A 113,070-nucleotide genomic window follows, 5' to 3' on the forward strand; every position below is an offset into this window, starting at 1 on the left:
AAACTCTTAATACAGAGACTACTCGTTCAGAACGAACGAAAGAAGCTATACGATGGAGATGACCAAATTACCACTACAAAAACTTTCCAACTCAAACTACCAGACATGGAAGTTCAAAATGGAAATGTTTCTACAGCGGGAAGAAATTTGGCACGTAATCAACGATCCCGTGCCAGCAGATCTAAAACCAGCATGGACAAAGGCGGATTCGAAAGCGCGTGCCACCATCGGCCTATACGTCGAAGACGACCAAATTGGTCTCATACGTGATTGCAAAAGTGCAAAAGAATCATGGGATTCACTGCAGAAATATCACGATAAAGCGTCCGACATTTACCTGCTAAAACGATTGACACGCCTCGAGCTAGCTGAAGGAGGAAGCATGGAACAACACCTTAACACATACACAGATCTTATTCAGAGGATCAACGGTACTGGTGAACCAATACCAAAAAGGTGGCAGACAGCGATGCTATTATGTTCCTTGCCGGATTCGTATGAAACCCTAGCTACAATTATAGAACAAGGTCCGATCGACGAACTAACACTAGAATCGGTTAAATCAAAACTCCTTGCCGAATCAGAAAAAAGGAAAGAAAAATGTGAAGTTAATGTGTATGACAACGGAAAAGCCATGAAAACAGAATATCATATGCAACACAAGTATCGTCCTAGCACTTTTACTAACAAACATCGTGAGCAAAATGATGAGTACACACACACAACCAAGAAAACGATTTGCACATTCTGCAAAAAGCCAGGGCACCTCAAGCGCAACTGCAGGCAACTAAATGACAAAACAAAGTTCCCAAAGGCTAAAATGGCGGAAAATGATGATGAACCATTCGCTTGGACAATAGGCAAAGAAGATACTGCTAGATGGTATGTTGATAGTGGAGCATCGAAACACATGACATCCAACAAGAAATTTTTCCGAACACTTTCAGCACCGAACATTGCGACCGTAATACTAGCAAACGGGAAAAGAACGGAAGTGGCTGGCATTGGTAGTGGCGAAATCAAATGCTTGAACAGTGATGGTAACCCAAATAGCCTGAAACGTTTGAAATCGAACCATAACGCTGCTAGAGGGCTGCTTAGTGAAAAAGCGAACCGTGTGTGAACCTTGGGGGTGCTTAAACCGCACGCAGCGCACGATGGAACTATTGAGTTCCAAAGTAGTCGGTTAAAGGTTCCCGACGGAACTATGCGGTTCTTTTGGAAGCACACGGTACTCGATGGAACTTTGTTTACAATTTGATAGCTCTACTGTCAAATGACGGCTCCGCAAACGACGCCATCCGTTTCGGGAAGTTGTAAGTGAAAATAAAATGGTTTTAATCCGCGTTAAGTTGCATTAAATCAACGTGCTGGATTCCAATTCGCATCTGATTCATGCGTACGATTAAGGATGAGGGTCCTCCTTATGTACTCCAGTCATCATATCCTTGCGATCGCGAGGTTATCTGCTCCTGCAACATAGTTCGTAGCGCATACTCTTCTGTGATTAAGGCTCACAAACTACGGCAAAGTTCGTAGCATCCGCCGATTGAAAGTGGTAATAAGTGGCATTCGTTTGTTTTGTGTTATTGTGTAATAAAAAGTCAACGATACATAAAAATATATATACAATTATTTTGCAATAATTTAATAAAAATCCGAAATAACAATTGATACCTAAATAGACAAAACATAAAAAGCAATGTACACGAAAATGTTAATTTTTTTCATTCAGATTGGTATCATTCATATATGCATTTTGTAGGGTGTGACGTAATAAAACTAAATGGCCGAATTAGTAAAGTAGTTGTTCTGCTGTTTCTGAAAACCCCTAGGTTCGAATCTCAGAAAATGATGATTAATAAATAAGAAAAAAGAAACATAAAGCCATAAATATGATCAGCTCCACCGTGTAGTCAGGCATTCACATTTTTTGACGTTTTGGCCGAGGGCTGCTTAAAGGTTGCTTAAAAGTTCGCGGAACTTCAAGGCTGATTATCTACTGCAAACGACTTATTTAAAGATCGATCTTTAGCGTTGCCAAATTGGCTGCTTAAGCAAATCTGGCTACTTGGGAAACCATGTACAGTAAACCTAACAAACGTGCTTTATGTACCGGAACTAACAAGTGGCCTAATTTCAGTAAACACCCTCACCAAAAAGGGATTCAACATCATATTCACGGGTAAACGTTGCATCATAACAACAAATAAAGGTGAAACAGTAACCGAGGCGGAAAGTATCGGCAGCCTTTATAGATTAAAAACGAACGAACAGGCACTTTTAAGTACAACACCAAATCACACACTAGATTGCAAGCATACATGGCATAGAAGATTAGGCCACCGCGATTTTGCTATCATTGAAAAATTGCATAAAGAAAATGAGATAAAACTAACTAACTGCGGGATAGAAGATACATGTACGCATTGCTTAGAAGGTAAAATGAGAAGAACTCCATTTCCCAAATCATCACATTCATCATCAAAAGAAATATTAGACTTGGTGCACACTGACATAAGTGGTCCTTTCGTAAGTACGCCAAGCGGAAATAAATATTACTTATGTCTGATTGATGATTTCAGCAGAATGACATTTACATATCTACTACAATACAAGTCAGAAGCTGCGGAAAAGATTAGGGATTTTGTCGAATTTTGCAAAACACAAATCTCACGAAAACCACGTACTATACGATCTGATGGTGGAGGCGAATATGTGAATAAAAATCTTCAAAAGTACTTATTAAACGAAGGCATTGTAAGTCAATTCACAGCACCATACTCTCCCCAACAAAATGGAGTAGCAGAGAGAAAAAATAGATACTTAAAAGAAAGTGCGCTTTGCATGTTACAGGATGCAGAAATGGATCAGCGCTATTGGGATCATGACCGCAACTTACATCCAGAACCGATTACCATCCAAATCGATAGGAATGTCACCTTACGAGAAGTGGCATAAACAAAAACCATCGCTTGGACATTTTCGTATATTTGGCTGCAAAGCATATGTACAGATACCCGCAGAAACGCGGAAGAAAATGCAACCCAAGGCCATAAAACTAATATTCGTGGGATACTCTAAAAGCCACAAGGCATACAGATTTATAAACACAAATACCGATCGTATCGTGATCAGCAGGGATGTTACATTTTTGGAAAATCCGAACATCGTTAACGAAGTAATTATTGAAACTTTAGCTTCGGGGAGATGATTTACTCGTTTTATTGCTAATTTATAAGTACTTTTTCGGTGGGCACACGCGGTGCGTAGTGGTTTCGATCGTAACGACGTGCTGGACGTTGGCAGGAGCAGAGAGCGAGACTAAGCTCGCCAACGCTTTTATATCCTGGTGCGAACGTGCACCACTAGCTGTCCTATTCTTATATTATCCCTCGCCCTGTCTCCTAAAACCCAAGGATCTTTTCGCTTGTTACGCCTTGTTTGCGCCAGGTGGCGTCCTGGTCGCTACAGTATTCCCCCCTTAGAGCGGTGTTATCGGTAACGCAGCGGAATATGTATTCTTCGGTTGGATCTGGTAACACCGGTCGATATATCGTGTCCTCTTCGTCGCAGGATAGATGGTGGTGGAACTGGTGTAACAGGCGGTGCCGGTGACTGGGGTAACGGTGCACCCGTCGGATGCGCGGCGCGAGACTGCTTTGTTGGCGATGCGCTAGGCGTGTTTGTCAGTTGTTTATGGCTCGTTTGCGGTTGCTCAGGTAGTAGCCGTTGGGTTGTCGGGAACGCCTGCACCGGATCCGTCGGTGGTGTTTCCCGTGGCGGTAGAGGCAGGGCCGCCGTATCCTCAACAGTGTAGGCCGGTTTCAGACGGTCGACGGATATTAGCGAAGGTCGTCCATTTATTTGTATCTGAAAAAACTTAGGATTTCGTGTAAGTATTTTGTATGGACCACGATACGGGGTTGTTAGGGCAGGACGGACGATGTCGTTGCGAACAAATACATGGGTGCATTTGTTAAGATCGCGATGAACAAAAGCTGTTCGGTTGGTGTGCCAAGCGGTGTCAGGTGGTCGAATTTTGCTCATTGCTTCCTGTAATGTCCTGGCAAAATCGGATTGCTCAGCCAATACTGGTTGTGGTTGCCTGGAGAAAAATTCGGCGGGAATGGTGAGAGTCGTACCATACACGAGTTCGGCCGGTGATGCTTGGATGTCGCTTTTAAAAGTTGTGCGCAAGCCAAGCAGTATCAAGGGAAGGTGTTCACTCCACCTAGTCGAGTCCTTGCAACTAATCGCTGCTTTGAGAGTGCGGTGCCATCTCTCAATTAGCCCATTAGCTTGCGGGTGGTAGGCAGTCGTCCGTATGTGCTTCGTTCCGAGGGCTCGATTCAACTCGCTGAACAATGACGACTCAAACTGTCTTCCTTGGTCCGTTGTTACTATAGATGGAACTCCAAATCGGGCGATCCAATGATACAGCAACGCTGCGGTTACAGTTGATGCGGTGATGTCCGGTATCGGCACTGCTTCGGGCCAGCGGGTGAATCGGTCGATGATTGTGAGGCAGTATCGGTTTCCGTCACTTACTGGGAAAGGTCCGATAATGTCGATATTGATGTGGCTGAACCTGTCCTGCGTGGTTGGATACGGCGTGAGCGGGCTTTTGGTGTGGCGACTGACCTTAGCACGTTGGCAAGCCAAACAGTTTCTCACGAATTCACGCGTCTCTCTTTTGATGTCCAGCCAGATAAATCGTTCTGTCATCAGTCGAACTGTGGCTCGTGCTCCGGGATGACTTATGTCGTGAACGGCGTGGAGCAGCTGTTTGCGGAAGGATTTGGTAATATACGGTCGAACTATTCCGCCAGGGCAGTCCGCGTATAGCGCTTTGGTGCTACCGGGGATCGGTGTCTTCTGGAGGAAAAGATCGGATTTCATTTTCTGGTTCAGTATCGCGATAAGCTCGGGATCGCGGGTCTGCTCGTCGGCTAAGAGTTCGAAGTCGAAGGTCGGCGTCGCACGCACCACTTCGATACGTGAAAGCAAATCGGCTGTAATATTTTGCTCCCCAGAGACGTGGCGTATATCGGTCGAAAATTGAGCTATAAAGTCAAGCTGTCTAGCTCTTCGCGGTGAGGCATTATCGTGCGTTTGTCGAAAAGCGTATGTTAAAGGCTTATGGTCCGTATAGATACGGAATTCCCTACCCTCTAACTGGTACCGGAAATGGCGTACGGCGAGATAAATAGCCGCTAACTCACGGTCGTAGGTCGAGTAATTCCTCTGTGCCTTTTCGAATTTCCTTGAAAAGAAACCTAGTGGTTGGAGTTGGTCGTTTACTCTTTGGTGCAGAACGGCTCCGGCGGCCAAATCGGAAGCGTCTGTCCAAAGCGAGAGTTCTGCGTTCGGGATAGGATGAACCAGCAATGCTGCTTGTCGAAGCTGCTCCTTGCAGCGAGTGAATGCTTCGGTCGACTGGGGTGTCCAGATGAGCGGTGTTTTATCCTTTTTTCGATTTCCAGGCGTCATTTCCAGTAAGCTGCCTTGCGTATCTAGGGCGTGTGGTAAGAAGCGACGATAATAATTAACCATTGCGAGGAACTTTTTTAGCTCCATCACCGTTGTGGGTCTAGTTAACTCGGTGATAGCTGCTACGCGTTCCGGGAGAGGACGAATACCTTCCGCGTTCACTAGGTGTCCTAAAAAGGCGATTTCGGTCCGATTGAATTCACATTTGGCTGGATTGATGGCCAAATGGTGGTGCTCAAGGCGCTGGAATAACTGACGCAGGTGCTCGTGGTGTTCTTCTAGTGTCGATGAAGCGATAATCATGTCGTCGATGTACGGGAACACGAAGTCGAGTCCTCGAAGAACATCGTGGATAAGCCGTTGAAATGTTTGCGCCGCGTTTCTCAGGCCGAAGGGCATTGTGAGGTACTCGAACAGCCCGAACGGAGTCGTGATGGCAGTTTTCGGAATGTCGTCCGGGTGAATCGGGATCTGGTGGTAAGCCTTGTGTAGATCGACCTTTGAAAAGATTGTTTTGCCCTGCAAATTCATCGTAAAATCTTGGAGAAATGGTAAAGGATAACGATCTGGTACAGTCTTCGCGTTGAGAGCTCTGTAGTCGCCGCAAGGTCGCCACGTTCCATCTGCCTTCCTAGTCATGTGTAACGGACTGGCCCAGCTGCTGTTGGAAGGCCGGCAAACTCCCATCTGTACTAACGACTCGAACTCGGCACGGGCGGCTGCGTATTTTTCGGGGGACAATCTGCGCGGACGAGTGAAGGTCGGGTGTCCTGTTGTCTCTATGCGGTGTGTGATCTCGGATTGCAGTTGTGTGCCTGGGGTGATAGGCGAGGTTAACCCAGGGAATTCCCTTAATAAGGAAGCTATCGGTGACGTTGAATCGCAAACCTTGACGGTTGGTTCCTCTGGATTACAGTTCGTAACCCCGGGCGTGCGGAGGTTAGTGTAGGCGTCTACAAGGCATCTGCTGCGAAGGTCGACTAGCAGGTGAAAATGTTCGAGAAAATCGGCACCGATAATGGCTGTGCCCACGTCGGCAATCACAAAATTCCACAGGAATTTTCGTCGCAAACCCAGATCTAAAGTCCGAAGCGACTCACCGTATACCGCGATTGGCGTGCTGTTAGCGGCGAAAAGTTTCATGGACGATGGTTTATGGAGAGCACCACTGTGCTCTCGTGGGATGACGGAGACGTCGGCACCAGTATCTATTAAAAATGGTTGGTTAGTTTTGCGGTCTACTATGACGAGGCGATGGGTTGTCGATGAAATAGAATGGACTGGTTGTTGCCGAATATCTCCCGTAGATTGTCAGGCAGACGTCGAAGGTTCATTGTTACGTTGCTGACGGTTAACAAATGAGCACGGAGCTCGGCAGTTGCGAGCTTGTTGACCGTAGCGCTGGTGATAGTAACACAAGTCGTTTGCGGCGATACTGGTGGGTTGGTTTGGCTGTGTGCGTGGGCGTGATCGCGATCGGATGCGTCCTTTATTCAATTGACTCAGGACAGCGTCTAAACGCTGCGTTAATTCCGCTACTTGTTTCGTGACGCGGTCCACTTCCCCACTTCGACCTCTGACACCTGCTGGTATGTACCCGTGCCAGGGGCTGCTCCCCCGGTACTAGCGGTTGTCAACGCGGCGGGGTTTCCTCCTGAAACCCCTGGGTTCGGTGGACTATGCATCATCCTCGTTTGTTAGTGTAAGAAAAGGGTGGATCTTACCTTAATTTTTTTTGATGACGGCGTCCTTGTAGCCAAGGCGGTAACCCAAGGGTAAGCGGCGTCCTTCTGGCGATGGCGGTAGCACGAGGGTAAGCGACGTTCTTGTAGCGATGGCGGTAGCACGAGGGTAAGATGGCGTTCTTGTAGCGATGGCGGTAGCACGAGGGTAAGATGGCGTTCTTGTAGCGATGGCGGTAGCACGAGGTTCCGGGATCGTCGGCACCGGTCCGGCTGGGATTTCGATGGCGGTGCCACGTGGCGAAAGCGATGGCGGTTCCCTGCTCGGTTTTACGAAGGCGATGATGCACACACTGTGAAACACTGAAACACTAACACACACTATGGAGAGTGCACTAGGTGCTGATCGCAGCAGCGAAAACGTTGTCCTGCTTTTTTCGGGGTTTGACGACCCTGTCCGTACGCACTCAATTCCGCTCAGTGTGCGTGTGTGTCTTTCGCTCGTAGCGACGCGGCGCGTGTAGCGTGCGCTATCGATCGCTGTGCTGTTTATTTGTGTCGTATTAGGTACGCGCGGCACTTTACCCTACTACGCCCTACTGCACTACACACTACTGCACGTGGTAGCCCTACTCGAAAACGCACACGTTCGAACGCGGGACTGTATGCGGACGCGTAACTTTTTATTTTTTACCGTATACAATAGAACTCACGCGTATGTTCTATCACGTCGGGGTCACCAGTTTTAGCTTCGGGGAGATGATTTACTCGTTTTATTGCTAATTTATAAGTACTTTTTCGGTGGGCACACGCGGTGCGTAGTGGTTTCGATCGTAACGACGTGCTGGACGTTGGCAGGAGCAGAGAGCGAGACTAAGCTCGCCAACGCTTTTATATCCTGGTGCGAACGTGCACCACTAGCTGTCCTATTCTTATATTATCCCTCGCCCTGTCTCCTAAAACCCAAGGATCTTTTCGCTTGTTACGCCTTGTTTGCGCCAGGTGGCGTCCTGGTCGCTACAAAACTAATCCTAGCAACTCTACACTTGATAGTGAAATTCCAGAAAAGTACAATGAACCAGAAACAAAAGAGATTCCGTTCACGCAACCTGATGAACGACCGGTAAGATCAACAAGAGGTAAACTACCAACTATATACGAGGATTTTGAAGTCGGATTATCCGTAACAGCTCACGAGCCAATCACATATAAAGATGCAATTACTGGAAATGAAAGAGATAAATGGATTAAGGCTATTGACGATGAATACAATTCCTTGATGCAAAACGAAACATGGGAACTAGTAAAACCACCGAAAGGATGTAACATAATTGGCTCTAAATGGACTTTCAAAAAAAAGCTCAACTTAGATGGTAATATAGATCGATTTAAAGCAAGACTAGTAGCTAAAGGTTTTGGTCAAAGATATGGTTGGGACTACGAAGAAATATCAGCACCCGTAGCGATGCTACCAACACTACGCATATTATTGGCCATAGCTGGACATAAAAACTTATTAGTAAAGCATTTCGACATAAAGACTGCGTTCCTACACGGAAAATTAGAAGAGGTAGTCTACATGCGACAACCAGAAGGTTTCGTATCATCTGGACAGGAGGAGCTTGTATGTAAATTACGAAAGAGCATGTATGGTCTCAAACAGGCTGCAAACGTATGGCACAAAACTATGAAGAATATCCTGAATGAATTAGGATTTAAGCAATCGAGTGCAGATACCTGCCTATTTCAAAAACACGCAGAAGAAAATGGAAGAGTGTTTATACTGATCTACGTAGATGACATACTCGTAGTGTCAAAGCATAGCAATGAAATAACCAAAATCGAAGAAGCATTACGTAATAAACTTTCTATTACTACACTGGGAGACGTTAAATGGTTCCTAGGAATTAGAATCCAGAAAGATAAAGACGGATTCTATACACTATCGCAAAGTCATTTTATCAAAGACATCATAAAACGTTTTGGAATGGAAGCAGCTAAAGGTTCTAAACACCCAATGGACACAAACTATTTCAAAATTCGAGATAATAGTGAAAAGCTGAAAGACAACGTCGAATATCACAAATTAATTGGATGCCTGCTGTATTTAGCAACCCACACAAGACCGGATATATCAGCAGCTGTCGGAATACTAAGCAGACATGTTAAAGATCCGAACGCAACAGATTGGCAAGAAGCAAAGAGAACAGTTCGATACTTGATTTCAACAATCGACTATCAACTAAAGCTTGGTAATAACGGAACCAAACTAGACCTGGTTGGATACTGCGACGCCGACTGGGCAGGAGACACAGCAGATCGTAAATCTTGCAGTGGATACCTATACAGGATAGGAGGAGCCACTATATGCTGGACAAGTCGGAAACAAAGTTGTGTGGCAATGTCGACCATGGAAGCGGAATACATCGCATTATCAGAGGCAGCTCAAGAAGCTACATGGCTAAGAATACTCCTGGAGGAAATGGGAGAAAAACAACATAAATCAACCACCATATATGAAGACAATAGCAGTTGCATAGATTTTGTATCGTTGGATTACAAGAAGAAACGTTCAAAGCACATTGACACGCGATACCACTATGCAAAGGATATATGTCTCTCTGGAGCGATCAATATTACATATTGCCCAACAGAAGAAATGTTTGCAGACATCTTAACGAAACCACTTGGACCCACAAAAATGAAGACGATCGCCCAAAATATTGGATTATTATCATACTGAATTCGCGAGGAGGAGTGTTAGAAATATTGGTGATGCGCGAATATCACTAATACATTGATATAGATATTGACAGTAATAAAAGTTAGTTAGTGAGAAACCGTCAACCGAGTAGGTCGTGTTTGTTCTTTCTTCTCCGAGATACCTCCAATCGACCAAGCCAACATTTTAGAGGACTTCTTGGGAGCAGGCCAAGAACACAAAGTGCCCGAAAAGTAAGTAAATAAGTAAGATGGCAATGCAAACTTTAGTTAATTTTAAATACGGATCAGAGCTATTACTAGGTAAGAGAGTCCATCCACTAGTTCTAAGTCATCGATTTGGAGGATAGATAAGTTGTAGTTGCCTTTTTGTAGTTGCAGTAAATGTAATTTTCTATTCCAGTATGTACTAAGTACCAAATCATCGATCAATAGCTTTAACACGGATCATGCCAGGGATATTGCTAGATGGAACTAGAACGTTATAAAATGGCACTTTCCCAACCATAACCACCCGTAACATGCACAATTCAACAATTTGCCTCCATATTTTAGTATTTCCCTTTGTCGTATCGTCTGCCACTTCCTGATTTTCCCGCTGCCCTATTCTTTTTGAAGTAATGCGGTGCACCACACACTCATTTACTGTAGTGACCAAAGTGACTATCGAAGCCATCGAAAACTCACACCAAATCATTAGCCGTTTCAAGCGCAACGTAAGGGCGTAAAATTGTTTTACGATTCAATTAGCCAAAGGAACCAAATGTCCCACCCTGGGGAACAATAGGGTAAAGGTCGAATGGTCTCTGATTGTAAAGCAATTGACATTTGGCGTGTGTTGTGGATAACGAACAACAAAAACCTGTAAATATCCTGCTGTGTGCGTCAGCTAATGTACTCGTCTACTAATTATACTAACCTGGCATGTTTGTCCCCCCTAACCGATAGGGATCGACCTCGTCCTTGTGATTGGAAGTGTGAAAGTAGTAGTAAGTAGAGGACTGGTGGCTGTCAATAGGTTCACGATGGATGTTCGAGGTCCTAATAGTGACGTCATACTATTAGCGAACTGGCCTGGAGAAAGCTTCGTGTTGCGGTTTTGTTGTTGTTGTAAATCTTGATTTCCCCTCCCCCTCCCAACCCTCCTCTTCCGCCCACCATCTAAGGGCGGGAAATCGAAGAAAGCGAATAGGTCATTGACTGGGGATCGCTAGGCAGTGTTTTAACGATGTGAAATGGTGGGGGTATATATATGCAAAGCAGTGCCATATTTATTTTTCCTCCTGGTTCGTTCGCCGCCGGCAATAAATTGACAGAATGGTTCAAGTGTGTACTCCGAAGTAAAGACAAGCAGCTGCCCATGCTGAGGCCTGCAATCCACCCCACGGCACAGAGAATTCCTTCGGCTTAGCAAAGTGGAGCTTCGTATGTTTGTTCAGCATTTCGATTCAGCATTGGGTTTTGGCCAGTGTGTCAATAGAGTACCGGTACCGGGAGTAGACCGTGCGGTGTTTTGCACTCGGCAGTAGCCAAAGGTTGGCAGTAACAGGTGGGCTGATAATTGTTTGGCCTATGACAGTAAAACACTTTTTTTTGGCCAAATTATTTTTTTGTATTCAACATACGTCCCTTAAAGGGTGATTCACCAATTATAGCGGTCTTTCAATTTTTCGATACCATTTTTATAGTAATATTTGCACCTTGCCTCAAAAAACGTCTTTGTTTCGGCGAACACCTCTTTATCCGACAAAAATTTCTTCTCAGAGGACATCTTTTTGGGATCTAAGAATAGGAATTAGTCACTGAGAGACAGATCTATGAAATACGGTGGGTGGTGAAGCAATTCGTAGCCTAATTCATGAATTTTTGCCATTGTTTTCACTGGTTTGTGGCACGGTGCGTTTTCTTGACGAAACAAAACTTTTTTTTCTTCAAATGCGGTCGTTTTTTGGCGATTTCGTCCTTCAATCGCTCCAAAAATTTGATGTAATAGTCGCTGTTAATGGTTTTTCCTTTCTCAAGATAGATTATTAAGATTATTCCTCGCAAATCCCAATAAAATTGACGCTATAACCTTGCCAGCTGATTGTTGCGTTTTCCCCCGCTTTGGAGCAAGTTCATCGCGTCCAGTCCACTCGAATGACTGTCTATTGGACTTTGGAGTGAAGTGGAGAAGCCAAGACTCATCCACAGTAACATACTGACGCAAAAACTCGGATTTATTTCGCTTAAACAGCTCCAAACTCTGCTCCGAATCATCAACTCGTTGTTGTTTTCGGTCAAATGTGACCTCGCGCGGCAGTCATTTTGCACAGGGCTATCTCATATCCAAATACTCGTGAACGATATGTCCAACACGTTCCTTAGACATCTTTAGGGTGTCAGCTATGTCGATCAGCTTCACATTATGGGTGTTCTTAATAATTTTGTGATTTTTTTCAATGTTTCCCTCAGTAACCACCTCTTTTGGGCGTCCACTGTGTTCACCATCTTCAGGGTTCATTTTACCACTTTTAAATTTAGCATACCAATCTGATGGTTGATTTTGGTAGAGCAGTGTCCAAAGACTCTTCATCAAGCCAATTTTTGGCTTTAACTATATGTTTCCCCTTCAAAAACTAATATTTTATCATCACGCGAAATTCCTTCTTATCCATGATTACTCAAAGCACAAAAGTTGCGTCACACAAAATGCTCTAGCTCATTAGGTTGTGGCCCGAGTGCTGTCAAATTTGAACAGAATTCCTTTGAAGGCTGGCACAAACGAAATATGATATGGATAAAAATCTTCTAGCGCGATAAATGTGTTAGGCCAAACAATTATCAGCCCACCTGTTATTTATTACCATATTATGGTAATTATTTGCCAAGTTGTGCGACAATCCGTGGCGTGTGGAAATGGAGTTCGAAATGAACGAAATGTTCCTTGTGAAAGCAGTAACAGCAGTCAGCTTGAATGAACCATCAAGGATTGCATAAAGGTTTTTGTGCTTTTTGCGCTGAAAGCTTAGCCTACTTGACCACAATTATTGAAACTTTGGCATTTTCTTCAGCTGTTTCTTAGGTGTTAGCAATTATTAAACTATATTTTTATTATTATCTTATTGTTTTTTTTATGAAGAACTTTCAATAATATATAAGTACATTTGGGCATATTTAAATCCAAGTCTAATTTTAGTGATTCAATTTTCAACCAATCATAACAATCACAATCGGTATTCGACCATTAGCAAGACCCAATAATTAAAACAAATCCTATCGCGATTTAATGTCATTAAGAAGCAAATCCAAGGCATTGTTTGGCAAAAAAAACACTCAAGTACCCCGCTTAGTTCCTTCCTACAGTACTTTACTCAGGTTTAGTACCGTGCGCTTTGTTAATATTTCAACGTCAGCGACCTATGTTTCGTACGGTCCCCCGGTAACGGCACGTGGGCTAACCGGGACTTTCCTGTCTTACGTTTGGTCAGATTCATTTTATGCTTTTTTGGCACCATTCACCCATTGCGAACGATTTAATTATGGGTCTTGTTGTGCCCAACTGCCCAACGCCGGACGAAATTCCCACGCAAATGGTGGCCGGCAGCAGTAGGACATTATCAAGATTGATGGCATGGCGGTGCGCTTCCGTTTCAAGTTCCGCGTGATGGTAGCGGTGGTGGCAGCCAACGCTGACATGTGTCAACCATGTGGGCTAGTGAATTCGCCTAGACACGTGGCTGTAAACTTTCTTTTCTAGTGCCCGTAGTATCCGTTGCCATTGCGACTTGGCGGGGAAGGTTCCGCACTTCCGAGGGTGGCTGAAAGCGCGAGAGGATAATGTTTCCGTTTGCGTGGAAATATGGAGAAAGTGGAAACGTTTTATTTTTCCTCGATTTTCGGATGCGATAGGAAAACTTTAATTAACTCGCCCCGTTAAAACACCTGACCGTGGCCACAGGTTACGGGTGCCGGTTGGGTGGAAAATAGTTTGTCGGTTCGGTTAGTTTGCCGGGTACAGGCAACCATGACGAAATGTTGCCAGTTCATTAGCTACGGATTTGATTCATTTGCATACAAACAGGTGTGTGAGTGTGATTTAATAATACTATAAATCCGTTGATACCGAGAAGTTGATAAAGAATTCGTTTTGGTATTGATAGTTCGTGAGATAGGAATGTTTTAGTATTTGGATTGTTTCTAAATTATTATGTACTAGGAACTTCTTCCGTGAGCTTAAAACGATATTGCGACGTCTACCGCGATGTTTAAAGTAGCAAACGGATATCTACGGTCTGTTGTATCTACAATGCGTGAAATAAGAAAAGCTCCACCATGTTTTTTAATGCATTATAAAGAAAATTACCATACGGATAGTGTTATTTTCAGTTGAGAAAGTTAATAAAATCTGTTTCACAAACTTTTCAGTGTGCATGTACTTTTTAGTGTATTACAAACGTAGGCCATTGATATTAATTGATAAGTCATGACAAAAATTGGGTAGCTTTCGATCAACGTTTGATTTATTTTTGGCACAAATTCGAAGGCATTTTCAACATTTCATTAATGAGTCTAAGTTCCATCGTTGCGAATTACTTCATTAAGTCGTTATTTGATGGACAAGTTCGAATCTATCTTCCCCTATCTGCTCCCAGCATTCACGAAAACGACAATATAATATGTTAACGTTGACAATTGGCATGCCATTTTAATAAAAAGGCGACGAACAACAATTGTCCCGTTTTTTATGGGATTTAAATCAGGATAACCTACTGGCCACTCGAGAAACCTCTGAGTTTTCGTTAGTTCCGAAAGGTGCATCGTGGCGTTATCTTGCTGGAAAACAAAATCTGGAGCCTTCAATGGCTCGTCATGTTCCATTAAGCTAACTTGTAACATTTCAATGTAATTGTCCTGCTTTTTGTTGAGATCCAAGGCTAATGGATGCTTCCCTCGACCCAATGGTGGTGGATTATCAAAAATCAATTGTCGAACTTCACCACCAGCGAGAACTGTTTTCAATTTACTCAACGCCACACTGAACTTCTGGCAAATCTGTCAGTAAATGCCTACTTTGCTTCGTGGTACCATTATTATTATCGTACAGTGTTGCATCAATTATATGGCAAAAATATAAATGGTCCTCAAAAGTACGCTCGTAATAAAGTTCAAAGATGTGAAATAGGTTTTACGAACATTCACAACTGAAATTAACACAATTGGTTTGATAACTTCAACTTTATTGGCAAAAGAGCTTGGTGGTTCTATTCTTATTACGCGCAGTGTAACTTCCTTATCCATGGGGCTGGAATGGGAAATCCAAGCAGGACAATTTTGAATCAGACTTTTTTTTTTGAATTCCTCTTACTATGCAACATTGCAATGCATGCGGCTCGGCGAACCGCAATCTAACGATTGACATGCGTTCACTGTGCCTCATCCCTTGCCACAAAGGAACCGGATGCCATACTTTCCATCGTAACATTCAATATTATGTCTACGTGCGTGAAACCACCCAGACAAGCCCACGGTTGTACACAGTTGGTCGTAGTTCATCCGCATCACTGCAAAACCACAAAAACCGGCCGCCTAATGGCACATAAATCAATCGTTTCTGCATCGTGCACCACAAAGCGGGCACCCGCGCCCTTAACGGATCAAAGTCAGACTAATCGACCGGCAGGGACCCAGGGATCTCCCTCCGATTTACCCCAGCATCGTTGTGGTTGTTTTGTTTATTTTATTACTATACAAAAAAAAACCTCCCACCCAGTGTCCCCCGCCACGCAGTTCTGTCCTTAGCAACACGCTGCAATCAGGCTGGTGAAGACAACCCCAGAAACGTTCTGTGGGAAAAGGGGGGGGTGCTTTTAATGTTTTCGCGTGGGGCGGCCAATCAAACACGGTGCTTCCGCTTGATCAATAGCGGTGCCGAAGCAATGCGACCCCGGTTCGGGTCTATCATTTGTTTACGGACTCATGGTTAAAACCCACTTTAACCCTTGGGTAAAAGGGTTTTTTAAAAGCCTCCTTGAAGTGGCCCTTAACAAAAAGGTGGCATTAAAATTTGATTTCATTTTCTTCACGGTTCCATCCCCCGCACACAGTTGCAACCAAATCGATTAACGATATGTTAATTACGGGTTATTTCATTAGCGCGGTTCATTCGTTGGTGTGGTGGTTCGAACCGCGCACACCGTTAGGTAGGTACCCCGAATCCAGCCCGAAAGGAAAACGGCCGGCTGGCATCGATATGGAAGGATATGCGTTCGTTCGAAGCCGCGTAAACAAACGTGCAAACGGGTGCCACGAAAGCCGTCTTCGTGTCCCGATGGCAACCGGCATGGGTTCGGTCTGGGCAAGTCCTTTACCCAGACCTCAGTTCAGTTGACAACTGGCTATCGATGGAGAGCGAGAAAGGTCCAAATGCAGTCCGGGATTTTTGTGATGACGGTGTGATGAACTTATGTTAGGAAGTGTAAATGTTAGAAGCGTGCAGTACACAATAGTCTTCTGGAATAAGTGCAATACGTAGCGTGATTATAGGTGTGATAAATAAGCTTATCGTACTGAACACCAAGGATTATATTTCGGCAACATGATCGACGACGATGAAGACGACTACGAAGGATACTGTGAGTAGGTTGTAACGGATGATGGAACGTGATCACGGAATGGAAATCATGAAAAATCAGTTCCATCCTACTCAATGGTGTTGATAACACGATGAGAATCAATGTGTCATTATTATTACTATCGCTTCAAGTATTTTGGAGTACCAGCAACAATATACTTAAGCAGTAATTGTAAAATTGTTAAAATAATTTTTTTTTGTTAAGACTATCGTTTGAACAACGCCCGTTTCTTGGTTACAAAGCTACAAGGGAAACTAGTCGTGCGATGTTTTCTGATACGAATGGCCTCTGTGTGCCAACATCAAGGCTGCTCTAGCCGGGTTCCAATTCTTTTACTTCCCCCAGTTAGTTTGTTAATACTGTATTGGAGAAAACAAGTGCAGTTGTGGCATCACTACAAACGGTATATAAGCGTCATATGTTTTCACCTCCAGCAATGTTTGATGCTATTTTTTACTATTCTTCCACACTTCAAGAGGCGTTACGAAAATGGGTTGATGTTACTACTCGATTGAGTAGTAAAGCACACTTTGTTTGTACAACCGCTCTGCTTGCCCTTTTGTCAACCAACTGTCCCATGATTTACGTGTTTATCAAATCGTTTTCTCCTTGTCGTGTTCCTTTAAACGCCTTGGTGGTATCATTGGTTTCTGTATGAACTTTTATATGCGTAAACCAACACCATTTCAGCTGGCTGTTTTATCATCCACTATCATCGTTTCATTTGTCGAAATCGTCCAAAAATGTATACCATTAGTTAATTTTCAAGTGAATTTAACCTTCCTCTGCTGCTAATCGTTCCAAATGTTCAGTTTTGCAAAACGATCTGAAATGAAATACAGTAATCATGATAAAAATTGCTCTGAGTTTGTTCCTTAAACGATTTTATAGGGTGACCCACATAAAATTGCATCACGGTTGAAACGCTGTTTAAAACTACCAATTGGGTATTACTTCATGAAATTTTGAGTAGAAGTAGTTTAAAGTGTGATTGTTTACAATGTTTTATGACGGAGGGCGATTTGTTGAAATTTGGCAAATGTGGCGTTAGCTTCAAACCAACGTCGCGAAAACATTTTGTACAAACACGTGGAAAATCGCCACAGCTGTCAAGGACAAATTTGACGTCCGGAGGAATTAATATTCCCGAAGCCTACTAAGTTTGCCAAGAAATATTTGATTTGTGAAGCGATCTGCTCATGTGGTAAAACATAGAAGCTGGCGTTCGTTATTTTATTACTAGCGAGGCTGTAAATGGGAAGATTTACCTCAAGGAGTGTCTACAGATGCGTTTATGTCCTGTGAAGAGACCACACGAGGATTTCACCTTCAGGTCTGATATAGTTTCGTGCCACTATTCAATTCTGTTTCTAGAGTGTTCTCACCTTCGGATCCAAAGACATGAAACCCTCACCGGAACTGGTGAAACAGACACTACAGAAGCAGCCCAAAAAGAGCTAATCTTAAGGAGACATGAAGAAAAAATGAGTTACATGAAAAGTACAGAAGAAACAGCAACCAGATGTTGTACAGATGTTGCCAGGGTCATATTTAATAAATTTTAGTTTTATTTCTTAAAAGGGTCAGTTAATTAGATAATTTTCCACATCGTTTCAACCGTGATGCAATTTACTTTGGAATACCCTTTATAAACTAATTTTGCATGTTAAGCGAAGTTTTCCAAACTGAATATAACTGTTGTAGATGCGCTTGTTTTGTCAAGCACAAATCTGGCCATGACGGGACGGCTCGGTGGCATAATCGTAACTGAGCCGGTCTTCCTACGAACGGACCGGATCAAAATCCCATTCGGATCAATCCACCGTAGCAAGGACTTGACTATCCGGCACTACGTGGTTCATGAAAAATAAGTTGATATGGCCCGGTCAGGCCCAGTGCTAACGAAAAGAATATATGGCCATGTTTTGGACGTACGTTCAAAAATCTTTTCGATATGGTACGAACGCTCACTCTATAATTAACGATCATTCAAATAACAATTGAAAAACGAATCCTTCAATTGAAAAATGAGACTAACAAGAAATTACTCAGGTCATTGCCAATCAGTATTATATATTTTCAGCTTATAACACTCATTTTACACAGCAAAGTGAATGTTGAAGGATACCCCGTTAACCTCTTCCTCTGCATATTTCTGCTTTTAGTTCTTCGACCTGCTAACGAGTACAACATCAAAGAAAAAATCATTCAAGCGAACCAGGAATCGTTTGCTATTCCGACACCGCCGTCGCCACGTCAGCATGTGAGCGGCGAACGACGGGTAACCTTCCGGGAGCAGCTTGTCGACTACGAGCCGGATGATTACAGCAGTGAAGATGATGGATACACGGGTGGTGGTGGCGGTGGTGGTGGTGGAGGCGGTGGTGGACCAGGTCAAAAGAAAACTGCCCTCATCGAAACGGTAGCCGATGTGCACCGGGATGGCAGCGAGGCGGATGGAACGAATGCTGACACGATCATCGAGGAGCTGCATCTAGACGACCGAGGCACGACACCGGAACAGGACCAGGAGGACGAGGAGATAGTGGTGGAAGAGGAACAGCTGGCAGGTGACTACGATGAGGACGCCGATGGTACGGACGATCGCATGGAGAAACATAAGACTGGTGTAGAGGGCGAATCGGTGGTGTCGGACGAGGAGGATGAAGTGGAAGAGGAAACGGTTCACGAGGAGCAGGTAGAGGAGGAAGAGGAGGAGGAACCAACCGATGGATCGAGCATGGACACGGAGATACACAATCCGGGGAGCAGTGAAGATATTAGCAGCAGCCCGCTGAAGACATACCGCAGCGAGGCAGACTCCCGATCCGGATCCGGAGATTCCCAGGCCGAAGAGACGAACCCCACAGAAGAGGACGGGAACGAGGACAACGAGGTGCACTATGAGGACGACAACGATGACGATGAACCGTACTACCGTGGTCGGACGGGTTCGACGTGCGGGAACGGTGCGGAGCATGACTCATCCTCCGACGGTGAACGTCCGCTGGAAGAGCATCGCGCGAAACGATCGTCAACCTGCCGCCGGAAGTGCTGCCGGCATAAGAAATCGTCCGGCGAAAAGCTACCGTACTACAACGGTTTCCGTTCCGAGTATGGGCTGTCACGGGAGGAGCTGGAGGAGAAGAAGCGCCGGCTCGAAGCCCGACGGCAACGCGTCCGGGAGCGACAGCAGCGCCGTACCGCGGAACAGCGACAGAAGGCACAATCGAACGAGGAAGCGTTTGCGACCTGGCTGCACGGCAAGCTGCGGAACTCGATCAACAAGCATCAGAACATGTACGACGTGAAGCAGAGCGGGACGACCGGTCGACAGCAGCAGCAGCAACAACAGCAGCAGAACCCAAAGTACCGCCGTCGGAATGGTATTCACACGATGCAGCAAATTTCCTACGGTTAGCAAAGATTTTAAGTCGTATATGGAAGCGAAGTTTTCAATAAAATTGCAAATTCTTTACTTTTGTCTTAATCGGCAATGTAACTGAAGGAATTCATTGAAAAGGTCCCAGCTTGAGTTAGGTTATGCGTTGGGTGAATCTTATTCCGATTCATGAATCTTTGAACTGAATTTGAATCTCTATTTTAAAGATTCATGAATCATGCTTCACGTATGAGTTTGTCCGTCATATACGTCCCCTCTAACACCGATCCATGATCCGCCGCTGCTCAGATGATTAATGAATCTTTTAAGAGTCGATTTCTGATTTGAACAGCTCCTCACTAAAGAATTGTATGAATGACTCTTCTCAATGAATTCATTAAGGACAACACTACTTAGGTGCACTGCTTAAGATGACCTAAAAGGGGGGAGGGGTCACCCTTCGGGTTGTGTCGTCCGGTGTCATTCTAATGACATGATCAGCAGTCAGAATTAAAAATCGAAGATCGTTTCAATATACAGGATTACAATTTTCATGATTTGCAAAGGGTTTAATTCATCCGATTAACCTTCCGGACATTTTCCTAAGGTTTCAAGCATAACCTTTACCGTAGTGCACTTTATCTTAACACCTCCCATGTGCACAAATGCACATGCAGCGAAACCGTAACGTAAAGTCGGTGCAGTAGTTTCGGCTTTTGTAGCATTTACGCTGCCAACTGCTAAGCCGTACCCAATGGTCATAAAACACGCGATACTTCCGTCATGCTCACGACGATTCTGCTGAAAATATCGAGTCTTTGGTCGTTTTATATTTTTTTTCTTTCATCGCAAATAATTAATTCACCTCTCCCCATGGTGAGCAGTGCTGGCCATGGCTGTGGTCAATTGGCGTGCACACATTATAACTGCTGCTAAACCCAGAGGAGGATTGGACTGCACGCAACCGTGTTTGCTGCCTCACAGCTTGAAGTACTTTCGTGGCGTAAGCATATCGTGTTGTTGTAAGGTAAGGAAAGAGCGACTATTACTAAAATTTGATATTCGCTACCATTCGCTCGCTGATAAATCGAATCAACTGCAGCAATTTTCCGCATTGCTGATCGTGTACCCTTCTTCCGTTAAAGCTTAACCTTGGGCGGATGATTAGACGTGCTGCTGCAGGAGCCGAAAGCATGTGTTTAAGTTATTCCATAAAAAGGGTCCCAGCCTAAGCTACTCGTGGTAGATGACAACGGGTCGCCTTATGGTGCGACCTGCCATCTGAAGTCAATTTTCTAACAATAGTCGGTTCACGACCGAGCACGTGTTATCCACCCTCTTTTTATGGAATTTATTTTTTCCGTGATAAATCCCTATGGTTGCGGCCCTAGTGCTTCAACAGTATAGACCAAAACGTTTCCCTTCCAACTACCTCCCTATTTAAAACTATTATGACTTCCAATCTCATTGTATTTTATCTTTCTTTTTGACTGATCTCGTCATTGTAGCGGCTTCCTTCATGATCCTTCTACGCATCCGGAACAGGCATCCGTCTAAGGATCTTCCTCTCGAACGCGTCTTGAAGGGGTTCATCAATTTTGGATCAAAGCAATGTTTCAGAACTCGCTATAAAAAGACCAATTGCTGATCCTTGTGCCAGGGGGGATGAAATTATGGACGACTTCAAACGTGCCATCGCCCTCCCGTCCTGTTGAAGGTCGAGATTTGAAAGCAAGCAAGCAGTTCTAAAGCCTGTGTGGAGAAAATGGGATGGAACCATGATCTAGTTGAGCTGTTAGACACGCCACGCACCCGGACAATGATGAAATGGCCTCGAAGTATATTGATTGTTAGCTACTAAACAAAAGAAGTGGGTAAATAAAATGAACTCTAACGACTTTTCTTTCATTTTACCACCGCTGGTGCATTAAACTTCATTCAAAGTTCGCTTCTTTACTATAGAGCACTATTTGTACTCTAACGGGGTATTTTTCATCTGCCTCTTTTTGTTTATTTCTTTTTTTAATATATTTCCGTATATTTTCCCCCTTTTTTGTCAGCAATTTGCAATTGTAGCGCGCCTGTTTTCTGTTCACAACAGTCCATTCAACTCCACTCTGTGTATCGGCGGTGTTGGCGGTCGTCCGAAGTAAGCACTAAGGACACGTTCGTAAACCATCCTTCCCGTTGGAACTCTCTTCTGTGCACTTCTTGGGCATGCTTTGTACTTATTTTCGTTTTGCTGTAACTTGCTCTGTGTTTCTTTTCTATTCGGAATGCACCACTGTTGGTCAGACACTCATTCCTCTGCAGGCTGGTTAATGCGACATTACATTTCAGGGTTCAATTGTAATGGCCATTCAAAATTAAATTTTTCTTACATATTTTCCTTCGTTTTAGTTGCCAGGCTCTTTAAACTAATTTCTCCCTTTCATTGTTTCTTTTAACCTTTTTGAACTATCCGTCCCTATCCACTGTGTATTGTGGATTGCAATAAAATAAAATGATTTATCCCAAATTATTACGAAACTGGGCTAATATTTTAAATTCAGATATTTAATTATGGCCATGGTTTAAATGTCGGTCAATCCAGGAGTAGTGTCTTGATCAAGAGACATGATTAAGCAACCGCCACAAAACATAGAACAAAACGAAAGAAGTATCGCACGCACAAGAAGCCCACACGAAGCCCCTCCAGGCTCGGATGGATTGACAACGTATGTATGAATTTTCACCCTATATCACTGTAGGTGCGGTCGCTACTTTTTTTTTACAAATCATGTAACACCGAACAACTAAGACTTGGAGGTTTCGCTTGTTTCGAATCCAAGTTGATTCTTCTTGCACGAGATTATGACAAGTAGCTTTTCTCTAGCTTATATTTTCCCGTTTAGTTTGTTTTTGTTTTGTATTCGGCTGGCATTAGTTTCTTTATTTATCTTCTACTTTTGCTCTTTCAATCTATCCCACGCTTTCTTTCTCTACCTGCTTTTATTTAATTTTGTTTTAGGGTATGAATTTGCGTATTTGCTCGCCTGCCTGGCCTCCTTCCGTCGCTCTATCTGGCTTTTTTTGTCTCCCTGTTTCCGCAAAACTTGCAAATCCTGTCCATAATTACATGTATTTTTTTATATATAATGTTATTCACATATATGTTGTGTTTTGTTTTCGATACACCGCGTTTATGTTAATTACTCTTTTACCGCAACATACACACCCTTGGCTGACGGGCCGCTCGAAGCACTACGCCGCGTCAAGACAGTAGAAAGTACTTCTATGGTTTGCCACTAAGTTTGCAACTTTACTGGCTGCAACTTGTGAGTATCGACGACAGGACGTACGGTGTCATGCAACAGCACTACTTCTTACTTAGCCTGATTTAGCACAAGGGGCGTGGGTTTCCAGTGTGTGTGTGTGTGTGTGTTGAAATTAGCAACATGTTTGTTTTCTTTGCAATCTGCTTTCCTGAACGGATGGTTCCTGGCGGATCGTTTGCGATTATTAAATTTCCTGTTTGCACTTTATCCGCACGGCCCCCGGTTTTCCATACTTAATTCCACCCATCTCTACCCCAATATATCCATAACCGTGAGGCTGCTGTCTTCTGTTTATCCTTTTTGTTTACACTGATTCTACAACCATTAGCAAATGTTGGTCTGTCTAGTTTCTTAACGATAACTTGTTTCCAAGGGTCGAATTCGTTTACCGAACTGTTTAATCCTGTCCTGAAAAGCGTAATCCCACTCCACGCCCGTCCTAGTCCTGTCCTACTAGCCCCTCATTGGTGCTGCGTACTCATCTGCCTTCTTATACGTTTGAATGTTTTAAAACAACTTTTTCGCTTGCATTGCTCCTACCTTTTCGTGGAATCAATCGAATATTACATTTCAAACCGGACTTTGATTTGTTTCGAACGACACACCTTTCTTATGCACTGTTATATTGATTCTTCTTTAACTCGGATTTGTACAGACAACAAGCCATTCAAGCCCGGCAATGGAGGACGCAGGGTGATTCGCTTAACTTTCCAGTTAGGGTCTGATTGAGATCTCAGCTTTAGCGCATTTAAAAATAAAGCGTCATTCATACGGTGGTTTTCATAGTCGCTTTTTAATATTTTGATAACATAAGCATGAAAAACGCGGATAATGCCGGTAACAAAATAAGCCATTTCCACATGGGGGCAATAGTATGCCCGGGTCAACCGTTGATCCACTGCGAATGCAAACCAAATGCGTTTATACGCTGAGTTGACACACTTCTACACAAACAAGCGGCCTAAATGTAAGAGCACCAAACTTCTATATGAAAACGCACTGGCTGCCTATTATCTGTACAAACCCTATCACTAGAAAAAAATCAATGCTTTTGTCTCTTAGCTGGTCTCCTGCTTATAAGGTTATGAATATTCTCTTCTGCCGCGTTAGTTTTGTGTCATTATATTCTATGGTTGCTTTGTCTTGTTTTGTGGCCGTACTGCTTGTGATAGGTTTCTTTGCTTTGTATTGACGTCTGCTCCGTCCGTCCAAAACGGTGACCATTTTCGAACCTCCCCACTTCCTCTCTCTCTGTTTTTCTTCGCACAAGTGGGGCTACATTTTTTCTACTTCATTTAATATGTCAGGTTTCAAGAATGTTACCAGTGTCAAAGTGTTTTGTTTGGCTTGCGGTTATTTCCGAAACCCTTTTCGTGACCCAGATATATCTTGTTTATTTGTTGTTCGTTACGTTACGCTGTATGCTTATCTCTACAGGAAGTTCTATTAAGTTTGCGAAAACCATACATATAGTCACACATACACACGCACACGTACACGCCGTTGCATTTCGCAGTTCAAACGATTTTATCTCCACATCCCTCGTTTATAGCTTCACCGTTCTGAGGGGAACGCCGTTCGATGCTTATTTTCGTCGTTTAGATGTGGGGTTACTTTAGGAGTTTAAATTCCTACTGCTTCTCTGCATATGTTTAAGTGTGTGTAACACACACACGCATCCACATACATACACTCACACTCAATACTGTGACTCTATATATCCGCGAGATTGTACAGATTTACCCATCAGGAAAATGTTTGCTTTAAATTCATCACACCTGCCAAAATGTCGCTCGGAATGGGAAGCGATCTCTCCATCATCATCGGCATCATATCATGCAGAAAGGTACATTATTTTTAAAATAACACCCCACCATTCTTTCGTAGTTGTTTCGCTTCGGACCACGTGAAGCAATGAGTTTCATTGCTCTACAACTTCCTCTTATACCCGACGGCAGGTGTACACGGTGCTGTTTTACTAAATGAACGTCTGGTTTGTTTAGGGTATGCATGTTTCCTCAGCTTCTATGCTTTATATTTCCTTTCCTCTACCTCTTCGATTTCGACTTTCCGGGTTTTTAAATATAATTAATCCAAAACTTAGTTGATATCGTTTTTTTCTTCCCGTAACTATCTCGTCTTCGCATGCCATTACGCTTTGCTGCTCCTCTATTTGTAAACTGTTACACTTTTGACTGGTGGTTTCACACTTCCAAGCGCTGGATAGAATTTAACCTAAAACCGAGCTGAATAGTTACGTACATAAGCGGTTTTACATACAAACCCGATACGGTATTTTAAAAAACTCAACGTTTATATGCAAAATCATTCAAATCACATTTTCTACACCCCCTGCTGCCATTCTGCACCGTTGTCCTACTCTCTTGTGCCTCTATAATATTCTATTCGTTTCCTACGGTTTTGGTACCTTTGCTTCGGTTTGACTTCCAAATACATACGTCCCTGCGATTCAAAATCATTATGCAAGATTACGGTTCTACATTTTGCTTTAACATTCTGTTGCCGTTATGCAACTATTACTCAATGCAATGCTTACAAGCGGGCGGCATTATGTTCTTATCCTATCGTAAACACAGATCATATTCAAGCGCTCAAATCTCGATCGATCGATACTGTATTACACGATACGATTTCGACCGTCGTCCTGAAGGATCGCTTGCGAAAGGAACAGATTGATGTTCCACATTGAATATATTCATCTCACATAAATCGTTTGATTTCTGTTTGTAAACAAACATCCTGGGACAATGTGCAAAGAAGTACTAAGCACGTACCGTTAGTAGTAGTAATAGTAGTAGTAGTAGAAGTAGTAATATGATCAACTACATCTTTCTTCAACTACATTCAGAGCAAGTAAATATGCTTGAAATGAATGCAAAAAAAACTATGCTGACTATAATTTATATAAGAATGAAAAATGATAATCTTAGAAAATTTAAAGTAAAAACAAGGAAAAGCAAAAAAAAACATAATTATGATATGATGCGCCGCAATCAATCTTTCAGACTTTACAAATTTAAAGAAATTCTATTCCAAATCAAAAATCATTCACACGTGACGTTGTGTCACAGGAGTAGTGATAATCTATCGCCTGGATGCACCACAACGTACACACACACACCACCACATCATCCGTTAAGTTTAACCCAGCAGCGCAGAAAAGCGTGGTGTAAATATTTTGGTTTCAATTTTACACCAGCAGACACACCAACGTGACCACTCAGAGAGAGATATTGGAATTGATCATATTGCGAAAAAGAACATGCGGATTTTATACTTAAATCGACTTAGATCCAAATCATAAAAATCGATTTGTCGGAAACCTGATATAGTCGAAAGTGGATGGTGCCACTGTTGCTTTTGTTTATCTCTTTTACACACCCATTTCATCGGGCGGATGGACGGGATCAAATTATCCACCCCCACGTGACTTTGTTTTGGTTGTCTCGTTACCACATTTGTTGTTGCATCCCCTTTATGAAGGGCAGAATTCACGCAAACAGAGGGTGCTTTGGATGGTCTTATTGCAACCTTCTGATTTTGGTCCTCTTTATGGTTTACTCTACTTATGGGTGGTGCTGTGCCAGGTGTAGTACTCTACACCCTTTTATGCTACCTCTTGCCAAGCTATTTTACAATTAATGTAGGACCACTTTTTCCGCTATGGTGCAACATATCAAACTGTTGTTCATTGATACCTTCCTCTTCTGATTAGCTTGTTTGTTTTGTTTGCTTACTTTCGTTTGTTTGCTTGTTTTTATTTTTCTCCTCAAATACTTTGATCCCGTTTAGTAACGGTTTCCATTACGTTTCTGTTTGTCCCGATTCGTCTACGATTGTTAACTGACGAAACTGAAAGGTTTGTGCATTATTTATAATGCAAATTATACGATAATACGTGCACACACAGATACGTGTCTCCAAACTTGAAAGCAAACCTTATTGCCAATGGTTCTACATGAGAGACGGCAATTAATGGAAATCTTCGATTTTAACATTTTGCTCTATGTTTTTAACGATTTTTTCAGAGCAGCAATTAGAAGGGTAATCGGGACCTGCCATGAAGAATCTACTTCGGCGGTTTAAAAGCATCGTTAAGGTTTGTGTTGCAGCATGCTGGTAAATGTTGCGTTGCTCTATAGCAATGTACGGCCTTCTCAATCATGTTCTTCTCTGCCTATCACTAGGTGTAGGGCAATCTCATTCTCATTTCGACCAACCGTGTAATCACACTTTTTGTTAGCTCATTTCATCATAATCATATGCAAAACGGAACGATGCCTCCTGTTTTCGTGGTCAACATAAAGCAAACACCTTATGTTTGCGGTCGTTACTACTGCAAGGCTGTCTATGAGCGTGTCTTTCAATCGCACTTTTTATGTTGAATTCGTTTCATACATAAGCCCGGCAGGCTAAACCAACAATTAGCTGTTGCTTGCGTTCTATCGTACGCAAGCAAACATCCATCCATTCGCACAACACATTCTTTATCAACAGACATTGATTTAACATCCTTGTAATGCATACTTTTGACTTCCTTTATCTCTAATGCTTGAACCGCCATGCTATTGATGTCCATGTAGTGATAGAGACTACACTTTAACCAGGTGATGATGGTCAAAACTATCATGCTGATGCTACCCTCTTTGTATGTAGGATCTTAGTAACGTGCTTCTGCTGCTGCTGTTGATTTCCTGCACACACATATACGTATATCATTAATTGGTGCAGAATAGATCGATCTGTCGTTTCAAGCTGCACTGCGCAGTTTTTTTTTCTATACGAGTACGTTGCATGTAGTACCTTTTAATTATTTTTCACATACTCCTACTACATACTTTCATCCTTTGTATATGTGTTTTTTAATCCAGAACATGGATTTTAATGTAGGAGTTTTTAGCGTGTACAAGTAGCACAATACGCTTTTTTTCTCCCGCCGGTGGTGCCTATTCGCGGGGCATGCATCATTTATACTGCACATGAAGCTGTTTCCGACTGTGTGCAACCTTCTGCCATTTCTTCGCTGCTTTTAACTCACTTTTTTCATTCTACTGGTTTTTTAGGACAACATTTTTATCTGTTTCTCCTCTCCGTTGAATCGTTTTGTTTATGGATCTAGTCAGCTTTCTAAAAGTAACAGAGTATCCGTGGTGATCCCATTTCCGTGACATTATTTACCTATAAAGAGAGGTAGGTATTAATGCACACGCACATAATGGAAGTTACATTCGGGGATAAAACCTTCCGTATGGAAGGTTAGGAAGTGTTTGAGATAAAATCAAATAAAAATTGTTTCTCATACCTGCCGCCACTTCTATGACCGCTGGTTGCTGCTGATCCTGGCTAGTAGGTGCCGTCGAGGTTAGTTGATTCGACTGTTGTTGTCCACTGCCAGTAGAGTTGCTGCCAGTTGCATTTTGTTGTTGTCCGCCCGATCGGTTATGCGACATACCATTGCCACCGTTCAACTGATTGTTACGATTTCCACTGCGACCTCTATAGTTGTTACCACCACGATAGTTGTTTCCTCCGCGATGGTAATTGATGCCACGGTGGAAGTATCCACCTCGTCGGTTGTATCTATTAAATATTAAAAGCACACATTAGAAAATGTATTCATTTCAACGCATTCAGAAGACCTGGGAAAAATAGAAGAAAATTTAAATTAAGTGACACTCACCCGCCACGCCTTGTCGATCCTACGCCGAATGTTTCCGTGTTCAACTTGCGCTCCTGGCGCCAATCCGTACGCTGTTGCTTTCCCTTCGCGCGTTCCACTGCCTCACACGAAATGTTGTCGAAGAAAGACTTTGCTTTGTCGTAGCATATAACATCTTCCTCCTCCTGCTCATGCTCGCCAGCACCTGTTTCGTTGCCTGAATCGTCCTTCTTGTCCAGTGTTTCGGTAGTGATCTGCATCCAATCCAATTCGTTCACAATTTTACGTACAATAGATAATTCGGGCAAACGGTAGATAGTTTATGACGGTAGATGTAAAAAGAAACACAACAGTTTTGTTATTTATGGCTTCACACGCCGCTTTGCGCACTAACTTGCCACATATCAAATATGCTTTTGCCGCTTGGTATGCTTATATCTGATATGCGTGCTGAAAGGCGCACGACTATTTTTTTACTAGGAAGGATTGATGAAGAGAAAGAAGAAGGTAGACAGCAAAATTTTGATCTTTTGTAAATTTTGTGCCGAGATCCATTAATGGTGCAAGAAATCATACGATTTTCTCTTGTTTACGCAGCAAGAAAACAAGAAAATCAATGATCAATAATGATGAAATGTGTGCTAATCATGGGCCGAATAAATCCGAAAACAAACGTTATATGTCACACCGTCCTCTTTCATGTTTGTATCATTACCGTTTTTATAGAATATAAAAAAGATACAAAATCATGATTCATAAACAACATTAAAATATAAAATTGTTACACGCCTTTAAATATGTGTTAAATAACAAACAATGTGCAGAGCAAAAAAGCAACATTAGTAATGATATTATATTAATGTAATTATGCGTGTCGACAAGAAATAAACAATACGATAGCAAATACTTGATTTGTACTGAAACAAAAACGTGAACATAAGTACTGCAAGCTTTGGAATTATTGCGATAGCATTTTGTTTTTTGCTAGATGTACACATTCTAGCAACATTGATATTAACAAAAACAGAAAAAAAATAAACAAGGGCAGTTTGCTATTTTCCGTGTTGAGTGGATTTGAATCAGATTAATGAGTCTGAATGGTTCTTTGAACTGAATAAATTACTCAAAATTTATATTTTGAAGATTCATAACCCTTCAAACATTCATGAAGATTCTTCAGAATCTGCAGACTCTTAAAAATCATTAATCATTAAAGATTTTTTTTCTTTACTTTATGTTTTTCATCTTTGAGGATTCATGAATATTTTAAAATTCAATTCATAATTTGTATGATTTTTCATTGAAGTTATATACAAATAATAAACGATTAATTGGACACACCAATAATATTCTGTTTTCCAAAACTAAAAAAAAACTTAATACTTATATGCTGCATGGTTCCATTTTGTGACAATTTTCATGTACAGAATAATGTAATAGTACTAGACGGTTATGCACTTTTAGAAATAAGATTAAATTAACTTTTGAGCTCAACCCACACATTAGCTGCTGGTGGACGCTTCTTTATACAACATTCGCCCAGTGCTCTTTAGATCAGCGTGATCCTAGGTATCACAAAACTCATCATAAAAACGAATGTTTCCAGTCACACATTGGGAAACTATTCAAAAAGAGCAAATGACACCAAAAATGAAAAAAAACAACACCTTCAGCAATCTTCATTCATTTTAAGGAATCTGGGATTACAGCGGTTTACATTATTCCTGCACCTGCTGTTCGTTGCTGAATAGCGAATCTCACAGGAACGGTGGGGACAACAAGGAGCGACAGAAGGATATTGGGGTAAGAAATAAAGACAATAACAAATAAAAAAAATAAAATACCTGCTCTGGTTTCAACTCTTCGCCCACCTTAAGTTTAGAAAGTTGCGATCGAAGCTCTTCGAATTTGCTATTGGCCTGTTCGAAGTCGTAGTCATTTTCGAACTTTAGCAAATTCTTTGCACGCTGTCCACCACCGGTACCACCGGTACCACCCTACAAAATGCAGATATACAGTTTCAATAGACGTTAATACTCTCGGAACTATCGTGTTCATCATTTTGCGTACCTGTTGCTGCTGCGGTTGACCAATGTTTCCACGCGGACGACGCACAATGTTATTACCACTTCCGTTGTTTTGATGCTGATGGTTCCGATTGTTCCATCCGCTTCTATTTTGGCCCCCCTGTTGCTGTTGTTGTTGCTGGTGTTGTGGTTGTTGTCTTGGCTAAAATGTTTGTTTCGCATTTATTAGGTTACATATATGACGAGTGCAAGAATCGTAACACGCCAAAAATTACCCATACCTTGTAATTTTCTTTCATCTGATTGTCGTTGCCGTGCTGTTGTTGCTGCTGCTGCTGCTGCTGCTGCTGTTGCTTGCCAGAATCGCGTCGCTCTCGCATATTGTTGTTCTGATGATTTCCTCGGTGTTGGTTGGGTTTGTTGCGCTGATTATTGTTGCCACCGTCACGGTTGTTCTGCTGCATCATCTGCTGCTGCTGCTGGGATTGTGGCTGTCCATGTTGCTGTTGTTGCTGCTGGTTCGTCTGCACAGCAATGTCTACCGTTGGACTCTTACGCGACAACATGTTGCTCGGTGTTCCCGAACGCGATCCGCTGCCTGATTTTTCGGGACGAGTTAATCGACATCAGTTAAATATTTTCAAATCAATCACATGCCATTTTCGACAATACTATCAAAGCACCATGTATGATAGTTTTTTTTTCTTTTGAAAACAAACAAAATTAAAAGAAAACCCTTAGCCGTAGAATTTATAAATATTACACATAATAAATTAATTGTTTTTAATCTCAAATGAATGCAGTGCAAATTTATATATGCAAAGGAATATGAAAAATGTAGGAACGAGTTTTCCTCACACAACACAACTAAGCTAAGGAAGGAATTAGTAACATGTGCACAAGATGAAGCTATGAACGTAACAAGCACGATTAACTAAAGATACAATAAATAAGCTGAATTAATTTATATGAAATAGCAATCAGTGAAGAAGGCGCAAACATCTCCGGCATGGTTTTTAATGAGAAAACAGCGTCAACAGCAACATCGGCGACAGCAGACATTTTAAGCCAAGTAAAACTATCCTTTTTTAAAATGTTTGCATTATTATCAAATCTGGCATCGTTTAACTATCAAACACGTCTGGAAAATGTTATCTTACTTCCGGAATAAATATTTCATTTGGAAAAAAGCTCAAATCAGCTAATTTCTAAGCACCTGAACTAGCAAAAGCATTAATGGATATGATAATAAATTAAACTTCAAGAAAACTTTTAAAGAAGGAAGATGAATCAAATGAAAGAAGAAATAACAATAGCATTGATTGTAGCGAGAAGCTGTAGAATAAATCGACAAACGAAACTGACAAACGACAAAAATCAAAGGTCGTATAAATGTACCAAATTCATATAAGACTGTTGTATTGCAGATCCCGCAATCCAGACAATTTAACCAAGCACAACGTAAAGAAGCATGAAATGTTTCTGTTTGTACATATACATACACACCAAGCAAGAAATTGAAAACATCAGTGTGTACGAAAAGGAAGGAGTAACGCATTATCGTATAAACAAAGCGTTATCGCTAGACTTGATAACAAATGCATTCTCGTTTAAAGGTTTGCAGAGTATTCGTACATCAAAATATTGCGCAAGTATTGTGTTTTTTGCAAACATGGACCGTTAATGCTAAATGTTCTCTGCATATGCTTTTAATTTGTAAAGCGTATCACTAAAAGATAGAAGGTTCTATGAGCTAAAGTTTTTATATCCTTTACTTGCTTTACATTAACAAAAAAAATCATGCAGCAGAAAAGGCAATAAGGCAATGAATGGGAAATAAAAAAACACATGGAATGCGAAAACCAACACAAGAACGGAAGCAGAATAACTTAAGCAAATACGATCAAATGTAGTATCGTTTTTCCATATGTAACAAAGGTGCTGTCAAATTTTGACATTGTTCACGTTTCATTGATTCTTCATATGATTCTCTTGATTGAGAGAAGGCATTAAATTTTTGTTTGATTACACAAAACATGGTGCTCGATCGCTCATTTTCATCCCACCTTGCTGCTGCCGTTGATGCGTGTGCTGTTTTGGATTTCGTTCCGCAGCAACACCGCTAAAGACAGTAGAGCGGACACCGGAAGGCCCACGTTCATCAGCAACAAGAAGATCATTCTCATTGGAGGAGGGAGGAGGCGATGATGCGGATAGCATACCGCCGATCGATCCAGAGGAAACGATTGTGGGAAGAAAGGCCGATGGCGGCTGTTGTTGCTGTATCGCACGAGCGTTCGTAGTATTAGTTAGTAACCCAGAAGAAAGATCTGCCTTTGACTTGGAGGATCCTGCTTTCGTGAACATTTCCAATGACTGTTGCTGTTCAACCTGTTGCTGCTGCTGTTGCTGTTGATTCCTGCCATTACCATCGGTTACGCCATCTTCACCACCTCCACGAACAAATGAACCACCACCAATAAGCTTATTTCTGTTTCACAATTAAATAAATCGATAGCATACCTCCGAGATTGTTCATTCCACCGAACGCGTTATAGGGTTGGCCGCCACCACCACCGGCACCACCCATCTGCGGTGCATGACCGGGTGGTGGTGGTCCACCCATCGGACCACCGGTTACGGGAGGGCCTCCACCCATCGGACCGCCTGGTGGTCCACCGGTCGGTGGTCCACCCATCTGCGGAATCATAAAACCCGGCTGCGACTGGTAGCTCGGTTGACCCAGCTTATTCGGCATCGGCATCTGCGGTCCCTGCTGGGGCGGTAGATGCATCTGCATAATGGCCGGATCGTTCGGGACCGGGTTGTTGTTGATCACCCGAATATCCTTGATATCCGACCCGCGGAAGAGGATATAGTCGTAGCATTGGTTCTGCGGTGCAATCGGGAACTGTGTTTCCCGATCCTCAGTACCATACGACTTGACTGTTGTGGATCCATGGAGCGCGCCCACGAAGAAAGCAATGAAACATGCGGAAAAAAAGAATATTAGTACATGACGCCATTTAGTGCATTTTTTAGATATTTTACTTAAATACTCAAGTAGTGGAAGTATGTAATCAAAGGCCCAGGACGTTCTTTAAGAACAATAAAATATTACAGTTGATTTTGCTGTTTGATTCAAATTTTCTTGCTATACATTACATCCTACAGTTGATCAAAATGGAGCTACACATTTTAACACATGACATTCAATATGAACGTGAAGCCTCCATTGCAATTTACAATCGGAAGACATTTTGTTTTCCTTTGACCATCTTACAATTGGCCGAAAGAGTATCCTAGTTAAAGGATCATGATCTTTGAGCTAAATATATCACATTGAAGTATATCAAACAATAAGATATTTGAAATTTCGTTCGTTTCATAACAGCAGCATCTCTGTGGGTGACGGGTTATACATCATCAGATCGGTCTTATGCGATATTTTCGCACGAACACTTACCTCGTGCAAGGGCGATCGTGCATCGCTCCGGATCAACGGTGAACAGCAGTCCCTCATAGCGGATATCGGCTTTCGATATCAGCGAGATGCAGGAACCAATTTCCGGCATAGGGCAACTCATCGTGAGGCTTTGTTTAGCTCACTTTTCTACCGGTGCGTCTTTTCTTTTTTGCCTGTTAGCGGTCAAAGACCGCGTCTGCGGCGAGACGATGAAACGTTCCACCACACCGCGCACCTTTTTCACACACCGAACACTTTCGCCCGTTAGAAGTAAGGTACTAACGGTGATACACTGTATCTTGTATGCACTATTGTTTGAAACTCACGGCTGGTTGGGCTTACCACTGATATTTTATCCAGTACCGCGCAATGTGTGCTGCGCGCTTAGAGAAAAGCTGTGAAAAGAGGCGAAGAAAATAAAGACCAATAAGCTAGGTGAATTTTGCCTGGTGTGAATTGCGTACCACCCCCACAAAACGGGGTTTAACTACGTAAAATGACTTTCTCGCAAAGAGGTTAAGAAGATTCACGCGCTTAACTGACGGCGCGCGGCGCGTGCCCCATAGTTGTTGCGTGTGAAGAACATACGTGATCAGGAAATTGCCATGGAAACTAAAGCTAAATCGTCTTGTTTCTTAAACACCCTTTCCATGAGATTTCTTAAAATTTATAGCGATGTTTTTCACATTTCATCCTGTGAGTGATATTGCCGTTTTTTTCGGGTAGTAGCTTCCACTTCCGGTCACTGAAACAATGGCGACTGAGAATATTAAATGCAGTATGGCTGCTGCAAAGGATCAAACGCCGATGGATGGTTTCCGCAATGAGCAAATAGTCTTGTAATTAGCTTAGCTACTAAATCTTGTTTAGAAAACTCAAACGAACTTTTTTACTACACTAACACCTGGCTCGGATCTTCAAACACGCGGCCTTAATAACTACTTCAACTTCACGGACCTCTGACGACGACTGAAATGAAAGGATATTCCCCGATCGAGAATGCGTTTCACACGCATGCAGGCTGAAGGATGAAAAGATGCCAGCTTGGATTAGGAGGAAGGTGGCAGTCGCTACGATACTTTACGGCGACACATCCGATGGTGATGGTGGTGGTGGCAATGATGGTGATGATGCTGATGACGAGAGTAATTCAAAGATGGACGACACACGAAACGGGAAACAGACACACATATATGAAAATTAACGAGCTACGTCTCTTTCTAGCTCACACGCACAAGCGAATAAGCGAGTGAGCTGTAATGAGAGCGAAAAGCCGAGTAAGTGTATGCGTATGCGTTGCAAACACACAACCTTTTTCTCACTGACAGCTGGGAAGGCTTGAACGGATCAGCACTAGCGTAATGAGCGAGAGCGAAAGAGATGCGAAAGGGCAAGTACAAGAAAAACTAAACTAAGAAGAAAAGAAAGAATACCGCGACCGCGATTCCTGCGTGCACGAGTGTCGACTTTCAACAGCAGCAGCTGGCATTATTTCTAAAGTAGCCTCAAAATGACCGAAATTACGCTGCCCAGCACCATCGTGGCATCTACCGGACGCCCTCTAGAAATGCTGATTCCATTTTCGCCTGTTCGAAGCAGAGACGCAGCAAATAGGGAAACTACACTAACACTATCACGAAACACCGGAGATGCGAAGAAGAAACGCAACTCTTTCGAGCAACCTTTCGGATACGATAGGTCTTACAATGTTAGCAAAAATGGATTCACACTACACGAGCAGCCTGCCTGAAAAGTACGCATTCCAACTCAAATGTAAATGCTTTCCACGGCACACATCATCCACACACAAAGCGACACATACATGACCGCACAAACACAAAGCGAAAGCACCACTCTCCCCGGCGAAGGTGTGAGGTGGACGAACAAAACGCTTGAAACGGGTGAAGAAAACGGAACGACACCGTCGCCGCTAACCTTCTCTAGCGGTGGTTCTGCCGATCCGGCTGAAGGTAACCAACCTTCGCAAGTAGAAGCGCAAAAACAACACTCCACCGTGCGCCACAATGATGAAATTTCGGCTTAGTTCACAACTCACCACCGCTGTACACTGTACACGCACGCCGTAGGCCCGCTATGCGAAGCGCGAATTTCCTCGCGACACGCCGAAAAGACCGAAGAAAGGAACGCGCTGTTCTATTCCGCACACTCACTCCTCTGACGTTGTGAAAAAAACGACAGCGCTTCAATGCAAGAACACTGCCGAAGGGTGAGTTCGGGGTGGCGAGCATAAACGAATACGGTGCTCAAGATACCGGCCAGCAGTGGCCAACGCGATGACGACGAGCGTACAGTCTGTTTAGGCTCGCCAGTCGAAAAGTACCACTTTTTGTTGATGCGGCTACACGAGCAGTCCGGAGAATGATTTTTGTGCAAAATGTTACACAATGTGAATCAAATTTAATTGATAAAAATGACCCTCAACGCATCGAGCATCCTAAAACGGCTAGGTCATTTAATAAACAAAACTATTGCAATGATTACACTCGGCAATCTGGCACGAAGTATTGAAGCTTTTAGTATATAGATTATTCAAATCGCACGCATGCTGTCAAATATGAGCAGCGCAAATGTCACATTCTTCTTAATCGATGATAATCTATCAGAAATCGATTAAAAACTGACGGGTACTATTTTTTGCAAAACAATAATAAAATACTTCGCTTTTGGTAGTGAACCATAGGCATTAGAGAACTAAAAAAATCGAAATCCTGTGTTAATCCTGCAAGGCACGTGGGCATATCAAGATTTGAGCTCAACACGTGTAGAGCTGACCACGATTAGAACGGAACAGTTTAGACAATAATCCCAAATTTGCACATTACAATTGAATAAAGAGAACTAAACTGTAAACGTCAAGTATAAGAGAAACGGTGGTTAATAAATAATCATTCATTCGTCGTATTTTTGCGACAATCAAAGTTTACCTGTCGACAATCATGACTGAATCGTAGGGAGGCAAAAATCGATCACAAACTGTCAAAAACGGCACCCGTTGACGACCACCGCCGGCACGGGGCAGAAAAGGTGCAGAAACGAGACGGCAAAAGCGAACACGAAACGACGGTATCGAACAGAGTGTGCGAGGAGAATCTTTCACTTTGCCCCGTTGCAGTCCAATCATGGCGGCTTTCGTAGGACGAATTTGTGGATCCGGATTGTTGAGCCCGAAAAGCGGTGCTACCTTGCAGAAGGTCGGTAAATACGCGATGTCCTTTACGGGGATTTTGCGGGGCAAAAGTGTTTGTGAAGGGGTCGGGACATCGAATGTCCTGACCCCGCGCTACAAGTGCCCTTTCATCTGAGCCGTCCCGTTTCAAGTAGAACCCGTGCAAAACGACACTCACCACCACCACCCGTTGTGCAGTGCAAAGGGGGTTGTAACGCAAGTGAAGAGAATTCGATAGTGAGAAAATGTTGTGTAATCACAGGACTTGCAGAATGAATTCGACCCGCAATGCTGGATCAGGGTCGGTTGCTTTTCTTCGCCAGCATGCTCTGAATGCTCTTAAATTGTGAAATCTCTTGACAACGGGAAGAAAATATGTTCTTTGCGAGAAACGTCATGAGACACACGGGTCGTTTTGTTATGTTGTACACAGCTGCAAAACCCCGAAACGTTGTGGATTAAGGGGGACAAGGCTTGTGGAATAATAATTTCCATTCAATGATCATCCAGGGATAGGTCAAATATGTTTTGTTCGAAAGCGCAGAGGACAGTGTTACGGAACGGGTGAAATACGATTGTTGTTCTTTTTCGCTCGTATTATATAATTCCTGCTGATGGGAGCTCTACCAAAGACTGGGGAACAAAATGATTATTTATAAGTGTTAATACTAATTTTGAGGTCAAAACAATTGGAATTTAATTACAAAAGATTGGAACGGGTTTAAATTAACGCTCGAATTATTATAATTCATTTTGCAGGTACAAAATTTCTCTACGACCCGCGCCTGGACTAAAAACCAGAAGGTATTTGAACAATTGTAACTATTTTCATCTGTAAACTGTGCTGACCTCTCGTTTTTTATTATTTTTGTAGGTTGCTACTGCGGCTGGTGTATTGGTAGGCGGTGCCGGAGCCCTTCTTTACGCTCTGGAGCAATCGGTAGCCGCATCCGGTACGGAAGTGCACCCACCAGCACTGCCATGGAACCATAAAGGTGTGCTCGACTCGCTCGACCATGCGTCGGTTCGGCGCGGGTACGAGGTATACAAGCAGGTGTGTGCGGCCTGCCACTCGATGCGCTTCATTGCCTATCGCAATCTGGTCGGTGTGTCGCATACCGAAGCGGAAGCAAAGGCCGAAGCGGAGGAGATCCAGGTACGCGACGGTCCGGATGAGGCTGGCAACTACTTTAACCGGCCCGGTAAGCTATCAGACTACTTCCCGAGCCCGTACCCCAACGAGGAAGCGGCCCGTGCCGCTAACAACGGTGCCTATCCGCCGGATCTAAGCTACATTGCGCTTGCACGCCACGGTGGTGAGGATTATCTGTTCGCGTTGCTCACCGGCTACTGTGATGCCCCGGCGGGTGTGGTGCTACGTGAGGGTCAGTATTACAACCCATACTTCCCTGGTGGTGCCATCTCGATGGCGCAAGCACTGTACAATGAGGTATGTATATCGGTAACTTACCCGAGACGTGAATGTCAAATGAACATTACATGACAACTTCACTTTCAGGCCGCTGAATATTCCGACGGTACGCCACCGACGGCCAGTCAGTTGGCCAAGGATGTGTCCACGTTCCTGGTATGGGCAGCAGAACCTTATCACGACGAGCGCAAACGCATGGGTATCAAATCGGTCGGCATTATCATGATCCTCGGTGCGTTGACTTACTACATCAAGCGACACAAGTGGGCTGCGCTCAAGACGCGAAAGATTTCCTTCCACCCAAAGAGCAAGTAAGCCGCTTGCAACCACAACAGCAGCAGTATAGGTGAGATGTGATGTGGAGGAAACTAGCCATCAACCGCTGACCGAGAATTGAGACCAAATCCGATTGGCACACAAACATAAAACGACGAAGGAAAACTGGCCGGGACATTATTGGAAAAGCTTTGGTCAATCGGTGTGATAGGATCACAGTGCACCAGTGGAAATCGGTGCAAGAATGACAGGAGGGAGATAGTGTGCAACATTGTACAGTGCGACAAAAGGGGGTACTGAGTGATTTACTTTAAAGGACATTAAAACCGGTCCTATCTATCGATACTCGCCAAACACAGCATGAAATGCTTGGACAAATGTGAATACATTTGCCGCACACCAGCACCCACTTGACTCGCTCGTGTTTTGTTGCCCTCTCGCCTTTCGTCGGCAGTCACTTTCACCCCTGACATCCAAAGAGCCTTTTTCGGATCACGCCTATCCTTGCACCGATTTCTAAATTAGTTTTCTTTACCTTCTTTTCGTTTTCCATGTATAGTTCAATTACCATTGTACGCAGTAATAACAAACACAACAAACATGCTACAAAAATTATCGACAAAACCGACAACACTGCTTCGTTTTTTAGTGGGAGGTGGTTTTTGTTTAATGGTGTATTTTACCAGCGAACCGGGGCTGCGTTTGTCCGAAAGTGTGTCCACAGAGTGTGGCCGCAGTACTACTGCCATCGAGGAAAAGGCGTAAGTGTGCCAATTTTAAATATTGTCACGCTTATTCCAACTCCTCAAGCGAGAAAGAGAGTATCCTTTTTGCAGGATTTGCAAGGTACCTAAATTAGGGAATGTCTGGTAGTAGTATTGGAAATAATTTATTGGAACAAAATATTAAGGTCCTAAAATTCCTGGTTTGGCGGATGATGAAAGGTATGTTTAGCAAAAAAACGAAATAAACCATAAAACCGTACGTTGTTAATTTAAACCATCACTGTTTGGTCTTGTTTGTTTATACTTTACTACTCGTTAAATAAGAATAAGTTAAAACAATGGAAGAAACTGTGAGATTTAAAATTGAAGCTGCCTCTTCTGGTCGTTATCGTCATCAAGATGTTCCCATTTACCGTTCCCATCTCCTCCTTGCACAAAATGCAACAACGTGCATTTTATGCGGGGGTAAAAATTCAAATGGAACTATCACCTTCAACTACTTTGAAGCTAAAGATAAATTTATTTACCCTTCAATTTCAGTTTACATCACATTGTTTTTTCTGCTCTCTTCGCCGGTCAAGAAATTACGACGGCGTACCTTCTTTCTAATCTCTGTTAAAGCGCGTCCTCGTTAGGTTAGGTTAGGAAAGTAACGAAAATAAAACGTCAATGTACCGGTATAGGTCAATTATGTTCCCAATTCAAAAATGCCTTTACGGTATTGAGACAGGGACATGTAAAGGACCAGCAAGAAAGGAAAATGAAAAAAAAAACACTCCATTCTATTTCCAACCTTATTCGATTCGAGCATTGCCTAATACAACGCTACTCGCCGATTGCTACTCCTAGCCATAAGTGACACATTTTCTAGCTCGCAGCACGATAGAATGCAGTAGTAATAATAATAGTAGTAGTAGTAGTAGTAGTATTAGTAGTACAGAGCATATCGTGATCGTTCATCTAGCGGGTAACGTTAATCGTCGGAAGTTAGTTTTGTCAATCCACAGCGATTTTATGCAACACAACGCATGGTACGGAATTAATTTGTGTTTTAATGTTTTGCTTTTGTTTCAGTTATAAAAAAAATGAAACATACGTCCTGCATGTTTGCACCCAGCGGTAGCACTGTTCTACAGCAGGTTCGATTATTTCTGTTTCGTCTCCTAATTGGCTTTTAAATACTGATTTCTCCCTTCCGAGGCTATATTCAAAAGCGTGCTGATTAGCGTTAACCCCTCCAACTGCGTTTATTTTCTCTATCACCGTTTAGTTTTGTTTATGTTTACCACCTTTTTCAACTGCGATCAATTTAACGAACTTTAATTTGGGAGAACCACATATGTCTACATATGCCTAGGTTAAAAAATGGGGAGAGATTGTATCCGACTCTGTACGATCGCGCTACCGTTTTAAGCCCATTGGTGAAAGATTGAAAAAAGTAAGTATTACTTGACACAGCGCAATCCATGCACGGCATTTAAGGACATTTTATTTTTGCTATGATTATTGTATACTGCTCTCCCATTGAGTCCAAACGATAATAAAGCTGACATGTCGGTCGCATATTTAAAGGGAGAATGATTTGTATTCACCCCCTCAACCTCTACGGTCTTGCTTTAATCCCTACTTGAAACATCTATCCTGATCTCGACTGTTATTATACAATGGACCTTAATCTCATTCCCATCCATAACCAAACAAATACTATCCAAACTTACTCAAATGCGTGAGCAACTCAAGATCGCAACTGGATGGAGCTCTCATACGTAACAAACAATGTTAGAACGTGCTGTTGGAATACGAAGCATAAAAGGAAGCCCCACGTATACAGGGGGTCTTCATCAATCCGTCAAATAATTCCTACATAGTGTATGTAGCGTCAATGAGGAACAATTTTAGGATGTTGAGAGTCGAATGTTTTGCATGCACCCTCCAAATTATGTGTGGAACAAAGGTGCGAACGTTTGTTTGCCTGTCGAAAGACTATTTTTGTGTGTGGGTTTTTATTTCATTCTGATCCACCAACCCGGACCAACCACCCTGACTTGCTGACCTTGACCGCAGCACCAGTAGCACAATATCTTCCCTAATCCTCACTACAGTAACGCAGCCTAATCCTCTTTCCAATCGGATGTGTAACAACGGACCACCGCTATTATCAACGCACACGCACGCACGCAGGATGTTTGTTTACCTGTGTTACAACGCAAACGGAAGAGAGACTCATCATCGGAGCAGCAGAAAGGGATGCATCAATCTTGTTACCGATTTTCCAAAAGGGGATTTATTTCCTTTTATTATGCGTTTCTGCTCGCTCTCTAATAGGACGAACCAGCGGAACGTGTCCTTTCCACGTTGTGTTTGCTATAGGTTAACGCGCTTTGCTTACGGCTTTTTTGTTTGTTTGTTTGTTTTTTATTATTATTTTCATCATGCTCAGTACGTAAATGTTTTAAAGTTCAGTGACTCCCGTGTTTGCTACTACTCTCCTCGGTTTTGCTGCACTGTATATAGTGTGCGCACAGTACAATTACAATTTTCTTTCCCAAGTGTGTGTTTGAATATTTCCCGAGCATTACCACGTATTAATGATTTTGCTTATAAGTTGTGTTTAGCGATTTAGCGCATTTACTCTTCTTCTTGCCTACCATCATTATTTTGTGGATTTATAACTTACTGCGTGTGTGTGTGTGTCTTACTTCTTTCAGCTTGTATATTCTTCTTCTTTATTACCTCACTCTGTAAACTTTCCACTTCCCATCTTCTTTTTAATTCCCATTCATCTTCGGTTCACGGAGTTCGGTTTTAGCGTTGAATTAAGAGCACTAGAAGCAACTACCCTCCGGAGGCTGTGTTAACTTTAGGTTATCCTTTAGCGTCATAATCCTACGTATTTCTTGTAAAATTGTCTTAATCGTGTAATCACGGTTCCATCTACTCAACACTGGAACCATCCTGTGATCAACCTATGGCAGGTTACAAAAAGGAGAAAGATTCAAGAAACAGATTAGTTTGGATGTCATTACATCAATCCAGTCGCGATTAATTCACACCATTTGTCTGGGTTTGTTACTTACCACACCGTTCTGACTGTTGATGCAGTTAATGTTGATTTTCGATAGAAATTTCAGCGTTGGTGGCTCGTCCGGATAGCGCTCGCCACATTCTACTTTAAGTGAGTACATTCTGTTTTCGTATGGAGTCTGCATGCATAATTTGTTGATGGAATTTTAAATATCTGCTAGAAAACCGTACGTGCTCCCGAATGTGCACTGAATAAAATTACTTACCCTAGGAGGACCAATGATCATGCCAGTCCAGTGGGTGAGGGTCATATCATCGTCATTCTCGAGACCCCAAGATATGGTACCGTCGCCTACGCCCTTCTGTCCTGCTTCGAGTTCCTCAAGAAGGCGAAAGTTTCGTGGAACGACTGTGCAAAAGGGAAACAAATGTGAATTAGAAATTACTCCTGACTTTAGAAACAATACTAACATCTGATAATACATTTTGTAAATAGTTACAAATTAATCTTCTACTGCTACTGCTGAGGAACAGCGAAGAACTCTTAAAAACATGCAAGGCAAAAATGTCAAGTAGTAATGAAGGAAATTGATTTTTTTGTGCAACATACACCACACCCGTCGTTAAAATAAGAGCGGGATAATTTAATAAAGCACTAGCTACAAACCGCGGTCGACTAATTTTGAGTGGATAACACCGTGTGACGGAACAAAACAAAACATGTGGGACAAACATGGTGGTGATGTATGCTCCTGTGGCTCTCATGGCTTTAAAACCCATTCTACTTGCATTCATTTGCTTTGCTGCATTTGGGAAAAACATTTGCTTCTCCGATCAACTTACCAACTCCTGTCGACGATGCCATCCTTGAGTATGTGTGGTATTGTGGTAGGGCTCACAATCGTCCAGATTCTCTCGTTTTCGCGAGTTGTTACAAGACACCGCGCTGGTTCCAGACGGATCAGTTCCTGCGCGTCCTAAGCAATTTCGCCACTCGCTGTTGAAGTAAATAAATCGATTAGTTGACAATATTAACTGAAACGTTGTAATAGACACTAATGGCATCACAAACAATGGGGCATATTATGCGACTTTGGGTCACAACGATACTTGGAAGAAAGTTTTTTAGTGACTGCCACTTTTTTATTCATGAACAATAGCCAGTTCGTAATGCTTTGAACTGACACTTGATGAATAACAACCAGATTCGTATATTCGCAGAATCTAATTGCCGGTACAGATGATTTTTGGAATAGTGATCTATTGACCTTACCGTTTACTTTTTTCCGATACTTGTCTGTATCCTATATTACCCCGTTAAATAGTTCAAATTCAGCAAAAATTGTACATTTTCTTTGCATAAATCCGTTCACTGTGTGTGAAATAATGTGTGGAAATAATATACTCAGACTAAATGGTGCACTTTAACGTCCCTCGCAACTTGAGGGATACCCGGTGTCTTGGCTTTCACCTAATGCAATAAAGTTGATTTTCATCGCACTTTTCATATCGCGAAGGCAACGGCAACCGCTGACTTACGAAAGTTGTGTGCCTGTGCGTGTGCTGCTTGGATGAAGTTTTACGTGATTTCTAATTTAAATTGTTGGGTGCAGCGGATAACAAGCGCAAAATGCAAATCTAGAGGAACACAAAGGCCACATCCGATTTCCGCTAGAATTTTTCGAAACACGATTGTGTGGAGGACAGAACGATCATTGAGAGAGCATTAAAATAGGAAACGTCATCCGCGAACGACGGAACAGCGCACGCACTACACAGCAACGGAGGAGTTGCACCTTTCGTAGATGGTGCCCCCGCGGTTCCTCCTAATCTTCTTACAGGTTCGTGTTGATTCCGTGACAATCATATCCGAAGCAAAAATGTGGTCTTTTTCCCACTACAAAACGTTAATTACTCGGCGAGACACAAGCCTGGGTACAACTACAATTCGTCCCGGGTGGATTATGGAATATGAATGTTTTGAAATGTCTTGCTAACCTCACTGTCGTCGTCGGCAACTGTGATAGGATATGTAAAACGACACAGCCGGATGGTGCGGAACCCATAACGGAACCATGCAAAAACCCTTAAAAACATCCTCGCCCCATACTAACTTCACCCTGAACCATCACGGTTTTGTATCTAGCCTGACATTCTAGCCGCCTGCTACTGCAACTCGTTCCGGCAATACCAATATATCGACCCTTTGCCTCACGGAGGTCCACCACGGTCACCTGGAAACTTCGGGGACTAAACACACTGCTGCTGCTACTCGACTATGCTCCCTATGCCGTAGCTACGGAATCGGCACCCATTAGAACCATTTTATCCCATGACACTGGAGATGTATTACAGACTGGCTGAGTGCTATGAATAGGAAGTGAAGTCTTTTTGCTTACTTTTCTTGGCTCGCGCAGTACGACGAGAATTCGAAGACCAATTTTGATAGCGAAACGAAGTTAGCCGCAGACTAGCCAGAAAATTGAAATGTAGCGAACAGTCACGGTGGTATTGGTGTCAAAGTGTTACCCACACAGGCAACATCAAGCAAAATGATTGGTACTGACTGAACTGGCTATGCAAGAAATTATGCGGTAGGATTATTTGATCAAGCAAATTGTAGTTCAATTTTGGGACGTTTCCGTATTTAATTCTACCGTTCCGTCGACATACGGAACAGATACGGATAGTTAACAGGAATTTCTTCCCTACACTAGGTTAGATTGCAATTTCAGTCAGTTAAATAATAATATGGCGATCATATTACGAACACGAATACAATGTAGCAACACATTTCAAGCTCGGTTTCATTTATTGATCCTCATAATCAAATTGAAAGTATACATTGCTCAAGACTGGATTAAACTTTACAGTCCACGGAATTGTTCTCTTCCGGTTCGGTAGCTTCCGCAGTAGATGAACCCCCTGTCGCCAATTTGCGTTCCATCGTGTCGGTTCATCCGAAGCCTCCTCGACCGGCACTAGCGGTCCACTCGAAATGGTCGTTTTTGGACTATGACTTGCATCCAGATGCCAATCGATCCATATCGCTATTCCGTTCAATCGTTCTGGTTCAGCCACACACATTTCACCTCGCTCGATTCTGGGCTGTTCGAAATCCGCTTCAAAATCTACTTCCATCAGTCGAATCGCGCCGGCCAATGAATAGGACGGGTATTCCCACAAAGGTTGGGCCTCAATCGGCGAATCAGCATATTCCGAGTGCTGTTCAATTAAACGATCCATCAGCGAAAGATCAAATCCCTCGCAGGTTCCAAGCGGGGCGTTTATTTTGTGTAAATCTAGAAACTCCATCGGCAGCGCGTAAAGTGTACCGGACGATGGAATGACTGTGACTGTGGTGGGTAGCATTGGACGAAGATTTTTTAGTAAATCGCCATAGTGTAAGTTGTCCCAGGGCAGGATTGCGGAAGGAAAATGTGGTTCAGCGAACACATGCGTGACAGACGAAGCTTGGTCTGGTTCAAGTGCATCTGCTGACGACAGAAACCGCACATTGGAAACACTGTTATGCTCTACAAATGCTTCCATGCAGCGACGCGATATTGCATTCGGTTCATACAGAAGCACCTGCTTCACGCCCATCCTTGCAGCTGCCAGGCCAAGCAGCGAACCCTCGCTAAGCACCAATACGACGGAATCGCTTGAAAATACCCGCTCGAAGTAGTTTAAGTAGCGTTTGTTGCGTAAACTATCGTTGAGTTGTCCGATCCGTGATCGTGACTGTGCAATGTGCCATCCGCAGGTGCAATGCGGTACACCAAGCGCATTTGACGTTTGTTCTCCTACACCGAACCACAGCGAAAACTCATCATGATAAGCCTGTAGCACAAATTGGTGGCCTCGATCAAGAGGTATCTTGGTCGGTGGTAAAAAGTAAACGGCCTGCATCCAGTGGTCCCGCCAAGGAATGAAATTTCCTTCTGGGATGCGTTGATTCGTTCCCGGACGTTCTGCTTCCTTTTGCTTCAATGTCGCGTGGTCCGGATGAGCCCAGTACGGAGCGCAACTTAGCAGCACATCTCCTGCGTTGTCCATCACCAGGTTCCACCACATAAAAACTGCCTGGGGAAAGCCGGAAGTACGCGCCTGGCAAATGCGTTTCTCGTTTCGATTGTTTACCAGTTCATCGTGTTTGCTCCAGTTAAATTTGAACACCGGTACTGGATCTGTAAGTGCATTAAAACTACCCACCGGCAGTTGGCTTAACTGGATATCGAATACGGCGCTAGAACCGCAACAAGCCACCACTTCTGGAGGAACACGCAGTAGAATATCTCCATCGGCGTTCGAGAGTGTCTTCAACTGTTGCCAACCAAGCGCAAGCGGACACTCTACCACTTGTGCGTATATGGTCGCTTGGTGTGGTATCGTCAGTACGTCGTCCGTCAGAAGATGCTGTAAGGCATGTCGGTAGGTACCGAGAGCTCCCTCGCCAATTAGCTCGGTATCGAATAGTTCCGTCACCAGTACGTTCGCCCGCCGCTCCATATCCTGCCCGGGGCCAACCGACAGCTGGGTTGAACGTTTCTTTACTAGCCGTATACGTTCTTGCATTCCGTTCGCCTCAATGATCTTTTCTGCACATTCAGCCATTGGACGGAATGCTTCGCAAGCAACCACACTATCTGCTCCAGCACGAACAGCCATCATCGAGAGTAGTCCACTGCCGGTTCCAATATCCAGCACGTGTGCCTGTTGGTTAGCGGCGTGCAATCGGCTTATTGTTAGCTGCAATGCTCGGTCATACTTCTGATTGCGTTCCCAATCGTGACACATGTCAGCGAACGCACTGCGTGCTATTTCTTGCCGCAAATCGAATACTCCATCGTCGGAAGCACTGTCCTGGTAGTTATCATCCATTTCTATGGGTTAATTCTGTTGATAAAAACTGATCCACCTGAAACCGTAAATTGTTGCAACTCCAAACGAATTGTTTACATGCTACACACACACACACGAGCGCACACGAATGCAGTCACACGTGACAGTTGAAGATGCTTACATGCGTGGTGTGATAGCCTTGCAGACACCATGCCTTGCTACGTCCGTCCAATGGCTCTTCAAAACAAAGCTACACCGGACTTACGATTCTTTACGAACCAATGAAAAATACACTGCTTTGGCTAAAACAAAGAAACAGCCAAACAACTGTAATTTTATCGCTTTTTAAAACTACCAAGATTACTGCATACTCAACAGCAACATGATGACGGCTGAAAACAGGGTGTTCCCGTTGTTGGGAGTACTGTCAAAATTCGCGTTGATAATGCTGCCCACACTAGAGTGTTGTGGGACCATCCTTCCTGAATACCAGAGTTTGGCCAGCGCCAGAAGTGCTTATTTTGCTTGCGATAAAAAGATCTAAGAACTCGCTTGTAGCGATATCAATCACGTCTTTCTATTTCCTGTAGCAATTATACACTGAAGAATGTATTGTTCGCGATGGTAAAACAACACTAAACAGATTGCAGTAAAAACGCATTATAAGCGATATTCCAGGAAGTGGGAAAGTGCTGTAAAATTTTATACGTAAACTAATGCAACTTCAAAGAAAGTATGTCTAGCAGCGATCTTTCCTCTAAAGAAGCCATTGTAAGTATCTTATCATGGACGTAACATAGCTAACTGCATTTTTCATCACACAAAAAACAAAGCCGAGAACATTTGCACGAGCATTCATAGTCTAATCCGCAGTGGTTAAGGATTTAGAGACTAAAATTAGACATAGATGCGTATAGATGAGCATCATCGTAGCGCAAAGGCTCCATCTTTCATTCGCTAACACACAGGAACATCAATTGAAACATGATATCCACAAACCATTCGGTGTGCTCTGTTGTACTACGTCGTACTGCTTTTTGAGGTTAAACAAAGTGCTGATGCTGCTCGTTTATCGTTTTACCGTGCAGAAACGCTTCCTTCCGGCGTAAAGCAATGGTGAATGCTGCCGATCGGCATAGAAACAAGCATTAGGCGAGTACCCCACGCCCATAATGAGCAGCCTTTGGGATTGGAAAAGTTGATCTTTCACGTGCTGTTTGTTAAGAGTTATTAATTTGCGGTCGCAACGCCGTGGAAGATGATTTCCGGAACAAAACGCCGAGTTGGTTTGTATGATTGAAAGTGAAGCCGTTGGGTAAGAACTACAGATTTGATAGGGTACTAGCTCTGGATGATGAATTTGCCAAATTAACGAATTACCCCGGCTATCGCATAGTATTTGATGAACGTTTTGTGATGAAACGATTAGGGCAGTTCGATAAAGAAACCACTACCTGTTGGGTCAAATATCAACTATTGAAACCGACCAGTACTAACTGTTGTTTGTTTAAGTTGAGCGGCGTCGGCGTTTCAACATTAATGATAAAATCAAGGAACTGGGCACACTGCTGCCGAAAAACATGGAAGGATCAAGCAGTGAACTGAACGGGAAAGATGGACGTGTAAATAAGGGAACCATTTTAAAAGGAACGGTAGACTACGTAAAGGAGCTCAAGCTAGAGGTCTGCATGCTGAGACGTAACGATGAACTCGTTATGGCACTACGCAACGAAAACACAATGTTGTTGAAACGTGTTGCGGTAAGTTGATCGCGCTACTGTGCCTACTTTGTGAATTTGAATATGGTCAAACGATTACAAATGTTTGAAAGGAAAAACCAAAAATACCTCACCAATGTACGCTATTATCCATAATCCATACACCCATAATGCAAATAGTTATACCCAGTTTTTAGCTTACCTTTGAGCAAACCCCACGCAACCCGAAGGTAAGACGATTCCCAACGAACCTAAACGCACGGTTTGTATTAGTAAATGTTCTGAAGCTTTTGAATAGATTTAGTCCTGATCGCTGCGGATAACAAAATGTTCGTGCAAGTATGAACTTCGCGCAATCGATATCAATTTGGAGATTGTCCTTTTAATAATGCCTTCTTGTTCCTTTCTTCCCAATGTGTTACACACAGTCCAAGGTTGAGCAACAACTGTCTCCGTCAAAGGATGGCATCATCGGCGTGACGTTCTACATCTTTGTGGACATGTGTGAAAACAATCTGCAGCTCGAAAACCACGCCAACCGTCTACAGAGTTTGCGCAAGGAGCTAAATTATGTAAAAGAAACCGACTGGCAGTACAATTCAATCGAAAAAATTCTGGGTCAAAACTAAACTGCTGTCCCAGCCAATAATTACGTGCGCCAAGCGTGAATATTATAATTAAAGATTTTTTTCATCTTTGGTTTGTACTAAAGTGCCTTTTGTTTGGAATTATTTAAACTATCCGCTATCGCTGCAGCAAATATTGTTCATCTTAGCGTTAGCGTGTTTATGTTTTCTGAAACGAAAAGCTTTCCGACTATATCTATTCAAAATGATTCGTCTAACGGCGTGGTTCTTGCGTAAGGTGATGGAAAAAACGCCAGCCAATGAATTGTCGTTATCGGAAAACATACGACTGTACGAGGAAAAATTGTTGCAGGAGGAGGATCTTGATAACAAACCGAAGCAAAATGAGATCGCCAAGCAAATCATTGAACCAACGGATTGTTTTCAAACCACCGGTAAATCATTACATCGTTTAGAGTTGATGCTAATTGGTAGTTTTCTAACGTTTACCCCTCCATTGCAGGAACAATAACGGAGGTAAAAGCTGACTATTTTATCATCGATGGAATTTACTTCGTACCGAAAAAGATATTAAAAAACACCGAAGCGGGAAAACATGTGCAGGAAAATACGAAGCTGCAGTTCCTTGCCAACCGAAAAACTGATCCAGTATCGGGAGAAACGTCTACGAAGGTGGTCAAAATTATATCTGTGCTCGGTAACATTTGGAGCGGGGAGAGTGACACGGCGGCCGCAGCAGAAGAGGAAAATTGGGTGAGTAAAATGGATTGAGGAAAAACAAAACTTCAAATTGCAAAAGGTCGAGTTTGACGTTTAATAATTTTTCACTTTCCCTTCGGTATCCCTTCCTTTTCGGTATCTCGAATGTCACTAATCTGTAGTCGCAACCATCCGATACGGCCACAACAACTACCACTTACTACAAGAGTAATCGGCGCCGAGAGCCAGGCACTGTGATCGGCATTGAGAACGATGTGCTGATCGTGGAAACCGACGCCGGCGATCCGATCAGTGTGAACATTGATAAAACCGCCATGACTTTTGTGCCGGCAATGGGTGACTACGTGACGCTGGATTGCGTAGTGCAGATGGATGGAACGTTCGTAGACTTCAAAGGAGAGGTCCTGGATGTGGTCGGCATTGAACCGACACGCACCGTTTCCGACGTCGGTACAATCGTCACAATAGAAGAAGGGGAGGGAGGTGAGATCCGTACCGCTTCAAACACTACCGTTCTTTATCAAATGGGCATACTCAACGATTACCGGCCAAACAATGGCGATCGGGTGGAGTTTAAAGCTGTCGAAAACAAACACGTGCGAATGCGTTGCATCACGGTGAAACTGCTTGCTTCGGCCGTAATCAAAACGATAAAAATCAGTCCTGCCCAATCAAACGGCACGGCCCAGTTGGCAAAAGGTAGCGACAATAGACAGAAAAATAGTATATGGCAGGATAAGCACGGCATCTGTATCACGGGTGATTTCGACGTAACGCTGAAGGATGTAAATGATAGCGAATGCCGTAAGGTAACGATTACAAACCAATCGGACAGACAACAGAAGATATTGAAAATGTTGGGCCCAAAAAGTGATGTGTCCCAGGTGCGACTAAAATCACCCTATGTATACACGCAAACCTTTCTCTTCCCGGGGGAATCGGTTGAGTACGAGTTTGAAATATCTGGCGGTGGTTTATTCGGCAGGAATGAGGAATCGTGTATCTGGTGTTTCGGTGGTTCCTTCCGCATCGGTCGTATCTTTCGGATCACGGTAGGCGATAAGACGGACACAAACAAGCCGGCACTCAATTCAGTGGGAGGCATGTACAGTGGAAAGATATCTTACTGCAAGAAGCAACTTGCCCTGCTTAACATGCGACGTGCTCCGGGAACTGTCCTGGCCGGGCGAGGTACAACTAGCCGGATGAACTTTATCGCTCATCCACTGCCCGCATACATTGTGCCATCGGAGCTGTACGATATTTTACTGACCTCGCCGAGCCGGGCCGAGGCTAAAAACATACTAGAGCGGCCTCCGTACTGCTTGCACGAGAAGTTGTGCCCATTGAATTACAGCCGTATTATGAAAAATTTCATTTATCTGGAGGAAATAAGTCTACAGATCGAGTTCCGCAAACATGACATCGAAAGAACGCAATTCACACCGGAGGAGAGTTTCTTAGCACTGGAAGTGCCAAACATAGCGGAGGCGCGACCTTCCATCATGGTGGGCGATTCGGTGCGTGCCACAGCTCCTTGGACAAAAGATAACACGATCTATCAGGGTATCATACACCGGGTGCTACACAGCCGAGTTTTGCTCAAGTTCGACCAAACGTTCCATTCGCGGTACAATGGCGAAAGCTACGCAGTTCAGTTCATTTTCGGGCGCAGCGTATTCCGCAAGCAGCATCACGCAATCAAGCGCATACAGATGACGCTGGGATTCGATTATCTGTTTCCGATGCAAATTAAAATGCAACTACCGTTGCTTAATGTGCGACTTAACGCACGGAACGATATGCTGCTGGAAGAAACCGAGACGGATGCGGTCAAGAAGGTGCGCATATTACCGTGGTACAATCAGTCGCTCAATCGTTACCAAAAGCATGCAGTCGTGAATGTGCTACGGGGCGAGGCACGTCCAATGCCACACATTATCTTCGGACCTCCGGGTACGGGCAAAACGGTTACCATCATTGAGCTGATTCATCAACTCGTGGCGAATGTGCCTAGCGCGCGTGTTATCGTTGTTACACCGTCTAACAGTGCGGCCTACCTGATTACCGAGCGGTTGGCACGTGGTGGCATCTTGCAACCAGGGGATTTTATCCGACTTGTTGCCATGAGCCAGGTCGAGCGGGAATTCGTGCCGGAACATCTCGTACAGTACTGTGCCACAGTCGATGTGGCCGATGAACGTAACACGCTCGGTGAGGTACTTGTAACCGAATCAGGGTTGCGTATGAAATTCCAAGCGAAACACATCGGTAGACACCGTGTGACCATTAGCACTTGCCTCGGGGTCGGTTCGCTGATGATGATGAATTTCGATCCGAATCACTTTACGCACGTCATTATTGACGAGGCTGGCCAGGCAATGGAACCGGAAGCGCTGATCCCAATTTGCCAGGTTAGCCGAATGGCCGGCTCGGTGGTACTGGTCGGCGATCCAAAACAGCTCAGCCACACCGTTCACTTTTCGGAGGGTCAAGAATGGAACAACAACATCTCGCTAATGGAACGGTTGTTGGTCAACCAGAAGCTGTACGCGATCGATCGGCAGCGGTTCTCCGATGACACGGCCGGATTTGATCCACGGTTGGTAACAATGCTTCGCATCAACTATCGTTCGATTCCATCCGTACTTTCGCTGTACAACGATTTGTTTTACGCCAGTTCGCTCGAACCGTACCAACCCATCGTCACCCAGGAGAACGTAGAGTTGATCGCTGCCGTTCGCGACATTCTACGACTTCCACCGTCGGCGAACGAAGACAGCACCCGAAATGGGTTCTTTTTTTGCGGTATCAACGGTACCAACAAACAATCACCGGAAAGTCCGTCCTGGTTTAATCCGGCCGAAGCATGCATGGTACACAAGATCGTCGAACGGTTGTACCGGGGCGGACGATGCGGTCCGGATGATATTGGCATCATTACACCGTATGTTATGCAGGTGCGCAGCATTAGACGGATATTCGATGCAGCTTCACTCGAACCGCCCAAGATCGGTTCGGTGGAAGAATTCCAAGGGCAGGAAAGGAAAATAATCATCCTGTCGGCAGTACGTTCGTCCAGTCACTACTTGGCACGCGATGCCACCGCCAAGCTTGGATTTATATCAGCACCAAAACGTATTAACGTGGCTATTTCACGTGCCAAAGTTGTACTGGTGGTGGTGGGAAACCCGCACCTACTAGCAACGGATGTGATATGGGGAAGTTTGCTGAAGCGAGCGCTGGACGGTGATTCGTATTGTGGTTGCACGATCGAAGCAACGAGTGTGCGCCAGAATTCTGTTACGGATCAGCATCAGAACAATCTGTTGCAGCGCCAGTACAACGATGAAGAGGAAGATGACGAAGGTGAACAATATTGAACAACCGGTGGTGGGTGGTGTCTCTAAATTATAAGGATTACAAAGATCCGATAACGTATGACAATACCCGGTGATTCTGTTATGTTAAACCCCATACGACTAAGATAAGGAACCATTATTTGACACCAAGTATGGGATTGGTTTTGAATTTTAATTGATTGGTATTTTTATTCTACGCTTCTTTAGTTTTTACTGTTTTTTTTGGTTCTTTGCTGAATGCCCACTCTTATTAAACTATCGTTTAATTTCCTTTCTATTTCACCTTCATTCCAATGTTTTTTTTCACTTTCGCGTGTTACAACTGCTCGTTAATCAGGCTTCTGCAATTATCTATATGCTGCACGTAATGGTTTTGTATTTACGAGAGAAATAGAGACAATTTATAATTCATCCTATGCGTCAAACGTATCCAGGTGATTGTACTTTCTCACGCGATCGTTGTTTGATCGATGCCACATCCATCCGAAGGGGGTTGTGTAGGCATACACGGACTTCCTTATCTGTTGCGTAAAATAAGTCATTCGTTGAGAATTGCTACTGCCATTAGTAGTCTACAAAGAAGGTATTCTAATGGTGGAACTTACTGTTTTCAATTAGAACATACTCCTATTTGTCAAATACTTCAAACCGTAAATCAAGAATTGTTTGTGAATAAAATGTAATACATATTTTATAATTTCTTTTTATGTTGTCAAACTCACGCTTGTCTAATGCATTACCATATCACACATCTTTCGTTCTTATCGCTTTCTTGTGATTTAACACATTTTTCTTGGTTTGTTTGGCTAGCATCATATTGCTTCGTCTTAAAAAGAAAAAAGGAAACAATCATTTCTTATGGCCATTTTGAATTGCTTTGTTTGATTGCATTTGGTTTACCGGAAACGCCTATAAACGCTTGTGTACTCATTCGTTAAGGACCGGAGTTTTAAGGGCTGGACAACTTCCGGTATGGTTATACGTTTTTAAATCCGTTATTTTCTTTTTGCTGCATGTTCGATCTTTACCCATCTTATTTATCCAATTTGGGAACATTTCCATTCAGATCCTTTTCGGTAGGATAGAAATTTAATAATGGTGGAGAGATAGATAAATTTTACCACCAAACGATCGCACGCGAAGCACTCTGTTGTCTATACACTATACACAAACAGCAACTTACATTCATTTATAGTTTATATCAAAATTAATCAGAAATGCGAAATTATTAAAACAAACAAAATCATCGCTTGCCAGTCCCTCTCTCTCTCAATGCCAACCAGTGGAGCATACAAAATCTCATGTAATGTTTTGGTTTAGAACCGTTTTTAGATTTTCCCTCACTGATGATCACACGTTTCCAAAGAATATCATAACGATGCAGATCACATGGCGTACAGAGTGTGTGTGTGCAGTGGAAATGGATCAATAGTAAACTTTCTCGTTTAACTTACTCTTACTCCGGTGGTATATCCGGAAGAAGGTACGACTGCTACTAAAAATGACCTGATCGCGTGTACGCTTTGTGCCGTTGCTTTGCTGCCATTTAGGTATTTAGATTATGCGCGTGCTTGTTTACGTGTGTGTGTTTGTTTAGTTTGCTATATAATTTAAATATACATTCATCCTATATACATTCACATTAATTGGCGTGCTGCTGTGTATTACGTTAGGCTCGCTAGTTTTGTTTTCCGCCAATTTGAATAGCTTCACTATTTGATTTACTTTTGTTTTACCCTCTCCATTGCCTCTTTTTGGCTCCGAAACAAGGAACGCGCGTTGCCGAGAAAAAATAATTTAAAGGTCAAATTAAATAAGAAGCATGGACTAATGCCTATCGTACACGACAGTATCGCCCTGTTGTGTGCTGTGTTGCAAAGCATGCTGATTCTAAATTAGGTCCTGTTCGTTTTCTACCGCTAGATAACACATTCATCATTGGCGTTGAGTAATAACAGGCCAGATGAAGTACAACAATCCTCTGGAACTAGTCATAAATGCAACATCCAACTATACACAATACATTCCAGTATTCCAGGCGGACATCGTGCTTCTGCTTGTCCGATTGGCATTGGTGTGATGGTTTTTTTCCGTTACTCAACAGTAACTGCCTACATAGCTAATCGATGGGGTTTTGGCATTGAATTCCGGCAACGATACTGGTCTCCAGTACCACCAGTTGTAAATCACTGAAAGAAGAGCAACATACGTTTATTAGCCAGTCTTATAGCAGGATACAAGATAAAAAAATGATGTGATTCTGAATGACAATGCAAAAAGAGATGGAACAAATTTAGCTCAAATATTTTATGTCTGATAAACCATCAAGAAAATCCGTCGATGTTCCATCGTGCGGCCTTTGCACCAGAGCCTATGCAAAGACCGTTGAAAATCTAAATCTACTGATCTACTGTTATTGCCGTAACGTCGAAATTATTATATTTGATCATCCATTTCAGGTTGGACCAGAAAATATTTCTGATCGGACAAACATTCTTCATCATAACTCGCACTCTGTGGTGAAATCTACTGGCGCCTGGCACAGAACCGAACTTCCATTTTTTACACTCTGTTGCCTTTTCCAAATGGAACAAGGTACATCATAGTCGTTACCGCTAAATTTAGCTTCTAACTCATGAGTTTGTATCTCTACGGCATCAATTTCTGTCTCTAAAGCATCAGGGGTGCAAACCCTGTCAAGAAATGATTTGAAGCAAAAATGTTTATTTTAGAGATTACTTCAGAAGAAGCGAAATAAACAAAATTTGACGCCAACGACTGTACCTGATAACGTTATCAAATTTCGACTATGTATAATACCACATGCTACAAAAGAGAAAACAAAGCTGAGTTGACAAGGAAAACATCGTGCATAACTCGTGTGAATACTCATCATAATCAGTCCTGCTTTTCGTCTATCACTGCTGGAATGTACTTACATCCATAATAAGGAGGCAACCGGACGGAAAGTGTCCGACAGCGATGCCTGCATTCCTGTGTGGGTCGTAGCATAAACGTTCTGCTGCCACTTCCTTGGATGACGAACATATTGGCACACTCCGCATCGGGGACACTGTAGAGCGGTGCCTGAGGTGTATCGATTAGCAGGTACCGTTCCAAACTGACACCCGTCGCCGGAAGTCGGTTAGGCCGGGGAAACAACCTTCGCAGTAATCGGGCCGGTTCCATCCGGTTGCAACGCCACACATTGTGGCTTTCAGGTGCGGGGATTGTCCCATGGCCACCGGTCGTACCGCTGACGTTCGCGAACACGCGAAACAAATCATCCAGATTGTGAATAGCATCGTCGGTTGATTGAACCCGATACGCATCCTTGGTGAAGACCGACCGATGTTGTTCGACCAGCGCTTGCACACTGCCGATGTCGACCACCTCCTTTTGCGTTTTGAAAATGTACGGATAATTGACGGCGGCCGAAGCGACCAACGTTGAGCGCGGCTCATGCACGGCGGTGAAATCAAGCACATTGGCCACGTCCGCGCACGGATCACAGTTGAGATTTTCGACCTGAAAGTACGGATTGGTCAGCAGGCAGCTTTCGTCGTAGTACTCGGTGAGCGCTGGATACGAAGCGATGATCGGCACGGTGGCCTTGCGCCAATAGCGCATCCCCGGGTAGATGAAGCTCTGGATATTGCGCAGCACGATGGTCGACACCTCATGCTTGTATGAGAACACGACAAACAGCGTCAACAGCAGAAAGATGAAGTTGATGATCTTTTTCTTCCGCTCGATCACCGTCTTCAGCAGGGTGCGGCTCGTATGCTTGTCGAAGATGTAGTTGATGATGTTATTGTTGTGGAAGTAGTGCCGTATCAGGTAGTTGTTGAACTCGGTCTCGCTGATTTGGCCCCGCAGGGCAGCCAGATGCCGGAGACGGTTCAGGTTGTCCACGTACTTTCGGATGATCTCATTCTTGTCCCGCAAACCCGCAAAGTTCATGTCCAGCTCGTCACCCATCGGAAAGGAAGCACACACGCACACACACGCGCGTGACACAGGCGGATATCCGGTTTTCTAGGATGGCCCGCCGATATGATGGCGAACAGGGGGTGTCGCTATGCACCCAACTGCGATATTACCGAAATTGCACACCTCACCTACGGCAGGAAACCTTCGAATGACATTGCCAAAATTCGCCACAATTCGGAATCATCACCAATACCACGTACGTGCAGCTCCAGCTCAATGGAAGATTCTATTATTTTTAGCATCCGGGGCAGCGTCATCGATTGGGTTCGCAATTACTGGTTAACGTTTTTGGTTACCCCCGGGACCAAGGGACGAGAAAAAATGCACTTTTATGCGGGCCAGCTCTGCGTTTGCTTCATCCCGCTTAGCGTATAGTGTGAATCGATTATAAACAAACACGGAACGGTGTCATGTTTCTGCAGTTCAGTCTGCGTTTGTGTTCGTCGCAAAACTACGTTCTTCTGCTGCTGCGAATGCAAAGGAGTGTATGTGCATGCGAAAGTGTGTGTCTGTTTGGAACTGTTATTTTTTCCCTAGCACCAAACGGGCTAAACCGATGGTAACGTTTATACGGATGTATTGTGTTCTTCAATCATACCACAATTTGTAATGGCAGTTACTATTAGGCGTAAAGACGACTATAATATAATGGATGGCTTCGTTTCAGTGCAACATAACACAGATATCCAAAATTAATTACATAAAAACTATAAGAAACCCCAGAATTGACCATTACAGCCATTGTTTTATTCATGAAGCCAAGTCTAAAATTGCTACCATTATAGCAAAGGTACGACACTAATTCGCAGTTTGGCAGTGCTTTGATCATTACCATCTCTGGTGGATCTCGGGTCAATTGTTCGACAATAGTATTAAACAGAGTATAACTTGATTTAAGTTAATAATATATGATTCAATGGATTATTAGAATTATTAACCCACTTAAGATGAAGTTTCAAATGAATGCCTGAGCGCAACAAGTATCAATTTAATATCCTGGTTTGGCGTAATGAAATACTCTCCCATTTATTGTTCCATAAAGTACAGTTCTTGATACTACTCTTCCTTCTTGCTCGCCTTCAACGTTCTTTTTTTAGCTGGGCTTTTTTTGAACGCTTTGCCCCTCCAACGGGTCTTCTTAATTTTTTCACCAACAACCAATTTCTGTTTCATGCGGAAACGCTTTCGCTTTTGCTCTCCCTTACTTCCGGAGGCCGCGGTATCACCATTCGGAGACGGTTTAGTTGTCGATCCGTTAGTTGTCGATTTTTGAATCTTTCCTTTAGGTGTCTCATGTAGTTTCGTGTCCTTACTATCGCCTTTCGGTTTTTCGATTGTGTTAGATGACGGTGCCCGGTGTGGAGATCCATTTGCGGCACCATTGATTAATTTACGCTTTTTCTTATTTGGTTTGCCCTTTCCGTTTACCAGTTTAACGGGTTCAACTTCTTCGGTCGTTTTGATTCGCTTACTATCAACGTCATCAATTGGATTCTCTTGTTTGCGTTTCTTTCCTCCCATAGCTTTCATCTCGATCGCTTCATTTGTCCAACTTTTCGGCAGATATTTCAACGATTTGATGATGTCCGTCGAGTAGGAAATATCGAGTTGATCCTTGAGTTTGGTGAGTAGGTTTACTCTCGTCTAAAAAAGAAGTGAAAAATGAAATTAAATGCATGTCATTCCCGGGCAAAACCCATCGTTACGTACTATGTAGCTAATGGATATTCCGTTGCGTATTTTATTGATCACTTCCGTCTCCAGTGCAAGCGCTTCGCGTAAGTCCTTAAGCGCGTTGGCATACTTTGCAGCATACTCTTCTTCCAAGGATGGATTGACTTCCATTACATCAAGCTCTTTTTTATTCGCTTCTTTTAGTAGCATCTGAAAAACGAGAAGGTCTCAGTTCAAAGGTCCATTTTTCATACTACGAGCTGAGCAGCATTTGCAGCAACTTACATTAAACTTTTTCTTTTCGTCCTCCGCCAGCAAAGTAATTGCTGTTCCACGTAAACCAGCGCGTGCCGTTCTTCCAATGCGGTGGATGTACTTATCAACGTGATTGGGCATGTCGTACGAAATGACCACCTCAATGCTTTCAATGTCTATACCACGAGCTAGTGCATCCGTACAAATGATCCCATTCACTTTGCCCATGCTGAACCGATTCAGTACGCTTTTTCGTGTTGTTGGACTTAACGACGAAGACCATTCCTCAATGACCATTTCCGTTCCAAAGAGACGCTGCAGTACGAACGAAAGACGGTGCGAGTTGTTGATTCCGTTGGTGAATACCAAAAACTTCCGGTATCCATTCTCACGAATAAGTGCGTATAGTGTCAGTGGTTTGCTGTGCTGTTCCGTCGCGCAAACAAACTCCTGCAGCTCCAGTGGTGTCGTGTATTGCCCGGCGAACATTCCGCGCCGTGGTTCAGACTGCGAAGCTCCGGTATGTTGCGCCATAATGGTTCGTTCCTGTGGATCCATAACAGCAGTGAACAACTTTGGATGGAACAACTTTAGAGTTTTCAATTTTTCTGCGTCCCGCTTGAAGGTGGCAGAAAATAAAAGCTTGTGGGGCTGCCGGGCCCGATCGAAGAGCTCTGTTTGGGACAGCAACTCACTGGTACGACCCAATAAATATTCGTCCGATTCCTGTTTGACATGCTTATTCAGATGGTACAACCAATCGTTTTGAATCTGGTTCATCACCTTGTCCGCTTCATCCACAATCAAAAAACGAAGGTGCCGCAGAGTGAAGCCTTTTGTGGAATGCAAATGCTCTATCAGCCGACCGGCCGTAGTCACCACTACATCCACCTTCGATACGTATTCTCCGTTGCAATATTTCACGAGCTTCTTTTGTTCGCCCTCTAGCTGCGTTCCTCTCGAAAGACAAACGGGTCGAATGTGTGTTCCTTCGCACAGCTTTTGAAACACCATAAACACCTGTTGGGCAAGCTCCTGAACGGGCAGAATTACCAGGGCACGGACGGCAGGCGCAACACGATGCAGCAGCAGCTGCACAACCGGCACCACAAATGCAAGCGTTTTCCCGCTACCGGTCGGCGAAGAAATACATACATCACGGGGCCAGAATGGTGCGGGTTTCTGATGCGCTTCCAGTATCCAGGGAATAACCGTTTCCTGCACTGGAAACAGTCGTTTATAGCCCATGCGCCGCAAGTTACGTTTGATCATTTCATCCAGATAGATCTGCTTCTTTACTGAAGGTCCTTTGGAGGAAAGATCTCTTTCAATGATCGTGGGATGCGACAACCATGGTGGTAGCACTTCGTCCGTTTGTTTCAGTCGGTGCAATTTATCGCCACCCAATACAATAAAGTCACCCAATTGCTTTCTTCCTTCGTCTGCTTGGGATCGATTTGGATGTTCTTTATCGTTCTCATTTGCATCTTCTTCCGTCTGCCTTTTGTCACTTTCCAGTTCCTCTTGCAATAGTCTGTTTGGAGCAACATTTGGAGTACTGACCTCATCGATTATTGTGTCGGACGGATGCGCTAAATGAGTGTTTTCTTGCTGTTCCGATGATTGTTGAATGGTTTCTTCGCTTTCAGTTGTAATTTTTGTCGTCCTTAAAAGTGCTTTCTTTGCTTTACGGGCCTGCAGCTTCTGCAGGATTAGTTCTTCTTGCGTTTTTTCGTCCTCCTTATTAAGTTTGGTTTCATCGTATCTGAGAAATGAGAAAACCGAATATGCAGTTTGACAATTACATTAACTGATTCACAGAGATTAATTCACTGAAAATACCTGTTAACGGTGAAAAGCTCCATCGTTGCTGTTACACGTACGAGCGCTATGCAAATCTAGACCAAACACGTGCGTTTGTTTACTTCTGTGGCTAGTGTGGTGTAAGCCGAAAACTGACAGCTCCAACTGTGGTGTAATAGACGAGTGTGGTGTAACTTCGGTCAAACTGACATGTGGAAAAAGTGAGGTTAAAGCACTCCGTAAAAAGTTCAGTCCCTGCATGATCTTTGCGCTCCGGGAGAGAAGTGTGCGAATATTTAGCGTTCCCGAAACTCGCAGATTACCACGCTGGTGATCGGAACTACAATTGAGCAAAGTATTTCTTTCGGTGATAAAACGTGTTGCACATAACATTAATTTTAAGCTTTCGCTGCATCGGATTTGTAGTACAGCAGCGAACAGAGATAAAACAAAGAACGGGGGTGCCTCTGCGAAATTTTACTCCCCGGTCATCCGAGCAAACCGCACCACAGGACTTGTCCCGGTAAAAATAGCAAAAAATGGAACACATCATAAAAAATCTCCTAGTGGCGGACAATGATTTGATACAGCAAGTAAGTATTGATAATCGAATTCTTGATACATAAGTCACCTGTGGGCCGTACCGTGTATGATGAATATAGCCATACCTTCGCTTCCGTTGCACGGCGACATTTTAGCATAGTTGATTGAATTTCCTGTATCGAGAAACTTCCTTTGATGAGTTTGCGATGGTATCACGTTGCATCGAACTACTGTTTCATTATAATCATTGTTCTTTCCTCTTTGCCGTAGGCATCTGCCGATCTGAAAGAAGCTTTCAAGAAACCGGAAACGATTCCTCAGCTCTGTGAAATATGTGTTACCAACAGCGACGCTCAGGTGAGACAGTATGCAGCGATGCTGTTGAAAAAGCATCTGGGTAAACTGCGTGCGTGGCGAGAAGTACCGGCCGAAACTCAAGCCCTCATCAAAAAGGGCATGCTGGAGGCTATCGTGAACGAATCGGAAAAGTCCGTCAGGAATGCAATTACCGGTTTCGTAGGTGTGCTGGTAAAACATGAAGCCGAAAAAGAGGACGGCTGGATGGGCGAGGTGCTAAAGTTTATGTTCGAAAGCACGAGCTCGAGCGATCCGAAGCTGAGCGAACTAGGTTCGTCCGTATTTGCCACGCTAACCGATGTGGCACCGGATCAATTCATGCCACATATTGAGATGGTCTGTCAATTGTTCTCCACGGCACTGATGACTACTGAAGCTGGTGGCAACATGGCCACGCCGGTAATCTACAACATTTTGCTCGGCATGTCCCACCTGGTCCCGTTTATTCCGGGTCGGCAAGAGATCGAACAGACCTACCAAGACTCAATACCGTATGTGTTGAAGGCACTGGGGGCATTTGCCGAGCAGGATTCGTTCAAATTCATCGAAGCGTTCGACATATTGGAAAACCTGGCCGACGAATCCTCGCGAACACTCTCACCGCACATGAAGCTGTTAATCGAATTCTGCCTGCAAATGGCCGGTAACACCCAGCTGGACGATTCGGTACGCGTGAAAACTATCACCTATATCGGGTGGCTGGTACGGTTGAAGAAGAAAATGATTATCAAACAAAAGCTGGTAGAACCGATTGTCAATGCCCTGTTCGCACTGATGAGTGTTGCACCGGAGGTGGAAGAAGAGGATGAGGAATACTTCGGTAGCAACGAGGTCTCAACACCCAGCACTTGTGCCACCCAATCTCTTGACGTGCTCGCATTGCATATTCCACCGAAACAGCTGTTTCCACCACTGATGGCTCTGCTCGAACCGGCTCTTGCCGGTAGTGATCCGCTGCCAAAGAAAGCCGCCTACCTTTCCATCGCAGTCATTGCCGAAGGTTGCTCCGAGCACATTTGCAGCAAATATTTACGAGTGCTGGTAGATGTTATTAAACGTGGCATCACCGATGAGAACGTTATGATTCGCAATGCTGCGCTGTTTGCGCTCGGTCAGTTCTCTGAACATTTGCAGCCAGAAATTTCGCAACATGCGGATGAAATTTTGCCAATTTTGTTCGAGTTTCTGCAACAGCTGTGCCTGCAGATTCGTTCCGGTGGTAAGGAACCGCCCCATATCGACCGCGTGTTCTATGCTCTAGAGACAACGTGCGAAAATCTAGAAGATCAGGTAACACCTTATTTGCCGATGTTAATGGAGCGCCTGTTTGAATCGTTGGATTCCCGCAACAGTGTCCATCTGCGCGAGCTATCGTTGACAACAATCGCTGCCACGGCAAGCGCGGCAAAGGAACAAATGCTTCCATACTTTCCGCGCCTGATCGATAGTCTGAAGCTGTATTTGGTGAAAACAGACGAAGAAGACATATGCACGTTGCGCCCCCAGGCGATAGACACTTTTGCGGCATTGGTTCGAACAATTGGGCGGGATAATTTTCTTCCCCTGGCTGTGGATACACTCAACATGGGTTTAACGATGATGGACGAAGGCAACGATCCCGATCTTCGTCGCAGTTGTTACAATCTATTCGCCTCGATGGCATCATCGGTCAAGGAGGACATGTCGGGTTCGTTGAACAAGATTGTCGAGACGATGTTGGAGAGTGTGCGTAGTTCGGAAGGAATAGTACCGACCTTCAAAGACGGTGCTGGAGATGATATGCCCATTCTGCCGAATGGTGGCGTAGGTGCAAACGGTTCCGGCGATGGTGATGACGAAGACGAAGAATTCGACATAGAGAATTCTGTCGGCGACGAGGAAGAAGACGAGGAGGATATCGCAGGCTATAGTATCGAGAATGCATACATGGATGAAAAGGAGGAAGCCATTTTAGCGTTAATGGAGTTCGCCGAACATACGGGGCCCGCTTTTGCTCCATTCATTCAAACCGCTTTTGAAGAGATTTACAAGCTGTTGAATCATCCGAACGAGGACATACGGAAGGCGTCGATCGATGCGGTCAAACAGTTTGTGGTTGCGCTGCATCAACTGGGCAACATGGAAGGTGTACATCAAACGATCTTAATTTTGATACCGAAGCTTAGTGAAATCATTCGTACGGACGAGGAACGCACGGTAGTCATGTCGGCATTAGATGGCTTTAGTGACATTCTGCAGGAGGTCGGTGCAGCCACATTCCAAGCAGATGGGCAGAAGGATGCCGTGTTTAACTGCATTGTGGACGTGCTGAATGGAAAGGTTGCCTGCCAATTCGATGAACCGGTCGACGAAGAGCAGGAAGAGAGCGAATATGATGAGGCCATCCTCGAGTCGGCTGGAGATATTTTACCAAAGTTTGGTCGCGCCTTGCCGGCGGAAGAGTTTGCCGTTTACTTTGGACGTGTGTGGCCATATTTTATACAAAAAATTGTAAGTAGCGGTATGCATAACGGATTGTTAAATTAACTAACATTGCAATTGGTTTACGCTGCAGGAAAAATCGAAACAAAAGGATGAATCGAGCGACTCGCAGCGTGCCTTTGCGATCGGTGTGCTGGCGGAATGTTTCGAGGGTCTGAAAGAGTACACGCGAAACTGGATCGATTCACTGTTGCCAATATTTCTGTCTGGCGTGCAGGATCGTAACAATGAGGTACGGAGCAATACGGTTTACGGTCTGGGAGAGATGGTGAAGCACGGAAAAGAATGCACTTTCGGGTATGTTCAAAACCCCTATTGTTTCGCAATTCTCATGTTGTTTGTCCTGTACTGTACCATGCATTGTTTTTCCTTACAGCCACTATCCACAAATTATGGCAGCTCTCTCACAGCTCGTATCAAAGGAAGAACATAACGGCACGTTGGACAACCTATGTGGTGCTCTAGCACGACTCATTATCACCAATTGCAGTCTGGTGCCGCTAAAAAATGTTCGTAGCTCTTTCATAATGACAATCTTTTTTTCATTAGAATTAGGTTTATTCACAAAGACTAATCATATTTTATAGGTACTCCCTGTGTTTGTGGATTATCTTCCTTTGCGTGAAGATTTCACCGAAAATTTGGCCGTGTTCCAGTGCCTTGATTTGCTATACCGACAGGGTGATGAAAACCTAGTGCCGGTTTTGTGTCGTGTTCTGGTCGTTGGTTTACAGGTGCTATATAAGAAGGAGCACGACACAGAAGGTAGGTGCATTAATGTCGATAAATCGACCATGAAGAAAATAGTAATCGGCTTATACATCACATCCCTCGGTTACAGAATGTCGCGAGCTGGTTCATAATCTGGTCAAGCAGATCAGCAAAGACTTCCCGGACAAGTTTAGCGAGGTGATCCGCAGCAGTGCCGAGGTTGCAGAATTTGTGCAAACGCTTTCGCTGCAGTAGAAGTTAGCGAAACCGCACTTCATGCGCAAACTATTCGTAACTTACATCAATCCATATCTACTGCATAATACATGCATGAAACGAGACAGTAACAAGTGAAAGATAAATCAGGATAACGAAAGGAATATAGTGTGCGGGAGTGTAATTTTTCGTCGTCTTATTCAAGAATCCAGACGAATGTGAGCGATAAAGAGAAGCTCGTTCAAATGAATCATTTTCAGAGTAAAAAAGGAAATGTGAAGTCATACGATTGAACTTTGAGGAGAACGATGTTCCGTGCATTAGGTAAAGGCCATCCCTACATAAACTACACAAAATGTGATGGGTAAACGGCTCACGCAAAATTAAGGCTGTGGTTTGCTCTCCCACTTTCGTATTGAAGATGTTCGGTTATCGTTTCCCCTCCCATATATAGAGACTGGATGTTTTCTGCCGGCCAGGTATACAAAGAGTTGAACTATCAAAACCGAAATCCTGTCATCAAAACGCTTTATTGAATCCTACAGAAGAACAAAACCGCGGTTTTAACTAATCCGTCTAGTAAATCGTTACAACTTAACTCACAGAGTAAACTGTACACTCTAACCACCATCGTTTGAAGTGTTGGTTCACGACATACACTTTCGCATGCATGTTTTTTCAATAGTATTTTTGGTCTGCATTGTTCACTTCATGCATCTACAGCAACGATTTTTACAAGCACTTGTTTCTTCCCTTTTTCTGATAATGTATCATTTTTTTTATAAATCTCGGGTTCGTTTATGTTCAGGCACAGTTCCTCATACAAAACTGATTGTCCCTTGCGCGTGGCAAAAGGGCATATGCTATAAAGCGTGATTTGTGTTTCATTACTAACCACATATATACATATAAATAATTTATCTATCAATGCGTATAATACATACACGTGTGTAGCACATAAGTTCGTCCAAGACGATATAATTTTTTTAATAGAAAATGCGTATTGGAAACACTAATTGTTTGAAGTAAATGGAGGATATGTTGGGTAGGATTCTGTACCACCAACAAATAAGTCACCTACTGCTTTACTTAAGTTTTTATTTGTTCCTTTAAACGTTCAGCCTGTTGAAGCAAATCAATTATTGCACACGTAAAATTGGGGTTTAGTTAAACACAAGCGTTGGATCTTTCATAATTTAGCTTAACCCATAACCATAATGTATAGCGATACATTCTAAACGAACGATATTCCTCAATTGTGTTCCCCTCTCACGATCTGCATTTATAAATACACTGTAAGTAATACACTCATGGGTGCATAGTCTACAGGAGAAATATGTGTATCGCAAGCCGCACTTCAGCAATACCCTGCTCAAACATATATGGAAAGACAATGCGCAACGTCCGTTGTGTTCTTGCACACGGTCCCAATAAATCAGTTACGTCCATGCCAGAATCGGTCGAAACGGAATAGAGAATCGTTCAAAGGTTAGCGGCGTGCCGTAAAGAACTGTTTACATATATATACAATAGTACCCCCAGACACACATACATTCGCCTACATGTTTAAACAATTAGATATCTACACTACAACTGTCTGCAATAGTAATTCTCTCTAGTGAAGTCACCATGTAGTAGACTTGTTGTGTAATATGCTTGATTTTTTTTCTGATTAGTATGTGATAGTATACTCCCACCATGGCTGATTCGTATATGAAAATAGAAGAAAAATGGTATGGCTTTTAGTAGAGATCATAGCCATCAGCTGTGAGAAGTTACGGGCCAACTTTAAGCAAAGAACCTAAGAAATTAGAATGAAGAAAGTTTTTCTTCTACTGAAAATAAGCAACACATAGAAGGGAATATGGTACTGCAGAGTTGAATAGTTGACAAAAAAGGACACATGATCTATACGGAAAACGTGTATTACAATGCTTTACTGTTGTTGATATAACACGTGTCTGTTTAGTTATCAATTATGAACAATTACTAACACAATGATTATTTTCAAATTATACTTCTGAAGGATGTCGTGTTCTAGGGCGAGTGTTGGATTGCTTCTTAACCAAGCGATTGACAATAATTACTTTCACAGGCATGAAAAAAGTTAATAAAGCAGAAAATAGCATTACAACATATGTGCATTTCGATGGTAAAATGTTTATTTCTGTTCACACACACACACACATTCAAATGGTAGAATCTTGCGAATCGAATCTTTTGATCGAACCATACTTTACTACATCACGAGAAGGAAAACATTCCCTTATAACGGAGTTGTACCGAGTACAACATTATCGTTTTTGCTGCACACATAATTAATACATATGTCTCGATTGTATGAGCAATATCTATTCACGGTGCAATTGAGAAGGGAATGAAAGCATATACAAAATAACAAAACATCAAATAAAGACGTACGCGGGAGCAGAGAATGGTTTCACATTCTACTTCATTTCAACGATCCTCTCTACCCTGAAGGAACGACTTTGTGCGTGTTTTTTCCCTGCAATACAAAACAAAGGTGGGATTGTGTACATGAAGTACCCATTTCTCCGCACATGGTACCACGCTTGGCGATTTGTGTTTAAATATAAAAAAACTGCCAACTATATTCTCCCTAAAAACTTCGCCACGCGTTTGTTCCAATTTTTAGTAACATCGGCTTACCTAACGTACAGATAAATGGAATTGTCATATCAATTGCATTAATTGCTAGCTGCTATGCGCACGTTGAACTCTTCGCGCTACGCGCCACGCTTTAAGCGGAAGTTCTTGTAGCTGACGTATTTTACCACTACCCCATCGGTACCAGAGGAGCCCGTAAAGGAGGCAAATAAATATCTCTATATAATACCCATCGATCGTAATCGTACATTTACCACCACCTGCACTGCATGTCTGTAATATAGTAAAATGAAAAATAGTAATTGAGATCAATCGATGAAACGATATCCAATAAAATGGAGTAATTTCTTACCTCCTTCAGTGCTGCATCAGAACAATCATTCTCTGTTGCGTTCGAGCATCGTTTCCACGTAAGATAATCGACTAACCACAGAACCACGGTCGTCGGCCAATTGCCACCGAGGTTGCTGAGTGTGTTTAGCAGCGTCATATAGGTGCCTCCGACGGCGGGATCGCTTATCCGTGCGAAAAAGGCCATCACAGCCACAAACATGCTATAAAGTGCGATCTGGTACAGACCGTAGTTCGTTAGCAGCAGTATGTAGTAGTAGTACGGTACGTGATGTTCTCGTATGATGGCAGGAGTAATCCATACAATACCGGCCGCTGCTAGTGTTAGTGCTATCCGGTAAGGGATGGCTTTCAGGTAAACCTCCATGGGTCGCGTCCCAGCAGTATATTTACTGATCACCAGCGGTAAAACTATCTGCAGTGGCACAAGTGGAACAACTAGCAACGCTAGCTTATCTTTCGGGACACCGGCATCAATCAGCTTCAGCGAGGTAACCGCATCGCAAGCGGCAAATCCTGCCTTGGCCGTTAACAGTATGGCCACCAGTGTCAGAATCGGTTTCATCTTGACTATATCGAGCAGCAGATGATAGGTTTGTTTTATGTCCAGCTCCAGATGTTCCTCGTGGCCTCGATCGATGCTGGGTGCGAGTTCTTGTTTGCATAGCGCCACCAATGTGGTCGTAACAAGAAACACTAACCCCCAGAACCAGAGATATCCGGACAGATTGACCAAACCCTCCGGTGCGGGTTCGGAGCGCAGGTAACTGTTGCAAAATTCGGCCGATTCCAATGCCATAAAGGCCACATAACCGAGGAAATATCCTGCCGTTTGGCCTACACTATTGCAGGTCGATGCGTGTCCCACGTTGCAACGTTTCAGCATCGTTAAGGCCCATCCATCTACAGCGATGTCTTGTGTAGCGGCCAGAAAGTTTAGCATAAAAAATATGCCCGTCAATAGCGGAATGTTGAATGTGCTGCTCTCCGCGTTGGAATGGTCTTCGTCGGAACTGCTGTTTTCAGCGCCCAACCAACGGTTAACGTGCAGTGATAGAATAAGCATAAATATCCCTATCAGGTACTGCGTTGGGATGAGCCATGATTTTCGCCTTCCGAAGCGTTTCCAGAACAGTGAATCCACTATGGGTGCCCATAGCAACTTTAAGCTGAACGGCCAGTGAGCGAAACTGAATTCAGCCTAAAAAGATAAAATAAAATTACATTTAGTTTCAGTGTTAGCGCCAGTCTCTCAAAGTTTAAACAATTTCTTGCGCCTATATGTCTTGCATAACCAATTACACATAGTTGAAGCAAGATATGGTTCTACGTCAATCACGATAAGCTGACTATGATAAGAAATCGTTCAAGAATCGAAATACTTGCTTCGACTATCAACTACCCACCTGCTGTTTGTAGCTTGCACCGCGATTCTGCAGCAACATGGGTATGGCCGAGGCCAATCCGATTGGAATGCCTTGCAGCAGATAGAGAAAGAACAGTATGGAAATGTTGCCCCAGTCCCCTCGCAGGTCACTCTTTTCGTGCTTTTCTTCATCGTTGACCGTCACAAGGAGCGTTTCACGATCAACGCGGTCTGTTTTCTTACGACGGTTGCTCATTTTACGTTATACGCCTTTGGTGTGTTTTAGACGATCGTGGACAAATTGCTTTCCTTCGCTTTCGCTGTGAATAGAGAAAATAATAGCAATCACATCGAGAATCATGCGCTTAGTTTAGCAAACAAACTGCTTTGGAAGCAAACGAACAGTTTACTTGTTCGAGAGGTACACGTCACTAGCCGTGTGTGGAACGGTTGCAAATGTTTTCCCGTTCTCAATCCATATGCCCCAATAATGACCGAACACGTACCTGATTTTCGTGCAGACCGGCAAACGGAAAGTGATTGCAAACACGTTAGCTTAATCCAGCAAAATAGAAGGGAAGACAAGGCTCAGCATTGTTACAACAATGAACATATCGGCGTTTAAACAGAATCAGGAATAAGAAGCACGATGATAGTACGTGGAAAGTGAGAAGAGAAAGAGAGAATTTATTTGTTTGTTGACATTTGGAGCAAAATTGACGGTTTGGTGACAGTGTGCCAGAGTGCCCTGTGGTTGACCAGGAACGGATTCAGAATGCATTTTCTTACTATTTTCCAGTTAATTTATTGCTTTTAAGAAGTCTTCCAGGTAAAACAAAGTTTAATCTGCGTTTTAAAAGCATGCTTTTAGCATCCAGTTGAGCAACATTCATTGATAAAATAAAACTCGGCCTCCTTTACCGTGCTGGCAACACTGCCGGATTTGACATTCGGTTTCGTGTTGGCGTTGCGTATAGTTCTTCTTCTCGCAAAACTAGCCGTGCGATTTGTCCACATGTCGTTTTAGATAGGAGTTTTCAGTGAAATTTCCTGCGAAAAACGTACAGTTTCAACGAAAATCCGCAACCATGGCCAAGTTTGATCTTACTAGCAAGAACTGCCAATATTTGGATCGTCATCTAACTTTTCCTTTGCTGGAATTTCTGCTTCAGAAAAATGTAAGTGGTACAGGGGTGTAGTGTAACAGAAGGGAGCAAAAGTAAGGAAGAAACGGGCGGCAAGGAGAGAAGAATGCTGCGACCGCTTGTTCGAATCTGCAGATCGGGGTCCCTCCTTGTGCCAGGATATTCAAGCTTTTCAATGTTTTCTATGTTACCTACGTTACCCTCGATTCGTCATCAAAGTTGTATAACCTCACTTTTTCATCTTTCCGGTACAAATCGGTAGGTCTTCGACCAGACATCACTGTTGCAGTTCATTTTGAAGACGTTAAGCAAAACGAATATGATCGACTACACGAACGACATCTGTGAGCGCTTGGAGAAAAGTTTGCCCGAAGAAATGAACCAGCGCCGTGAGAATGTGCTGGTAACACTGAAGGAACTTCAAGAAGAAGTTGCTCCGCTGATGAAATGTATGGAGGAGCTGAAAAATCCGGATTCGTCGAAGGATCACAAATCGGTTATACTTGCGCTGCAGCAGACACTGGATGTAAGTTGCCGGTGCTAGGTTCCAGCAAGCAGACACTCTTGAATGACATACATACACTTTCTTTACTGTTTAATTCTTTTAGTACGATATTATCCTAAGTGCGCAAAAGCTAGCCAAGTATCTGTACGAGTGTGGTACGTATAATGGTTCTTTGTCGTACCTGTACGTCTGTATGCTGGTAATGGAGCCGAACGACAAAAACTATCTCGGTGTATTGTGGGGCAAGCTGGCAGTTGAAATACTGTTGCTCAACTGGCCTACGGCTTTGGAGGATTTAACGCGGTTGCGTGACTATATCGATAACTACAATTTCACCCCGATTCAAGTGCTCCAGCAGCGCGCTTGGCTCATTCACTGGAGTGTGCTGGTATTTTTCAACCATGCCAAGGGTCGCGATCTGATCATCGACATGTTTTTGTACAAGCCGCAATATCTGAACGCGATTCAGACGATGTGCCCACATATTCTACGCTACCTAGCGACGGCGGTCATTATCAACCGTGGTCGCCGAAATGCGCTGAAGGATCTGATCAAGGTGATCCAGCAGGAGTCGTACACGTACCGTGATCCCATCACCGAGTTTCTTGAACATCTGTACGTGAACTTCGACTTTGAGGCTGCTCGTAAGAAGCTGAACGAATGTCAAACGGTCATTTCGAACGATTTCTTCATTATCGGGTGCCTGAACGAGTTTATCGAGAATGCGCGACTCATGATCTTCGAGACGTTCTGTCGTATTCATCAGTGCATTACGATTGGCATGCTGGCGGACAAGCTGAACATGAAGCCGGACGAGGCTGAGTGCTGGATTGTGAATTTGATCCGTAATGCGCGTTTGGATGCAAAAATTGATTCGAAGCTGGGACATGTGGTGATGGGCACGCAGCCACTATCGCCGTACCAGCAATTGGTGGAAAAAATTGACTCCCTCTCTGTACGCTCCGAAGCGTTGACCCTGTTGGTAGAACGAAAGCACAAAGCTAAAACTCAAGAAGCTGGCGAAGGCCACTGGAAGTATTACTAACAACGCGGACAACGCTAATAATACATGTTTTCTGGTGTTTCGCCTTAGCGAAGAAACATTGGAAAAGATTTTTTGGTGTACTAGGGGCGAAGGATAACGTTTGGGCAGAAGGTTAGAACAACTACAACCGACTACAAAGTGTATCGATAAAACGGAACAGCGTAAAACATTAAACATTCATTCAAACCATCGGTAAAGATGATTAATAATAAACAAATAAGTTGGAATAAAAGGCGCTCGCTAGAGGACAGAAGAACGCAAAATGTACTTGTTTGTATTGATTTCGAAAGACTACTTGCACTATCTTTGTGGGAATAAGGAAAGCTCCGATTTAAAATTATATTGCTCTTGTATAGAATCCACGTTCGATTGATTTATGATCGAGGTATTTGAAATGACAAACGTTTTCACTATGCTGTCAGCATCATCTAGTTGACATCATCGTTGTCAAATTATGGCGGCATTTTATTCACCTGCAGCAGCGGAGAGCAGTTCGGTGGATTGTTGAAAGTGTTTGTTTATTTTTATAAATGCTTTAAATTGGGCACAATGCGACGAAGCTGCGCGCCGTCGATGAAACGAACCGGCGAATCAACAACCTCTGAGTTATACCCGGCCAAAAAAGCAACAAACACTGTGGGAAACCCGATCGGTACTGGAAACAATCAAGACCGAACTTCAACAACAGTAACCAAGGACACCAATTTGAATACCGTTCTGAAACCGCGGAACAGTAATGAAAGTGATTCGAAAACCATCTTCAAAGTTGTTTGGGGTAAAATTAGCACCCGTAAACACAAAACATGGGAAGGTGACGGTACCCTCGAAGTGTCCGGCAGAAGCGCTGTGCTGAAGGATGAAAACGGTAGAGTCATTACCACCGCTAGCGGGCTAAAGATCGACGAGGTAACGGAAGGCATTCAACTGGTCGTTGGATCGAAGGAGGTAGAAGTGTTGGAGAAATGCAATGAAAACCAAGCCGTTAGTTTATCGTCGTTTCCGAGCAGTTCAAAGATTTGTACGGCGGTGCCTTCCATAAAAAGATTTAAACCTCCAGAGCAGAGAGTACATGATGTGGGAATAGATTCGGAGGAATCGAAACAACTTCCGAAGGATAGTATGGCATTGAATAATGGTTTTACTAATATGCCAGACGAACCAGTCGCTAGAGTCAAAACCAACTTTAAATCACATTATTCAACACTCGAGGATGCTGAAGAACAAACCGTGGAACCATTGATTATGAAAAAACCGTCATTTGAACATCAATTCAAACACAATGTAGATAATGAGCCCGTCTCGGAGGTAGTTGTTCCTCACTGTCTAACACGCCATCTGCGTCCGCATCAGCGCGAAGGTGTCGCCTTTCTCTACGAATGTGTGACCGGATTGAGAATGTTGGATCCACCCGGATACGGAGCGATTCTGGCCGATGAAATGGGTCTGGGGAAAACGCTCCAGTGTATCGCTTTAATGTACACGCTGATGAAGACCGGTCCATATGGGAAACCGTTGGCCAAGCGTATTCTGATTGTCACGCCAAGCAGTTTAGTGGACAACTGGGATCGTGAAATTAACAAATGGTTACGAAACGAACGAATTTTCACATTTATCGTTGGGCCGAACAATAAGCTCAAACGATATGCCCAATCGCCGCACATTCCAATACTGATCATATCGTACGAGATGCTGTCGAAACAAATCGCTGAATTGGAGACGGTCCGATTCGATTTGATGTTTTGCGACGAGGGACATCGGCTAAAAAACAGTAACGTGAAAGCATTTGGCGTGCTGAATCGATTGGATTGTAAGCGTCGCGTGCTACTGACCGGCACACCGATACAAAACGATCTGCAAGAGTTCTTTTCATTGATTAACTTTGTCAATCCGGGAATAATTGGTACATATCAGGATTTTAAAGCACGGTACGAAACTCCCATCATTATCTCGCAACGACCCGGTGTACTACCACAGTCGATCGAATTGGGTATCGAACGATTAAACGAACTGAACGCCATAACGGACCGTTTTATGCTGCGAAGGACGCAGGAAGTGATCAATCAATATCTACCCGATAAACACGAGGTAGTGATCTTGTGTCAGCCGTCCGATTTGCAGACGAGTTTGACCCATACTGCGCTAACGTTTTACGAGAGCCAAAAGAGTTCCTCCAATGCGATTTCGCCACTACAGTTGATAACGATATTGAAGAAAATCTGCAATCATCCCTCGCTTGTGTCGGTGCAGGGTAAGGGTGATCCGGAATCGTTAGTGCATCTTCTGTCGGAACAATTACCTCCATGGCAACGGATGGGGCCAAGCGATTCAGCTAAATTAGGCATTGTGGAGGCGCTGTTAGAAGCAATGTTAGTCATGCAGGAAAAAATTGTGATCGTATCATACTACGGCAAGACATTAGACATGATTGCTGGTTTGTGTGAGCACTACAACTACAAATATTGCCGGCTAGATGGTTCCACGGCGGGTCCTGATCGTTACAAGATCGTAACCGCTTTCAACAATGCAGCTTCGGATTGTTTCATCCTGTTGCTCAGCGCCAAGGCAGGTGGTGCCGGATTGAATCTGGTCGGAGCTTCCCGGCTGGTGTTGTACGATAACGATTGGAACCCAGCGAACGATCTGCAAGCAATGTCACGTGTATGGCGAGATGGACAACGGAAACCGGTATTCATTTATCGGTTGCTGACCGCGTACTCCATCGAAGAACGCATATTTCAACGACAAATTTCGAAAACTTCTCTCAGCGGAACGGTGGTGGATCAGAGACAAAACTTAAGCAACCTCAAACTGTCTGATGAAGAGCTCAAAGACCTTTTCTCCATGATTGATCCCAACGCGGAAGACGATTGTTTAACGCACAGTTTACTCGAGTGTTCTTGTGCCGGTATTGGGAACGCTCCTGATAGGGATCCAGACACAATAGAGTCGTGTGATTCTATCGAAGATTTATTAACAGAAAGAGAGAAAATGGAAAGCCGCTTTCAATTACGACCCCTCACTGGAAAGCGCAACAAAGTGGGTAAGACAAAATTTGCGCTTAAAATGCAGGAACTGATGCGCTGGGAACATCATCGATCACCAGTGTCGGAAAGTGTCTTGGAGCAGCTCGGTTTGTCTCGGACTGTCGACGAGATCGTATTTTTGTTTCGAAACATTGTGTCGGCTTCTAAATAAATGCAACACAATCACGGATTTTTCACATAGTTTTACCTGTGCACACTTCGTTTATTCATCGTTTTCCAAATGAATGTTGCTACCGAAACGTCCGTACAGATAGCCCTTCAGGTCGCCCATCTTTTGCTGCAGATCCCGGTTTGTCTGTTGAATATGGTTGATTTCCTTCTTTTTCCGCTCCTTTGCTTCAGCCAACAGTTCGAGCGTTTTAGCCTGATCGTGGGAAAGGAACACGTCGCCCATCAGAAACGGGATCTGAACGTCGTCGTCCAGCAGCTCAATTTCATCGCCCGCTTCTTCGAGATTTTTCAATTCGTTCTGTTTGATGCGCAACTCCTCCTTCAAATCCTCTACCTTCGCGTTGTAGTTGGCGAACTTATTTATCTTCATCTGGTCCTCGTACGTGATATGAACATCTGAATCCTAAAATGGTCACAAAACGGGACGTTCAATGCGTATGCTTTAGCAAATTGTGCAAACACTATTTTACCGGCTGAAAGGTGCCCTTCGATTTCGTTTCTACTTTGGTACTCATGTTGAAATGTTTTATTCAAGTCACTTCTTCGGTACCGCAACTTTAGAAAAGTCTGTATTCAGCTGAAAACTATCATGAGGAAATTTGACCGTGCGATTGCTTCTCTTGTTCTTTTTTAATGCTTGCTATGACATTTGACATTGACTATCAAATCGGCCTATAGAAATCAAAACAAAGTAAAAAAAGATTTACAGAATACAAATAAGTTAAATAGATTGTGTTCAAAATTATCAGCAAAATACATCGAAGAATTTTAACTTCATGAAGTAAACAAAATCATAGATTTTGTTCAACTTTTTCAGTCGCAGTTCTATAACAATCTTGGTTCGATTTTGACGGTTCCATCTTTCCCGCTCTTGCTCTGAGATTGAAGTGGTTTGACGTTTGCTAGGCAAGCTGCCGATTCGCCGGTTTGTATTTCTCCCATTGCTTCCCAGGTCCATAACTTGTAAGCGGCACCGTACGAGAAGTATTTTTACAGCATGTCCAGCAAGTAAGTTCAATTTTAAAAGCCCTTAAAAAAGTACCGCTCAGCAATTGTACTTCATTGCCGGATCTGTTTCTCACTTTTCTTAACAGTCCCGGTTCTCCGGCACAGTGCAGCCCGATCGTGAATCGGACGCTAGAACTAAATTTGAACAGGAAGCGTTCGAGAGAATGCCTACGATGGGGCACGGTGCACATACTGCTTCTGTCTGTGGTTCTGTTCGACATCTCCAATAAGTGTCCGTACTCGTTCTCAAACCTGTACTATGTGGAATATCTCGCGGCAGCCATGCTGACCTGCAGCATGGTGTATTACTACTCCTGCTACTTTTACTTCCTGTTCAGCACGGAACCGATTTGCGGGACGGAACAGCAACGGCGAATACTAAAGTTCGATGCCAACGATAGCTCTTTTATCACTACGCCTCCGCAAACGAAACAATCGACGAGTGCGGACAATACGCCGGTGCACGTTTCTGCATCGCTGTTGCGATCCTTTCACGAACACAATTTTTCGATTACTTCTCCTCGTTGGGTGTTAAGTGGAGGCAGTCCTCCGATGAACGAGGCACGATCGCCGATGGCATTCGATCGAAATGTATCCTATGAAGGCCATCCACCGAATGTAAGCGCCGGATCGATGAAGTTTTCTCCCGCTCTACGGAGGCTGGGTCCACCCGGTGATACGATCATGGATGATTTGTTTACGGAAACCTACGTGCAACCGTAAGTAGTAGGATTTAACCGATGACGTTGAATATCTCCCCTCCCTGAGCAAAATATTTATTCTCCCCTTCAGTGAAACCCCGATGGATAAGAGCAATCGATCGCAAAAGGAGCAAGTGAATAATTCCGACGATTCCATGAATTCATCTTTTGGTCGATATCGGTTCAACGATATGTCCTATCTGTTGAAAACATCCATGTACCAACTGTCATCCAGCGTAACACCGAGCAAACAGCTAACAAAGGAGCTAGAAACTGGCCCATATAATGCGTTCATCGACGGCAGTCCAGAGGGTCTGAAGAAGGTGTCCGCTGCGCAACTGTCCACCTACGTCGGGAATCTGCGCATTTGGATATCGCTCACGATACTGCGACGGATCGAGGAGGAGATTAACATTGTCGATCAGGCTTTCAAGAGTCGTGGCTTTGCAGACATACAGATCGGTAGCATCGGTTTGGAGCGGTTGAAAAAAACGGCCGAGAATCAACAACTAGTATCGTTGTATATCCCCCGCTTACCGTTGCTTATACCGTTTCTGGAAATGTCCACGAACCAGGAGTATCTGGTGCAACGGATTAAAGTGCTTGCCAAGGGCAGATGTTTAGCTGACTATCGATGGAATTCAGGCTCGACGTATAAGGGAATTAACTGGGACGAACATTTACCTACCGACTCGGCAGTGAGTGTGTGCTTTCCTCCTGCAAAAAGCAATGATTTAGGACATTTAAACTGTTTTCTTTTGCAGATCATTTTTCACCTGTTCTGTACCTATTTGGATAGTCAGTTACGCCCACTACCTCAGCCCGGAGGTCGCCCATTCTACAATCGTTACGTGGTTGTGGGTGATAAGAAGACAACGAAGGAAACGCTCGCAGAAGTAAATACGAAAAATAAGGCCAAATGTGCCATACTCTGCTCTAACCCACTGAAGCCCAAGTTTAATTTTGTTTCGGATGATAAAATACACAGCTGCTCCTACGTAAGTCTTTACCCGGTCGTTGCAAGTACTGCAAAAAGGAAAGGAAGTAAAATATGGCTTTATTTTCTCTTCGTAGGATCGAAACAATCTGTTCTACGTCATCATTCAATTTTTAATGTACATGAAAACACACCACGAATGCTCATTGGAGGGTATTAATCTCGGCAAAAGTGGCATCAATATACTCTGCTGCATCGATGATTAATCAATCATTCGGGAAATGGTTGTAATAGATCGTAGGAAATGGAAAATTCGAAAGCTCAGCAGGATTGTTTCGAGGAGGTAAAAGACAGCCAATTGTATTATACGTTTGGTAAGTCCACAGAACAAAGCATTATTAAAGTGAAATGCTATCTTTTCAAATGAATTGTTTTCAAGTTGTATAATATTCGGTCATTGTCAATATAGATTCAAAAATTCTTGTGTGTGTATTACAAATGATACAGTATATTATCGGTACAAGTGGGCAATCATTTAGCTTCGAGTTGGAACTTAAACCCCTACCTCATTTGGAACGATTTTCACAGAACCATTCGTGTTTTAAATTATGTATTTTTGGTTCAGAATATCTCTCCTGCTCTCTGTCCACTATCCGGTTCGGTACAAATTGGATGTATTTTAAACTTACACTAATGGATTTACGTTTAAGGACTAGACATAACATTATGTAGATGATGAAAGTAAAAAAAAAAACACACACAAACACAAACATCAAACAATTGTATATGTAAAAAGTGTAACTAACACAACTTTCAATAACAAACCATGTAACGAAAAACTGTTTATAGGATGGTTAGATTTTGATTATATCCATTTTTGATCATGTAATACATGTTTCCACGCGAAAAGGATGCGCGTTTTTTTGTTTAGCAATTTAAACCCTCACAGTACACAATGTTGTGAAATCATATCGAGCCGTTCTGTTGGTTATTGATCGTTCAATACACACGTACTTAACGCTAACGCACAATGCACAATTACGCTACATTAACGTTATTGAAGCACAGCTAAAGAAGTTCAGTTTCAGCTAGAGTTGTTCCTTATGCTCAACGGTCCAACGCTCCGGACCTTTCAATGGGTTTTGTCGTACGTGTTTTTGTGCCCATATCCCGACACGTATCCGGACTGATCGACCAGATCCTTCCGGCCAGCTATACCCTTACCCTTGCCAGTTTCATCGAACCGTTGTTTGTGTGACCCAGTGTATTTGGAAGTGTCCGTAAGGCGTGCAACCGTATCGGCCGCTTTCCCCGGCTATGAAGCATGAAGGCGGGAAATCCGAAATTAGTATTAATATATCAATCCATTTCACTTTTAAAACGTGTTGGCTGTATTGCCTACCGTTGCATTATGAACACCAGGGGCGCCACAGTTAGCCATTTTGTTCTTAATTTCATCCAGCTCGACTTTCTTCGTTTTTGCAAGATCCTCCAAAAATTTGTTGTAATCTTCCAACGTTAGTTTCATCGATTTTAGTTTCTTGAAGTGTATACCCGTATCAGTGGTTGTTATCTTCTTATCAATAACCTAAAAGTGACAATGTGGTGGTTGTATAAATTGAACTGTATTTACAACGAAAAACCTTCTCTCACCTTCGCCTGCTTCATCCACTTGTCGCTCTGCGAAAGCGTTAGGTGTTTTCCGTCCGATTTGGTATCGCCAAACTTCGAAAATGCCTTAAACTGTTCCTTAAAGGCCGCTGTTGATGCTGGTTTTGCCGCTGCTCCATTCGCGTCATTTTCGGTCGGTTTTTCCGGTTCTGCTGCAGCGGTTTGCTTTGATGTTTCGTTTGCATCCAAAGCCATTTCGGCCACTTCAACGGTCATCTTGTCCACAACGTCTGTTCCATTTGGTTGCGATTCGTCCGCCATGTTGTGTTAGCTAAGGAGAGACGAACAATGGAAAACCATTACTGGAAGATGTACTTTCTCTATTAGCAAAGAGAAGATAATCTAATGTTCCTAACGAAAGACTCCTTCGCTACAAACCGGTGAACGGCGACATGCGTATACATCTTATCGCGTACTGTTTGTTTAAGTATGCCAAAAATACAAGCAACAACACCGTCAACCACTCGAGGATGAATTACTGTGTTGTTGCCGATCAAGTAGCCCGGCCAGTACTGTTCCCACCCGTCGTACCGAATGTACGAGCAGTCGCCTGCTTCGTTCCTGTTAATTAGCACCCACGACGATACACTTGCAAATAACTAACATTTTCATGTGCCATATGCTTATATCACTCGGCTGGTTTTTTTACAGTTGCTGCTGCTACGAAAGATGATGAGATTTGTATATTTTTTTATCATATCTAATGCTATCACACCTACTTTGGTTGCGATTTCATTCAATGTTTTGTAGATAATACCGCATTCATAGAACACACTCGAATGAATGAATATGAATCTCTACTTCAAAGATTTACGAATCCTCGAAGCTTTAATGGAGCACCCAAGATGTATGACCTCCACTTTATGATTTATGATCCGCTCGGAAGATTCATGAATCTTTTCAGAGTCGATTCATGGTTTGAATGACTTCTCATTGAAGAATCATATGAATGACTCTTATCCAAAGCATCTTTGCAACGCAGCACTAGTAAAGACAGTATAGTGTAGTGTCTTTTGAGAAGAGTCATTCGTGTGAAGTTAGTGTATCATTCGAATCATTATTTGACCCTCTAAATTTCTCTTGAATAATGAATCTTCAGAGATTCGTGAATATCTTGGTTGAAAAACAAAACGTCATGATTACTGGAGAATTGCGGTTCTCATTCAGTTATTGGAATCATCATCATGGATTTGTCCAACGATTGATGTATTCGGCCATTGGAGTAATTTCTGGACTATTGAAAGCTGCCTTATTGAATGAATTTAAACGAATAATGAATTTACAAGAACTCAAGACCTCTTTTAAAGACAGAATTGCTAAAATATTGCATCATACATCATTCGACCTCATGCAGAAGTGGAACAACATGCTATCCGGGCTATGGGTTCGTTAGATTACAGCGTACAGAAAATGATGCCAAACCATAGACCACATATCATGTGACGCGCACCAGTAGTACCATAATTAGGATACAAGTTTCACACTGGCGCCGTGCGTGCACCCTTGGAAGTTGTTGGTCCAAAATCATATTCATGAGCCAACAAGCAACAAGTGTAAACAATTGCAACTGGGGAGTGGATTACATTGGAGAGATATACCTGCCGCCATGTTGAATGTTGAGTGATCGATGGGAGCGTATGTGACACAGCGTAACGGAACACTGGTAATCGACTAACCAGGTGATGTTGGCTAATTAGCACCAACCTTAAGTACACGCTGTGTCAGTGGTGTTTACACATGTACTAACACGCGGACGAACTCAGCGGAGTCTTGCAGAGAACAATGCAATTGAAATGGTTCTATTCCCTATTTGATGCTAATCCATTTTGGAAGATTTTAATAGGTTAGATATAAGATTTATAAGACCTTATTTACCCTTCACTTTTGAAAAAGTTTAGCTTTAAAAATACTTTTATTTTCTACTCAAGAAGCGTTCTCATGATGCTTAAAATAATGCTGATATGTTTTTGAATGCAGCTTTTCTTAAATCTCATTTGCCACTATGTGAAGAAGATAAATTTGAAAGCAAATAATGGCATAATGTAAACATTATCACGGTTGTACTAACCGACAGAGACCGTGAGTGGGAAGGACCACCACAAGATGCAAAGAGTGCAAATATGTGCACAACGGCGCAAGCGAGAAGTCGTTTGTCCATTGTTGTGATGGATGATGCGCTTCCATGAAGCTAGTTCATTGGTGCTCTACTCATTCACCGGGCAATACTAGTCATTACATCATCACCACCCCCCATCAGCAGTTGGTAGGTGAATCCGTAATGGCCATATGCTTCACACGCCCCGGGTAGTGATGGGATATGCGTCTCCAAAACTTCTCCCTGACCTCCTGATACTCGAGTAGCCATGCGTTTTACGTGGTCACCAAAACAAACAATATAAATTTAGATATTACTTCACACCGCTCTACCGCTCGGCCATCCAGCAGCAGATGGGGGAGATGTTAAATTATGCGAGATCAACTACACGCGCGCACGGTGTGGTTGTTGTTGCTCGTTGTTCATAGCTCGCATCCTTGGATGCGATAAATTTGAAGATTGATAGTTTCTGGCGGATGTTACAAGAGTTTCTACTCAAACGTACGGTCAGTGAATCACACCACCTGTAGAATTAATACATATAAAAGTATTAACATTACAAAATGTTTTATTTGCTTGTTTGTTGAATGTATTACAAGATTTCGTTTCTTTTTTCCATTGGTAAATTTCCAGTATTTTCATGGCACTTAGCTACCGCTTTCACGGTGCGCGCTCGGTGTCGTCAGGAATGATGTCATGCTTTTTGGCAGTAAACTGATATCAGAAAATATATATATGTGCCCGTCAAAGGTGGTGTACGGTACGTGTCATTCACAAGACAGGCGAGAGTAATAAAAGTAGCAATTTCAAGAAAAAAAGAAGATATACGATAGTCCGATTCCGCTCGGTATCGGTTGTTCTACTAGTCGGGGCGCGGGTTCAACAAGGGGTTAATAAAGGAACGATAAGTTCGCAATCAGATAGGAAGATAGCAATTGCAATTGTGGGTCAAGAGACAGTCCAGTGCTGTCTAGTGGACAATATACTGGACATAATCATGATACGATTGTTGGATTGCCCTTTTTAAAATGAGTCTAATTTCATCATAAATAATCTAATTTTTATCATAAAATATCACCAAAAACAAAAGACATCCAAGGCTTCGATTTATGATAAAATCTGTATAAAGCTTGTGAATCAAACTCAATTAAATCACGCGTTTTGTTTATTTGATTTCAGCAAGAATTTAAGCCATTGCTCAATTTCGATTCCCCAGCGTTGGCAAAAGCGCGTGTCCTTTCGGTAGCATAGCTAAAAATACACCTCAACTAGAATGAGTCATCCCGGAAAATGGCAACATACAATTCTGCTCCATCAAGAACAACTTCTCAAGAAAAAGGATCACCAAGAGACTAAATGTCCGTGCGATGGGTATGGGTGTGTATGTATGCGTTGTATCAAACCAACACAACCAAAAAATAAACTTTTCCTTTTCCCTTGTGGGATTTCCCCCCTTTTTTTACGAACTGACCTTTGGCGGGTACATTGCGGAAGCAAACACGCTTCTGCCGCTGGTTGGCGCGCACTTTCCCTTTTCTGGTGCGCATATCCCTTGCTGCTGGACTAAACGTAAACAAAGGCTCGTCAGCAGAACTGTGTGCGTTGGGAAGGATATGCCAAGACAGGGGCGAAAAAAGAAGGTAAGAATATGTGTAGGGCTGGACTTGTGTGCCGCTGGAGTGGGTGATTAAGTACCACCCGGACCTTAATCGTCCAAAAAAATGGAATCAAATCCAGCAGTTGACCGGCGGAAGTATTAAAAAGGGGTGCCGCTCGAATGACCGCGGAAGGTTTGCGTTCGTTTTCCCTATTATCCGCCTGATGTTAGATTAAAATTCATAAAAATGAGCACTAGTCGTGCGCCACGCTGCACCAGATAGTAACACACGCGCTTCGGGGTTCGGGATTTGAATTTCGTTCGCGTGTTCGCGAATGCTATGCAACACAAACGGAGCACTCATAAAACGGACACTGGAGTAAGATTCTCGAATGGGGACAACATTCCGCCGTGGTAACAATTCTTTGCGGCAGAACGGAAATCACGCCCGTTACGGCGTTAACGCGCGCACGGCAAAAGTGCGACAGTGCGCATGAACAGTTATTGATCTGCGACGGACCACAGGATACCGTGCCTCCCGTGAAGGGATTCGCACCAATCTCACGTCATCACGAGCAGCAGAATCTCGCTCCTCTCAATCGATGCGAGATAAATCTCCCCGATGCTGGCTGGGGTGGCGTGGTAGTTTTCGCTTTTTTGGACCATTTCCAAACCAATGTCACTTGCAGATTGTTGCAAACATTTGTGTACTTTTTTAAGCCCAGCACCACTTGTGACGTCGGTTGAATATTTAACCCATCCGCTACTCGCTGTTGCACGCACAGCGAATGAATATTTCCTTTCTGTAAAGCATCAAAGTGTGCACTGTGGGGCGGGACAGGGGAGTTTCAATTACCTTTGAATGTACGACGCACAAAAATGAGAATTTATAGAATTTCTTTATAATCCGTACACGGTATCACTATAAACGGTTTGTAAATTTGTAAAACAATGTAACAATGTGTGATTTGTAAACGATGTGTGTGATTTGTTCTAACTCTATTCGGGCAACTCGTGAAGACGACCGCTCTTACCGCAGCAACGCGCGCGCGAGACTAAAATCCGACTGTGTACTATACGCGAGACGACGCGCGGCTGTACTAGCTCTCGGGTTGCTGAAGATAACGCGTGCACAGCTTGGCCAAACGTAGACCGGACGAGTGTTACGAGTGAATTCCAAGTGTATCAAACGTTCCACGATATGTATAGTACTTTGATTCGCTTTTGAACACTTTATTTTATTGACCAGCAGCTATAACAAATGAAATACATTAAACCAATACACATTTCATTTTTAAAATTTTTGAACACTGCAAACTAGATACCACTGACGCATAATGTAATATAATTATAATGTAACAAATTATTATTGGGAAATAAATGTATAATTTGCCTAATTAGGGGTTTTATCGTGTTATAATAATACAAAGTATATTAACAGTTAAATGTAAATTAAAATCTAACAAAGTGCTTGTTTGTGTAGTAAGATCAAATGTATGTTTGACCGATAGAGGTTCGACACCCTTGCGTTCAGAGTTTTTCACGCAGTAGGCTAGAAAATGGATATTCGCTGGAATACATAGGCCCTTATCAACGAACTGATTCCTATTCAGGGAAATAACTTTGTATTTCACTATAAAACACAATATTACAAAACAAAACCTTTGTGGGGGGAGAATTAATTAAGTGAAAGTGGATTGCACCTGTTGGTAGCGAACATTTTATTTCCGTTTCTGACAGTTGCCAGAACACATTCGTTTACTTTTCACTTGCTCAACTAATAACACCATTGCTTGACTTTTACGCCTTTAGTTTGCTCTCTTCATCGCCACCCTTCGCACTTGTTGTATCCTTTTGTTGTGCCTTTTCCTTATTCCAGCTGGCCAACCCATCCGGCAGTGTAGTGTCCTCCTCGAACGAACCCGTACCCTCCACGAACTCCTCGTATGTCGATTTCTCCGGGAATGGGCGCTTGCCGAGCAGTTCGATCATGTCGTCACGGCTTAGAATCTCATTCTTGAGTAACCGTTCCGCCACCTTCTCCACATCGGCCCGATGTTTCGTCAGCAGCGCCATCGTCCGCACATACGCCCGATCGATCAGAGCACGGACCTCTTCGTCGATAATTTGTGCCGTCTGTTCCGAGTAGGGTTTCGTGAACATGGGATCGCCCGGCTGCGAACTGTCGAAACTAACGTTGCCAACCTTCTTGTTCATGCCGAAGCGCGTTATTTGGGCGTACGCACTGTCGGTAATTTTCTTGAGATCGTCCTGCGCTCCGGTCGTGATGCGCTCGAAGAAAATTTCTTCCGATACACGACCACCCAACGTCATGCACATACGATCGTACAGCTGCTCCGTCGTTAGCAGGTACTGATCCTTCGGAAGGTACTGTGCATAGCCGAGACCCTTACCGCGTGGAATAATCGACACCTTCAACAGTGGATCGGAGTGCTCCAGGAACCAGCCACAGACAGCGTGTCCTGCCTCGTGGTACGCAACGGTACGTTTTTCCTCCGGCGACAGCACGTTCGTTTTTTTCTCCATACCTGCAATTACTCTTTCGATCGCTTGCTCAAAGTGCTTCATTATGATGGACTCGTTCAGATCGCGGGCCGCAATTAGTGCCGCCTCGTTACACACGTTCGCAATGTCCGCTCCCGTGAATCCTGGCGTAAGGGCGGCCATCTTGCGCGCTAGATCGGTCTTGTCTAGGTCCGTCTTGAGCGGTCCCAAATGCACTTTGAAGATGGAGGCGCGTCCCTTAATGTCGGGTGCTGGCACGTAAATCTGTCGATCGAAACGCCCCGGTCGCAACAATGCCTTGTCCAGAATGTCCACTCGGTTCGTGGCAGCCAGCACCACCACATTGGTCGTTGTGTTGAACCCATCCATCTCCACTAGTAGCTGGTTAAGTGTGTTTTCTTGCTCCGAATGTCCACCGAAGCTTTTGCCACCGCGCTTTCGTCCAACGGCATCGATCTCATCGATGAACAGAATGCACGGGGCGTTTTTGCGTGCCATGGCAAACATGTCGCGTACACGTGAAGGTCCCACACCAACAAACATTTCCAAAAATTCGGAACCCGACACCGTAATGAACGGAACGTTTGCTTCGCCAGCAGTTGCTTTTGCAAGCAACGTTTTGCCCGTACCGGGCGGCCCAGTCAGCATGGCTCCTTTGGGGATTTTCGCTCCAAGATCGATATACTGCTGGGGGTTTTTAAGAAAATTCACAAACTCCATGATTTCGATCTTGGCCTCCTCGCAACCGGCTACATCCCTACAACCGAAAATTTAACCAATGTTAAGGTTCCATCTAATTATATCTTCACACTGTGTGCACTTACTTGAAACCGACGTTGATTTCATTAGCATTGATTAGCTTAGCGGTCGATTGCATGACGCCACCGAATAAACCACCGCCACGTCGTCCTCCTCGGCCGCCACCCATCATTTCTGACGAGCGACGCATCATGTACACGAGAAATCCGATAATGAGTAGGGTCGGTAAAAGACCCGTCAGACTGGATGCTTCCAGCTCGCTCCGATAGATCACCGGGACAAAGTTTACCGGTTCGATGTTCATGTCGGTTTGTACATTTTCTAGGTTGCGCTCGAACGAATCTACGCTGCCAATGTTAAACCACAGAATGCCCTACAATAATAAGGAAGCAATTTATTTCCCATTCCCTTTACACCGTGACGGCATCTCTGGAAAATTGGTTCATACCGACGAATCTGTGGCATTGCCGGGTGTTAGCTTAACGCGGACCCACTTTTTGTTGACCACTTCTAGCTTATCGACGATGCCGCGTGCGAGGTAGCTAAAATCAAAGAAAGAAAGTACATCATTAGTACCGCCCGCAGATTGTCTTATTTCAGTTTTGACTACTAGGAATAAAACAACAATTGCATAGGAACAACGTACTTGTTCACAAATTCCTTCCACGCTATTTCCTTGTAGCCCATCTCGAAGTACGCTATGGCCGATATTAACGCAATACCAGCCAACGCTCCAAAGATCAGCAATTTCTCCTTATCGCCATCTTCGCCCCCGCCAATGGGACGACCAGAACCACCGCTTCCACCGCTGGAACCGCCCTTACCACGTGCCGGTTGGGGTGAAAACATCCCCAAATTCCAATCGCTTTTACGAGGCGATGCATCCGGTGGTGTTGCACTGGATTGGGACGAATTGGGCTGTTGGTCAGACGCATTGCCCTCTTTGCTGGCTGTGCTTTCACCGGCTTTGTTCGTTTGCTTTTGCTGACCAGCACCGGGTGGTTTATAGTATTTCTCGAACCCTTTCGGAGGCTTTTCACAGAACACCTGTATACGATGGATGAACTCATTCCACGTTTTGTTGCTTTTGGATTCCAGATAGCTTAGGCTGCGAATGATCTAGAAAGGAAAGAATGTGGTATGTGAGAATGCTGTAAACAAAACAGCCCGCCACTACTCTCTGTTACCTGTTCACAGTCTGGCCCATTCACGGTGCGGTGTGGCCTGTTCAGCCCGACGAGAACGGATTCGAGCTTTTTGGCTGTCGTCAGAACACGATATGCCATTTTACTGCGATAGGTGATTGGGGGTTTCTGTACCACTATAGCGCACTCATGCAAACACTCACCTAGTTGCAGCAAGCTTTAACAAGTTACTTTAAACCATAATACACTTTATTACACAATCTTCGCAATTGTTCATACGATGCGTGTTGATGAAACTCGGCTTACAAGTTTCGTGCGTGTGTAGTGACTGATGAAAATTTTGATGAAGGCTGTGTTACACTGTACGAGATTGTTGTCGAGAAATATACATTTGACATTCGGCTTCTCGGCTGCTGCAATGGTGATGCGAAGAGTATATCCAACGAGGAAAAGCATAATTAGCATTATGTTAGAAAGAAAAAAGACTGTGAAACCTACCTCTAGTTCGTTTCCATAAGTTAAATATAGGTTTAAATTATATAAAACTGTTTTACATCTGGATACGGGAACCCGCATAGTGTAGAAGAGCCCTAATACACAGCTGTACGTGGGCGCGACAGCTGCATGTGTCACAACATTCTGCTGACAGCCGGTGCAGTGAGACCCAAGTAGCAAGTTTTGCAAGATGCCTGAAACACTCAATGAAAAATAAGCATTAAATCGCTTTTTCTAAATAGTAAAAAGTGGAATTTGTATTTATTCACTTTCAGTGTTGAAATGACATAGCATGGTTCATCATTTACCCATACAATTATGTTTTTATCGTAATTTTTCATTGACGCTAACCTCGCAGTGCGCGCTGGCAACACTGGAATGGCGGTGTTATTTTTCAGTCATATGTTACGAAGCAGCGCACAAAACGGAATAGTGAAAAGACTGCGAAATGAGGAAGGCACGCGACGAAAATAGTGTCTTAGCATAACAAATTGTGTTTTGTTATTGGACAAACGCCTCTACTCCACGCCCCGAGCTGTTTAAAAAGCCCCTCAAACAAGTTTCAAAACACTTCCGCGTTGTAAGGCACAATAGGAGGGTGTGTTTCATTCCCAGTGCGCGCTTCGACAAATCGTACCTGTAAAACCGGGGTTGAGGATTGAGGATTGGGCAACCGGAAGTTTTCAGTTTTATCGCAATCCCTTTCGCAGTCCGAACGGCGGAGCAGCAGAATGGTGATATCGGCTGAGCATGAGCGCAACGGTATAGCGGACTTCTTCACCCAGGTTGATCCTGAAGTGCGCAAAGTTACGCTAGCGATTGGGAACATCATCTCGAAAAACTCCATCAAAGAGATCACGCTGGAAAGTATGTTCGGTCGATATAGCTGCATACGATATCGCGCTTATCTACCAATGGGGTGGCGAAATACAAGCAGTATTCTTGCTCGCTACGTTTGATTTATGGTGGTTGGATTTGTCAAAATAATTGAATTGATTGGTTCGCTAATTCCTCGGCGCTTGGGCACGATAAGAAAACATAATATTGTCGCGATACATTAGATAGTGATCGCCTTTCGCCGGAACGGGTAAGCCGTTTTTATTGAATCTCTTTTAATGTCTTGTTTCAGAGTCTTTAAACGTTATGATGGAACATTGTCGTGATGCTGGAACCTTGCTGGCCAAAAACATAGTTAAAACAGAGTACCTCGTCAAATACCTGCAAAGCTACAACATTAACTTACCACAAGACAGTTCAAAGGCGATGATAATTGAGCATTGCTTGCAACTCTGGAGACGCAAGTACGGTAGCTCAACGGATGCATCCTATGTACCATCGTCGAACGACATGCCGGGACCGTCGTCTACTTCGTACGCATTTCCATCGACATCCGCAGACTCCAGCTGTTCAAGCGGGACCACGCTGCAAAACCACATCGATAATTACAACGCACTGGCAGCATCTTCGAGTGGTGTGTTCTTCAGTGAAAATACAAATGGACCCGGTGATGAATCGGACACCGAAGCACCCGGCCTGGAGCAATATCCGGTGAATCTGCTCGCACTCGATTACACCGTATGGTTCTTTCTCAAGTGGAACCGCAACTCGCTCGACGAAAGTGCATTTTGGAACGATGCCAACTGTACAGTCATGCTGGAGATCAGCGAAACACAACAAGGCACCGAACAGGTGTGCGGGCCACAGGATATCATCAATCTGATCCTTAGCCTTAAGTTCCAGTACAACTTTCAGCTAGTGCCGAACATAATGTTCGATGGATGCCAAGGGCGAATTATGGAGTCGGGTGTGCTGGCGCTTTCATGTGGCGTCGTGTACAACAATCAACCAGGACCGGATAACCGGTTCGTGTGTCTGGGTGAGTTTGAAACGCTAATCGGTCTTCGGCGTGATCCGATGGAGAATAACAATTGGAAAATACGGATGCTGAAGCTCTACATACGGTATAAGAAGGTGGACAATCTCCCCGCGCTGGCAAACAGCAAAATGCTCAACAACTGTCTAATGATTCCGTTAACGATGGATATAGTTTAGGAGATCGTTCAAAAGCCCAGTTACCGGAAAATTCACTTCTCATGCTCAAACACAACGTGCCTTTTAGTTGATAGTCTGAGACTATTGGTTGGTTACGGTGCAATGCAATTGGTGCAATTGGTTATAGTGTCTTCGTAGTTAATAAGGTTGTTAAAATAGGTCAAAATTTCAAGGTATTTTGGAATAGAGAATTCCACCTTTATCATAGCACGACGAAAGCTATGATGTTACCAGAGAATGCAATAAAAAGGAAATTTAAGCTTTTCGTTAGAGTTCTTGCGTGTGAGTATTGCTGAATATGGCCTTATGGGGTTTATTTAAATTTGTTCGATAATCCTTGAATTCGAATAATTCATTTCACTGCAAACATGCGATCTGAAATTGAAATTGCACTGTCCAAGAGTAAACAAATGCTGCTGTCATCGATACACATTTTTGGTGTTTGAAAATGTCAAACTGACGTAATCAAAGAAGGCAAATTTCACAAATACCGAAGAGCTCCAGTTTTATTTACCATCCAAAAAAATGGATGCATCCGTGGACGATTTGTTGTCGTTTAAAGAATTTCCACTAATAAACGAAGCTAGTGGAAGTCAGAGTGCACAAATCAACATAAATTCGCCGCAACGTACACTTCCCAGTATCGACGACGAGGATGATGAAGATGGAACGGCGAAAGGTAGGAAGGCCAATTGAAACTTGTTTGCCACCCGCTAATGAATCGAGGCATTGTTGTTATCACCAGAAAACAACTCGGCGAAGGGTGGTTCGATTTTCAGTTTCGAGTACTACCAAGGGTTTTTCGACGTCGATACTATGATTGTGGTGGATCGCATCGCCACCTCGATGATTCCCAAGCGCGCACCCGTCAACTACCTGAAGCTCAACATTGCCACGAACCCAGATCTTTATGGACCGGTCTGGATCGTGTTAACCTTGGTAAATGTGTAACTGTGATGGGGTTTACGTGTGGCTTGCCGATTTCCACTGACCAGACTGTTTCATTTTCAGATATTCACAATTGGCATTTCGGGCAACATGGCGAGTTATTTGCAAAACACGGGTAACCATCACTGGAGATACAATTTCCATTTGGTTTCGTATTCTGCCACTGCGATCATAATGTACACCCTGCTGGTTCCCTCGGCTCTCTGGGGATTCCTGAAGTGGAGCGTACGATCGAGTGAATTAGACATAGATGAGGACGAGGAAGTTGGCACCCCGAGCTTACTATCGCTGGTCTGCATTTACGGTTATTCGCTAGCGATCTACATCCCCGTGTCTGTTCTCTGGACCATACAGGTACGGGTTAGTAGCCGATTATTGCAACAAATTTTCATATTAACTCATTCATGCACAGGTATCTCTGTTCCAATGGTTACTGGTTATCACTGGAGCATTTTTGTCCGGATTTGCCCTGCTAACGATTCTAATGCCGGCTGTGAAAAAATCAAAGTACTCGCTCTTCGTCGTGCTGGCCATCGAGTTGGCACATTTTGCTCTGGCGGCAGGTTTTATGCTTTACTTTTTCCACGCACCTGATGTGGAGACTCCCGTGGAAACACCATTGCACAAAGCCATCACCAGTGTGGTAGTCAACACGACTATGCAAAGCAAAAATGCATAAATCGGGAAACAGTTTAAGAATAGAATGTCTTGAATGTCTCTTAGGTTCTTACAGTATGACATGTTTGTCCGGTCAGAATGCTTGATTTGCTTTAAAAAGGCAAGATGCTGCTTCATTTATTGTTTAGAAATAAAGAAAAACTCTTTGAAAGTGTGTGGAATGACGTATCATCGACGTTGTTGCAAGCCTGTCATTTCCCGCCGGCTGTTTACATTCGAACGTCAGTGCGGCTTTCATCATTGCATTCCCTTGCAGCGGGATCGTATTGGGAAATTTGCAAAATCCACTTTATCTCGATGGTGATCGCAATTGGATTTGAAGGTAGTGCCAATAAAATTGGTGTCGGGATCGTTCGAGATGGAGACGTGCTGGCCAACGAGCGTGAGACGTACATCACACCACCCGGTGAAGGTAAGGCGACAGAGTTGGCCTTTTAATGAATCTGCTTCAAAGGAATGTTCTTGCACTTTTTTCTCCATCGTCTACTAGGATTCCTGCCAAAGGAAACGGCTCAGCACCATCGTTCCCGTGTGCTGGATATTCTGAAGCGTGCACTGGATGTGTCGGGTATATCACCCACCGAAATAGATGTCGTGTGCTACACTAAAGGTCCCGGTATGGCACCGCCCCTGCTGGCGGTGGCCATAGTAGCTAGAACGGTAGCGCAAATATGGAATAAACCCATACTTGGCGTTAATCACTGCATCGGACATATTGAAATGGGAAGGCTTATAACAAAGGCTGCTAATCCCACCGTACTATATGTGAGCGGTGGCAACACACAGATCATCTCGTACGCCTGTAAACGATACCGCATTTTTGGTGAAACGATCGACATCGCGATCGGAAACTGTCTTGATCGGTTTGCACGCATTATTCACCTATCGAACGACCCTAGTCCTGGGTACAACATCGAGCAGATGGCGAAAAAGGGTAAAAATTACGTACCATTGCCATATTCCGTGAAGGGCATGGACATGAGCTTTTCGGGTATATTGTCGTTTTTAGAGCAGAAGGCACGTCCGAAAGAGAAGCAAAGAAAGGCGCAAACCAAAGCGAACCAGGAAAAATGGTCCGATGAAGATCTGTGCTTTTCGCTACAGGAGACATTGTTCGCAATGCTGGTAGAAACGACGGAACGTGCCATGGCTCACACTGGTTCGACGGAGGTGCTAATAGTTGGAGGAGTTGGATGCAATGTACGGCTGCAAGAGATGATGGCCATTATGTGCGAGGAGCGTGGTGCCAAGTTGTTCGCAACCGATGAACGATTTTGCATCGACAACGGAGTGATGATAGCGCACGCTGGTTGGGAAATGTATCGCAGCGGTACACGTATGGCGTGGAATGATTCGACTATCACGCAACGATTCCGTACGGACGAGGTAGAAGTAACTTGGCGCGATGATTGATCGTCGAATATACGAGGATTTCCTTTCGAAAAAATGCACTACATGAACATTGTTATAGACTATATTTTGAATGTATGCACATTAAAGTTCACAGTTGGCATACAAGCTAGGGCTCGCCGGTTTGCCGATGTTCATCGTAACCTCAATCGTCGGTTTTTCGCCTTCCTTCGCCACGCGATATCTGCTTTCGCGACCGACTTTTAGCTTGATGGGAGCTTTTGGGGCTGGTTTACCAGTTTCGCGAGCGATAAACTCCTGCAACAGTGGCGGCAGTTCAATTTCCCGTGGGAATATCTTCTCTTGCCGGTCAACCAGCTTACAGTATGACGCTTCTTCGTGTTTTGACAGCAATCGGTAGTCGGCTTTGTAGGAAACACTCTCAATCTGCACCAAGTTGGGACTCTTTTGTCCACGGAAAGTTTTCTCCACCGTTACACGTACCTTTCGTGCAGGTTCCTGTTTAAATTCGCACAGAAATGGTGAAAAATCATATAGTTTTAAGTTCCAACCTACAATCCTAACCACCTACCTCGTTCGGTAGTGCTTCAACTTTCACTATTTTCATGAAGCTTGGCTCTGGATAGCGTTCGAACATGCCTCTCACAACGACACGTCCTATGCCAAAGTTTTTAAGATTTCCCACAATTTCCCATAATGTTTTGCCGCGAAAATCCGTTGTGCGGCCGATGTATTTTATTGTTGCCATCGTTTCGACGGGATTTGCTTGCGTTATGCAAACACCGTGTTTACGTTTCTTCTACTTCGTGCTCCTTGTGCCTGAAAGAAAGGTCCATTCATTGTGTACACACACCACCTCAACGACAAGTGTTTTTGACAGTTTTGTGCAACACAAAATCAAAGTGCTTACAGAGGGTGTGCTAGTGTGTCAAGCCGATATGCTCATTCTTCAGTATTTTTTTCTCTAGAACGGGGATTCGTGATCAATGTTGCAGTTCGGCAGTTGTGTGGATCAGACTTGATCTATTTGAAAGTGGACAAAGAAAGTGTTGTGATTCCAAGGCAATCAAGAAGCGATAGTTTGTGTCGTAAGTACCAAGTTCGCTATCCCGTATGTACGTTACATGTTAGGAACACAACAGCGTACTATAAGCGCATAATATATTCTGAAAACCCTTTGTCCAATCCAAAGCATCGAAGAACCTGCGAGTTTGTAGTATTTAGCTCAAATAGCAGTAGCGTGTGAAATATTTACGCAGTGGTATTAGGAATGGGATAAGATTGGAGAAAGCAATTTCGCCAACGGCTACTAAAAACGCATGCATTTACGAAAAACAGAATAAATACAATAATTTATTCATTTTTTTGTGTGAGAATATTGATAATCGTTAATTCTACGCGTACACAGTAAATCTCGCGATACACAAAAACTCGTTCCTACTCCTCGAATGCTTGCACATAGCATCGTACACTTTAACTCCCGCTGAACCGCGTTAGCAATGATTTCAGCTGAAGAAGTAGACAGAAATATGGTTATATCGGTCAAAAAATTGTCACTGTACAACTTCCAGTACAATTCGTTCGTTAATAATCTAAACACTACCTAACTACACTGTGTGGGGTCAATAAATAGTGGTGTCTGAGCTCGTGGCGTTTAGAACCGGCCACGGACCTGGTTGATCCAGTCGAGGTAGTGAGCGACCTTTACGTAAACGCCGGGCACATTCGCTTGTCCGCAGCCGATGCCCCAGGACACGACACCAACCACCTGCCAAACACCATTGCGTTCACACACCAACGGACCACCGCCGTCACCCTTGCACGCATCCTTGCCCTCTTCTCCACCAGCGCAGATGAAACCCTGGTTCAGGTTGTACGAGAAGCCGAGCCGTGTCTGGCGCAGCTGATTCTGACACTGGTAGTGGTTTACAATCGGTACGTCTACCTCCTTCAGGATGTTCTGGTACTTTCCGTAGTCACCGAACGCATCTTTACCCCAACCGGTAGTCCAGCAACGCTGGCCGGAGAAGTCGGTATGTTTATCTGGCAGACATGCGGGTGCAATGTGAGGAGCGCTGGTGAGATCCACTGGACGATCCATTTTCAAAATGGCCAAATCGTTGTCTAGCGTACCGGCATAGTATTCTGGATGCACCTGTACCGATATTATATCCCGTTCAATGTAGGGATAGAACTCAACGTCGTGATTAACGTCCCATTCGCCGAGGCGTACGCGAAGATCGAACCCATTATATCTGATGGCAGGGAGAAGAAAACACGCATTAATATCCGTTGCCTACAAATGTTTCCAAAGCCAACGGAAAATACTATTGCACACTTACGTTTTCACACAATGAGCCGCCGTAATGATGTACAGATTGTCAATCAGTGTACCACCGCATACGTACACGGATTCCTTCGGATCCTTCTTCAGGATGGCCACCTGCCATGGGTATTCACCGAATTCGCTGTCTCCATCGATATAAACCGGGTTCTTAATGCGGCCATTTATACCTTGAGCGTTTCGTACACCGCACTTGCCCAGATTCTGTTGCGCCGGATTACGATAAACTGGTCTGCGACAGCAAACCTGACGTCCGCTGCACTGCTGCTGCAGCTGCTGTTGTTGGCCAGGTCGTGGGCCGTAGTATGCTTGTCTCTGTGGAATTGGAACGGTACAAGAAGGAGATCATCAATCGTATGCTTGGTTAATTAAACCCGTTGAACACCGTGGATTCTTATACAATCACTGCATGTTATATGTTGTGCTTTGTGAGTCACCTAATAGTGTAAAAGTATGAGACACGTAGATTGAGCTGTGCAGAAAGTAGTAAACGCGTACGCTGTTCCGAGGTCCACCTTTACGTACCTTTTCTGTGGAGAAAGATTTTTCCTGCACGGAAGAGGATTCACCTGCTTCGACCTGCTTAAGCTCGGTCGCCACGATCTCTTGATCTGTTTCCAGTGCATCCGGTACTCTGACGTCCGTTGCCCGTCGACGGCGTCGGCTATTTGGAAAGCTAATCGTGGGGCTACCATTTGAATTCCCCGGTGCCGGTGTCGGCACATTCTGGGTCGGAACGGAGGATGGAAGTCGTACAGCGTTAGATCGTGTCTGTCCGTTTTCATTTCGATAGTTCTGGTACTGCCGACCGTACTGAGCTCTGTTCGCATTGATGCCGTTCGGTTCATTTTGTGGATAGACAGACTGGTACTTGAAGTTACCAGCCGGACGGTAAGCATTCGTTGCTTCACCTGCAAACGTCACGTTCGTGCTACGGCCTAACTCAACATTGTCATACTGTTCGCCATGTTCTCCGTCTTTCAGCACCGAGGAAGCGTCCCGGAAATATGGAGGCCTTGGACCAAACGCCGCCGGTCCAAAACCGGGCCCGACCGGTGGTCCAAAGTTAGGACCAACCGGGGCTCCAAACGGTGGATGTCCTCCGACAAACGGAGGTGGTCTATTAAAATTGCCCGGACCGGCGTAGATCGGACCGGGGGGCTTCGTATAGATAAGCTCCGGATGCCCACCGGGACCGAACGGCGGAGGTCTCGAAAGGATCGGTCCATCAACGTACGGCGGAGGTGGCCCATGTACGTGATGGGGGTGATAGATTGGCGGCGGTCTGGGATATCCACCATGATGGGAGTGATAATGCTCGTGTTGGTTGAACACATGGTATATGTTTTGCTTTTTGGCCGCTAGCAGACCACCAATCTTATGTACAATGTTCTCCGTCGGTGTGACGTGCAAGTTGACCAGCGGTTTCAGCACCTTATCACCGTATTCGTCCTTTGTCACCTGGAGTGACAGCAGCGGGTTGACATTTATCAGCCCCAGGTTCAAACCGTTCGCACTGAGCGATCCGAAATATGGATTCGGCGCCGGATGGGGACCGTACGGGTTGAGCGGATAGCCGGATGGGTACGGCAGACCGAACGATACTCCAAATGTGGGCACTACCTTCTTGTCACCACCACTACCACCACCCAACAAACGCTAAAATAATACAATTGAAAAGAGGAACATTTGAAAGTGTGAAGGAGTACGGAAGGAGTAAGATGGTGGCAAGATGATGATGCGCACACCTTAATACCCACGCTTTCATACACAAAGAAAGCGAACACACTTACGCACGCCCACACATAGGCTAGTTCCGTCGACCGGTTAATAGGCAAGCGCAAGCGTTTCCCATTAAAAACCCGTGCCGCACGGCGTCTATGAGTGCAAAAGAGGCGTTCAGAGGATGTGTCTGTTCGTTTGAGTGTGTGTGGTGATCCATTTTCCATCTCAAATGAGTATCGCAACGTGTCACAATCAGGCTATTCGAAAGCTCTGACCCGTCCATACTAGCAGATGGCTTCCAGAGCGGGAATAAAAATGTGTCGTTTGTCAAGTGTCTCCAGTGGTATTCCGGTATTTTAACGTACTTCCTTCAGCTGGGCAACTTTGAGAACATTGGACATGCGATCACAGGACATGTAAGTTTGAGTTTTAGTGATCATGGTTTGCAGACATTCTGATCTGGTCCCTACAGCACGACGGTCTGGGTTTGTTGTACAGGAAAAATCTCGCCGACAATTCAAAGGTACCTCAGGTGGAATTCTTAGTGGTCAAAGTGGCAAAGGAAGGGTTAGGAAGTTAAGGATTAGGGTATAAGTTGTGGGCAAGGCATTGTCGTTTGATGTGTGTTTAATGTGTGTTTATGCGAGCCGAACGGAACGGGGTTATAATGGAATTTGGAGCTTTCCAGCAATAGTTTGGTTAACAGTACCAGAACAGTGAGTAGTTAGTTATCATGTAGTTAACTTACCGGTTCAATGTTGGCCTTATCCTTTGCTTCGTCCGATTTGCTTGCCGCTGCCTCACGCTTGCTAATCTTTTTGGTCTTGGTGTCTGGTGCGGCCGTGGCATTCTTTGGTACGCGCACCACCGTCATCGTACCGTTGCCGTCGGTAATGACGACCTCGTCAGCTGCGGCTTCGATGTCCGTCTTCAGATTGCGCGGATCTAGCGGAAGAATTAGATCATCCTTGCGTCCGATCACGTCCTGAGCCGGGCACTGATCGTAAGGCACGCACACACAATCCTCAATGCTGTTGCCATTTCCGAATTGGCTGTATTGTCCAGACGTTGAGCCGAATTGTCCTCCATTAGCTCCGAACTGTCCTCCATTCGATCCAAACTGTCCTCCATTCGATCCAAACTGTCCTCCATTCGATCCAAACTGTGCTCCATTCGATCCAAACTGTCCTCCGTTCGAAGCGTACTGTTCGTTAGTGTATTGGCTGTACTTGCTGTAGTTATTGCCGGCATACGTTCCCAAACCATTCGAAGCGGCTGGTCCCTTCACGTTCAACTCTTTCTTGTAGAGCGCTGGATTGGACGAATGGAAGCCTGCACCGTTACCACCCTGATAGGTGCCTGATGTCTCCCCACTGTACAGCGAGTTGCTGCCAAATTGAGCCGGTCCCTGGTTGTACAAGCTGCTCTGAGTGCTTCCCTGGCCAAAGGAGGAAGAAGATCCCTCAAACACGGGTTTCGATTGGGCAGCATATACTCCGGACTGTCCAAACCCATTGTTGTTGTTGACGCCCTTCAGCTCTTTGTAATCAAAATCGGATCCGGCTAGAGGTGAAAATCCCGTACCAGACAGTCCCTGAGATCCGTAAACACTGCCGGCCGAGTATAGACCACCGTTGGTGGCAGAATTGAATCCGGATGAGCTAGAACCGCCAACCACAGCCGAACCACTTAGCACTGAAGCGGCCACCGGGACGGGGTTGTTCACGACGACCGTCTTCGTGTCAGCCGCACCATCGATGTGATGATAGTGATGGTGAATGTGTTGCTCCACCGGCTTAACGAGCGGTCCGTCGTTTAGCACGATGCCGGGCTTCGAGAGGGAACCTTCGTAAATCTTGTCTCCGGCACCGATCGGTTCGAAATCAAACGGTGGTGCATCACCTTCGTAGATTGGCCCCAGCGGCTTGGAAGGATAGGCCGAGGCGTAGCTCGGACCAGCAAAGGGATTCGGATTTCCACCGAAGGGCGGACGCTGCTGCAGGCCAGCATAGCCGATCTTGTGCTGGGCATGGTTTGGTACTGGCATTGGTTTCGGCGGTCCATACGGTCCCTGATGCTGGGGTTTCGGTGGTAAAGCTTGCGGCGGTGGCAGCGGTGGACGCTGGGCGTACTGCTGCGGAGCAAGCGGAGGGCCTCGTACGGGTGGCCGTGGACGTGGTGGTTGCTGTTGCGCGTAGATCGGATAGTATGGTCGCTTGCCTTCAATCGATTCGCCACCTTCGCACTGCATCAAACCGAGCGAGCAGAGCTTGTCCTTGATGATGTTACGTGCCTGAGCGTCGTCGGCATTCTGCAGGGCATCCTGCACCGACGGATCACTGTACACCTCGTCGAACCCATCGAGGCTGCGACCTTGGCGACCGCTATCAAGGATAAAGTTCAGGATGTCCTCATCGCCGACCTCGGTGACGTTCTGCTGGGCAGCGGGTAGAACTCCGATATCCTGTCGCTTCTCGCGTACCTTATCCTCTCCCTGCAGTCCATCCTCCAACGGAAGCCAGCTCCATTCATCCGCACCGATGACAGCAACCGCTGACAGCACTACCAGCAGTGCTGCGGATCCAAGCAATCTCATTGTAGCGTTGCAAGTTTGTTCACTCACTGCGGATCACAGCAAGCGAGTTGGTGGGCGATAGAGAAAGAAAGAAAAGAAAACACACAATTACGCACTGTTACCAGCTTCCGGACGGATTCGTACCGCTGTATCCGTCCGACTGTCTGACCATCGAAATTACCCGCGAGTAGCCACCAGTAGCTTTGCTTCAATGGTGACTTTGTTATGGTGGTTCCGAACCACGATTACGTAACAACCTTCCCGTCTTTTCACCGCAAAACAACGCTTGCTTGTGCGGTAATATTCACATCTCATAACTCATTCTTCTCTTCCTGTATTTCTTTGTTCATCCTATTGGCGCCCATGACTCGGGTGGCTCGCCCATGGCCACCCTTCCTCTGTTCGCGGTAAAGTGGAAAGTGACCACAAAGCGCGAAAGTGGTACGGGTCTAATTATCGCTGGAATCAACGGTTCGGTAAAGCGCTAGAGTTGTATGAACGATCACCGGAGAAAGATGACCGAAAAGTGTGGCTGTGAAGGTACGTACGATCGATCCACCTGGAGCAACTTGCAGAAGCTTTCTTCCTGGCTGGCAACGTTTTGTTGAACTTGACATTGCCAAACGTACTGGGGAGATCTTATGGAGAAGAAGATATAGCCAAGCAGTTCTATCTCTACTCATTGTTTTAAACCTCTTCCCATCCGTTTTCGTGTTATCGTAAAGGAACACTTTCCAAAAAAACCGCATATTTGAAAGCATAAATCCTCCTTTTGTTTGTTGATTAAATGTTTCACCCCGGAAATACGCCCCATGTAGCAACTATTTGACCCGGGTGCATCTTAAACGGTGTAACCACCTTTCACTAATTCCTACGGTGAAATGCTGGTGCAACTGGGGGCTGAAATTTTGCACACAAAAGAGCACAAAGAAACATCCGACAGCAACACACGGTCCACGGGGTTGCTGTTTGTGCCAGGGTACGGGACAACGTTAAACAATAACCTTTTCTTCACAGCTAACCTTCCCGTTTCGATGCGCATGGCTTACGAAATCCATCTCACGCTCCGAACCGGGAAGGTGGCCTCGAAAATGGGTTCACTTCTTCACTCGCTCTTTTTAAACCGCAGCTGGTAGTGCTGGTAGTGTGAAGCTGTGAGCCACATAATGGAACGTTAACCGTTTGTAGATATAAGCAACAACAAAATGCGAATAATTCGAGTGTTTTGGGCAACATGCGCAAGAGGAAAAGCGAAAAAGTAAGTGCCGACGATCATGTACGAACAGGGAAGAATCGTACGAACAGTGTGAAAGACAAGCGGAGAACGTAGAGGACGTGCGCGACGAAAGACTTTTACTTTCGCAAGAGCAGCGTGTAGCTTTGCCGGTGTGTTTATCTTGCGGCACTGGGCAGATGTTGTTATCTTTTGTATGGAAAAATTGCTTGCATACATTTATGATGGTATTTTATAAGCATAAGCATTTTTTTTAAATTATGAATGAACTCTACAAAAAAAAACATCTTAAATTTCAGGACCGGAAGATACAAAACGAAACAGAATTACTCACAATCACCCGCGAATGATTTACCGATTTGTCGAAAAAATCAACAGCCGACCGAAGATGATTATCTTCCGAGTAGAGGAATGCCCGTTAAGGAAGGTACTTCTGTCATCGGGGTTGTGGTCGTCACTGGATATTGAGGTCGCGTCCTCCCGCGTGTGCGTTGTACATGTAATGTAACGCAACCGCCGGCGCCGTCCATCGTCCGTGCGTCACATTCGGGTGTGGAAGGGATTGCATAATTCGCAACCAACGCACACACTGTCCCCAAACCAGATGATCGTGCGAATTCGACTGCCCATAGTCGACTTTTCACGAAGCTAGAGGTGGACGTGGGCAGGACGTGGACGTTCCTGCGCTCGTTACCCTTTTTTTCGCTTTCTGTGTGTATTTCTATTGACTTCAACGCCAACGCTCTTTGATCTCTTCCACACCGTACAAAATGGCGCTCTGGTCTCTCCTGTTCGTAAGCTGCACCGTTGCGAAGGTTTATCGTCGTCTTTATTTGCGCGTTTTTTTTTGCTCTCAGTTTTAAGGCGTGAATATGGAAAGTGAAAATGAACGGTTTGTTTATCCGGCTGTGGACAGTTTAGCGCGAGAGTGTGTGTTTTTGGTCATGTTGTTACAACTTGTCCCATCACACACGCGTGTGTGGGGGCGGTTTTGTCCACCGTCTAGACGGCGTGCCAAAATAATTACGAAATACGCACCAGTTGCAGGACAGCGAATTGGAAAAAAAATGTTCGTTTGGCTTCGGCTTGCAAAAGCTTTCCTTCCTGATCAAACAATCGAGTGGAAGAAATAAGACACATTTCTCTGCACACACCGTCAACTTGCCTTTGTGGGGAATTGTAACGAAGTTACGTGAAAGATGAAATGACTCCGTTTGTGTTGTTTGTCACAATCCCAGTAGGTGAGTTGTTTCGTTTGTTTCCGATTTTTTTTTTGTATTGCACACTTCCGACAGTGCGGAACAACAAGAACCGCCGTATGATGAAAGTGTGGTAATGCTACGGTTTGGAACCACCGATTTGCATACAATGAGCTCACGCGGGAATCTTGCTCATACCATAGAGAGAGCAGTTCATAAAACTTTCTCGACGGAGATATGAAAGTGCGCGCGGGCTGATTAATATAGCGCTGGTGTCAAATTTTTAATTTTTTGTTTGTTTGATTTTATTAGATCATCCCTTACGTTACGGGTTATGTAACTGAAAGTGCCCAAATATGATGAGAGATATTTGCATATTACAGGTGAAGAAGCTGTCCACTATTCTTCATCCTTTTTTGTTAATCATACTCTCAACTTATGTTACAAACAAATGAACGATATTACGATAAAAACAAGAAATTAAGCAGATGGTTTTTTTTTAATTTTGCAGACAATGAGTTTAATAGAATAAGTAGCTTATTTTAGCTATTTTTAAAATATGTTATACTAACCAGAGAAAATATATAAGTTTATCTAAGTACTATGAAAATCTTGTAACACAACTGCTAGAATCCAATGTTTATGTTTCAGTAAACCTTTTACTATTATTTTTAAAGTAAGAAAAGTTCATCATTCAGCCTTCTCTGTATTTTCACCTGATCAAGTGATAAACGATTCTAATGTTAAAATTCTTCAAAGTTCATAGCTCTTTCGAACACCCAATAAAGAAGCAACAATAAAACTTTCCCTCTCGTTTTATCCCGTTCCCTTTAGCATGATCATCTCTAAAGAAGAATATTTTCCTTCAGTTCAGAGGGGCGTTTTTTTACGGCAAACGATCATCATTAATTGACTCTTATAATCTCCCTTCATAGTGTTACCGTTACTTCCAAAATCTTTCCAACCTGTTTTTAAATACCCTCACGCATTGTTTGAACTGTTGGATGAGGTATGCTTATTCGTAAGACAAATGGCTTAAGGATGGCGGGTAGAAGAAACCACGAATCAAACGCACTCGATCGTTTATTTTGCTTTGTCACTAACCTTTTTTTTTATTTGTTTTTGTTTCCACTGGGGGTTCCACCAACCGTCGTCTTAACGGTTCGTTACGGAGCAGCGTATATTAAATGGCAAATTATTACCACACGATTCGTTACTTTAATCACTAGTCCACGACGTTTTTTTTTTGTTTTATTTTGCTCACTCGTCCTAAGAAACACTTCAACTCTCACTCTCGGTTCGCCTCCTATCGCGATTCCGTCGTTCACTCGATCTCGGTCGAAAGCTGGCAATTTTGTGTACCAACAGTGTATGCGCACTTCACTGCTGTGTATGCTTTCACTGCCGAATGCGATCTACCATTCCGGCCAAACCTCACAACTCGAACTGACTTCGGCCAACGCCAACCGGATTGTTTTATAGAACCCCACCGCCGGGCCGCGGGCCGGGCTCCCTTGAGACGAATCCCTCCATGGCGGCGGGGTACGTTTGTTTACCTTCCTCTACTCCTACGATTCGTGTCTGCTCGCTCGCACACCCCAACGGTTGTCCCGCTCGGGCTGCATCCGAGTGCACGCGAGACCCGGTTACAAGATCCGCAACTGAAACCGAAAAACAAAACGATGAAAAATCATAAAAAAAAATTACCGTAACCGAAGAAAGGAGACTTTGGGGGTTGGAGACATTACCTTGCCGGGCGGGGCGCGAAGGGTGGACAAATTTCTGAGGAAGCGACGACGTAGGATGCGCGTGTTAAGACGGAGGTGTGTGTGTCTTTAACCCGTTGGATGAGTTAAAAATCTGTTCCATCGTTAGCACGGAACCCATCACACCGGGATCTTACAGCTGAATGTCAGATCGAACCACTGTAGCGTACTTTCTCTTTCACTACCATCGCGCAAGATGCGTTCGATCGGGTTCGATCGCTGCTTCGTTTCCTCCCAGCAGCACAAAGGGTATGATCCTTAAGTGAGTAAGGTTTATTGACATCATGCTTCACCCCTAACACACACAGCTGCATGGTGCATGGTTACCGCAAAGCCGAAAGATACGGTAATATTACGCTACATTTTGTGTGTTTGTGTATGTTTTTTTTTCTCTTCGCCATCGGTTGTGCTTCGAATCGACAAAAGTTGACCGCGTGAACGGTTAAGCTTGAGGATTACATGACCAAAACACCGGGCACAGGACAAGCAGGGTGGGATGAATCATCGTTCGGCGAACTGGTGAAAAGTGAACCATTTCCGAAACGGATGACTTCAACCAATTTTGGGGTTTCGCGCTTTACCGATCGTTGAAGTCTTTCGTCGGTTTGATCGAAACGGAAACCGTCGAAACTGACCTACAGAGTAGTTCCGTCGTGTTTCTTGCAATTAAAGCGAGATTTAATTAGCAGTTTAAATAACTTTAAACAATTTACGTACTGTAGGTACGCAAGGGATTGATTTAGCTGTTGTATTTTTTTTAAACAAACTAACAAAATAATCTCTTTAAGACCCAACAATTTTATTGCTAATTTTAAGGTTATTATTAGAGTTTATAAAACATTAATTAAGTAATGAATATTAGAAGTTTCTGTATAGTGTCTAAAATCATTCAAGTTGTTGCATCAAATTACAATTAATGGAATACGGATTAGTATATTTGGAAATTATTTTATATTTAATAATTTAAAGTATTATGACTATGAGAGCAGCTTCGAAAACATTGTGCAATTACCCTTCTGGGCGAGTGGATGGACCTTGACTCCCGGATGTGGCTACGTTTTCGTTGCAAATCTTTTGCAGCCATGCAGCTTGTAGCATAATTTTTATTAACCATACCCTACATACTACTGTGTCCGAAAAATAAAGTGACTTTCCGTTTTTTTTCTAAATGGTATTTTTATTAGGCCAAATTAAGGTCATTCCATTCGAAGTAATCCCCTTCCGATGCAATGCATCTCTTCCCCCTCTTCCGTATGGGAGGGCGCATAATGATGGCCGTATGGGAGGGCGCATTATCATGGTGCAACAACCAGCTGTAGTTTTTCCACAAATCCGGCCGTTTTCCGCCGGCCGGAAATCCCAACACTTTCCGAAAGGTCTCGTATCGTCAACTGACGATTGTTGACCACCAAATCCTTGATTTGGACGACGTAGGGGTCGTCGGTCGAGGTGGATGGACTCCCCGGACGGTCCCCGTCTTCGACCTTCTCACGGCCATTCTTGAAATCACTGTACCATTTGTAAACATTTTTCTTCGACATAGAATCTTTCCAAAAGGCTTTTTGTAGCATCCACAATGTTTCCGCAGCGTTTATTTCATTGCGCAAACAAAATTTGATACAGGTGCGCTGTTCCACAAACTTAACAACTTGGTCAATATGGACAAAAACACATGGCGCAGCTCCGAAAACAAATTTTCACTACTAGCCGGGTTGATGTTGTGACTTGGCAAATCTGTCAAAAACATTCAAATTGACAAACGAAAAATAAAAACAAGAGGCTTCTTTAGGTGTGCGAAATTTGACATCTAGTGTCACCTTACTTTTCGGACACAGTAGTATGTAAACCGGGCTCCAGAATGAGAGGGTGTACCTTGGGTTTGCACCGTTGTGGATCCACTCCAAAGACTAGGTTTCGTTCCCCAGGCCCAACAGTGCGACAGGAAGGATTCAAGCCAACGGGTAAACGGGTTATGCAATTTATGACACAGTAATAAGGCCAAATCCATCGCTTACCGACCCTGTGAAGGTTTATTTGCGTGTCTGGATAGATGGATGGCTGTCTGGTTGCGGTCGGTAATATGGAGACGGACTTCATTACTTCTCTTTTTCACTTCTTCTATCACCATCTACGTCATGGTTGCTGCCGGTAGTTTTTTTTATCCTCTTCTACGTCATTGAGCTGAACGTTGGGCTCGGTTTTATAGCTTTTTTTTTTGCAGGAAAGTGAAATGAAGTGGTATTAATTAAAGTTTTATTTCGTCCGTAAAATGATCTTTTGACTGAGTTGAAATTAGCATTTTTTTAGTGTTATTTTTTTCATTAAATGCTTGTAAATGTAAATTAAGCAATTACTTACAAGATTAAAATCCCTTGTAAACATTTTATCTCCTTTAATTATTACATTGCCATAAAATGCTCATACGAACCGGATACAAACGGAATCGAGGCCAATTGATCGAACTCGTTTGAACTGGACGATTCGGTGCAATGCACACCCTCCATTTTCCAGCACGCGCCTAGTGCAATGGTAGCGTTATGCTGCCGTCATCACCGGCACTAAAGCAATAGATGGGGTTTTCCACTGTTTTTTTGTCGGTTAACAGCGGCCTCCGTTCGGTCCATGCATCAAGTTCGACCCCGGCCGGCATTCGCGTGTTGAATTGTTTTGATTTGTAAGAAGCTTTCCTGCTGGCGTGGGTTTTCCCGGCTGCAAACATTTCGTACAACTTGTGGGCTGACACGGTACCGATTGCATAACACGGATCTGATGGTGGTTCATTCATAAACTCGGTTGGCCCGTGTGTTCGGCCAAGTTCCCTTTCTTTAACTTTGGTTGGCGTAAAATGCCACCCTGAGGTGCTATTTCGAGTGTTCCACGAAGTCGAAATGTGGCCCCGTCGTGCGAAGATGTATGTGCGTGTGAGCAATGTTCATTGGGGCCATACCCCCAAGGTTTGCCGGGTGTTCTGCGGATTCGGTTTAAGAAATTCTGTGACGCTGGAATTCCCGCCGATTACCTTCGATGCCGAATCGGCGCTTGGGAGAGGCAAACACTGCGTTTGATGCCGGGTATAACGTTATGCCCGCGTGCGACGATGGCCTCAATTGAACTTACCTCCATGCAGTAAAAGTAAGAGTAAGAGAAGTATCATCGTGCCGCAAAGGGTTAGCAGACACGTTTCTGCGGTCGATGGTCACGTTAGTGAATAACTCATCATCACCGCAACGCATCCATTGTGTGTGTGTGTGTGTGTGCTTTATTTCGTTTGGTCATGGCGCACGTCGCGGCCTTCGAGATTCGAATTCGTCGCGTTGATGTAATACCGCAGTTGGTGGTGTGGTTTTGTTTACCGTCCGGGAGGGTGATAATATACATGCTTAATATTTTACTCATGCGCCCGGTAGCGAAAATGGAACAAATTTTGACGTCAAGAAACGAGGCGCTAGAAAACTGGAGTAGGTCTTTTAATAATTAATTTGTTTGCGATGCAAGCATACTGAAGGTCATCGTAATGAATGGTTTGTTATGAAGCAAGCAAAATCTAGATCGGGATCTTAGGAAAATTGGGATTAATAAAAGAACATACCATCATGTTTTGCATCTTTGATCATGACCTATTATAGAAACTACATGATCTAGGTGTCGGTCTTGCGAAGTAGTTTTCTGGTTGTTGATAAGGAATATCTTCGATCTTCGATCTTCGAGAACGAGCTGCAGTATGAGTAAAAATGTTCCTCAATGATCCTGACTGTCAGAGGACCAGTGGAGGATCAATCCCCTTGGAGGCCCAGGGCGGAATTATAGTTGGGGCCTCTAATTTCAAAAACGATGTAGGGAGGGAAGGGGAACATTGAGGGGACTTGAAATGAGACAAGTCGAAAAGCGCAGTAAGAAGGGGCCTACTCCGCCTACCGTTTGATCCGCCGCTGGGCCACCCCAAATCACCATCTTCGAATACAATAACGGAACCGGCTATATCACCACCAACAACAGTTACCACTGTACCTGCACTCTTCTAAATGGAGCTACAACCATACGTGCGCCAACTTCGAGAAGCTGCACGTGGTGGAATGTACAACTACAGCATCCAAGGAGCACTTTACCATCGAATTGGTTCGCTCGCTGTTCTTCCGGGATATTCGCCATGCAACACTCAGTTATACTTCTTCGATCTTAACTTAACTTTACAAAACATTCAAGCACCAGTTGGTGGTTGACATAATCGATATTGTTTGTCCTGCAGCGAGTATTTATCACTCGCAATCTCCTAACTCGGATGTTCAGTCATACATATGAACGCATGTCTTTTCGCGATGAGCTGCGCCTTTGTCTCATTTCACGTATACCAGGTATTGACCAGTGCCGGAACAACGCACCGACTGCAGGTGAGATAGGTCATGTGCAGTGGAGGATCAATCCCCTTGGAGGCCCAGGGCGGAATTTTTCAAGGGGGGCCCATAATTTTGCTACGGCATTATCGGTGTTAGGGAGATGTACTTCAAACATGATGTAACAACACCAGCAAAGTCTCGGAAAGAAAGCTCCCTTGCGTACATCTCAGAGTTCTGTTGCGTAGCCCTGTAAACGGGCCTAGTAAGCTAGTCTCTATATATAAACGTTTGTATGCGCTAAGGAGAACGATAACGCCACTACTTGGATCGCCATTAGCTGGTACGAAATTCCATACAAAACCAGCTGTTTTCAGATTGCCGATACCAGAAGAGCATCCACAGAAGAGGTAGCACCTAGTACAGCAATTTTGGTCGAAAACCGCCGAAAGGTATGCAATGTTTAAACACTAACTTTCCCGTTGGTCGTGAAAAATTTCTTCGAAAACTACCAGTTTCCGAATTTAAAGTACAAGGAGAGCATGCACGGAAGAGGTAGCTCCTGGTACTGCGCCGTAAGGTATGCAATGTTTATACACTAACCTTGCAACCAACTTGCAACGCAATGCGCCGTAAGGTATGCAATGTTTATACACTAACCTTGCAACCAACTTGCAATGCAAGTTTGGTGCAAGCAAGAAACTTGCAGCAAGATGGCGCGCAAGATGGCGCCCAACTTCGTACTTGCATGCAACAAACTTGCATGCAAGTTCTTGCAAGCAAATTCTTGCATGCAAACTTGCATACAAGAACTTGCATGCAAACTTGCATGCAAGAATTTGCTTGCACGAACTTGCATGCAAGTTTGCATGCAAGCTTGCATGCAAGTACGAAGTTGGGCGCCATCTTGCTGCAAGTTTCTTGCATGCACCAAACTTGCATTGCAAGTTGGTTGCAAGGTTAGTGTATAAACATTGCATACCTTACGGCGCATTGCGTTGCAAGTTGGTTGCAAAGTTAGTGTATAAACATTGCATACCTTACGGCGCAGTACCAGGAGCTACCTCTTCCGTGCATGCTCTCCTGGTATTATACATTCGGAAACTGGTAGTTTTCGAAGAAATTTTTCTTGACCAACGGGAAAATTAGTGTCTTGGTCCTGGTGCAATTTCGTTTATACTTTAAAGTCACAAAGTCGATATTCTTCTCTGCATTTAATTTATCACATAGAAACAAATGTTTTATATAACCAAGGAAGATACTTTTGATCAATTTTCTACCTTGTAAATTAATTTTTTTTTTGCTATAATTTAACTTTGTTTTAAAATTTTCAAAAATCGCACAATAGACACAAATTTATTGGGGCCCCCAATACGGCGAGGCCCTAGGCGACCGCCTACTCCGCCTACCGTTTGATCCGCCGCTGCAGAGGACATAAAACTACTGTATTTCTTACTTTTAAGTGCCTGGTCTCGAAAAATGACTACCGTAGGCTGGAGGCATCTCAGAAAGTTATTCCAATTGCAATGAAATCGAACAGAATCCGCCCATTCTAGTTGTCCTTCTGGCACAGAATATTATTTCAATTCAATTTCAAATTCTGTTCTTATAGTCATTTGTGTTGCATTTAGGATGTACAAACGATAACTTAATCTGTAACATAATATCATAATATTGGGAAATGGTATGGCAAAAATAGGGAAACATCACAATTAGGAGGAATTGGTATGGAGAATTTTGCGGAAGGCAGAAGACGAAACAGACGTTCTAAAATCGAACCAATAAACAACATTGTTGAAAGCTCAATTACACGCAAGAGCTCATTGCGATCATTGCGAGGATCATTGCTACCGAACTACGTACGACGTTTTGAAAAGGATAGGAGAGGACGAGAACGGAGGGCTCGGGATGAAACATATAAATTAAGGGACGAAAGGAGCCTAGGCACATCAATTTCGTTAAGCAGGATTGAGGAGATAAAACTGACTTCAATTTCAAGTCCCAATACCTGGGAGGAGTAGAGTAAGTTCAAGGCCTGGTCCTAAGATTTTTTGGAATGCAAAACGAGTAAAAACTTTTTGCATTCGCTCAACTCTCAGAATAGAAGTAACCGATCAGACAACACTAGAAAACTCTATAATAGGCCTAACAAGGCTGCAATATAGAGCCTTCAAACATAGGATTGGAAAATCCAGAGGCAATGCGACGGAATAAGTAGAGGGAACTGTAGGATTTACTAATGGTGTTTTCGGGGTTCATTGAAAAGCTAAGTCTGTGGTCAAGCCACAAACCTAGATCTTTTACAGGCGACATCTGATCGAGAGGAACACCATTGACACAATTAACAAAAGCAGCACCGTTTTGGGGAGCGACACCAGAAGGACAAAAGAACGGACTGAACAACGAGGCTCCACCATGAGAGAGTAGGATCAGTGATGCCTAATTTCTCTAGCTTAACTATAAGGGTATTATCAGGGACACAATCGAATGCGGCTTTAAAGTCGGTGTAAGCAACATCGACTTGGCTACTAGCATCCAAATGAGAGAACAAAATTGGAACAAGGCACATGAGGTTAGACGCAACCTCAACCTTTTTTGCATAAGGTGTTTTTTGGTTAAGGGAATGCATGAATTATGCATCTTCTTGTGTTCCGTACGACTGATGGAAGTAGGAGTCTTGCAGTATCGAATTCCAAACATAATCAGAGGTTGTAATCAACAACATGAAATTTGTTAATTCTTGAGGAGACATAAAGGTGTATAAATTTCGCATCCTGGCTTGATATTCATCTGGACAACATTTAAACTAACACACGACATCACACACCAACCCATACAAACATACCGGGAACCTGTACCAGGAATCAGCATAACCAGGAACGGATGTAGTGAGACGAAATACAGGAACCTTTCGAGTTCATTCTCTTCCCAAAAGCCCTGGATCATAAGGGGATATTGACCTCTCAAATAATTCTGCCTTTAGGGGTATCTCTTTTTCCCAATAGGTCTGTCCTAATAATAATATTTCCCCATGCGGTGTTCCGGATAGTCAGTTCTTGTTGCAGGAGTAAGGATGGGAGTTAAATTGTCTAGCATGCAGAAATGGTAACATGATCATATGCTTAACCGAGGTAGTAAGCTCTTACTATAAGGAACCTCAGAACAAAACAGATTCAATCCCATGTGATTAAGCTTTATCGTTTGTCATCTGTTAGGTATCTGCATCTTCACTTAACATTTAAGTCACATTTTAAAGAGAAAACAGTCGTCTGAAACACGTATTTTTTTCTAGCGTCGTTAAAATTTTTATTGCATCAAATGTGTGTGCCTTGTTGAAAAACCTGTCCGTTGCGTGTTACGGCAAGAC

At 43.9% G+C, this 113,070-nt stretch overlaps 22 protein-coding genes across 30 annotated transcripts; 11 read left to right on the forward strand and 11 right to left on the reverse strand.

The window, feature by feature from the left end:
* The first annotated feature begins 16,473 nt into the window (after window positions 1-16,473).
* LOC128304476 (caldesmon) lies at window positions 16,474-19,931 on the forward strand. The gene is made up of 2 exons (XM_053041670.1): window positions 16,474-16,510; window positions 18,676-19,931. Exons 1-2 carry the CDS (start codon window positions 16,474-16,476, stop codon window positions 19,929-19,931), a joined length of 1,293 nt encoding a protein of 430 aa, XP_052897630.1.
* A 5,327-nt stretch (window positions 19,932-25,258) lies between these two features.
* Window positions 25,259-36,549, reverse strand: LOC128305173 (protein LSM14 homolog B). Of its 4 annotated transcripts, none has more exons than XM_053042503.1 (9): window positions 36,439-36,549; window positions 34,383-34,777; window positions 33,440-33,862; window positions 31,198-31,514; window positions 30,960-31,118; window positions 30,734-30,886; window positions 28,911-29,143; window positions 28,533-28,810; window positions 25,259-28,408 (listed from the first exon to the last, which is right to left on the reverse strand). In XM_053042503.1, the coding sequence occupies exons 2-9, from the start codon at window positions 34,501-34,503 to the stop codon at window positions 28,401-28,403; spliced, it is 1,692 nt and encodes a 563-aa protein (XP_052898463.1). In that variant the 5' UTR covers window positions 34,504-34,777; window positions 36,439-36,549; the 3' UTR covers window positions 25,259-28,400. The 4 variants fall into 4 exon arrangements, with proteins under 4 accessions (XP_052898463.1, XP_052898464.1, XP_052898465.1 ...); XM_053042504.1 differs by lacking the exon at window positions 36,439-36,549 and adding an exon at window positions 35,340-35,464; XM_053042505.1 differs by lacking the exon at window positions 36,439-36,549 and adding an exon at window positions 35,268-35,385 and having other exon boundaries at window positions 30,761-30,886.
* An 893-nt stretch (window positions 36,550-37,442) lies between these two features.
* Window positions 37,443-40,276, forward strand: LOC128300238 (cytochrome c1, heme protein, mitochondrial). The gene is made up of 4 exons (XM_053036237.1): window positions 37,443-37,594; window positions 38,329-38,373; window positions 38,444-39,019; window positions 39,089-40,276. Exons 1-4 carry the CDS (start codon window positions 37,523-37,525, stop codon window positions 39,314-39,316), a joined length of 921 nt encoding a protein of 306 aa, XP_052892197.1. The 5' UTR covers window positions 37,443-37,522; the 3' UTR covers window positions 39,317-40,276.
* A 231-nt stretch (window positions 40,277-40,507) lies between these two features.
* On the reverse strand, window positions 40,508-45,531 carry LOC128300740 (ubiquitin-conjugating enzyme E2 variant 2). 3 transcript variants are annotated; one of them, XM_053036913.1, is made up of 5 exons: window positions 45,426-45,531; window positions 43,870-44,023; window positions 43,293-43,435; window positions 43,080-43,205; window positions 40,508-42,968 (listed from the first exon to the last, which is right to left on the reverse strand). In XM_053036913.1, exons 2-5 carry the CDS (start codon window positions 43,889-43,891, stop codon window positions 42,828-42,830), a joined length of 432 nt encoding a protein of 143 aa, XP_052892873.1. In that variant the 5' UTR covers window positions 43,892-44,023; window positions 45,426-45,531; the 3' UTR covers window positions 40,508-42,827. The 3 variants fall into 3 exon arrangements, with proteins under 3 accessions (XP_052892873.1, XP_052892876.1, XP_052892875.1); XM_053036916.1 differs by lacking the exon at window positions 45,426-45,531 and adding an exon at window positions 45,141-45,159; XM_053036915.1 differs by lacking the exon at window positions 45,426-45,531 and adding an exon at window positions 45,025-45,117.
* Window positions 45,532-45,810: 279 nt separating this feature from the next.
* On the reverse strand, window positions 45,811-47,957 carry LOC128303364 (protein arginine N-methyltransferase 7). Its single transcript, XM_053040295.1, has one exon. The coding sequence runs from the start codon at window positions 47,908-47,910 to the stop codon at window positions 45,838-45,840; it is 2,073 nt and encodes a 690-aa protein (XP_052896255.1). The 5' UTR covers window positions 47,911-47,957; the 3' UTR covers window positions 45,811-45,837.
* A 389-nt stretch (window positions 47,958-48,346) lies between these two features.
* Window positions 48,347-50,221, forward strand: LOC128305234 (uncharacterized). Of its 3 annotated transcripts, none has more exons than XR_008287454.1 (2): window positions 48,347-48,642; window positions 48,960-49,455. XR_008287454.1 is itself a non-coding variant. In XM_053042595.1 (2 exons), exons 1-2 carry the CDS (start codon window positions 48,607-48,609, stop codon window positions 50,216-50,218), a joined length of 237 nt encoding a protein of 78 aa, XP_052898555.1. In that variant the 5' UTR covers window positions 48,347-48,606; the 3' UTR covers window positions 50,219-50,221. The 3 variants fall into 3 exon arrangements, 2 of the variants coding, with proteins under 2 accessions (XP_052898555.1, XP_052898556.1); XM_053042595.1 differs by lacking the exon at window positions 48,960-49,455 and adding an exon at window positions 50,018-50,221; XM_053042596.1 differs by lacking the exons at window positions 48,347-48,642; window positions 48,960-49,455 and adding exons at window positions 49,668-49,928; window positions 50,018-50,221.
* Window positions 50,222-50,295: 74 nt separating this feature from the next.
* Window positions 50,296-54,450, forward strand: LOC128305232 (probable RNA helicase armi). Its single transcript, XM_053042593.1, has 3 exons — window positions 50,296-50,610; window positions 50,679-50,929; window positions 51,058-54,450. Exons 1-3 carry the CDS (start codon window positions 50,421-50,423, stop codon window positions 54,277-54,279), a joined length of 3,663 nt encoding a protein of 1,220 aa, XP_052898553.1. The 5' UTR covers window positions 50,296-50,420; the 3' UTR covers window positions 54,280-54,450.
* Window positions 54,451-54,949: 499 nt separating this feature from the next.
* On the reverse strand, window positions 54,950-58,713 carry LOC128305233 (uncharacterized). Its single transcript, XM_053042594.1, has 2 exons — window positions 57,198-58,713; window positions 54,950-56,447 (listed from the first exon to the last, which is right to left on the reverse strand). The coding sequence occupies exons 1-2, from the start codon at window positions 58,237-58,239 to the stop codon at window positions 56,356-56,358; spliced, it is 1,134 nt and encodes a 377-aa protein (XP_052898554.1). The 5' UTR covers window positions 58,240-58,713; the 3' UTR covers window positions 54,950-56,355.
* Window positions 58,714-59,252: 539 nt separating this feature from the next.
* LOC128302569 (probable ATP-dependent RNA helicase Dbp73D) lies at window positions 59,253-62,090 on the reverse strand. Its single transcript, XM_053039419.1, has 4 exons — window positions 62,023-62,090; window positions 60,211-61,945; window positions 59,962-60,135; window positions 59,253-59,895 (listed from the first exon to the last, which is right to left on the reverse strand). Exons 1-4 carry the CDS (start codon window positions 62,043-62,045, stop codon window positions 59,308-59,310), a joined length of 2,520 nt encoding a protein of 839 aa, XP_052895379.1. The 5' UTR covers window positions 62,046-62,090; the 3' UTR covers window positions 59,253-59,307.
* Window positions 62,091-62,215: 125 nt separating this feature from the next.
* On the forward strand, window positions 62,216-66,511 carry LOC128300543 (importin-4-like). Of its 2 annotated transcripts, XM_053036644.1 has the most exons (7): window positions 62,216-62,338; window positions 62,410-62,576; window positions 62,797-65,373; window positions 65,438-65,661; window positions 65,741-65,873; window positions 65,952-66,129; window positions 66,206-66,511. In XM_053036644.1, exons 2-7 carry the CDS (start codon window positions 62,523-62,525, stop codon window positions 66,328-66,330), a joined length of 3,291 nt encoding a protein of 1,096 aa, XP_052892604.1. In that variant the 5' UTR covers window positions 62,216-62,338; window positions 62,410-62,522; the 3' UTR covers window positions 66,331-66,511. The 2 variants fall into 2 exon arrangements, with proteins under 2 accessions (XP_052892604.1, XP_052892603.1); XM_053036643.1 differs by having other exon boundaries at window positions 62,234-62,576.
* Window positions 66,512-67,080: 569 nt separating this feature from the next.
* On the reverse strand, window positions 67,081-71,282 carry LOC128300544 (acetyl-coenzyme A transporter 1). The gene is made up of 4 exons (XM_053036645.1): window positions 71,143-71,282; window positions 70,677-70,956; window positions 69,272-70,471; window positions 67,081-69,192 (listed from the first exon to the last, which is right to left on the reverse strand). The coding sequence occupies exons 2-4, from the start codon at window positions 70,890-70,892 to the stop codon at window positions 69,007-69,009; spliced, it is 1,602 nt and encodes a 533-aa protein (XP_052892605.1). The 5' UTR covers window positions 70,893-70,956; window positions 71,143-71,282; the 3' UTR covers window positions 67,081-69,006.
* A 336-nt stretch (window positions 71,283-71,618) lies between these two features.
* LOC128301725 (eukaryotic translation initiation factor 3 subunit E) lies at window positions 71,619-73,585 on the forward strand. Its single transcript, XM_053038334.1, has 3 exons — window positions 71,619-71,814; window positions 72,044-72,307; window positions 72,390-73,585. Exons 1-3 carry the CDS (start codon window positions 71,725-71,727, stop codon window positions 73,329-73,331), a joined length of 1,296 nt encoding a protein of 431 aa, XP_052894294.1. The 5' UTR covers window positions 71,619-71,724; the 3' UTR covers window positions 73,332-73,585.
* A 217-nt stretch (window positions 73,586-73,802) lies between these two features.
* On the forward strand, window positions 73,803-76,550 carry LOC128301392 (DNA repair and recombination protein RAD54B-like). The gene has a single exon (XM_053037838.1). The coding sequence runs from the start codon at window positions 73,881-73,883 to the stop codon at window positions 76,524-76,526; it is 2,646 nt and encodes an 881-aa protein (XP_052893798.1). The 5' UTR covers window positions 73,803-73,880; the 3' UTR covers window positions 76,527-76,550.
* On the reverse strand, window positions 76,278-77,180 carry LOC128301393 (probable prefoldin subunit 4). Its single transcript, XM_053037839.1, has 2 exons — window positions 77,017-77,180; window positions 76,278-76,949 (listed from the first exon to the last, which is right to left on the reverse strand). Exons 1-2 carry the CDS (start codon window positions 77,059-77,061, stop codon window positions 76,578-76,580), a joined length of 417 nt encoding a protein of 138 aa, XP_052893799.1. The 5' UTR covers window positions 77,062-77,180; the 3' UTR covers window positions 76,278-76,577.
* A 273-nt stretch (window positions 77,181-77,453) lies between these two features.
* LOC128300454 (transmembrane protein 209) lies at window positions 77,454-79,662 on the forward strand. The gene is made up of 5 exons (XM_053036514.1): window positions 77,454-77,554; window positions 77,641-78,273; window positions 78,347-78,953; window positions 79,020-79,253; window positions 79,330-79,662. The coding sequence occupies exons 1-5, from the start codon at window positions 77,544-77,546 to the stop codon at window positions 79,456-79,458; spliced, it is 1,614 nt and encodes a 537-aa protein (XP_052892474.1). The 5' UTR covers window positions 77,454-77,543; the 3' UTR covers window positions 79,459-79,662.
* Window positions 79,663-79,789: 127 nt separating this feature from the next.
* Window positions 79,790-81,541, reverse strand: LOC128300455 (tubulin polymerization-promoting protein homolog). The gene is made up of 3 exons (XM_053036515.1): window positions 80,846-81,541; window positions 80,595-80,780; window positions 79,790-80,507 (listed from the first exon to the last, which is right to left on the reverse strand). The coding sequence occupies exons 1-3, from the start codon at window positions 81,122-81,124 to the stop codon at window positions 80,325-80,327; spliced, it is 648 nt and encodes a 215-aa protein (XP_052892475.1). The 5' UTR covers window positions 81,125-81,541; the 3' UTR covers window positions 79,790-80,324.
* Window positions 81,542-86,078: 4,537 nt separating this feature from the next.
* On the reverse strand, window positions 86,079-89,288 carry LOC128301089 (AFG3-like protein 2). The gene is made up of 5 exons (XM_053037409.1): window positions 89,028-89,288; window positions 88,487-88,959; window positions 88,289-88,382; window positions 87,906-88,213; window positions 86,079-87,838 (listed from the first exon to the last, which is right to left on the reverse strand). The coding sequence occupies exons 1-5, from the start codon at window positions 89,124-89,126 to the stop codon at window positions 86,356-86,358; spliced, it is 2,457 nt and encodes an 818-aa protein (XP_052893369.1). The 5' UTR covers window positions 89,127-89,288; the 3' UTR covers window positions 86,079-86,355.
* Window positions 89,289-89,917: 629 nt separating this feature from the next.
* On the forward strand, window positions 89,918-91,632 carry LOC128303968 (uncharacterized). The gene is made up of 2 exons (XM_053041077.1): window positions 89,918-90,347; window positions 90,610-91,632. Exons 1-2 carry the CDS (start codon window positions 90,212-90,214, stop codon window positions 91,530-91,532), a joined length of 1,059 nt encoding a protein of 352 aa, XP_052897037.1. The 5' UTR covers window positions 89,918-90,211; the 3' UTR covers window positions 91,533-91,632.
* A 391-nt stretch (window positions 91,633-92,023) lies between these two features.
* On the forward strand, window positions 92,024-93,358 carry LOC128300222 (protein YIPF1). Its single transcript, XM_053036211.1, has 4 exons — window positions 92,024-92,211; window positions 92,278-92,471; window positions 92,544-92,834; window positions 92,893-93,358. The coding sequence occupies exons 1-4, from the start codon at window positions 92,058-92,060 to the stop codon at window positions 93,157-93,159; spliced, it is 906 nt and encodes a 301-aa protein (XP_052892171.1). The 5' UTR covers window positions 92,024-92,057; the 3' UTR covers window positions 93,160-93,358.
* A 29-nt stretch (window positions 93,359-93,387) lies between these two features.
* Window positions 93,388-94,753, forward strand: LOC128300221 (tRNA N6-adenosine threonylcarbamoyltransferase). The gene is made up of 2 exons (XM_053036210.1): window positions 93,388-93,570; window positions 93,649-94,753. Exons 1-2 carry the CDS (start codon window positions 93,456-93,458, stop codon window positions 94,569-94,571), a joined length of 1,038 nt encoding a protein of 345 aa, XP_052892170.1. The 5' UTR covers window positions 93,388-93,455; the 3' UTR covers window positions 94,572-94,753.
* LOC128300223 (uncharacterized) lies at window positions 94,629-95,380 on the reverse strand. The gene is made up of 2 exons (XM_053036212.1): window positions 95,101-95,380; window positions 94,629-95,027 (listed from the first exon to the last, which is right to left on the reverse strand). The coding sequence occupies exons 1-2, from the start codon at window positions 95,275-95,277 to the stop codon at window positions 94,653-94,655; spliced, it is 552 nt and encodes a 183-aa protein (XP_052892172.1). The 5' UTR covers window positions 95,278-95,380; the 3' UTR covers window positions 94,629-94,652.
* An 803-nt stretch (window positions 95,381-96,183) lies between these two features.
* LOC128304030 (uncharacterized) lies at window positions 96,184-101,194 on the reverse strand. The gene is made up of 4 exons (XM_053041153.1): window positions 99,347-101,194; window positions 97,399-98,532; window positions 96,872-97,188; window positions 96,184-96,784 (listed from the first exon to the last, which is right to left on the reverse strand). Exons 1-4 carry the CDS (start codon window positions 101,192-101,194, stop codon window positions 96,184-96,186), a joined length of 3,900 nt encoding a protein of 1,299 aa, XP_052897113.1.
* Between the last annotated feature and the right edge of the window lie 11,876 nt (window positions 101,195-113,070).

This window comes from Anopheles moucheti, chromosome 3 (genome assembly GCF_943734755.1).
Source record: "Anopheles moucheti chromosome 3, idAnoMoucSN_F20_07, whole genome shotgun sequence".
Classification (NCBI taxonomy): domain Eukaryota; kingdom Metazoa; phylum Arthropoda; class Insecta; order Diptera; family Culicidae; genus Anopheles; species Anopheles moucheti.

What these genes read in the sequence shown, in the direction of transcription:
- LOC128304476 (XM_053041670.1), top strand. Translation starts at nt 16,474, where the DNA reads ATGATCGACGACGATGAAGACGACTACGAAGGATACT. An exon ending in AGACGACTACGAAGGATACT is followed by an intron (nt 16,511 to 18,675) that starts GTGAGTAGGTTG and finishes TTCTGCTTTTAG; the next exon opens with TTCTTCGACCTGCTAACGAG.
- LOC128305173 (XM_053042503.1), bottom strand. Translation starts at nt 34,503, where the DNA reads ATGAGTTGCCCTATGCCGGAAATTGGTTCCTGCATCTCGCTGATATCG. An exon ending in GTCAACCGCAGCAGCAACAG is followed by an intron (nt 30,887 to 30,959) that starts GTACGCAAAATG and finishes TGCATTTTGTAG; the next exon opens with GGTGGTACCGGTGGTACCGG. An exon ending in AAGAGTTGAAACCAGAGCAG is followed by an intron (nt 29,144 to 30,733) that starts GTATTTTATTTT and finishes GATTGGATGCAG; the next exon opens with ATCACTACCGAAACACTGGA.
- LOC128300238 (XM_053036237.1), top strand. Translation starts at nt 37,523, where the DNA reads ATGGCGGCTTTCGTAGGACGAATTTGTGGATCCGGATTGTTGAGCCCG. An exon ending in GCGGTGCTACCTTGCAGAAG is followed by an intron (nt 37,595 to 38,328) that starts GTCGGTAAATAC and finishes TTCATTTTGCAG; the next exon opens with GTACAAAATTTCTCTACGAC. An exon ending in CGCAAGCACTGTACAATGAG is followed by an intron (nt 39,020 to 39,088) that starts GTATGTATATCG and finishes CTTCACTTTCAG; the next exon opens with GCCGCTGAATATTCCGACGG.
- LOC128300740 (XM_053036913.1), bottom strand. Translation starts at nt 43,891, where the DNA reads ATGGCATCGTCGACAGGAGTTG. An exon ending in GGCATCGTCGACAGGAGTTG is followed by an intron (nt 43,436 to 43,869) that starts GTAAGTTGATCG and finishes CCTTTTGCACAG; the next exon opens with TCGTTCCACGAAACTTTCGC. An exon ending in TCAACAGTCAGAACGGTGTG is followed by an intron (nt 42,969 to 43,079) that starts GTAAGTAACAAA and finishes AACCTGCCATAG; the next exon opens with GTTGATCACAGGATGGTTCC.
- LOC128303364 (XM_053040295.1), bottom strand. Translation starts at nt 47,910, where the DNA reads ATGGATGATAACTACCAGGACAGTGCTTCCGACGATGGAGTATTCGAT.
- LOC128305234 (XM_053042595.1), top strand. Translation starts at nt 48,607, where the DNA reads ATGTCTAGCAGCGATCTTTCCTCTAAAGAAGCCATT. An exon ending in TTTCCTCTAAAGAAGCCATT is followed by an intron (nt 48,643 to 50,017) that starts GTAAGTATCTTA and finishes TGTTACACACAG; the next exon opens with TCCAAGGTTGAGCAACAACT.
- LOC128305232 (XM_053042593.1), top strand. Translation starts at nt 50,421, where the DNA reads ATGATTCGTCTAACGGCGTGGTTCTTGCGTAAGGTGATGGAAAAAACG. An exon ending in GGATTGTTTTCAAACCACCG is followed by an intron (nt 50,611 to 50,678) that starts GTAAATCATTAC and finishes CCTCCATTGCAG; the next exon opens with GAACAATAACGGAGGTAAAA. An exon ending in CAGCAGAAGAGGAAAATTGG is followed by an intron (nt 50,930 to 51,057) that starts GTGAGTAAAATG and finishes ACTAATCTGTAG; the next exon opens with TCGCAACCATCCGATACGGC.
- LOC128305233 (XM_053042594.1), bottom strand. Translation starts at nt 58,239, where the DNA reads ATGGGTGACGAGCTGGACATGAACTTTGCGGGTTTGCGGGACAAGAAT. An exon ending in GTTGCCTCCTTATTATGGAT is followed by an intron (nt 56,448 to 57,197) that starts GTAAGTACATTC and finishes CTCTTCTTTCAG; the next exon opens with TGATTTACAACTGGTGGTAC.
- LOC128302569 (XM_053039419.1), bottom strand. Translation starts at nt 62,045, where the DNA reads ATGGAGCTTTTCACCGTTAACAG. An exon ending in GAGCTTTTCACCGTTAACAG is followed by an intron (nt 61,946 to 62,022) that starts GTATTTTCAGTG and finishes CTCATTTCTCAG; the next exon opens with ATACGATGAAACCAAACTTA. An exon ending in ACGAAAAGAAAAAGTTTAAT is followed by an intron (nt 60,136 to 60,210) that starts GTAAGTTGCTGC and finishes CTCGTTTTTCAG; the next exon opens with ATGCTACTAAAAGAAGCGAA.
- LOC128300543 (XM_053036644.1), top strand. Translation starts at nt 62,523, where the DNA reads ATGGAACACATCATAAAAAATCTCCTAGTGGCGGACAATGATTTGATA. An exon ending in GGAAAAGAATGCACTTTCGG is followed by an intron (nt 65,662 to 65,740) that starts GTATGTTCAAAA and finishes TTTTCCTTACAG; the next exon opens with CCACTATCCACAAATTATGG. An exon ending in GAAGGAGCACGACACAGAAG is followed by an intron (nt 66,130 to 66,205) that starts GTAGGTGCATTA and finishes CCTCGGTTACAG; the next exon opens with AATGTCGCGAGCTGGTTCAT.
- LOC128300544 (XM_053036645.1), bottom strand. Translation starts at nt 70,892, where the DNA reads ATGAGCAACCGTCGTAAGAAAACAGACCGCGTTGATCGTGAAACGCTC. An exon ending in GTGCAAGCTACAAACAGCAG is followed by an intron (nt 70,472 to 70,676) that starts GTGGGTAGTTGA and finishes TTATCTTTTTAG; the next exon opens with GCTGAATTCAGTTTCGCTCA. An exon ending in CTGATGCAGCACTGAAGGAG is followed by an intron (nt 69,193 to 69,271) that starts GTAAGAAATTAC and finishes ACTATATTACAG; the next exon opens with ACATGCAGTGCAGGTGGTGG.
- LOC128301725 (XM_053038334.1), top strand. Translation starts at nt 71,725, where the DNA reads ATGGCCAAGTTTGATCTTACTAGCAAGAACTGCCAATATTTGGATCGT. An exon ending in AATTTCTGCTTCAGAAAAAT is followed by an intron (nt 71,815 to 72,043) that starts GTAAGTGGTACA and finishes ACAAATCGGTAG; the next exon opens with GTCTTCGACCAGACATCACT. An exon ending in CGCTGCAGCAGACACTGGAT is followed by an intron (nt 72,308 to 72,389) that starts GTAAGTTGCCGG and finishes TAATTCTTTTAG; the next exon opens with TACGATATTATCCTAAGTGC.
- LOC128301392 (XM_053037838.1), top strand. Translation starts at nt 73,881, where the DNA reads ATGCGACGAAGCTGCGCGCCGTCGATGAAACGAACCGGCGAATCAACA.
- LOC128301393 (XM_053037839.1), bottom strand. Translation starts at nt 77,061, where the DNA reads ATGAGTACCAAAGTAGAAACGAAATCGAAGGGCACCTTTCAGCCG. An exon ending in CGAAGGGCACCTTTCAGCCG is followed by an intron (nt 76,950 to 77,016) that starts GTAAAATAGTGT and finishes TGACCATTTTAG; the next exon opens with GATTCAGATGTTCATATCAC.
- LOC128300454 (XM_053036514.1), top strand. An exon ending in ATTTACCTACCGACTCGGCA is followed by an intron (nt 78,954 to 79,019) that starts GTGAGTGTGTGC and finishes TTTCTTTTGCAG; the next exon opens with ATCATTTTTCACCTGTTCTG. An exon ending in AAATACACAGCTGCTCCTAC is followed by an intron (nt 79,254 to 79,329) that starts GTAAGTCTTTAC and finishes TTCTCTTCGTAG; the next exon opens with GATCGAAACAATCTGTTCTA.
- LOC128300455 (XM_053036515.1), bottom strand. Translation starts at nt 81,124, where the DNA reads ATGGCGGACGAATCGCAACCAAATGGAACAGACGTTGTGGACAAGATG. An exon ending in AGTGGATGAAGCAGGCGAAG is followed by an intron (nt 80,781 to 80,845) that starts GTGAGAGAAGGT and finishes TGTCACTTTTAG; the next exon opens with GTTATTGATAAGAAGATAAC. An exon ending in CTGGTGTTCATAATGCAACG is followed by an intron (nt 80,508 to 80,594) that starts GTAGGCAATACA and finishes CATGCTTCATAG; the next exon opens with CCGGGGAAAGCGGCCGATAC.
- LOC128301089 (XM_053037409.1), bottom strand. Translation starts at nt 89,126, where the DNA reads ATGGCATATCGTGTTCTGACGACAGCCAAAAAGCTCGAATCCGTTCTC. An exon ending in TGGAAGGAATTTGTGAACAA is followed by an intron (nt 88,383 to 88,486) that starts GTACGTTGTTCC and finishes CTTTGATTTTAG; the next exon opens with CTACCTCGCACGCGGCATCG. An exon ending in GAAATCAACGTCGGTTTCAA is followed by an intron (nt 87,839 to 87,905) that starts GTAAGTGCACAC and finishes TTTCGGTTGTAG; the next exon opens with GGATGTAGCCGGTTGCGAGG.
- LOC128303968 (XM_053041077.1), top strand. Translation starts at nt 90,212, where the DNA reads ATGGTGATATCGGCTGAGCATGAGCGCAACGGTATAGCGGACTTCTTC. An exon ending in CAAAGAGATCACGCTGGAAA is followed by an intron (nt 90,348 to 90,609) that starts GTATGTTCGGTC and finishes GTCTTGTTTCAG; the next exon opens with AGTCTTTAAACGTTATGATG.
- LOC128300222 (XM_053036211.1), top strand. Translation starts at nt 92,058, where the DNA reads ATGGATGCATCCGTGGACGATTTGTTGTCGTTTAAAGAATTTCCACTA. An exon ending in TGAAGATGGAACGGCGAAAG is followed by an intron (nt 92,212 to 92,277) that starts GTAGGAAGGCCA and finishes TGTTATCACCAG; the next exon opens with AAAACAACTCGGCGAAGGGT. An exon ending in TCTGGATCGTGTTAACCTTG is followed by an intron (nt 92,472 to 92,543) that starts GTAAATGTGTAA and finishes TTTCATTTTCAG; the next exon opens with ATATTCACAATTGGCATTTC.
- LOC128300221 (XM_053036210.1), top strand. Translation starts at nt 93,456, where the DNA reads ATGGTGATCGCAATTGGATTTGAAGGTAGTGCCAATAAAATTGGTGTC. An exon ending in CATCACACCACCCGGTGAAG is followed by an intron (nt 93,571 to 93,648) that starts GTAAGGCGACAG and finishes ATCGTCTACTAG; the next exon opens with GATTCCTGCCAAAGGAAACG.
- LOC128300223 (XM_053036212.1), bottom strand. Translation starts at nt 95,277, where the DNA reads ATGGCAACAATAAAATACATCGGCCGCACAACGGATTTTCGCGGCAAA. An exon ending in TTGAAGCACTACCGAACGAG is followed by an intron (nt 95,028 to 95,100) that starts GTAGGTGGTTAG and finishes GAATTTAAACAG; the next exon opens with GAACCTGCACGAAAGGTACG.
- LOC128304030 (XM_053041153.1), bottom strand. Translation starts at nt 101,194, where the DNA reads ATGAGATTGCTTGGATCCGCAGCACTGCTGGTAGTGCTGTCAGCGGTT. An exon ending in AATCTTTCTCCACAGAAAAG is followed by an intron (nt 97,189 to 97,398) that starts GTACGTAAAGGT and finishes CCAATTCCACAG; the next exon opens with AGACAAGCATACTACGGCCC. An exon ending in GCGGCTCATTGTGTGAAAAC is followed by an intron (nt 96,785 to 96,871) that starts GTAAGTGTGCAA and finishes CCCTGCCATCAG; the next exon opens with ATATAATGGGTTCGATCTTC.